We start from the raw sequence: 141,549 nt of genomic DNA on the forward strand, positions 1-141,549 counted from the left end.
ACCTGAAACAGCTTTATTTTGGCAGTCTGTAACAGGCCTTAGTTAGTTATTTTGAGTGTGCGGGTATCTGTTTGTGTTTAAACTGCATAAATATATATCCATCCATCATCTTGTGTATAAATTGCATAAATATATATGCATCCCTCAGTTTGTTTTAAGGAGGGAAGGGATAGTGGGATTTATTTTATTGTATTACAGTGGCGCCTCCGCATACGCGGTCTTTTTATAGGCGGCTTTGAGCATAGGCGCTCAAAGCCGCCGGCGTGCGCAGGGCGGAAGGGGCGGCGCGTCCCATTCAATTGAATGGGCGCGCGCACCCGTTGCGCCTCGCGCGCCGCCGCACCGCCGCGCACGAGCCCCATTGGAAACAATGGGGCTCGAGCATAGGTGGATTTTTTTATACGCAGAGGGATCCGGAACAGATCCCCTGCGTATAATAAGGTTCCACTGTATATGGATTTTACTGATGTAAGCTGCCTTGATCTTGTTGAAGAGGCGGGATAGAAATAATAATAATAATAATAATAATAATAATAATAATAATAATAATAATTTTGGTCTTAACTTGTTTTAACATGGGCATAATTCTTCCACAAAAACAATCCCCGCCTTGTTACTTTCAGAAGCTGCAGGAACTATTAAACTGTACAATAAAAGTACGGATATTTAAAGAGGGGAGAAAGGAAAAGGCTTCTTGCTGCCATTGCCGATCTTTTACCTCCGGAGTTTGGTGTGCAATGCAGTTTATCCCTTAAAAGATTTCCACCAGGGAAAAACTTGTTTGCGGACCAAGAGTAGACCATTCTCAATGGCTTGTAATATATATATTGGATTTGTTCCAGATTACCAATACCAGGCACCATGATACTACTCATTGGTAGCATCTGTATCATCAGACCCAAAGGGACCCTTTCCCTCTAACTTGTTACACCTCATATTCCACCTTAGAGACATCTTGAATGCCAGGGCAATCCAGCTAGATAGAGAAGGATGCAGTAAAAGGCTCCGAAAGCTATAAGTGTAAAACAGCGGAGGAACCTTCCAAGGAGAGCTCAGTTTTCATGTTAAAATTTGATGTTTTCTCTGGGAGTTTTGGTTTCTGCTGAACCAGCTGCAGCTGTTGGTGCCATGTTCCCCTCCACACACTTCACATCATCCCCTGGGTTCAGTTAGAAAGGAAAAGGTTTTAATCTGGATTAGGAAAAGGTTACGTGGACGCAAAACAACGGAAAGCGTGAATAGTGTTCCTTTGTGCCTCTCCTGAACCCAAAGGGTGGTTGAAACCAGCTTCTTTGCACAATGACTGACCTCCAAAATTGTGCCGTCAGATCAGCTTTGAAATTCAAGACAAAATACCAGCAGATTCCCCAACAATTTCTATTGCTCTTTCAGTCCAATTGTCCCTTTGCTACTCCAACATGCCATAGATGAAAACTGGAGTGCCTATGTCCAACAATACTGCTTCTGACAATGCTGATTCCTAGATTTTTTTGGGATCATGGAGGATCTTCATACATTCAACCTAGACAATGTGGAAATAGAAATCGTAAAGGAGTTCCTATACTTTGGGCACTGCAGTCAAGAAATCAGAAGAAGACTAGGAATGGGGAGGGCAGCTATGAAAGAGCTAGAAAAGGTCCTAAAGAGCAAAGATATGCAACTCAGCATGAAAGTTGGAATCGTACAAGCAATTGTGTTCCCCATCGCCATGTATGCATGCAAGAGCTGGACAATTGAAAGGAATAAAGGGAAAATCAACTCATTTGAGATGTGATGATGGAGAAGAGTGCTGAGGATACCGTGGACATCCAAAAACGTCCCCAAATAAATGGGTCCTAGAACTGATCAAGCCTGAAGTCTCCCTGGAAGCCAACTGAGGCTGTCGTACTTTGGCCGCGTCAAGAGAAGTCAGGACTCATGGGAAAAAACAATGATCCTTGGAAAGGTGGAAGGAAGTAGAAAGAGAGGAAGACCACATGTTAGATGGATGGACTGTTAAGGAGGCCATGGGTATGAATCTGCGAGAAGACAGAGAGTCCTGGAGATGTCTCATCCACAGAGTCGAGATCAACTCAAAGTGGTTACATCAATGGAAGATCCTTGGGTAGACTCCAAATCAATCAGTGACGGTGCCGATGCCATATTATTTATTTCCATCAATGCTTATTGCATTTCTAATAGAGGCAAATAGTACTTATAAAGCAGTCGCATCAGCGGCTACATCCGAAAAGTTGGGCCATAAGAGAGCGAGAAGAGGGGGTACTTTGCCAGGCGTAAGGCATAGAAAGGAGGAAAGGGGAATCTGTCTGGGGAGTCAAGAGGGTTAGCGCGGTTGGATCAGATTGTGGAAGGCAGAGAGATTTGGGGTCAGAAGCAAGGCCGACGAGGGCAGCAAAGGTAAGGACAAAGAGTTTCTTCCAGATCCAGGATAGAGATTTCCTGTACTGCTTCTTTTTGGCAAGCAGGTTGCTTTGCAAAGCCCTGCCATAGTTCAGCTCCTTGGCGATTTGTCCAAAGGACTCCACCTTTCTTTAGTTGCGGTTGCTGGCCTGGCTGACAGGAGGTGCCGTTCTGCTTCAATTCAGCCTTGCGCTCGCTGGGGCTAATTTTGTGTGAGCATTGAGCTGTGAGATTGTGCGCATTACATAATGCATATTGTCTGTTTGGAAAGAGACACACACACACACCCCTTGCCTTTGCAGCCTTTCTCTCCTCCTCCTCCTCCTTCTTGGTGTAGATCTTCATGAATGATGACTTTGAACCCTAGCAGAAGAACAGTGAGATCTGGACAGATTGCTCTGTCCCTTGTAATAAGTAAGCATTCAGAAGAAGCAAGCTGGCATCTACCCTGCCCACTTTCCTTTTATTTCTTCTCTTCCCCCAAGTAAACATTTTTAAGTAGGGTCAGGAAGAGACATGTGCAGCAAAGGAACAGCTCAGAACAGCTCACAGAGCAGCTTGGGTTATTGAAACGTTTCCTTGCCATCTAGGCCTTAAATTAAAAACAAGATCAGTCTGTTCATGTTCTTCTTCCAACTGTGAATGGTAGCAATGTACCTGTCAAAATGACTCCCCCAAAATGGGGAGGTGAGTGAAACTGAAGCACCAGCTTCTCTGGATTTGCTGTGCTTTTACCTTGGTGCACCCCTAACTAATAATTCAGTTCTTCTGCAACTTGATTTAAACTTGTTTAAAGGCCTCCAAAGAAGGAGACTCCACCGACCTTGGAAAGCAGCCTATTCCATCGTTAGATAGTTCATCCAGCCAAGAGTTTCTTCCTAATACTTAGGTGAAACCTCTTCAAGTTTGAATGCATTCATTTGCGTTCTGGTTTCTGGAACTAAGGTGGAAATATCTATCTTAGAAGATGGTAGACGATGGTCACATAGACCATAAAGATGGTAGAAGATGGCCACGTAAACCATGGTAGAAGGATGGTCATGTAAGAGATGGAGCCAGCTGGTGTTCTGCTGCTCCAGAAACCATTCAGACAATTGCATTCAAACAACAAGTGTAGTTTCACCCAAATATTAGGAATAATTTCTTGGCTGGAAGAACTATTCCTGAAAGGGTGGTAGAGTCTACCTCTTTGGAGGTCTTCAAGCAGTGGTTGGGTAACCCTCTTTTGGGGGGCATTAGTTGTGTCTCCTGGAATGGACTGGTTGCCTCTTGTGGTCCATTCCAACTCTGTGATTCTGGTTTTATGGTTCCGTTCCCATGTGGGACACGCAGTGGAAGTTCTTCCATTAGGAAGAACTTCCTGAGAGTAAGGGCTGTTCGACAGTGGAACAAACTCCTTCCTCGGAGTGTAGTGGAGTCTCCTTCCTTGGAGGTCTTTAAACAGAGGCTGGATGGCCATCTGTTGGGGATGCTTTGATTTGGATTTCCTGCATGGCAGAATGGGGTTGGACTGGATGGCCCTTGTGGTCTCTTCCAACTCTATGATTCTGTGATTCTATGATTCTATACAAAAGACGGCGCTTGAAAAGTCTCAGAGCTTGGCGGTGTTACTTTTCCAGACGACATTTCCCATATTCCCTGCAGCCAACGTGACTTTGCCCCGTTGAGAGCCGTTCCAGCACTGGGTGCGGGGAACAGAGCTTGGGAAACCCCCCTTCCAAGCTGGCAAGCCTGGCAAATGGAGCGTTCCTTTCCCCTTGAATTGGGGTTGCCTTGTTTGGGTCTCCTCCTCGGAGTGGGATCACTGCAAGGCAAGGCTTTGGTGTCTTCCCCTTGCGTTTGAGTTCTCTCCCTCTTGCAGCTTTTGTGCCAAACCCTTCAGCCACGAGGAGGAGGAGGAGGGAGGAAAGCTTTATGCCCCTCGCTTTCCCTGTTCCGACAAAAAGGGGGAGAACAAGTGATCTGTTAAAAGCATATTAGTTGTTTAATAAAGTGTAGCTTGGCCGCTCGCTGAACCCGCCGGTGACTCTCCAATCGGGGTCAATCCAAGTTCACTCCGTGGACTTTTGACTGCCTTCTGTGGCTGTGAAAACAGCCGGCTGCTCCTGCAGGGATCACTCATTCAGGCCTGTAACACAAAACTATTGCCCGCGGGCACCTGCTGGGCAGCTTTGCAGGGGCTCCTTGCGGGCAGCTCCCTCGTCCTTCCCCCTCCGGGCCGCACTTGGGGCAGATGCGGGGCTGGAGAATGGAGCCCTCCGCCTCCTTTTCCTCCGTCCCGAATGCCCTGGGCTAAGCGGGCATCCATCTGGATGACTTCGAGGATTGCCCAGCCACATGCTATTATTGTCAGCATGCATTAGGAGGCTGAGCTACGGAGGAGATGTGAGCTAATGTAGAGGCCTGTGGTTGGGTTGGGTGACCAATGGACTCGGTTTACCAAAACGACGGAGAGAATATGGCCAGCGACAGCAACCGCCGCCGTTCTGGTGGACCACAATTTAGGACCACAAGCAACTGACTCAACTATAAGTCGACCTCATGTATAAGTCGAGGGGCCAAAATTATGGATATTGCTATGACCCATAGATAAGTCGAGGATAAAACTTAGGGCACGTAGCAAAGGATCTAAAGGATGAAGCAAAGCAAAACAACGTCAAAGAACTTCCAAAATCCCAGCAGACATCACTCTTTGTGCTTATCCTTAAAATGGGATGGATCAGAGAATAGAGGGAGTCAGTGCTTCCAGGACAGATTATACTCTTGCTTTTCACCAAGGGATGGTTCCTTCTTTTAAATAAGAGTTAAGATACAGTATTTACATCGACCCATGGATAAGTCGACTCAGTTTATTTGGGTCAATTTTTAGACCTAAATGTCTAGAGGTATACATGAGTAGATACAGTAATCTAAGTCTTTAAAAATGGTTGTTGTTGGTGTTGTCAGCTGCCTTTGTGTCAACCCCAACTCATGGTGACCCTATGGATGAGACATCTCCAAGACCTCCTATCCTCCTCTTCTCTGCTTAGGTCCTCCAAATTCAGTCTCATGACGTTCCTGATCAAGTCTATCCATCTGGCTTGTTGTCTTCCTCTATTTCTACTACCTTCTACCTTTCTAGCATTGTTGTCTTTTCTAGTGAGTTGTACCATCTCATGATGCGCCCAAACTATGACAGCTTCGGTTTCATCATTTTGGTTCCCGGGGAGTGTTTGGGCTTGGTTTGTCCTAGGATCCATTTGTGTGTCTTTTTGACCATCCATGGTATCTTCAGCACTCTTCTCCAGCACCACATCTCCGATAAGTTGATTTTCATTTTATTGGCTTTCTTCACCATCCAGCTCTTGCGTCCACACATGTTTATGGGGAATACAGTGGCTTGGACAATCCTCGCTTTAGTGCTCAGCTGTATCTCTTTACACTTTAGGACCTTGGCAAGTGGAGAAGTAATGTTGGACTCCATCAGGAAGCAGGCTTCACATCTCAGTTTTGAAGCGAAGGAGGGGAGAATGATCAGGCGTTGTTTGTTGTGTTAAGAACCCAATCAACATTTATATCCCTGCCATACAGTAATAAGTGTACATTGCTGTCTGTCTGTTATAAACATCTGTTTTTCTCCTTTCGGCATATGTACCTTGTGTAGCGCCAACTGACTAGACACATTTCCCACTTGTATTTCTTGTTCTTTCACTCTCTTTATTTTTTTGCGCGGTCCATAGGCCACATTCTTGTCTGTACGTAGCTAGGAACATTTGTCCGAACATGTCTGTTTATGGAAGTTAAAGCTGCTTTATTCTGGTTTTCGTGAGGATTAACTCTCATGGTGCTCCTTGTGGATTTCTTGGGGGGGAAGACAACTTTGCCAGTCAATTTTTGGGTCCAAAACAAAAAGCCTATTGTGCTAGGCTCTTTCCATTTCAGCAGAGGCACTTGACATACATCAAACATTCACCTAGCCTTATGACCCTGGGGCACAAGTGAGGAAACCCAATGGTAAAGGGCAGGTCATGCATCTTTTAATTCATCCTCTCCTGCCCAAGAGAAAGGGCTGTGCCTCGTAACTCCACAGAATTGCTTCTTGCGTCTGAGCCCAGGAAGTGCTGCAGACTTTGAAATGCCTTGCGGGTTTGTAGCCCAGACCACAAATCCCATCTTTCTGTATCTCATTGTGCTCTGACCCCATCCTCCCAACCATGCGACTGCTAAATCCTCATCTTTCCTTCGACAAAAGCAAACTGCTGCAGCCTCTCCTAGTTTGCGTGTCCTTCCCCATTTGATAACTTTTGCCATCTTGACTACATTTTGATGTACCCTAGTTTTCATATGTGGAACCTTGGAGGATGTAGAGCAGCAAGGAAAGGTGGATTATAAGAGTGTTACATTTTTTGGAAGAGTCCACACACTTTGCTGGTTGTTCATCAGGCTGGCTGTTACAATAATTTTAATACAGGTGAAGTATCCCTTCTTATCCAGAATTTCAAAGTACTCCAAAATATAAACATTTTTGATCCACATCCTTGTACTGTATTTACAAAGCTGGAAAGAGATGTGGCTGGAGAGAGACACAAGGATTTGTGAAATGGTGGGAGGCGTGGATCCATGCTAAGCACCGTGCTTGGATTCCCACCATTTCGACGGTCCTTATCTTTCTCCAATCTCAGTATGTATATGTGCAAATACAAGTATTCCAAAATCCAAAACACCTCTGGTCCCAAGCATTTTGTATAAAGGCGTTCACATTTGTGTGTGTGCGTTGTTGAGTTTTAATGGGTGTCCTGTGTTACTTCTTGTCCTATAATAGTTTACTGGGACTTTGTCTGATGGCTTGGGGAAGACGATGGATAACCGGCATCAAACGGAGCGAGAGTACATCCGATACCACGCGGCAACTAGCGGTGAACATCTCGTGGCTGGCATCCAAGGACTGGCTCATGGTAATGTGTTAAAGCCATGTGAAGCTGTGTCATGTGCTGCTTTTGTTTGAAAGGCTTCAGAAGAATAGTGATTTTAACTTTATTATAGCCAGAGCAGTGGATGTGGTTGGTGTCAACCGGTGCCAGGGAGGGTGAACTGCTTTGCTCTGCCCCTTGACTGCCTGCTCACCTCGACCATGGCATCACCCCCTTGGAAAGACCTTCAGGGTCCAGTGTGGTTGCAGCCACACCAGACCTGGATCACAAGCCCCCTGGAAAGGCTTTCAGGGTTGGCACAACTGCTCTGCACCATGAAGGCACCAACCCAGGCCAATAGCTGCCACTCCTGAGGGGGCAGCACTGCGGCCCCTCGAGGGGCCATTTAAGGTCCTGTGTGTCTGCTTGGACAAGCAGTAAAAGCACCGTTTCTTGCTTGCCCAATAGCCATGCCAGTCCCTTTGGGTATACTGCCCTGCTGGGTGACACCCGGTACAGTCTGCACCCCCTGTACCTTCCGAGTGATTCCACTAAACCAGACATTTTGGCTCATCTCCCAGTTGCCTTTGAGGAATCTCCGTAGTTTGCAGGCATACTTGATTTTTCATATTTGATTGTTGAGTTTCCTTAACCACGAGGCTCTAGGAAAATATTCAGATTGAATTGCCGTTGAATCCCGAGGGTTTTTTGAGCTGCTATACATTTCCTTTCTCTCTCCCTCTCTTTTTCTGGATAGGTATCATTGGTGGATTAACCAGTGTAATAACCTCAACGGTAGAAGGAGTGAAAACGGAAGGGGGAGTCAGCGGCTTTATATCTGGCCTCGGGAAAGGGCTTGTCGGAACGGTGACCAAACCAGTGGCTGGCGCACTGGATTTTGCCTCTGAAACAGCCCAGGCAGTGAGAGAAACGGCCACGCTCACTGGTCCCAGGTTAGTCCAGCATCTGTTTGTATATGATCCTCCTCCTGTTTCGTCATCACCTGGCATCTTAGGTTAGACTGAAAGTTAGGCTGGCTGCCGTAATGTGACTCGGTAAATTTTGTAGCCTAGTGAGGGCTCAAACCTGAGTATCTCCAGGCCCAGTCTAACATGGTAAACACTATTGCTTTTATTTTGTGTTACAGTTTATTAGTGCTGCCGCACAAGAAATGTTCACTCTGACGATTGTTCAAAGAATTTTGGAGAATGCTGACTTTATAGAAATGCAGAGTCATCATTTGCTCTCCATCCCTGCAAGCCATTGCAAGAGTAATCTGATATTTGCATCCTTATCATTGACTCCTCAAGTCTGCATTCTCCTTTCCAGGGTGCAGTTTTAATTGAAGCCTCCATAGCCAAGATTTTGGATTTCCGTTCTTCTCTGTGTTTCCATTTGTTTGTTTTTTGAACACCTACGCTGGCGAATTGTTCCGGAGAAAGGGAAAGGTGGCAGAGTGGCATTTCTGGAGAAAGGGAAAGGTGGCAGAGCAAACTGGGATTATTTTTGCAGGGAGGTGGGAAGTTGGGGGAGTCCCCAGAAAAGCATCTGGGGACCCTATTTGACCCAAACCTGTGCTAGGATAAATGCATGAGAGCATTTCAATCCTTGTCCTCGAGGAAGGAGCAACTTTTCCTTACATACTGAGAAAAATCGACTCCTTCTAACACGACATATAATGTCATCGCAGGAGGGCAAAGTGTTGGTAAATTTGCCAGGGGGCCACCAAGGGATGGGAATGGGTAGCCCTGGGCCTTTCCCCTGGATTGGGCTCAGAGTGGCCCTCTGCTGCCCCTGAAGTTTGAATTGCATAGGACAGTGATGGTGAACCTTTTCGAGGCCGAGTGCCCAAATTGCAACCCAAAACCCACTTATTTATTGCAAAGTGCCCCTTCCCTCTGGATTTCTAGTAACAAACACTGGCAAACTCTGTGCTGGGGTGATGGCACATGTGCCCACAGAGAGGGCTCTGAGTGCCACCTCTGGCACGCGTGCCATAGGTTCGCCATCACTGGCATAGGATCTCCCAGAAAAAACCACAACGGAGACACATCTCCAAGCGTTCAATCGACGGCTGCTTTGTTGTAGAGAAAGCCCACCATGTTTTGGCCTGTGCACATTTTAACGGCCTTCTTTGGGAGCCATCTGAAAAACAGTTTTTACAAAATGTAATAACAAAGCAGCCATCTGTTGAGTTCTTTGAGGTGTGTCTCTTGTTTTTGCTGTGGATTCCGTTGACGCTTTCCGGTTTCTTGCCTCTTTTGGGATCTCGCTCTCACCCAACCGGAGCTGCTTTGGATGTTGCCTTTCTCAGGGTGAAGTTTGTACAAAATGGCACAGTTTAGCCCAATGTGCTGTTTGGGTTTGGCAGTTCTCTATACAGATTTGATGAGCCAAGCGTAGGAGGGCAGTCAGAGAAAGAATCAATAACTTCCTTACGGTATGTAATCCTGAAATATCTGCGTAAGGCGTAAAGATATTGCAATCCGAGGTCGACACTAATACGGTTGGGAGAAGAACGCAGGAACCTGGTCATTGTTTCCATGGTTTGTTTTGTTTGAATGAAACTCCCTCTGTTGCATTTGCTTCACCATTCTGCTATGAGTGCTTTGGAACTGGACCTAACAAAGCACTGTTCCAAATACTGTTTTTCCTTCCCTTTTTTCTGGCTTAGGTTTGCATTGTCTTTGCTGTACGTGTATAAGGCCATGTATCTTACTTAAAGAACGCAGAAATATAACAATTCCTTGAGCGTTCTTGCTACTGCAGAAGGGCAGAATGATTCAGAGAAGGATGTGGGGGCAAGGAACAAGGTGCTACCCAGTTTTTGTCTGAAAAGTTCAGTATCGAAGGCCGGTGGCGTATACGCTTGGAATATCTCTAGGAGATTCGTTTCCATGTGGCTTTTTCCATTCTGCATCTCATGAAGTTAGCTCTAGAACAGTGATGGTGAACCTTTTAGAGGCCGAGTGCCCAAACTGCAACCCAAAACCCACTTATTTATTGCAAAGTGCCATGTCCCTCTGGCTTTCTAGTAACAAACTCTGGCAAACTCTATGCTTGGGCGACGGGACATGTGCCCACAGAGAGGGCTCTGAGTGCCACCTCTGGCACGCATGCCATAGGTTTGCCATCACTGCTCTAGAAGCTCAGACCCAGGACTCTGACTCAGCAGCTGGTATCTTGCGAATCTCCGCTTTGCACGAAAGGCAGTTTTGTAGTCTTCGAGGAATTCAGAAAAGGAAGCATGCCACAAGTGTCTGAAACCACAAAGGCATCCTTTATCCCCTGGTGTGTGTATGTATGTGTGTGTTACACATACCACCATGTTTTTACCTGAGAGGACACCTCTCTAGGAATTTCCAGGTCCTCCAGCGCAACTCTGTGGTCAGTTGTCCGACAGGCACTGACCATAGAATTGCGCCGGAGTAGCTACAAAGACCTAGTAGAGTGTTCTTTCTAGGACCCTCTAGGTCTTTCAGTGCAGCTTTTAATTAAAATTGACCATAGAGTTACACTGGAGGAGCTACAAAAGCCTAGTAGAATATTCCTTCTAGGAATCTCTAGGTCTTTAATGCAACTTTTAGTGACCATAGAGTTGCGCCAGAGGACCTAGATATTCCTAGAGAGAACATATTCACCAAATCTGTGAATAATCAAATCCGCAAATAACAAAGCTGCAAATATGGAGGGATGAGTGTGTGTGAGTGTGTGTATACACACACACACACACACATATATATACAATAGACACGTTTGCTGCTGTACTCCGACATGCAGGGCCCTGAAAGATGTGCTCTTTCCCTCTTTGAACCTTTTGAAGGCTTCACCTTCATCTCCTTATCACATTCTCTCTGAGATCCGTTAGGTCATAATGTAGTGCAATGCTTCTGCTTGAAGAACTATGCTCTCTTTTCAACACCTCCGATTGCATACCTACCCAACATTTCACAGATTAAAACCAGGACGCACATAGCCAAGCAAAGTCAGAGCGTGCCCAACATGGGAAAAGTTTCCTTTTCGCACTTTGGGCTCAGTTTACAGCAATTGTAGTAAGCTGGGGGCAAAGGAGGAAAGATGGTGGAGGAGAGACAAACTGGGACATTTTCTAACAACAGCTGAAAAAGTGGGGTAACAGGATTAACTGGGATTGCCCCGGCCAAACTGGAACAGTGGGAAGTTTTATTTTCCATTAACTGTCATGGACTCAAGCCTGCTTCATCAGATGGGCGAAACTGGAGCTGGTCAGGTTTCTGGCTTGGAAGAAGTGGTCTGGAATCCATGAAAGTGTATGTCAAATAATAAAACATCTTGGTCCCAAAGGTGCCGCTGGACTCATTGCTGTTCTGCCTGTTTAAGCTCTCATCCTCTCAGAAATGCACTAAATGCATTTGAGGGAAGAGGACTTTTAAATATGTCTGTGTGTATATTTGAACTTGGAAACGCAAAAGGCTTCCCGAAAGGTTAGAGTGACTGAAGGGTGCGCTGAAAATGCATTGCTTTCCAGAGCTGGCGATGGCAAACTGCCCTCCTCCAGAGCCTTGCGAATGCCCTGAGCGTTCGCTGTCGCTCAGAGCCGCAGCCCAGATGCGAGCCGAAAAATGAAAACCTGCGTTTGCAAATGTCTTTTCCGTCTGTTGGCTGAGCTCTGCATAATCCCGAGCGTTCCAAAAGCCCGGAACAATCCATTTCTCATTCTTGTGTCACTTATGTAAGGCTCTTATAACCAGACCTCGAGACGAACGAATGCAATCAATTTCCTTTCCCTTTTGAATAGCTAGGAGAAAAGGCATGACTCGCTTTCGGTTAGCCCTCTTGGACACGTATTTGCTAGTCCTGGTAGATTTCATAGCTGGAGCGAAAGAGCTTTTTCCCTGGCCATTTTGGCACCGGCGTCCTGCGATCGCTTTCATGAAACCTCCTCATCAGATGGAAATCTTGAATAAGCAGAGAGCAAGGGATTAGCCATATTATCGTCGCTGGTCTCCCCCCGCTTTCAAATACAGTTATTTCCCCTCCTGCAGAGATTCAAAGTGGGAGAAGCACACTGAGACCCAAGCATTTCTGTAGCACTTTCGGAGGGACTGTAAAAAATGAGGGATCAAATGGACGTGGCTAGAATTAGCTGTGTTTTTTATCTTTGCGCAAAGCGGCACAGTAAGGTCTGGAGAGCCCAGTGTTTCCAAACGGGGTCAGGAAGCCTTCGTAGGAGAGCAGCCTCTCTTCTTGGCAATGGGAAGAAACATATTACCTGCTGGATGTCATTCGGTTTCCTGCGTTTTTGTGGCCTCCCTTCTAAGCCAGTGCCTTCTGCCACTGGTTGCAAGACCGTTGAATCTAGTCCTCTGCCATGCAGGAATCCTCAACGAAAGCACTCCCTAAAACATGCCCATCCAACCTCCTTTTCAAGACCTCCAAAGAAAGAACATCCACCTCTCTAGGGCAATCTGTTCCACAGTGGAACCGTTTTTACAGTCAATAGGTTCTTCCTAATGTTTGGGTGGGATCTCTTTCCTTCTAACGTAAAGCCGTTGCTTCGTATCCTAGTCTCTGGGGCAGCAGAAAACAAGCTCACTCCACCTTCAGATATTTAGAGATGGCTATCATCTCACCTCTTCGTCTTTTCTTCTTCAAGCTAAACATGCCCAGCTCCTTAAGCTGTTCCTCGCAGGGTTTGGTCTCCAGACCTTTTACCATCTTGGTAACCGTTTTCTGGACTCCTTTCCAGCTTGTTGATATCTTCCTTGGACTGAACATACTCTTCCAGTTAAGGTCTGACCAAAGTGGAATAGAGTGCGAAGCCAAAGGCTTTTATGGCCGGCATCCACAGTTTTAGAGAAGATGCCAAAGCCACAGATGCTGGCGAAACGTCAGGACCAAACTTTTCTGGAACATGGCCACAGAGCCCAAAAAATCCACCAAAAACTACAGAATAGAGTGCCCCCATTGCTTCCCCTGATCTGGACACTGTGTTCCTTTTGATGCAGTCTAGACTTGCATTGCATTGGCTTTATTTCCAAAATAGTCCTGTGCATTCTCTTTTTTAACTCATCTGAGGCCAAAATGCTGTTTTATGCACATGTGGAACACTATGGCAGAATATATAAACAGTTCACATTCTGGTCCCATAACTTTTGTCTCTTTGGCTTTGTGGTTTATGGCATCATGACTCGCTTTCTGACCCTAGACTGGTTCACCCAGTTGGAGACGTCAGCTGCAGTTTGTGCAACAAGTCATTGCAATAGCTGGATGTCTGTATCTGCTGTGGACAGTCGCTTACTGTTCCCATAGTTTTCCACTTCAAAAAACACATCCAGGAGAAGGTTTGTGGCAGGAATAGATGCAAATCTTTCTATGTACCCAGTAGGCATGATATCGTTGCATGGTCCCCATGCCTCTCTACGCATAATGTTTAAGGAGCATAAGAAAGTGCCTTATCCTGAATCAGGCCATTGCTCTGTCTAGGTCACTGTTGCTTATGCTGCCTGGCATCTAATCTCCAGGGTTTCGGCTAGGAGTCTTTCTAAGCCGTTTGTAGATGGGCCAGGACTCGCACCCAGGATCTTCTCCATGCAAAGCATGTAGTCTACAGTCTATGATCATATAGCTAAACATCAATCAGTCAATCTTTATTGCAGTTTATGACCAGCGCTCCAAAAGAGCAAGCTCCAGAGAACAGGACCCGGAATAATGGATGCAAGCTGCAGGAAAAGAGATTCCACCTCAACATTAGGAAGAACCTCCTGACAGTAAGGGCTGTTCGACAGTGGAACACACTCCTTCCTCAGAGTGTAGTGGAGTCTCCTTTCTTGGAGGTCTTTAAGCAGAGGTTAGATGGCCATCTGTCGGGGATGCTTTGACTGAGAGTTCCTGCATGGCAGAATGGGGTTGGACTGGATGGCCCTTGCAGTCTCTTCCAACTCTATGATTCTATGATTCCAACAAAATTAATTAAAATGAATGTGCAAGACAAGAAACAAGACAGGTGGAGGAGAGCGATTTCTTATGCACAAGGTTGTCAGATTGTACCTGCAGCAGCACAAAATGTAGCGGCACTCAGAGTAATGAGGAGGAAGGAAACATAAAAAGCGTCGTAACGTCCTAGCAGTTTAATTAAAGCCAATTCACTAAAAGTTTTCCTAATGCCGTGATGGAAAAGGCAACTCCCGGCTGCACATCCTTCAAATGGCCTTCCCTTCCCCAGAGCAGGAGAAAATGATCGCAGGAACTGGTCCATGGACTCTCCTGGATTTTGCTGAATATTTCAGTGAATTGCATAGTTACAGGACAGAAAAGTTTGCTGCTGCTGCTGTTACTACTGAAGTGTTTTCTCCTGTCTATACTGGGGTCCTATGTGTACCTTTCTAAAGCCAAACCTCTACATGGGAAATACTTCGTAATGTGCCCAAGGAGCACATTTGTTCAGAGGTAATGAGATCCTCTTTTCTTTTTCTCCTTCTTTTTTCTTCTTCTGTGCAGCCCCACTGAGGTCTTGAAAGAGATGATAGATGTAGGCTGGGTTTCCATACAAAACATTTTTGTTCGGGAAGCAAATCAGTTATCGCAAGGCAACGGAAAGGCAAGCAGAGTTGGTTTCACACCAGCAGAGAGGCACCAACCACCTCACAGTCTGTCCTTTCTGTTTCCCAGACTGATGACTTGTGATATTAGTCAAAACCCACCCGCCGCCCCTTCTTTGTGAGCCCTTGCAGTGACAGCCACTTGCTCATCTGGGAGCTGCTTGACAAATGCGTTTGCTCCGGCAAGCTGCAAAAGCTGGTTCGAAAATAAGATGACAAGCTTTGACAAGTTTCGCCGTGGCGGGGGAGAGATCTGGGGGTATGGCTGTGGGCTAAAACAAGCCCTCTGTCTCCCCTTAATGCAGCATTGCTCAAAGTGGTGGCCCTTGGACTGGTGCCGGCCTGCAAGCAATGGGTTTTCAGGAAAGAAAGGAACAATTGTACCCAACGGGCACAAATACGCCGGTACAGATCCTGGCACATATGGGGGGGAAAGTATCAGCCTCTCTCCCCATCTGTTAGCTTGAAGAGCACTGCCTTAATAGATGTGGGACTCGACTACACTGTGACAGATTGTATGTTGAATTATAATGGACGTCTCGGATGTCCTTTGGTAGTCCCACCTTTGGGAATATGGCTCAGACAGGCTCTCTGCACAATGGAGGAGGCCAGAGAGAACAAGAAAGCCCAATTGTTCTACGGTGAAACAGGACAAGGACAGGGATCCCTGAGAAATTGTGTTGCGATGCCATGGGGAGCCACTGTGGTCTAGCATTTACCCTTCCCCATCCTGGGAAGTCATTGCAGGTAATGAGAGCTGCAAAGGCATACCTTGCGCTCCATTTGCAGACCACGTTTTCCCCAGGTTTGAGGTGGCAGAATTCAGAGTATGCAAAAGGGTCTCACCACTATGTCTAACAGAGCGAAAGACGTTGTAGGAGAAGCTTTCCTAGACTTGGTTTGCTGGGCACCATTTCACTCCATGCATCTGAGGAAGTAGACCAAGTCTTGTATATCCTTCACTCAGTTAGTCTCAAAGGTGTTACAGGATCCCTTTGCGTACAGGTGTTAGGTGTTATTCTGAACAGATCTCAGCCATAGAGATCACAAAACCGCTCACTCCAGGAACGGCATCCTAGAATCGTAGAATCTTAGGGCTTGAAAGGACCACAAGGGCCAACTCATCCAACCCCCTGCCATGCAAATATACACAACCAAAGTATTCCTGAGAGATGCCCATCCATCCTCTGTTTAAACACCTCCAAAGATGGAGAGTCCATTGCCTTCTGAGATACTCTGCTCCAGTATTGAACAGTTCTTATAATAAATCTCTTTTTTAGTCATTTGCATCCTTTGGTTTGTATCCTGTTCTTTGGAGCAGCCAAAAAAAGAAGCTTGCTTCATCCGGTACATGACATTCCTCCAGATATTTAAAGATGGCTCTCATGTCATGTGTCAGTCTTCTCTTCTCCGAGCGAAACATACCCAACTCCCTCAGCCATTCCTCATAAGATTTGGTTTCCAGACCTTTGGTCGCTTTGGTTGCTCTTCTCTGGACATGTTCCAGCTTGTCAGGAACCTTCTTGTATTGCAATGACTGGTTATTCCTGTTATTGCATCTGACTCCTGGAAGAGCCATGTTGAAGTGGTTTGGCTGGTCATAATCTCGAGTTGTTGTGTGCCTTCAAGTTGTTTCTAACTTATGGCGACCCTAAGGCGAACCTCCCATAGGGTTTTTTTGGGGGACAAGATTTGTTCAGAGGAGGGTTGTCATGGTCTTAGGCTATGTTAGTCTGTAAGAATCAGTATGTAGAGAGATCTTGTAGTGCCTTTGAGACTCACTGAAAGAAAGAAGTTGGCAGCATGAGCCTTTGTAGCCTTGGCTCTACTTCCTCAGATGGATTTCCAAATGGAGATCCAAATGCACCGGAGGAAAGAGACTTAAGTGTACAAAAGCTCATGCTGCCAACATTTTTCTTTCAGTTGGTCTCAAAGGTGCAACAAGATCTCTCACCATACTCCTTTTTAACAGTCCTCAAAACAGTGCCATTGTGTTTAGATTGAATGTCAGAAAACTTAACAACATCAAGGCTTGTGGTGGTGAGCGGACGCTGTGGACAAGACCTAGTCTTGGTTTCCCGATCCGTATCACTGTTGCTGCAGTTGTAGCTCTTTAAATTCGAATCCGAAAAGCGTGTTACAGCTTCAAAAATGGCACAAAGCAAAGTTCCTTCTCCGAAGGAAGGCCTTGAGCAAAGAGAACCAAGTTGTGTGTTTTGTTTCCTTTGCCCGGCCGCTGTGAGTGTGTGAGCAGGAATGGCATGGCGCATCATGTTATGAGCAGGAGCCCTTGAATGGTGGCAGGAGGGAGCCGCCGGACGCGAACTCGCTTTGAACCCTCATGCCTTAAAGCAGGTAATCGGAGCATGATTGTTCGTGTCTGTTATAAGTGATATGCTTCTGGGTTCAAGGGGAGTTCAGCCAAGAATCCTCATGGCAATGAAACCTGCCCTTAATTCAACATTTCTTTCTTTCTTTCTGGGAATTGTTATGGGACAAACGCTTCACGGTAACTTAGCGTGCACCTGCAGAATGCAAAAGGCCTTGCCAGTGGCACAGATACCTTCCAAGTCCAACAAAATGGTTTGTTTGACTGACGCTGCTGCGTTTCTGGATGAACAGGGAAGCTGCGCTTTTGGGAAGAAGCAAACATCCCTGTCCAGAAAACGTCGGTCATTCAACAGATGTGCACCTGTACGATACTCTGAAAGACACTATCTCCGAAGAGGACAGTACTCCTAAGGGCTTGTCTTCATTGACCCCCTTGTTGTCGCTATAGAGAGAACGAAAAAGACAAAGTAAAAGGTGAAGTTTTAAAATCCGGATTAAGTGAAGGCGAGCCTGGATCAGTTATGGATGTCGTGAAGACAGTCCATGCCCGATTTGGGGATTTTACCCTGCATCATGTAAACTGGGTAGAGAGAAGTGTTTCCCCTGCAGATCTTAAAGTTCGGGCAGATTCACATGGGAAGATTTGGTCCTTCAGATAGCCTGGGCCCTATGGGTCTTTGTAGGTCAAAACCAGCCCCTGGCCTCCAGATTTCGAACTACAGGAAAGAGAGATTCCATCTCAACTTTAGGAAGAACCTCCTGAGAGTAAGAGCCGTCCGAGAGTGGAAGCCTTTCCCTTGGAGTATGGTGGGGTCTCCTTCTTTGGAGGTTTTTAAACAGAAGCTCAATGGCCATCTGTCTGGGATAGCAGAAGGTTGGACTAGGTGGCCCTTGGGGGTCTCTTCCATCTCTATGATTCTCTGATTTTGTGACCTTTCAGTCCCTAAGTCCAAAAGCCCAGTCTTCCTTGTATTCATTGGCTGTAGGTAAGTAGCTCTAGACATCTTTCCAGCTTAAAAACGTGAATCAAAAATAAATCAGAGCTGACCAGACCGTAGCTTGTGTGTCCACATGTCGGCCCCGTGGCCATTTTTGCAGCCCGCTATGAAGAAAGGAAAGCCATACCAAAGCAGATTTCCCCCCGTCTTGGATTACTCCAGAAGTGGGAGTTCAGGCTTCGAAGAAGAGTGGCAGAGTGTCCTCCTTTGGAGGTTTTCATACAGAGGATGGATGGCCATCTCTCCGGAGGGCTTTGATAGTGTCTTCCTCCATATCGGAGGGTTCAACTGGATGGCCCTCTTCCAACTCTCAGAGTCTATGGTCAGTGCAGGGCTACCCAAAATGGTGATCCTTCGACCACTGTTGACTTGCAAAAAACCATCATCTGCGTGTCCCGGGGAGGTTTCCAGGAAAGCAAGGAAGAGCTGTGGGCATTGGAGGCAAATGTGGTACCCGTCCCTGGCACTCTGGGGAGGAACGACTGCCATTCCTCCCGCTTGGGAAGCATTGCATTAGCAGCCGGATTACAGGCCCGGCTTGATCGGCTCATAGCCCACAATTGTTGCAGGGGGAAGGGAGGGATGGGGTTGCGCTTTCTTTCCTCCGAGGCGCGGTGTCAGAACCCCGGGGCCTGCTGGGACGGCGTTTACACTTGGGCTGTCCTTTTGCCCTTCCCCTGAACTCTCTTCGTTTCAGCCATGAGCAAACAGCCAGTCCCTGAACTAACAACCTTGCCGTCCTCCAAAGCACATTCTCGCTTCCAGCACCAAACAAAGGGAGGCCCGCCCGGGCCAGCCCAAAGCCAAGGAATGCTGCGTCGGAATGGGTTCTGCTCCATAAATTTAACCGGCGGGACAAAAAGGAGAAGATGATCTGAACCTCCGTGATGATCTGAAAAGGGGGGGAAGAGGAGAGGAATGGGGGGGGAAGCGAGGTTTGTGTCCCATTGATTGTGGTCTGGCGCATAGCCAGGCCCTGGGCCTGACCGACAGTTGAACCATATCGCTCAGGCATGTAATACTGCTGGAGTTTTGTACAGCAGCCAATGAGTACATATCCAGAGGGCAAAAGTTTAGAAAGAGTGGAGGCTGTCCTGTTTAACCCTCTCACGCTGCGTGTAACGTATCCTGCTCCCACTAACAGCCGCCCTGCTCTTTAAAATGGATGATCCAGCAGGAATAAGAGTTGTTAATATTATTAGTACTGTATTATTATTCTTTATTAGAGATAACCCGCGACGGAACAGCAGCAAGCGTTTCTAGTATGTTGTACTACGTCGGCTTCCATTTCTGGATCAGACTCTGAAGTAAAAACAACAAAACTATTATTGTTGTTGTTATTTACTTATTTACTTACGAGTCTGATCCAGGAATGGAAGTCAATGTAGTGCAACAAGTTGGAAGTGCTTGCCGCTGCCCTGTTGGCTGCTCCCGCAGGTTTTCTCTAAATAACAACAACAACAACAATAATAGAGAAGCTGGAGAACGGTGAAGGGTCTGGAAACCATGAAGTCCTATGAGGAACAACTTAGGCAGCTGGTTATGTTTAGTCTGGAATAGAGTAGGTTAAGAGGTGATATGACAGCCCTGTTTAAGTATTGGAAGGGATGTCATATTGAGGAGGGAGCAAGCTTGTTTTCTGCTGCTCCAGAGACTAGGACCCAATGGAGCAATGGATGCAAACTATAACAGAAGAGATTCCACCTAAACATTAGTAGGAACTTCCTGAAAGTAAGAGCTTTCCGACAGTGGAAAACACTCCCTCGGAGAGCGGTGGAGTCTTCTTCTTTGGAGGTCTTTAATCAGAGGCTGGATGGACATCTGTCAATGGGGATGCTTTGACTGTGAGTTCCTGCATGGCAGAATGGGGTTGGATTGGATGGCCCTTGGGGTCTCTTCCAAATCTATAATTGTATGATTCTATAACAACAACAACAACATTATTATTATTATTATTATTATTATTATTATTATTTAATTCCAAGTCTGCTTCAGGAATGAAAGCCAGCATAGTGCGACAAGTCTGAAGCGCTTGGCGCTGTCCTGTTGGCTGCTCCAGCAGGATTCCTATGGATAGGATATTATAGAATCATACAGTTGGAAGAGTTCTCAGCATCGTCTGGCTGGGGGATTCTGGGACGTGTAATCCACTTCCAAATTCCGGACAGAGTGATGTCAAGAGAGATAATCTCTGGCTTCGGTCACGGATGGCCCAATAAAGCCGGGAGGCTTAATTACGACCACATTTGTGGAATGATGAGTCAGAGGAAAGGCTGTGTGTGAACTGCTTGCAAAGGCAGCACCCGAAGAGACAGCAAGATGTGTGTGGTTCTGTTGCGGCCACTAAAAATAGACACGTCTGCAAGCAGGAGGAGGACTTCTGGAGGTTTTATTTGGAGAGGCAGGATGGATGGAACAGGGCCTTCAGCAAACACAGCCTTGCACAAGCACCCGGTCTCACAAATGGATGAGAAAGAGGGACGGAAGGCCCCAGGAGCGTAGCTCACCCTTGTCCTTGCTTTGTCCTCCCAATCTCTCTTCCCTGGTCCCCTTTCTCACTTTGTGGATACTTGATGATTCTACCCTTGCCTAGCTATTTTATGATTCCTCGCTTCCCTGAGGAGTAGAAGTTTCCAAGGAAGGTCTTCCAATGTCAGCTTGCAACATCAAGTCTCCTAACCTCAGGTCTTCCAACCTCAGGTCTTTCAACATCAGGTCTTCTAACATCAGAGCAGATGTTGACCACAGAGTTGCACTGGAGGACCTGGAGAGTCCTAGACAGGTGTTCTCTTAGGTAAAAAGAATAGTGGGATGTTTTATTTATGGTTTTTCTACATGCATGGGGGTCCTTCAGCCCTAACCTCAACAATGTGGAGACTCCACTGCACTTTGCAATCTGACAATTAAAAAATGCAGAACGGGTTCATCTTCACATTGATACGGGACCCCCTTAATTTCCATTTCATATAATTCTGCCCACTTAATACAATTGATCCCAGGAAATAACACCCACCAAAGCAAATTAAAAGCAGCGACACCAAAAAACATTGGCAGCGCCTACAGAAGCACTGGCGGTTAATACAGCTTCATAACTCACTTGATCCCAAATGCCCTCTGAAATAAAGCTGTCTTCGTGCAACAAATCAGCAAAAAGAAAAAAAGGAACAGAGCGAAACCCGTGGGAAGGAACGTCCATAGCTGACTTTGTACCGACCGGCAGAGTGTTATGTTTGCAAAATAAGGCTTTAATATGGCGACTCCGAAGACCCTGCCATGTATAAGCAGCCTCTTCAGTCTTTGCTTTCAATAGAGGACTGCCAAGTCCCATATTGACTCTCCTGTATCCAAGACGGTTTCTCAAAACCTTCCCCAATTTACTTATTGGATTTATAGCCCACCTTTCTCCCAAAATGGGATTCAAGGCAGCTTGCGGTCCTTCGAAAAGGATCCAGCCAACGCATTAATTGTTGTTGTGTGCTTTCGAGTTGTTTCTGACTTACGGAGACCCAAAGGTGAACCTATTGTGGGGTTTTCTCGGCAAGATTGGTTGCCGAGGAGGTTTTCTTCTTGACTTTCCTTGCGGTTGAGAGAGTGTTACCTCTGTATGAGTGGGAAATAAGAGAAGCGTTGCATAGACTTTGAATGTACTTGGTCTGCTCCGCCAAACGGAGAGGTCCTCTGGCTCATTTTGACCACCAGCGACTTATCTGAGTCTAGGAACGGGAAGCATTTTTTGGAAGGGCCTTCGATCATTTCTTGGAGCAAAGCCACCCAGGTCTCCAATGTGTTTGGAACAGTGTTGCTCTGTCCTGGGCCGCTTGCCCTCCCGGCGACGCTCTTCCCAATCCCTTTATGCCTTCATTCAGCGCCACTCCTTCCCTGCTGTGATGGGTAGACACGAGGGCATTTCTCCCTTGTATGGCTTTTGTGTGCCTATTAAAAGCAAATCAGCAAATGTGTCGAGTGTTCAGTTGAGTTTAATGCAACACAGATGTGGGCGCACACCGCCATTCATTCTGCCTTGCAAACGTTTTCAGGTTGGCGGTTGTTTTGTTTCCCCCCCCCCCCTTTTGAATGTCATCCGCGTTGCTTGTTATTTACAGAATGTAACTTGAGACAGCAGAACAAATTGTACATTACAAAAAAACCAACAACTCCAAAATCCAAATTGGGGGAATGTAGCCTGCAGTCCAGACCAAACAGACCGATTTGCCAAAAAGTGGTGGCCCTCGACAATTAATGCAATTCATGTTAATAATAGCAAGACATAATTTAGAAGGTATCTGACTTCTTCATTACCAACCAGAGGAAGAGGAGAAGTAGGAGATGATAATGGTGGTGGTGATGATGATTGTGGTGATTGCCACTAGTACTACCTCTGTTACTACTATATCTCTTACTATTATTGCCAGGTTGAGCATCATAGAATGAAAGAGCAACCACTAACAAATGTGGTCCATATTTGTGGCTCTGACTTTTAACGGATTTGATCGATATGTTCTCTCTAGGACTCTCCGGGTTCTCCAGCGCATCTCCGCCAGAGGTTGACCATAGAGTCTCATTGGCGGACCTAAAGACTGTGAGAGAAAATGCCTCTTGGGGCATTTGTAGCATGATTCTATAGACAAGTTCTAGCAGATCTTGGCCATAGAGTTGCACTGGAGGACAAAGATCTTGCAAGAGAAGTGTTCTCTTAGGTTTAAAAAATCATGGGTTTTTTATTTGCGGTTTTCCTAGTTTCATGGGGATCCTGCGTCGATTCCCAGCTCCATCATGAAACCCACTGGTGGACCTTGGGCATGTCACATGCTCTCAGCCTCAGGTTTTATGTAGGTTTTCTTGATAGTTGCTGAAGGGAAGGCATGGTTAAAGCCTTTCCGAAGCGCATGGTAGCTCACAGTATTTTTCTCCTTTCTGTTGCAAACAAGGTGTTTTTCAATTAATTATCAATGATCAATTCAGTTATCAGTTCCCTAGGTTAGGACCAGAATCCTATTAATGATGTGTGTGTTTGTTGTGTGCCTTCGAATACCTTTCAACTTATGGTAGCGCTAAGGCAAAGTTATAATGGGGTTTTCTTAGCAGTACATTATGGCTTTGCCTTTGCTGATACGCCAGCTGCGACCCTACCTGGAGTAGAGGGACTTAGAAACGATTGTACATTCACTGGTAACCTCTCGTCTTGATATCTGTAATGCGCTCTACATGGGGCAACCCTTGTGCCATGCTTGGAAGCTGCAACTGATTCAGAATACGGCAGCCAGGTTGGTCGTAGGCAAAGCTAAATTCGACCCTGTTACACCTATATTGAAATCTCTTCATTGGCTGCCTATAAGCTTCCTGGTTCAGTACAAGGTGTTGGTTATTACCTACAAAGCCCTACGTGGCTTTGGTCCAGCATACTTGAAGGAACGCCTTCTCCCTTACAATGCTTCCTGCACACTCAGGTCCCCTGAGAGGAACCTACTCCAGCCAAAGAAAACCAGGCTGGTGGCAACTTCCCAGAAGACTTTTTCAGCTGTCGCTCCGAAAATAAGGAATGACCTGCTGGAAGAGCTCTGCCGGATCCCGGAAGGGGGAGGCGGGGTATAAATATATTATTATTATTATTATTATTATTATTATTATGATGACGATTATTATTCTTTGTTCAGAGAAAGTTTGCCATTGCCTTCCCCTGAGGCTGAGAGCGTGTAACATGCCCAAGGTCCACCAGTGGGTTTCATGACGGAGCTGGAAATCGAATCCTGGTCTCCATCGTGCCACTGTGCCAACACTCAAACCACTGTGCTCTGGCACTTTCGTGCACATCATTCTGTGTTAGGTGCATGTATGTTTTCTTTCAGACAGGGTGTGAGAGGCTATGATCTAGCCCAGTGATGGTGATCCAAGTGCCCAAACTGCAACCCAAAATCCACTTATTTATTGCAAAGTGCCATGTCCCTCTGGCTTTCTAGTAACAAACTGTGGCAAACTCTGTGCTGGGGCGACGGCACATGTGCCCACAGAGAGGGCTCTTGAGTGCCACCTCTGGCAGGCGTGCCATAGGTTCGCCATCACTGATCTGGCCTTTTATTTCCTATCCCAAATTGCAGTGTTGCAGTTATAAAACTGAATTAATGGGATTACTTTTGTATGGTATGGATTTTATTGTAAACCGCCTCGATCCTAGCAGAGAGGCAGGGTAAAAATAAAGATGATGATGATGATGATGATGATGTTGATGTTGATGTTGATGTTGATGATGATTATTATTTTACAGTGCAGAACATAATAGGAAAACACACACACACACACACACACACACACACACACACCAATGTGTTTCTGCTAGCCTTTTCAGTGGTATAAAAAGAAAGCCAAGGAATAACATCATGTGGCAACTTAAGACAGACTAATTTCAGCCTCAGCCTTCGTCGGCCACTTCTTCAGATGGATGGAGCGTTGCGTCAGATGACAAACATTTGAAGTGGTATAAAGTGGTGTTTTGCCGTAGCGCCCAAACAAGTAAAAATAGCTCTGAAATAAACACCAAGCCCTCAAACGCTGCTATTCAAGCAACTAGAAGACCAAAGGGCTCCTGTGGAGTTCAAAATATTTAGCCAAAATGTAAAGATCCTTGCAGTTGAGCATCTTAGCATCCGCTGTATGTCTGTCCCCGCAACCTTTTTCGATGTGGCTTGATGGGACGCTGTCAGGGCTTTGAAACCACGGCAGCCCCATCTTGCACACCCAGAGTCAAAGCTCTGACCTTTATTATTTTTTAAGAGGAAGACGTGCGAGTAGCACTGTCGTAGTGTAAACGCAGCCGCATGGAAAAGGTGGAGCGTGTGGATGAAAGAGAGTCTGTGCTTCGTAGCCAGGCCCTGGGTTGCTAAAGGAGAGCTAGGAGGAAAGAAACTAGCCCCTGGAGAAAACATCTGCAAGAAGCCAGTCAGTCTTCTGTGCTGCTGCCAAGTGGTTTAAGTAGAAAGCTCTGGTATAGTCCAAGATTTTTTAATCCCTTTCTTTATTTTCCCCCCGCCATCTTTCTTTAGATCAAACAGGGCCGCCGCTGAGTCTGCAAGAGAGGAACAGGATGGGACGCAAATCACAAAAGAGTTGTTTGGACTCGAAGCTCCAACACATGCTGCAGAAATAGTCCACCTAGAGACCCCTTGAACTGCCCTGGCTCAATGCTAGGGAATGCTTGCAACTGTAGTTTTGTGAACCATTTAGTCTCCTATCTCTGGTGCCACATGAAACTACAATTCCCAAGATTCCCTAACACTGAGCGGTCTCAAACTGGATTATTGCTGCAGCGTGTGTTGGACCTTAGTCCATAGAATCAGTATGTAGAAAGATCTTGTCGCCCTTTTGAGACTAACTTCAATGAAAGAAGTTGGCAACATGAACGTTCGTAGACTTCAGTCTACTTCCTCAGATGCATTGGGTCTGTTTGGAGTGTTGCTCCTCAAATTCTTACTGGCTAGACGCAGTGATGGTGAACCTGTGGCACGCGTGCCAGAGGTGGCACTCAGAGCCCTCTCTGTGGGCACATGCACCATCATCCCAACACAGACTTCACTAGAGTTTGTCATTAGAAATCCAGAGAGACATGGCACTTTGCAATAAATAAGTGAGGTTTGGGTTGCAGTTTGGGCACTCGGTCTCTGGGCTAGAGGATTCTGAGATCAGTAGTCCAAACAAAGCAACTTTTCCAGGTAATGGGGGCCCACAGGATCCCCCCATTTGCTCATTGCGGAGCAAAGGAAAGCGGAGGAGTTAAGCGGTTGCCCGGCTCTAAACGACACGTTTTTGTTGCGCTTCTTTAAACAGGACACAAGCGGAAAGAGTGCGAAAGCCGCGGTGTTGCCGAGGCCCACAAGGACTCCTGCCCCGATACCTGGAGAGCCAAGCGGAAGGACAGGAGCTGCTCTTCAAACTGACGGAAAACATCCAGGATGAGTTGTAAGCACCAAGCTAGTTCGCTGTGCCAATGTTTTGGGGTGAATAAGTTCCTTGATGAAAAGGAGCCCTGCAACACCTTTGAGGCTGAACAAAATGGAAATGTCTAGTGTAAGCTTCTGTGGGTTCCAGCTCATGCCATCAGATGCATGGAAAGACGCTGCTGTAGCCAGGTCTATATATATACCAACAAGTGGCGGGGACAGAGATGGGTGTGAGTTATAATAGAAGTGCAGAAATTGAAGATATGGCGTTGGGGTGGCAAGTCCGGCCTCAGTTGTGATCAATAGTCATAAAGATTATACAGTCGCCCATCCAAGTCTACGGACTTGAAATCGGTGAACTTGACAATCTACAGAAGGGCGAACAGCCATTGAGGTGAATGGGTTGCGCTCCCGCAGCGTGTGTCCTGTGCTTGTGTGCAGGAGCGCCCCCCATTCATTTCAGTGGGGCTTGAATATATGCGAGTCTCCTAACTTGTGCGGGGGCCGGAACGGATCCTCACACAAGTGGAGTGACTGTATATTTACGTATCTATTGCACTTATATCCTGCCTTTCTCCCAAAATGGGATCCAAGGTGGCTTAAGATTTTGAGATTACTTATAGAAACAAAGGTGGGAGACAGGTTTTCCACACAAGGCAGGAGGGCAGGTAAACCTAGGAACAGTGGAGGAAGGTTTGAGTCCAATGCAAGGATGGGAAACTGTTGGAAGGCAAGGGACTTCATTAGCTCCCCATGCTTTGGAGGACTGCCCTCGCACTGCTCCAAGTCTCAGGAACTGAAAGGCCTGACGGTCTCCATGTTTTCCTCCGAGTTAAACATGAAGGTTTTGGTACCTTACTCTACTGTTCTAGCTAAACGCTTCCACATTTTTTCCCCAGCTAGACCCACTGTTTCACTCCTGGAAAACATCGTTGCGTAGTTAAATTACTTCCCGATGTGGCGGGGGTTTGCGGTGGGGGGGCGAAGCTTGAAGGCATCAAGCCATAAATTCCCCAGAGATCTTGTTGCTTCTGCTTTGTTCCGTGGAATCGTGTTCTTGTCCTTGCGCATGTGGCTTTAACTTTTCTTCATTGCTTTGTTTTTGATTTTCACAAAATTTGCCAAAATGTAGGGCTTTGGGAAGAGGTGGGAGGTGGGGTTTGGAGAGCCTCGGAGCCGCGGCCTTTCAGGGTTCACCAGAAGGTTTGGCAACTGATCCTGGAGGGAAAGATGTGTGTCAGCAAGTGATTATGAACAATGGCGTGTGACTCAACCGTCGAGCAAAACAGAGCTCTTTCATTATGGATTTTCCAACAAGTAACCTGTGCCAGCCCTTCTCTTGAGCTTCGAGGGCTCTCTCTCCGTCTTGCGCTTGAGCGTTTCAGCCAAGCTTCAGACATTTCCCTGGTTTGCAGGTCCTGCCTTTGAGTTGAGTTGACTTCAACCCATAGCAACCCCATGAATGAGACTTCTCCTAGCCCCTCTAGTCAGGTCCTGCAGACTCAGGTTTTACCTGATGGAGTTTGTCCATCTGGTGTGTGGTCTACCTCTCTTTCTACTACTCTCCACCTTTCCTAACTAATGTCTTTTTTAGTGAGTGATGTTTTCTCATGTTGTGGCCAGCGTATGACAGCCTCACTTTCATCACCTTGGCTTCCATGGAAAGTGCAGGCTTCATCTGTTACAGAACCCATTTGTTTGGTTTTTTGGACATCCACGGTATCCTCAGCACTCTTTTCCAGCACCACATCTCAAATAAATTGATTTTCTTCAGCCTTACATGGTGATGGGAAATACGATGGCTTGGATGATCCTAACTTTGGCGTTTGGTTGTATATCTTTGCACTTCAGTATCTTGTCCAGTTCTTTCATAGCTGCGCTTCCTAATCCTAGTCTTCTTCGGATAATCTTACACATGCATGAATGCGAAAACCTTCTGCATAGTTGTCTGGAAATGAATTCCATGGTTGTCAAGGGTGTTTACTCCCTAGATATTTGTTTATGGGACTGAAGCCAGGCTCCTCACTAAATCTGAGTAGGATTAGGGTGCTAAGCATTACAGTTTCCCAGAGTTAGCAGCACTGGACCATAGATCATGGATGCGATTTAGTATAAGGCAGCCCTAGCCTACCTTCCTGTCTCTTGATCTGGTGTGTTCATATGTTTGTGTGATTCAAATACCTCCTCGTTCTTCCAGCCGCAAATCCATGCAGCGCCAGAGACCTGAAACAGGTTAGCAAACACTTCACTGACTTGTTTCCCCTGGCGTTTTGCAGCTTCATCGCCGTGGAAAACATCGACAGCTATTGCGTGATCATTTCCTCCAAAGCAGTGTACTTCCTCAAGAGCGGGGACACCATGGACCGAGAGGCCATCTTCTTGGAGGTCAAGTATGACGATCTCTACCATTGCCTTGTCTCCAAAGACCACGGGAAGGTCTACGTCCAGCTGACAAAGAAAGCGGTCAATTCCAGCAGTGGGGTGTCGATGCCTGGTCCGTCTCATCAGAAGCCCATGGTAAGGAGACAGTGGGGCCTTATCATTTGTGAGCCAAAAGCCCAAGGGAAGGTGTCCTCTCCTTGGGCTTTCACAAAAACTGTGTTTAGTGCAGTCTCAGGAGCTTCCTTGGGGTCACCGTAAGTCAGAAATGACTTGAAGGCACTCAGTAACAACAAGTCGAAACTAAACTAAGCTCACAGCCCTTCCGCAGAAATATACACTCCTGGCTGCAAACTCATTGTCCAAAAATCGTTGTTTTCACATCGCTTGGTGATCAGGTTCTTGACCTACCTTCCACCGAGAGGTCAGGAATCCTGGCCCACAGGTCAGTTGGGATCTATTGATACATCAGCCAAGATCTCCAACTCCCAACTGCTTAAGAAGAAAGGGAGAAAAAACCCAAAATGGCACCGACCTTCTTCCAAAAATATACCACCCAAATGAAGTGAATTATATTTTTGGAAGAAGGCAGGTGTCATGTTGGTCCCCTTCCCCCCCCCCTTCTTATTTGGGAGTTGGAGATCTTTGTCGATGTATCAATAGATCCTAACTGACCTCTGGATCAGAAGGCCTGAGCTCTTGGCAGAAGATAAGTCAAGTACCTGCTCACCTGATGTGAAAATTGGGAACCATTTTTGGACACTCCACTGTTTGGACAAGAGCTACAGTTTAAAAGGATTCCCAGTCAAGTACCCCTTCCTATATTCAGCTGCTGAAATTGACACTGGTTTGAGGGATACCAGAGATCAGTTTGGAGGTGAAAGAACTGTGAGCTAGGGAAAGCACATTTCTAGGTGTCTGGAACAAGCATCTGATTCCTCGCTTCTAAGGCTGCCTTTGGATTAGGAATGATAAACGGTGACTTATCATTCTGGGATCAAGTTGCCGGAAGCTTCACATCCTCTCCGGTTCCCTTCTCTCCCTGCACCGTGGCCACAAGAAGGAGATAAGAAGAGTTTGCTCACGTTATTATTATTACTATTAAACACAGCTTGCCATGATATCTGGACCAGAGGAAACTGTGGTTCATCTTAACTGTGGTTTCCTGAAACCAAGAGAAAAGTGGGAAAGCACTCGTCACATCGGGAAGCGGAGGGGGAGATAGGAATGAAATACCTGTTTGTTTATTCAAAGATATAGCCACTTTGGTAGAATCAGTACGTAAAGAGAGCTTGTAGTGCCATTGAGACGAACTGAAAGAAAGAAGTTGGCAGCATGAGCTTTCATAGACTTAAGTCTATGAAGCGCATGCTGCCAACGTCTTTAGTCTCAAAGGTGCTACAGGATCTCTTTACACACTGTCTACTGTATATACTCATGTTTTAGTAAAAAAATGGACCCCAAAAACTTGTGTCGACTTATCCATGGGTCAATGGAGGTACTGTACTTTAACTCTTATTTAAAAAGAAACCATGCCCTGGTGAGAAGCAAGAGCATAGTCTGTCCAGGAAGCATTGACCCTCTATTCTCTCATCCATCCAGCCTTTAGTTGTGCTTGCTGGAATTTTGTAAGTTGTTTGGCATTGTTTTCCTTGCTTCATCCTTTAGATTCTTTGTTCCATGCCCCTAAGTTTTGCCCTTGACTTATCCATGGGTCATATCAAAATCTATAACTTTGGCGCCAAAATCTACTCTCGACTTATACATGAGGTTCTCTTATAGTCGAGTATATGCGGTATTTATGTATATTGTCCAAAATGTCCAGTATCCATGGTGGCACATTGGCCTCTGCAAGATGGAGGAAGGCTGGTTTAATTTATTCCGATTCCAATGTTTGTGGAAGTCTCTCAAAAGAGACCCCGCACTTTCTGACTGTGTGACAACACACATGTACACACCCAGGAAACCATGCGCACAGCTGTCGCTGGAAAACACCGTCCAACATCTCTCCAGAAAGGGAACCAGGGTTGCGGGGAGAGAAGGAGAGGCGGTTATCGTTCTGCTTCTTGGAAAGTGCCTTTTCTTTTCCGCAGGTCCATGTGACGTCGGAGGAGCTTGCGGTGAAGCTGTCTCAAGAAATCAACTATGCAAAAAGCCTTTTCTACGAGCAGCAGCTTATGCTGAGATCCGGTGAACAACTGGAGCTAGATTCCTGAGCCAAATGAAATCCATTCTGCTCGGCAGAAAGGAATAGGATCATTCCCTGGGTGTCGAAAGGTCTGCTTTGTGAGACTATAGGGACCCCATGCCCAGAAAATGATACGGAAGAGCTTTGCCATTTGGGGCACTTAAGACCAGAGACTCATTTGGCATACTTTCAGCTGTAGAAAAAGCCTTGTATTTTCTTACCGTTTGTGTGTATATATATACTTATGAATATATATATATATATCTCTATACATACATATATATGTGTGTGTGTGTACAACTGTGTTTTGTGTAAATAAGAAAGTACACAGAGTGTCGTGAGAGTGTACAAAGGTCTATTCCGTGTAAAGAAATTAAAGGAAAGGTTATATTGAGTTTTCGATTGCACTGATTCTGAGCGATTCAAAATAGCACATGGATTCTTATTAATATTATTATTTTATTATTTTTAAACCAGAGGAGATGACCACTCTATACTGGAGGACTGCAGGGTTGCATAGAAGCCCGCTTTGACAAAACGGAGGGGAAACTGATAAGATGCGCATAGAGGCAGGCCCAAAGATGGTGCCTCTGGCCCAGATTAGAGGGCCTTCTCATTTCCAGTGTTTTAATGTTTCGGTGTCCTTTACGGCACCAGGATCTTTTCCTCTTTTTTGTTTACTTGACAGGTTTATTGCTGGGGAGCAGAACAGCAAAAGAGGCGCCAAATGGTTGCCCTCTTAACAAAAACATGCAATTCTGCGTTTCAGTGTTTGCGCTCTCTCCTGTATTGCCAGGATCCAGCACAAGGGGAGAGGAGAATGCTTTTTATCAACCGCGTGCAATTTCTTCTCGCATATGTCCGCTTTGTAAAGGGCAGCATCGGGGAGGAATTGATCCAGCGGTGTCGCCTCGAAGCGTCGACCGCCGCGCCTCTTTCGACGCTTGCGGAGAAGGGACGCATTCAGACACACGCACACCAAGTTGCCCTGCGCAAGTATTAGCCTTAATAAATAAATGAATGAACCAGGAGGGTTGGGTCTGAGACGATGAAACAACAGTTTGTTGGGGAAAGGAATGGAAGTTTATAAAGTGAATACTGCAGTTCTGTAGTCCGAGGATTAATAAATGCTACTGCAGCACTTTTGTCTCCAAGTATCTTCTTTGATGCTTTTAGTTTATGTTGTGAAACTCTGGGAAAAGGTGATATTATGTGGTAGAGCATATATTTCGCATGGAAAAGGTCCAAGGTTCAGTCCTCCTCCCCAGTCTCCACTTAGATATAAAATGCCAGGTATCCATTGCTAGTCATTGTAGACAGGGATCAGGGTGACTTCCTTTCCCAGGACCTGTCCTCCATTTCAAGCTTCTGTCCAGGAGGAATTTCAAAATGTCCTCCATTGTGAGCGTGGCATAGAAGCATGCATTGACATCCATGTTAGTGGTTCCAGCTTTTCTTTGGCAATGGCCTACATTGTTTCTTGCAGGTCCTCCATTTTGCAGTGCCTTGTCCTCCTTTGCAGTTAGAACATCTGGGTCGCCCTGACCAGATGATGACGACTGTTATACATTTTTTATATAGCGCTGTAGATTTCCATCAAGAAGACACGATGCTAGGCCACCATCGGATCTTGTGGACCTCTTGCAGTTTTTTAAAGGAAAGCAAATTGTTACTCCGTGTTTCATCCAGAAGCTGCAATTTTCCTATAGAAGAGGCACTACTCAGCCAGTGCCACCCAAATATGAAACCAGAAGTGGACTTCTAGCCAGCTTAATGGTGGGCACAAACAGGATGGTGAGTCTGGGGCGGAAAATACGGTTCCAGATAACCTGCCCATCTTTGCTGTGTACAATGCTGAGCTAAGATGGTCTCACTTGGTATGGCAGCAGTTTATGTCCTTAGTCATACCCTAAAGGCACCAGATCCCATCTGGTCTTGGAAGCCAAGCAGGGTCAGACCTGGTAAGCACTTGGATGGGAGACTGCCCAAGAATGCCAGGCGTTGTGGACAATATTTCCTTCATGCCTCCCCAAGTCCCCATAAAGACCCATAAGAGAAGGGGCATTCCCATACCCGCTGTTGCTAAAAATGTCAGTGTTGAGTGTTGATAGGTTGTGAGGTGTATATACAGTATGTGTGTGCACTTGTGTATGTGTATTTAAATTCCAAAACAGGAAGAGAAGGGTCTAAATGCCCCAAAGGCGCTGTGTCCTGTCTGGTCTTGGAAGCTTGGTCAACCCTGGTTAGATACTTGGATGGGAGACCACCAACGGAAACCAGGTACCAGAGGCTCTATTTCAGGGGAAGGGACTGGCCAAACCACCTCTGAGGATTCCTTGCCAAGGAAAACTGTATTTCGTGGAGTCACCACAAATCATCTTGAAGACACAGGCAACATACAAAGAAGAACCGAGATTCCCAATCGATGCACAAAATGGAGCGCCGTTGCCAAGCCTGTCTCACAGTAAGTTGCAGAGATGTTGTAAGAGCTGGGTTTATTTCCATTCCAGTTCCAATCAGGCTTAGATTTGCACTGATATAGGATTTAAAACTTAAAGTCTGCATCAGCACTGCAGAAATAACGCAGCTTGGCCCAGCTTTAACCGCCATGGCTCAAATTGATGGATTTTGTAGTTTGGTGAGATGTTTAGTTCGGAGAGCTCTTGTGCCCCAACACACTCCAAACTCCATGCAATGTCAAACTGCATTAATTCTCATCCAGAACTTGTCGTCTTGACCACGCTCCAGTTTTTCTTTCCTGGTTTTCGGCGGTGAAATGTTGAAGGGTATGCGCTTTGCCTTGTCCTACCTACGCCAATTGGCAAAAGCATCTTCTCCGCTCTGATCTCTAGTAGAAAAGAGAGGCTTGCTTAAATCGACCAAAGGGTGACTCTTCCTTGCAGCAGAAGGAAAGAAGTGATCAGTTTGGGAAACCTCATTTTGAGTCCTTCTGGGAACTATCGCCCAAAGAAGGGACTTTTTTTCCAGGCTTAAGGCAGCATCCAAGAGTGGAAGCCATTTGAGATATTAGACCAGGCAATGTTGCAAAGTGGGCTGCCAACAGAAGCCGATGCCTAAGCTAGGGAATGGAAACCAGTCCTTCTGGTCTCGCGTTTGGGTTTTTAAAAAATAAAACCATTCCAAAGCACTCAGGAATGACCAGGATTCCTTTTACGCTGCGCTTGTGGGGGTTGGAAGGGTTTAAGCAAACAGCCTCCGCAATCCCAGCGATCTCGCTTGCTTGCAAAACAAATGCATGATCTGAGCAAGAAAAGTCTTGCTGTGAGCCTCCTGTTGATATTGGAAGCTCGGTCCCATTACTAAGTGAATAAACATTGTGTTCGGATTCCAAAGGCTGTTGCTTAAAATATCTTCTCTTCTTCCTTCATTCATCCCTCCCATTTCCCCTTATTTTCTTTTTTAAAATCTCACGGAAAGTGTGGTTTCTACTCTTCTTCTACCCATTCCCCCCAAAAAGATCCTCCCAAGAAAAGCAACCCAAACGGTTAAAGGTCTGGAAACCATGCCCTATGAAGAACGGCTTAGGGAGCTGGGGATGTTCAGCCTAGAGAAGAGAAGGTTAAGCTGTGATATGATAGCTCTGTTTAAGTATTTGAAGGGATGTCATATTGAGGAGGGAACAAGCTTGTTTTCTGCTGCTCCAGAGAATAGGACCCAAAGCAATGGATGCAATCTCCAGGAAAAGAGATTCCACCTAAACATTAGGAAGAACCTTCTTAAGGAAGAGCTGTTTAACAGTGGAAGATGCTGCTATGGAGAATGGTGGAATCTCCTTCTTTGGAGGTTTTTAAACAGAGGCTGGATGGCCAACTGTTGGGAGTGCTTTGATTGTGAGTTCCTGCATGGCAGAATGGGTTTGGACTGGGTGGCCCTTTTTGGGGTCTCTTCCAGCTCTAGGATTCTCTAATTCTATCTGTTGGGAGTGCTTTGACTGTGAGTTCCTGCATGGCAGAATGGAGTTGGACTGGGTGGCCCTTTTTGGGGTCTCTTCCAACTCTAGGATTCTCTAATTCTATCTGTTGGGAGTGCTTTGACTGTGAGTTCCTGCATGGCAGAATGGAGTTGGACTGGGTGGCCCTTTTTGGGGTCTCTTCCAACTCTAGGATTCTCTAATTCTACCTGTTGGGAGTGCTTTGACTGTGAGTTCCTGCATGGCACAGATTGGACCAGATGGCCCTTGAGGTCTGCCAGCTCTAAGATTCTATGAAAAACCCCATCCACATGACCCTAAATAATCTTTCCAACCCGTTCTCTCCTTTGCATGCCCAGGTGCCCCTGTTGGCGAGCCAAGATGGCAAGGTGAGGCAGTCCAAAGACGAAACAGGACATTCAATCCCGGCGCCCAGTTTGGAAATTTCACGTGAGGTGGAGGAACTCCAAAAGCCATTTTGGCGGGTCAAGAATGTTCCTCAGTCTTCCCAAAAGTGAGTGGGTCCATTTGCCGGAGCCAACCTGGCTCTCCTTGGCATCCGTGTGCCACCTTCTTTGGCCAGTTGGGCCTCCAGAGACACTTGGCCGGAGAGCCCGAGTCGGAGAAGGAAGGAACCGCCGCCCGCGAGCTCCTCCTGCCCTTGTCCATTACTCTTTCTGAGTGACATTTTAATGAGGGTATGAGGGGTCACCCTCCTGCTGGGGGGCTGGTTCATGCCCCGTTTATCTCACAGTCCTTGTAAGCCGAAAATAGCCGCAGGGCTGCATTTCACCGGTCTGTGACCCGGCAAACCTACCATGATGGATTGAGTGGCTGAGGCAAGTTGGCAGCTGAAGTGTGTAGTAACAGTTTCTTTCTGTCAGCACAACACAATGGATTTGCTGATCCCTGGGTTTTTCCCTTCACCATCATGGACAGGAGTCCCTTGGCGTCGATGGAGAGATTTCAGGGGACGAAAGCAAGCTAGGAAGAGGAGAAAGAGGGGGAAAAGCATATTCACAATGCAGTCCAAAAGGCAAACTGTAAGAGCTCTCTTCTTTACCTCCTCCATGTGTCCCTTCCACAACTGGAGATGCATCTACGTTGCAGAATTAATGCAGAATTCAAAGATATAGCCGTGTTAGTCAGTAGAACTCGCAGAGTTGTGCCGAGACGCGCTTCCAATGAAAAGAAAAATAGTGAGGAAGGCAAAATGGGAATGCATGGTTGCGTTGCAAAACAAAAACCCTGTTTGCAGAAGATGGCAGAAGGATGGAGAAGAGTTATTTGGGGTCCCCCTCCCCAAGTCCACCTGCAGCAAAGCCAAGAAGGGAACAGGTTTGCTTGACTCCCGGTGAAAAGTTCACCCGCAAGCGAAGCTGTCTGTCTTTCCCGCTTAATTTATCTGATATTTGGCTAACCTTGCTCTGAACTCGAGGCACCTCTCCCAATCCGAACTCATGTCAGCCCAAGGCGTCTGCCAAATCCTCCCTGTATTTTTCCCTGCTTGCCCTTTGGCCTTTCTGGAAGGCAGCAAGCGGAGAGGAAAGTCGATGTGGAGGAAGGATGCAAGATGGATGGAAAGAGGGCCTGGGAGATCCTGCAGTTTCCTTTCCCAAATGAGAAGCAGGAGCTGCAGCCCTTCTGGAGTTGGACCACTATTCGGTGAGAAGTCTATGGAAGAGGTACTGGACAGTGATATGTTCGCTTTAGGGTCGCCAGAAGTTGGAACCACCTTGAAGGCACACAACAACAATATGCACTTAGCAGCTAAAATGTGGTGCTCAGGGCAGCTGTGGAAAGGCATCTGTGATGAAAAAGGACTCTCGTCATATTTCCTCCTCGCTCCCCGATGTAAATCTTTGCTATGATATGACATGACATTGATATGACATGACATGATATGAGCAAGTCCTCACAAGGCATGTGGTTTTTGAGGACTATTTGCAGTTTGGGGTTATTGACCCGATTCCAGTGGCATTGCATTCCTCTATGGAAGCAGTTGGATGTTTCTTGGGTTGTACATGTGTACACTTGGGTATGCGCTGATCATGGAGGTACGTGATCACTTTGCATGTGGATATGCATTAAACATAGAGGTGCATTGTACACGCATGTGCACTTTGCACAGGGATGGACATTGTTAATGGTGGTACATGAGCACTTTGCACATGGGTATGCACTAATTGTACACACATGTGCATTTTGCACAGGGATACACATTGTTAATGGTGGTACATGAACACTTTGCACAGGGATACTCATTGATCATGGAAGAACATGAGCACTTTGCACATGGATATGCATTAAGTGTGGAGGTACCTTGTTCACTCATGTGCACTTGACACATGGATATGCATTAAGAATGAAAGTACCTTGTACACACACACGTGCACTTTGCAGATGCATATGCATTGAACCTACATTGTACACACACTTTGCACATGGATATGCATTAAGCGTGGTGATACCTTGTACACACACGTGCACTTGCCACATGGATATGCATTGAGCCTACATTGTACACATTTATGCATTTTGCACATGGATATGCATTAAGCATGGCAGTACCTTGTACACACACTTGCCACATGGATATGCATTAAGCATGGAAGTACCTTGTACACACACGTGCACTTTGCACATGCATATGCATTGAGCCTACATTGTACCCCCTTATGCACTTTGCACATGGACATGTGTGCCCATTTGTTTCCACATTTGGTGTCTTGTTTCAACTGGACAACAGTGCCCTCAACGCAAAGTTTCTATGGCACAAGAATTGCCAATATATGGAGATGAATGCTACACAACTCACTGTAGGGTCTCAAGGCACCGTGCGCAAACAAACCCCAATGGGGCTTTGCTCAGAAGCATGCTTTTCTGCACAGACCCGGGTGGCCTTTGGATAAAGAGGGCTGCTCATCTGATTTGATTTTTCTTTAAATAGAGGAAGACTTGATGTTGAACTGGGGTATATGTTTGGAGCTGCTAAGCATGTGGAATGTATTATGACATTTTGAAGGAATTTGCCATCATTGTTCCGCTTGAGACATAAAAGTTATAAAACTTAACGGCCGCATGACAAGGAGCCTTTATGAAACAATGCAAGATTTATGGACTCCTTATGGAGCCGGGCGAAGCGTTGCCATCCCAAGACCAAGGCGACCGACTTGTAGCCTGGCAGCTGAGACTGTTCTGGGGATTTGGCCTCGGACGAAGAACACGAACAAGGTCACACTTTCCTCTCTATCTACTGCTTTCTATCTCAAAGGCGAGAAATGTAGATTGCAAAATAAATGTCTCGACAAGTTCCAAGAGCATGGGCATTTAAAGTAGCTAATCTTGCCTACAGCAGGAGTTGGTTTGCTCTTAGAAGACAGAGGTGAGACTTTTTAATGTTTGCGTCTTGTTGCAAATTATGGCCCGGATGGGAGGCTACAATGCATAACTTTAAGATGATGAAGCTATGTTGTTGACATGGCAAGAAACCATGCTATTGGGTTGTGATGGTGCACTATGCAAGATGTCCTGTTGCACAATGTGAGCTCCCATTTCACATGTTCTTATGTGCAATGTGTCCCGATGGATGTGTCCCATTGTGCACAGAGACGATTGTGCATCAGGATCGATGTGCCCCGGGAGACAGGGTGTGTTGCGACATGTTGTGCCTTGGGACCCATAGTACTGTTGTACAATGGTCACGCTACTGGCTCCATTTGCACAACAGCCACAGAGATATATACATGGACCATAGAATTAGAGAATTGGAAGAGACTCTATGGGTCAACAGCTAAAGCATCCCCAACAGTAGCTGTCCAGCCTTTAAGACATGGAGCAACCCATCTGAACTGAGAATCACAACAACAACATCTTGACAAAACGTACACTTGTGACTCTTAACATCATCACATTTTCTTCTTGTGTTTGATTTTGAACACCTTTGCTGGATGAAGAAGCCAATGGAGCTTGGAAAGCTTGCAACGGGTGTATTGTGCATTTTGGCTGGCCTAACAAACATACTGCTGTTTTGTGGATTTGGGATGTTATTCACCGTATGGACAACATGGCTCCCTCTATTCTCATTTCTTAAAACTATGGCCAGAAGTAGGGACAGTAGTACTTTTAAGAGTCCCTTAAGCACATTGTTGTTGGGTGGCTTCAAGTCGTTTCCGACTTATGGACACCCTAAGGCAAACCTATCATAGGTGTTTTCTTGGCAAGATTTGTTCAGTGGTGGTTTGCTGAGGCTGAGAGTGTGTGACTTGCCTAAGGTCACCCAGTGGGTTTCCAGGCTTGAGCGAAGAATCGAACCCAGGTCTCTGGAGCTGCAGTCCGACACTCAAACCATGCTGGCTCTCCCCTTTTTTGGGTTGCTGTGGAGGTTGATGTTCCCATCATCCCCATGCAGTGCCCAAAGTCCCAACCTGCTTTAAACCAGAAGCTGCCTCTTACAGGCTTTCCATGCCCCAATGTGAACAGGGAGAAGAAGCATTTGGCAACATAAACCCCCAACTTGCATCCTTGCGACTTCCTCCGCAATCCTCTCTTCTCTTGCACAGGCATGCAATTTCTTTCTTTCCCCTTTGCAATTGCATACACACAGCCTCCATCCCCTCTTCCCTCATACATACATACATACATACATACATGCACACACTTACACAAACACACACATAGTCTAGCTACTTCGCCATGCCTTTCGTCTCCTAGAAAGGTAATCGGCATAAAAACCCTTTGGCTCAGATCTGTTCCAGACGTGGCTGACATCTGGCTTCAAGATGGTGGCACTAAGCAAGTGCTAGAATGATATATCGTTCTCTTTCTCTCTCTTCTTTTTGCATTTTAAACATTTTAATTAAAAGAGGGGAGGGAGGGAAGCATTGACCAAGTTGGCTGAGCAGAATGAAACCAAAATGAAAATAAATATGACCTCCAGAAATCTCTCCTTCCACAAAGCACCAGCGCTGGGTTGGGAATACCCAAGAAACTCACCCAGATATGCTTTCCAATGCAAGCTTTGCAAACGTCTGGCAGGTCGTACTGTTAGTCCCAACTGGCGCCTCCCCAAACTACAAATCCCAGGGTTTCTGCAGGATGGAGCCGTGGCAGCACACGCGGTGCCAAACGGCATCATTTCTACGGTGCGGATCTATCGTACATCAACACACTCTGCATTTTCAGATGGGAGTCATGCACAGAGACAACAGTGGAGTGCTGTTTGGCAAACCATTTATATAGGCTTTAACAGGGGTTTCTTGTGCTTGTTTGGAAGAATGGCGTGAAAACTGGAGCGACCGAAAACGCCGGATTCCTCTTGGAAGTCTTCCTGAACCGTTTGTTTGAAGCAATGAAGGCGTCTTAATTCTTCCCACCTTGCGTTTTGTGCACCTGCCTAAAAGAACTCTTCAAAATCCACATTTAGCCATTGAGCTTAACTTGCATTTCCTTGCAACCTCCCCAAAAAAACCAGTCTCTTTTATATGGAAAATGTGCTGTTATGAAGATGACTTTCAAGCGTTATTACCCCAAAATGATGGATCCTGGAGTACTTTATGTCATGGGCAATGAACAAAACAAGGTACCCAGAATCTGCTTTTGTGTTGTTGTTGTTGTTGGTTTTTTTGCGTTGTGATCCGGGTGTTGCATTTCATCATTGCCTGAAGTAGCAACCAAAGGAAGTGGTTCCTCCTCTACAAACCTAGGAACCGGATCCAGATTTAGCCTTATTTAGAGCAGACCTAGTAAAAATAAACCACAGGTCCCCTGTTTCCATCGATGGAATGACTCCAAGCATCCAATGCACATCCTATATATCTGATCCTAGACTATCCTGCGCAAACAAAACAACGGAGGCTAGTTGTTTCTCTCCAAGGAAAAGGGAGCAGACCTGCTGCAAGGCATCCCTTGCAAAAAGTAACAGTCCATAGCCTTTTTTTGGGATTTAGAAGCCACAAAGATTTAGCTGGAGATCCAGATTTCTTTGCTTGAACAAAATGGGAGACGTCTCCATGGACAGCGACGGCAAAGCAGAGATTAATCTCACCGATCTCCCAAAGAGAGTAAACCTTTTAAGAAGCAAAGGAGGAGGGAAAGGGAAGAAGGGGATACTTCCCACCCCCTAAAAAATTCTTGGTTAGCAGGCGGAACTGCAATGGGATGCACCCAGTTTGGAGTACAACTGAAAACACTTTTAACAACTACATTGCAAATGGGAACATTCAATCCCTAAAGTATTAGACTCAAGTGTCCCCAGGGTTTTTAATGCCTTGCCACGACGGAGCTGTCCTGTCCTTCAGCATCGCTGGGGCTCTCGCCGCAGTCGTGGCGGCTAGCAAGACTCGAACGCGTGGCCACGGCTGGCCTCCGGAGGCCTCCTCCAGGACGGCGCCTGCTTGGTGTGCCGAGTTCAAGGTGGCACCTAGGTGCGGCCTTTGAAAGTGTTCATGCAGGTGTAACTCCCAGAAAACCTGTGGATTTCCTCAAGAGCGGCCTGCGGAAGGATGCTGCAAGGGAAAGGAAAGAGTCAGAAGGAGCCAAGGCTTCCCTTTTGGAGGTCAATAGATCTTGCAGCACCTTTGAGACTCACTGAAAGAAAGACATTGGTAGCATGAGATTTCGTGTGTGTGTGTGTGTGTATCTTCTTCATGGTCTCTGCGAATCATACAAATGGGTTGTATGTGCCTGCGCATTGCTGTTTGGAAACCTCTAGAATCACTGGGCAAAGTTAACTTTGCAACTTCTTTTTCCAGAATCTAATTATTCTGACAGTAATTTAGTAGGGTTTCCCATCCTTGTTCTACTTTTTATGAGGTTTTTGTTTTGTTCATTACTTGTGTTCATTTATCCATTTTTAATAACTTCCAAAAGATCCATCTGCCCTTCTTCTATTTTTGGGCTTTCTCTATCTTTCCATTTCTTGCGTTCAAGATCACGGACAATATCTGTTTCCTTTTTTTCTTTGCTTGAACATGGCTTAGTTTATCGGTCATGGAGCATGAGCTTTCGTAGACTTCAGTCTATTAGAAACGCATCCGACGAAGTAGACTGAAGTCTGCAGAAGCTGATGCCGCCAACATCTTTCTTCCAGTGAATCTCAAAGGTGATACAAGATCTCTTTACGTACTGGTTTTACAGACTGACATGGCTATATCTTTGAATTTCGTTCAAAGAGAGACAGGCACCCAGGATAGAAGAGATTTCTGGGCATAGAAATAGGGGCTTCAGCCATGCAAGAACTCAATAGTGTGTAATACTGGAATTTGGTAATGCTGTCACTGATTCATAATGTACAGTGCGCCTGCGTCATACGCGGCTTTGAGTATATGGTGAAAGCTGCAAGGGGCAGCACGTTCCATTCTAATGAATGGGGTGTGCAACGCCGCCACATGCACGAGCCCCATTCATTTGAGCATGTGCAATATTTGGCTTACGCGGGGGGGTCTGGAATGGATCCCCACGTAAGCCAAGGGCGGACTGTATGTTGGGTTGTTTTTGTGTACCTTCAAGTTGTTACTGACTTATGGTGACCCTAAGGCAAAGCTCTCATAGGGTTTTCTTGGAAAGATACAGGGTTGCCATGGCCTTCTCCTGAGGCTGAGAGAGTGTGACTTGCCCAAGGTTCCTGCTTCTGGTTGTTGCATGAAAAAGACAGCTGGCAGGAATGGGATGGAAATGTCTGTATGCTCCGTCTTCATGAAAACAGACTGCTGTTGTTTGCGATGGAGATAGTAATTAAACTGACCAAGGATCTCAGTCAGGGCATTATTATTATTATTATTATTATTATTATTATTGGTGCAAAATCCAGCATCGTAGGGCTCCGCATTTCCGGTTGTTTCTGCGCTGTGCAATTCCAGCGGTTTGACTGGTTTCGCTCCATCCAGTGGAAACCTGGTATTTCCAGGGTCACCGGATGTCCCACCCGCAAGGCATCGCAAAACGAATGCCCTTCAAGACCAATGCGGGACGTTGCAAAACAAAAGCACATAACACAAACCGAAATGTAAATCCAGGCTGCTTAGCCCATGCTCCAAGTGGAGGAGGACATTTTGGAATTGCCCCCGGACCGAAGTCGGAAATGGGAAAGGTCTGGGTCTTTCTATTCTGGTGAATTCTCAAGAAGAGCGAGTGCACTAAATTTCCAAGTACGTCCCCGAACTGTAAATCCCAGGATTCCATCGGATGGAGCCATGAAAGTTTTGCCTCTATATTTCTATTCGCTATTTACTTAGGAACTGGGACCGAGGACTACCAAGCCATACCTTTTCAAGATGATGAGAAAGTGCATCGTCCACGGAAGGAGGAGGAAAGCTTGGTTCTGCTGAACGGCTTCGACCGTCCTCTGGGCCACCATCTCCGGCTTTAAAGGGGGGAAGAGGTTGGGGAACCTGAAAAACAAACACAGCCCCTGAAAGAGAGAGGAGCCGCAAAATCGATCGATCTCCCTAGCGTTCATCACTGCCCTGCTATACCTCCCATTGTATATACTGGGACTTAAGCATCCATTGATTTTGGTATCCATAGAGGATCCTGGATCCAAACCTCAGCAGATACTAAGAGCCCGCCGTAATTGCGTTTTAATTTTATTGCTATGATTTTATCTGTTTTTGTTCATTTGTTGCCTTGGGTCTCGTGCCAAAAGAACGGTGGCATAAAGACACAATAAGTTAACCAACCAACTTTGGGGACCATCTGCCCAAACTGCTTGGAGATGCCATGCCTCCATCCTAAATGCAGTTGGCCCTCCGCATTTGCGGCTCTGGCTTTTGCAGATCTGATTATTTGCCGATTTGGTTAATATGTTCTCCCTAGGGATCTAGATCCTCCGGCACAACTCTGCCAGAGGTTGACCATAGAGTTATGCTGGAGACCTAGACGTTCCTAGAGAAAAGACTCCTCGAGGCATTTGTAGGTCCTCCAGCATGACTCTATGATCAAATTCTGGCAGGTGTTGACCATAGAGTTGCACTGGAGGACCTAGAGATTCCTAGAGAGGAATCCTTCATCCTTAAGCCTAGAGAGTGTGGAGGGACCACTGTAAATCCAGGATTGGGTTGCAATTGCCAACCCCACCCAAGTTTCCTATCTTTGTACTGACCTGATCCGCATGCCTTGGAACATCTCTGTGCTGGTGTGGAAGGGCAAGACGGTGGTTGCGTTCACCCCGGGGCAGTCCAGCAGCCCCAGCGTCAAGCTCTCCATGAAAGCGAAGGAGGAGGCTTTGGAAGTGCAATAGTCGATGGCCCCCGGGATGGCCGATAAGCCCAAGACGGAGTTGAGGCAAACAATGTGTCCTTTCTGGAGCTCCATCATCCGCGGCAGAAAGGCCTTGGTCGTCTGGGGGTTGAGAGAGAGCAAAGGACCTGGGTTAGATGCAGAGAGAAAGAGGGTGGCATAGTGGTTTGAGAGAGGGTTCAATTCCCAGGTCAAGGTATGTATCCCTCGATAGATAGATAGATAGATAGATAGATAGATAGATAGATAGATAGGGATCGATAGTTAGACAAATAGATAGAGCAATTGATTGATCAATTGATTAATAGATAGGGCCTGTGTGATGTAGTGGTTTAAGTGTTGGACTATGACTCTGGAGACCAAAGTTTGATTCCCTGCTCAATTTATGTATCACTAGATAGATAGATAGATAGATAGATAGATAGATAGACTGATCTATCAGTCGATTAATAGAAAGAACCTGTGTGATGTAGTGATTTAAGTGTTGGACCATAACTCTGGAGACCAGGGTTTGAATTAAACATCGTGATTGTTTCTATGTCCTTCGACAGGTCTCTTTCTATAACTCATACCATACTGGAAAATCAAATGTCATGCGCTGGCTGGCAAAGAGCATTCAAGGCAGAAACATGAGCTACAATTGTGAATTGCAAAGGTTGACGGAGGCATGGCTGATCTTGGCCACAAACCCTTTGGCCAAGGCCTAGCAAGGGCCATGCTATCCGCTGGCTCTGCTTCATCCCTGTCATTTCCAAGGGCCTGAGTGTAATGGAGACCAAACGGTTGCCTACCCAGAACTGTCCCAGCGTGTTGATGTGCTGCGATTTCAGCAAGGCATCGTCATCGCTGTCCATCAAGCTCTTGCCGTGGACGACGGCTGCGTTGTTCACAAGGATGGTGATGTCCCCCACCTGGAGGAAGAGAAAGGAAACCGCGAACTCGGATGTAAAACCTATCTGGAACATGCCTGTGATGCAACAGTGCTTCCACCAAACCTTCCCCTTTGGCTATCGTTGGGGGTGCAAGATGTGCCAACTGCACCGGGTGACGCCAACCACCGGTAACTTCCGGAAACTCTTATCAACGTACCTTTTCACGGACAGCTTTGGCCTGTCTGTAGACCTCCTCCCGGTTTCCCACATCACAGACAAAGTAGTGGCACTCGGTCCCCATGGCTTGGATCTCTTCCATGGTTTCCTTCAAGCACTTCTCGGTTCGTCCCCAGAGGATAATCTGCAAGAGAGCGGCCGCGCGGTCACTATGGAGATGTGGGGATCATCACCATCCGAAATGTGCCCCAAAGTAAGTAATACCAGCAACTAATGATTGCATTCCGAAATTAATAGGCATGGCTGAATTAGATAAAATAGCATGCCTTTTTGAAGGAGAAAATAAATAAATCCATGGATAAGGATGGCTAGCTGTATATTTTGAGACATTGGTATATATACTTGCTACTGTTGGCTTTATAGACTGAGGTTGTGAAAGTGCAGTGCTTATATATATATATATATATATATATATAATGGAAATGTCCAAAAATCTTGAAATCAGGATAGAATCAAGTTAAAATGGTGGCAAGGGAGAGTCCGACTGCATGTTTATATAACCAAGTCCTGATCGGTTGGAAGGCAAGATATGAGAAATGCAAATGTAATACAATGTGATTGAGATTGACTTTTGTATTGTTTTATTTGTTTGGAAGTACTAAATATATTGCTTTATGAATGTGCCCAAAGGGAAGTTAAGCATCTGTGAAAAGAGAACTGCAAATGTGATACGAAGGTAAGCACTCGAGATTGACTTCTGCATTGTCTTGTTTGGAAACAAAAAATGCTTTTAAAATGTACCCAAGCGGAAGTTAAGGCTCTGAGAAAAGAGAACTGCAAACGTAATATGAAGGGAAGCGAATGAGATGGTATAGTTTTATGTGTTTGGAAATGACAATGTACCCAAATGCACATGTGCAACATGCACAAGCAACCATATGCAACAGTTCAGCACCTCTAGCTTTGCTTTCGTGACCATGACCTGAATGTGGACATTCAGCGTTACACCTCCATGGCCTCGCCACATGCTCAAGGGAACGGGCGCATGCCCAAGATGCCAATGGGATTTTCGGTCTGTGCGTCTCCAGATCAGAAAACCCAACTTCCCATTCCTGGAAGGCCTCCAGCCCTCCGCTTGCCTGGCTTCCACCTTCCCTCTCTCCGCCCTTCCCTCCATCCCTCCCTCTTGCAATAGACACGCTCTCCTTTTCAAAAAGTTACTGACCAGAAAATTGCCGAGGGCACCAGCCCAGCGAGGCGGTTAATCCCCGCCGGGGAAGGCTGGCTCGCCAAAGCTTCCTGCCCTGTGGTTACCTCTGCGTGACCTCCAGGTTGATGCCCAGGTGGCACGTTTTTGCGCCATTGCGTTGACCGCCGGTGGCCAAGGTCAGTGGCCAAAGGCTCCCCACCTGGGAAGGGGGCATGAACTGAGCCCTTGCATCTGAATTAGCTTTGGGTTGCTCATTGCCCTTCCTTCCAGAGCTGAAATCATGTGCGGGTCTCCAGAGTGAGGACCTATGGTTCCAACCTATCCTTGCCCAACCTTGTCATTGGGTGCCTTCAAGTCGTTTCTGACTTATGGTGAGCCTAAGCCAAAGCTCTCATGGGGTTTTCTTGGCAGGTTTCTTCAGAAGAGGGTCACTATTGCCATCCTCTGAAGCTGAGAGAGTGTGACATGCCGAAGGTCACTGGTCTCTGGTCAAGCTGGGATTCAAACCCTGGTCTCCAGAGTCATAGTCCAATGCCCAAACTACTACACCATGTTGGATCTTTTTGGCTACTCTACCCCAACTCTTTTGACTCTCAACATCTGCACTATGCTCTTGTACTGGTTTCATAACACCCTAAATGTCTTATCTCCATCTTGAAGCTAGGAAAGCATCAAATGACGGAGTGTGGGTCTAACTGGAGGAAACCAAAGAGATGGATTCGGTCCCCCAAAAGGCCAGATTTGACCCCAGATCCTAATGTTTCCAGGACCTGGGGTCAACTTTGGTTGCATCCGCGTGCAGAAATAATCCAGTTTGACACCACTTTGTCTGCTGTGGCTCAATGCCGTTGAATTCTGGAAACTGTAGTTTCGTGAGACGTTCCACCTTCTCTGTCCAAGAGAGCTCTAGCGCCACCACAAACTACCAAACCCAGGTTTCCATACCATGGAGCCATGGCAGTTAAAGTGGTTCAAACTGCGTTATCTCTGCAGTGCGGACACAGCCAAAGTGGACTGAGTTCGGACGAGGGGTACGAAAAATGGCCAGGGGTTTCGAAAAGACGTCCAGCGAAGAAAGGTCGAAAGAAAAGACCGTCACCTTCTGCGGCCTTTTTGGCAGCAGATGAAGGTCACCTTTTAAAATTTCATCCAGGCCATAGAGACACATGTCTTCTGAACGTTTTTTGCATTCCGGGTCCCGCTTTGTTTTAAAAGCAGAGGCGATAATTCATTTTCCTTTTTCTGCCGCTAGAAAGGAAAATTTCCAAGGCTGTGATTTTACGGTTTCTATTGTTCCCATTTTAATGGCTGCATTGTGTGGCAAGGTTTTTATTTCATTTGGGTCTGAAAGCCGGTCAGAAAACAGGCGGATGGCCAGATGTGACAACGGCAATTCGATGCCCAGCTCAGCTATGAAACCCACTGACTTTAAGCAAGTTGCACTCTCTCAGCCTCAAGGGAAGGCTATGGCAAACCTCCTCTGAACAAATCTCGCCAAGAAAACCCCAGGATAGGTTCGTCTTAGGGTTGCCATGAGCCAGAAACAACTCGACGGCACACAACCACAAGAAGAAGATGCACCCAAGGCTCACCAACACCTTGGAGAGATCCTTTAAGTTCTGGAATAAAACCCAGCATGGATTCCCAGCCCCATCGACATGGAAGACCAGGAATGGAAACGCATGTGCATGGCATGGAGAAGAGTCCAGATCCAGTTCTTGGCATCTTCAGGAAGGGCTAGGAAAGATCTCCCTGAAATCCTGGAGAAGCAATCAATATTGAGATACATGTTGCGGTTTAAGGTTGCATCCGCACTGCGGAAAATAAACCAGTTTTGAGACCACTTTAACTGCCACGGCACCATCCTATGGACTTTTGGACAATGACTCTGGGTTCGACTGCTTGCTTAGCCATGGAAACCCATTGGGTGACCTTTGACAAGTCACACACTCTCAGCCTCAGCAGAAAGCAAAGGCAAACCCCCTGCTAGAATAAAAAGGAGTTCTCCTGAGATACATACATATATATATATATATATATATATATCTCACACCTTCCTTTCTACCGAAACGTCGCACGGGTGGAATGTCACTTAAGCAATAAAAAAGGATCGCCAGAGTGATGTCCGGCGCACCTTGAGACAAGGGAATATTTGGCTATCGCTTCTGCAAACAAGAAGGGCGAAAAGGGGGAGGTTGAAAGAAAGAGACAAGAGAAGGGATCTTTGAAGCTGGGGTTTTATCTTTTAAGAGGCCTCTTAATGACACCTTTTGGAAAAGGCGGGTCAACAGAGTGGGTCCAGATGCAAATCCTGGGGGCATTAAGATAATGGGAAGCAAACAGGAGGAGGTGTCGGCACAGAATGGAAAGAGCCAGATCTGTGTTTGGAGACGGATAGCGGAGTTCCTTCCATTGAATTCATGCGTCTCGGGGACAGAGATGGAGATACTGAGGCAACGCACAAGGCAGGTTCTGCATTGCAACTGGGGACTGCTTCTGGTCTTTGAATTCTTCAGTGATTTGGCAGAAAACGAAGGATGGGTGTTATAGTCCGCAGGGCTGTAGAGTTGTAGTTGGCGGCATAAGCAAATTTGGGAGAGGTCAGTCGAAATGTACCAAGTCCTACTCCGATTTCAAAATAATAATAATAAAAAATTACCTAATAACATATGGTAGGATTCTAAGATATAGCTGCGTTAGTCTGTAGAATCAGTTGTAGCACCTTTCAGACGCACTGAAAGAAAGAAGTTGGCGGCATGAGCTTTCTTACACTCAAGTATACTTTCTCGGATGCATTTGGTGATCGGAGGAAGTGGACTTTACTAATGGAAGTAGTTACAGTAGTAGGTTATCTGAGGAGTAGACTTTATTACTGCTTATGAAAGTTCATAGTGCCGACTGCTTTCAAGTTAGTCTCAAAGGTGCTACAACATCTCATAGTAATCTATGGCAAAGATATTATTTGATCCGTACGTTTCATAGGTAATCAAATATATATTACAAGCCCAGATGGCCTTGTTCAAGCACTCCAAGGTGAAAACGAAAATGTTGCGATGGCCGGTTGTCGCACCCAAGCATCCCTCCACAATCCCCCTTCTGTGTGCGAGAGAGAAACAATTGTCGTGATGTCATGGTGGGGTGCGCATAATATGTGTGTTTGTGAGTGGAATGGCTGACCGGCCGATGAACCCTGAGCCACAAAGCCGACAGGAGGTGCCAATTCCCAATACAACGCCTCTGGTGCATGCATGTGTCTGTGTGTGTGTTTGTGTTGTCGCCAGGCCTCCTCGACCGGTTGCAAGTCCTCCTCCACCAAAGCAGACTTTTCATGGGTCAAATATTGTGGCCACAAGTTGCGGGGAATTGTGGCAAAGTGTGAAAGGTAGTGCATGCTCCCTTGTCGTGTGAAAAGTTGTACTACTTTGACAACCGGCCATGGCAACATGCTTCCTTGTTGTGTGAAAGGTAATGCATGCTCCCTTGTCGTATAAAATATAGCGCATGCTCACTTGTTATATGAAAGGTAGTGCATGCTCCCTTGTCGTATGAAATATAGCGCATGCTCACTTGTTATATGAAAGGTAGTGCATGCTCCCTTGTCGTATGAAATATAGCGCATGCTCACTTTTTATATGAAAGGTAGGGCATGCTCCCTTGTCGTATGAAATATAGCGCATGCTCACTTGTTATATGAAAGGTAGGGCATGCTCCCTTGTTGTATGAAATATAGCACATGCTCACTTGTTATATGAAAGGTAGGGCATGTTCCCTTGTGTGAAGCTCTCCCTGCTGATTTTTCCAAACCAGAAGTAGACTTCTGCATTTTTTGGCAACCTGTCTCTCTTGCAGAAGGTCCAGGGGCAGAAACTGGCCTTTGGACTTAAACAAATCTGGATCAGGCTGTTTGCAAATGGCACCACGATACAGAGCGGCAAGATTGTAAACTGGTTAAATTTCCACTTGGTAGGAAGCGAGGTGGAGATATTCACCTTATGTAATAAAGCATGACTGCTAGGTCCCAAGTTCAAGATTTATCTTTGATCGGATTATTTGGGTATTGGCACAACACTGATCCTAAGCAAGGCCCTGATGATACATCAATCTGCTATCAACTTTTAAGGTCGCCCCCACATCTCCATATTTTCAAAGGCCTCGTTTTGGAAAGTTTGATTTCCAAAACAAGCCGTAAGACTTTTTGTGCCCTTTCCAACTGGCCAAATAGTTATCGGCGCAATGCGGACTTTGGAATATTGTCCACATGGCTCCCCTTGCGTTTACCGTTACCTTTCCCAAGTTTAATAGGTTAAAGTTAAGGTTAAGAGACTGATAAGGAGCTTGTTTTTTAAGTCTATTAGTATATTAACCACTTTGAGTCCCTATGTTGGGAGAAAGGCAGGATATAAGAAAATAATAATAATAATTATAATAATAGTATATCATTTTGGTATTTTTGCATTTATATACATCTAATGTTCCACCCTTTGATAGGAAGGATGTCATAAATAAATGCTATTATTGTTGCTGTGATTGTTATAATAATTATTCGTTCTTATTGGAGAGGCAAGGTAGAAATGAATATTATTATTATTATTATTATTATTATTATTATTATTAATTGCATTCTCCTGCTAAAAGGTGGCTGCTTTTTCACTTGAGGCCTCCATTCATCTCCTGGTGCCATTGCTGGGGCCACGGTCACAACCCCATAGTCAGAGCGCATTTCTTGTTCCAATATGTGTCTCCTCCCAAAAAGGCATGTGGCCCCGAGCTCCATTTTCATTTTTATCCCAGAAGTCTGGTGGCATGCTTTTAAAAAACATACAGCATGGTGCAAAATTTTCCCCAAAATATCCTCTCCCTCTTGCAAAAGTTGGCCTTTGAGGACCAAAGTCGCTGCCCATTTGTGAACAGGCAGACCGCCACTTGCACACCTCCTTATTTTTGCACCTTTGCGCCATGTGGGTGTATCTCGCACGCCCTTCGCTTGCCGGATTCAGATTCCTTGGCCACCCGCCAGGCCTTCCCTAGAAGATCATCTTTCCTGCCTTCCCAGCTTGAAGAAGTCCAGCACATCCCTCCAGTTACATAATCAGAGCAGAAGAGCAAACTCCTCATAGAATCATAGGATCCTAGTGTTGGAAGAGCCCCAAGGGCCGTCCACTCCAACCCCATGCTACGAAGGAATGCTCCGTAGGGTTTCCCAGAGTAAGAAGAGACCCCAAGGGCCGTCCACTCCAACCCCATGCTACGAAGGAATGCTCCGCAGAGATTCCCAGAGTAAGAAGAGACCCCAAGGGCCGTCCACTCCAACCCCGTGCTATGAAGGAATGCTCTGTAGAGATTCCCAGCGTAAGAAGAGACCCCAAGGGCTGTCCACTCCAACCCCATGCTACGAAGGAATGCTCTGTAGGGATTCCCAGAGTAAGAAGAGACCCCAAGGGCCATCCAATCCAACCCCATGCTACGAAGCAATGCTCCGCAGAGATTCCCAGAGTAAGAAGAGACCCCAAGGGCCGTCCACTCCAACCCCGTGCTACGAAGGAATGCTCCGTAGAGATTCCCAGCGTAAGAAGAGACCCCAAGGGCTGTCCACTCCAACCCCATGCTACGAAGGAATGCTTCGTAGGGATTCCCAGAGTAAGAAGAGACCCCAAGGGCCATCCAATCCAACCCCATGCTACGAAGCAATGCTCCGCAGAGATTCCCAGAGTAAGAAGAGACTCCAAGGGCCGTCCACTCCAACCCCATGCTACGAAGGAATGCTCCGTAGAGATTCCCAGAGTAAGAAGAGACCCCATGGGCCATCCACTCCAACCCCATGCTACGAAGGAATGCTCCGTAGGGATTCCCAGAGTAAGAAGAGACCCCAAGGGCCGTCCACTCCAACCCCATGCTACGAAGGAATGCTCCATAGAGATTCCCAGAGTAAGAAGAGACCCCAAGGGCCATCCACTCCAACCCCATGCTACGAAGGAATGCTCTGTAGGGATTCCCAGAGTAAGAAGAGACCCCAAGGGCCGTCCACTCCAACCCCATGCTACGAAGGAATGCTCCGTAGGGATTCCCAGAGTAAGAAGAGACCCCAAGGGCCGTCCACTCCAACCCCATGCTACGAAGGAATGCTCCGTAGGGATTCCCAGAGTAAGAAGAGACCCCAAGGGCCGTCCACTCCAACCCCATGCTACGAAGGAATGCTCCGTAGGGATTCCCAGAGTAAGAAGAGACCCCAAGGGCCGTCCACTCCAACCCCATGCTACGAAGGAATGCTCCGTAGGGATTCCCAGAGTAAGAAGAGACCCCAAGGGCCGTCCACTCCAACCCCATGCTACGAAGGAATGCTCCGTAGGGATTCCCAGAGTAAGAAGAGACCCCAAGGGCCGTCCACTCCAACCCCATGCTACGAAGGAATGCTCCGTAGGGATTCCCAGAGTAAGAAGAGACCCCAAGGGCCGTCTACTCCAACCCCATGCTACGAAGGAATGCTCCGTAGGGATTCCCAGAGTAAGAAGAGACCCCAAGGGCCGTCTACTCCAACCCCATGCTACGAAGGAATGCTCCATAGAGATTCCCAGAGTAAGAAGAGACCCCAAGGGCCGTCCACTCCAACCCCATGCTACGAAGGAATGCTCCGTAGAGATTCCCAGAGTAAGAAGAGACCCCAAGGGCCGTCCACTCCAACCCCATGCTACGAAGCAATGCTCCGTAGGGATTCCCAGAGTAAGAAGAGACCCCAAGGGCCGTCCACTCCAACCCCATGCTACGAAGGAATGCTCCGTAGAGATTCCCAGAGTAAGAAGAGACCCCAAGGGCCGTCCACTCCAACCCCATGCTACGAAGGAATGCTCCGTAGAGATTCCCAGAGTAAGAAGAGACCCCAAGGGCCATCCACTCCAACCCCATGCTACGAAGGAATGCTCTGTAGGGATTCCCAGAGTAAGAAGAGACCCCAAGGGCCGTCTACTCCAACCCCATGCTACGAAGGAATGCTCTGTAGAGATTCCCAGAGTAAGAAGCGACCCCAAGGGCCGTCCACTCCAACCCCATGCTACGAAGGAATGCTCCATAGAGATTCCCAGAGTAAGAAGAGACCCCAAGGGCCGTCCACTCCAACCCCATGCTACGAAGCAATGCTCCGTAGGGATTCCCAGAGTAAGAAGAGACCCCAAGGGCCGTCCACTCCAACCCCATGCTACGAAGGAATGCTCCGTAGAGATTCCCAGAGTAAGAAGAGACCCCAAGGGCCATCCACTCCAACCCCATGCTACGAAGGAATGCTCTGTAGGGATTCCCAGAGTAAGAAGAGACCCCAAGGGCCGTCCACTCCAACCCCATGCTACGAAGGAATGCTCCATAGAGATTCCCAGCGTAAGAAGAGACCCCAAGGGCCATCCAATCCAACTCCATTCTGCCATGCAAGAATACACAGTCAAAGCACTCCCAAAAAATGGCTTTCCAATCTCTGCTTTAAAACCTCCAAAGAAGGAGACTCCACCACCCTCCAAGGTAGGGTTGCCATATCCCGCCCCCCGGCGGGACAATCCCGGTTTGGGCGGTGCCATCCCGGTCCCGGTCCGGTTTGGCGCCCAAACCGGGACGGCCCCGCCCACCGCGGCCACCTCCGCCGCCGCCGCGGCTCCAAGGCCTTTCTGAGGCCTGGGAGTCGGGACGGAAAAGGAGGGCAGCGAGGCCTGAGGCGGAGGAGGCTGCAGGGAGGCGGCGCCTCTTGGGCGCAGCCGCGCCAACCTCCCCGCCTCCCTGCAGCCTCCTCCCTCCTTCCTGGCCTCCGCGGGGGCCAAGAAGGAGGCGAGGCCGGGGCGATCGCCGCCGGCCTCCTCGCCTCCTTCCTGGCCTCCGCAGGGGCCAAGAAGGAGGCGAGGCCGGGGCGATCGCCGCCGGCCTCCTCGCCTCCTTCCTGGCCTCCGCGGGGGCCAAGAAGGAGGCGAGGCCGGGGCGATCGCCGCCGGCCTCCTCGCCTCCTTCCTGGTCCCTGCGGGGGCCAAGAAGGAGGCGAGGATCGGGGCGATCGCCGCCGGCCTCCTCGCCTCCTTCCTGGCCTCCGCGGGGGCCAAGAAGGAGGCGAGGCCGGGGCGATCGCCGCCGGCCTCCTCGCCTCCTTCCTGGTCCCTGCGGGGGCCAAGAAGGAGGCGAGGCCGGGGCGATCGCCGCCGGCCTCCTCGCCTCCTTCCTGGTCCCTGCGGGGGCCAAGAAGGAGGCGAGGCCGGGGCGATCGCCGCCGGCCTCCTCGCCTCCTTCCTGGCCTCCGCGGGGGCCAAGAAGGAGGCGAGGCCGGGGCGATCGCCGCCGGCCTCCTCGCCTCCTTCCTGGCCTCCGCGGGGGCCAAGAAGGAGGCGAGGCCGGGGCGATCGCCGCCGGCCTCCTCGCCTCCTTCCTGGCCTCCGCGGGGGCCAAGAAGGAGGCGAGGATCGGGGCGATCGCCGCCGGCCTCCTCGCCTCCTTCCTGGTCCCTGCGGGGGCCAAGAAGGAGGCGAGGATCGGGGCGATCGCCGCCGGCCTCCTCGCCTCCTTTCTGGTCCCTGCGGGGGCCAAGAAGGAGGCGAGGATCGGGGCGATCGCCGCCGGCCTCCTCGCCTCCTTCCTGGTCCCTGCGGGGGCCAAGAAGGAGGCGAGGATCGGGGCGATCGCCGCCGGCCTCCTCGCCTCCTTCCTGGTCCCTGCGGGGGCCAAGAAGGAGGCGAGGATCGGGGCGATCGCCGCCGGCCTCCTCGCCTCCTTCCTGGTCCCTGAGGGTCCCAGGAACGAGGCGAGGCCCCGATCCTGGCCTCCGATCGTGGCGGGGCCCAGGCGGGGAGGGAAAGCCTCCTTAAGTGGAGGCTTTCCCTTGCCGCTTGGCCTCCGCTGCGATCGCAGTAAAATGTAGGACAGAATTTTCAAATGTAGGACACACTTTTTGTGTGTCCTACATTTGAAAATTTTGTCCTACATTTTTCCCGGTTTCGAGGTCCGGCACTATGGCAACCCTACTCCAAGGGAGCGCCTTCCATTGCTGAACAGCTCTTACCCTCAGGAAGTTTTTCCTAATGTTGAGCTGGGATCTCTTTCCCTGTAGTTTGCACCCATTGCTCCACTGGCTCCTATTCTCCAGAGCAGCAGAAAACAAGCTTTCTCCCTCCTCAATGTGACATCCCTTCAAATATTTAAACAGGGCTATCATATCACCTCTTAACCTTCTCTTCTCCAAGATGAACGTACCCAGCTTCCGATGTCTCTCCTCATAAGGCATGGTTTCCAGACCTTTCACCATTCTGATGTCCCTCCTCTGGACATGCTCCAGCTTCTCCACCTCCTTCATGAATTGTGATGCCCAGAATTGGACATAATGTTCCATAATCATGGCAGAAGAGCAAAATCCTTTGAGTCACCACATCGAAAGGAGAACAGCCATCCAAAGGAGAACCAGAAGTGGAGCAGAATTCAAGGATGTGACGAAGAGGTTAGCCGGGAAACACCTAACTTCTACCACGTAACTGAAAAGGTGGGAGCCAAGAGGCCTATGACTCTAACATAGGCATCCACACTGTAGAAATAATGCAGTTTGACATTCTATCGGATGGAGCTACAGCACTCAAAGCAGTCCAAATGCATCTGAGGAAGTAGACTGAAGTCTACGAAAGCTGGTGCTGCCAACTTCTTTCTTCCATTTAGTCTCAAAGGTGCTACAAGATCTCTCTACACACTTAAAGCCGCTCCTGTATGATTTTTAAACCTCTTTTGCCCGATGAAGAAGCCAGCGGAGCTTTGAAAGCTTGCACAATGTATTTTGGCTGGCCAAATAAAGGCATCGCTCTTTCGGTGGACTCCGTTCCAAAGCATCCAGCAGGCAATGGCAAGCAATTCGGAAAGGAATGGCGCAAAAGCAAAGCTGTTCTTGGATGGTTTTGCCCCACACTGTATTTTTTTTTTAAAGCATGCCACCAGACTTCTGGGACAAAAATAAAAACGGAGCTCAAGGACTGATGCCTTTCTGGGAGGAGGCACATGCTGGAACAAGAAATGCGCTCCGACTATGAGACCGACTGGCGCCACTCTGCTGTTTGAAGTTCGGGTGAGATTTCCGCACAAACACACCCCGCCGAAGGTGCGACGCAGCTTTGAAAACATTTGCCTCCAACGCAACTCTAAAGTGGCGCTCTATTCCCTTGGCTAGTTGTATGGCAGCATGAGACACCCCACTTCTGTTTCCATGAGCTCATGTTCAATTATTCCTTTTTAAATACTATGTTAGAGTATTGCTTTCTGCCTTGTAATGGTTTCCATGCAAAAAGTCCCAGACTTGATCCTTGCCCTTGCATTGATGGGAATCATGAAGATGCAACATGCAAACATCTCCTGGATCTTTCCTCTTGATGCCTCCTTGTTTGGAAAGTACTGGCTGAAAAATGAGAATTTTTAAGCAAAGTGCACAAGAATTCTCATTTTAAAGAAGGTGCACAGTTTGGACGGCAACCCTGTTTTGCTTTAACCTCCCCAGAAGAAAAGCCAATATGAATTTGAGCATTGGACTATGACTCTGGAGACCAAGGATCAAATCCTGGCTCGGTCATATAAACCCACTTGGGCAAGTCACACTCTCTCAGCCTCAGAACATGGCAATGGCAAATCCCCTCTGAAGCAGCATGCCAAGAAAACCCCATGATAGGGTTGCCTTAGAGTCACTATAAGTCAGAAACAACTTGAAGGCACACAACAGCAACAACAACAACAACATGGTGAGGGATGGAAGGAGATCAATGGGGGCATGTAACCCCATGCGCTATCACACCCGGCGATGCCAACCCTAGTGGTGCCAAGCTCATTTCAAGAGGTTTCCTTGAACTGGCCAAGCATCTGGGTCTTATCTTTTGAAAGGCGAAGGGGCCCGGTGCAGATAAAAGGCTGATGTTGCCATCTTCTCCAGCCTTATCTCCTTGCATTTGGCTGAGCTGACTTGTTTTTGCCTTTTGCAAACTGTTTCGTGAAAGAATAATCAAACAAACTGCTATCAGTTTTGAGCCGAGGAGGAGGAGAAGGTGGCCATTAAAGACCTCTTTGGAGACCATTGGATTGGATGGCCCTTGGGGTCTCTTTGAACAGAGGTTTCAAGTAGGCTTTCAACCAGCGAGTCCCAACCTTTGGTTCTCCAGGTGTTTTTGACTTCAGCTCCCAGAATTCCTGACCGTCTGCCAATATGGCCGGGGCTTCTGGGAGCTGAAGTCCAAAACACCCGGAGGAGCAAAATTTGAGAATCGCTGTTGGGTGAGCCTCTGTCGGGAGCATTGCAGTTGCGTATTCCTGTGTAGTCCTTGGAGACGTTTCCAAATCTCCCTTTCCTTCCATATAGCAACCCGCTCAAGCCCCAGCCTCATTCGTAACTTCAGACCGAGTTGCAAATACCATTCACCACCACTATTGCCTTTCAAGGTGAAGAGTGCCCAAACACGGCCAAGTTATTCTGGCTCACGAAGCCCCAAATGCCAGAAATACCTCTCTCCCCATCCTTGGCAGGAGCGACACAACAACAAATTTGGAACGCACATTATCACAGCGGAAGGAGGAGAGGAGCCAAAGGCCCACGTGTGACGCAGTGGTCAAAACCTTCTGTTTGTGAGACAATCCCAACACATTTTGGTTTTATCACCGTCAGGAGCTATTGAATCCTCAGACATTGCTGGGGTTGCTGCCTTCACTCTCTACCCAAGTGGACATTTGGTTATTAGAAGAAATTAGTAGCACTATTATTATTATTAGAAAATTATTATTCTTAGAAAATTTGTTCTTTTACAGACTGCAGGCTTCAACTCCTGAGTTTGCAAGACCTGAGCAGGGCTTCTTGGGACTTGGAGGTATCTCATGCAGAGGGTCTTCTTCAGGGACTATTCAATCCTCAAATGCTGCTAGAGGTGCAGCCTTCACTCTCTCTACCCAAGTGGATGTTTATTAGAAGAAATTAGTAGCGTAATGACGCGGAACGATTTCACACGACGTCACATCAAACCCGCCATTAAAGTGGTCCCAAAGAAGCATCGACACACATCTTTTTACTTTCGGGATTTCAGCAACAATGCATTTCCGATATCGCTTTGCGTGTGATCGTCATTTGTGCAATTACTCACAATTTCCACTTCATTTGCGGGAGGCTTTAAATGCGCTTTAATTTCTCTTTAATGCCGAATCCAGCCCCAGTGTGATAAACCCCTTAGTGCTGAATGGGCCAGATGTTGTTCAATCTGTTTGCACTAGAACCAAGGTTTGGACCATCCACAGTCTAGAACCCGCCACTTATTTGGGGGGACACTATACTTGGCCTTTGGTCGCCTTCCTCTGGAAGCATTCCAGCTTGTCAATATCCCTCTTAAACTCAATTGCCCAGAACTGGACACAGTCTTCCAGGTGGGATATGAGCAAAGCAAAAGAGGTTGTTTCTCTCCCTTCCCTTTATCCATCCCTGAGACCTTTATTGGCCAACCAACCAAAATGCACAATGCACTCATTGCAAGCTTTCGAAGCTCCATGGGCTTCTTTACAAGTCTATTGTGCATTTCGGTCGGCTAGGAAAGGTATCACTGGTGGATTTCTGTTTGCATTGGTTAAATGGCCAACACAGCTACTCAACCACGCATGTTCCCTTTATCTAGTTTTATGGGCGCAGCCCAGAAATACATGCTCTTTGTTCCTTTTTCTGCTGTTGCTCGACATTGTTAACTCATGCGCCGGATGGGGACGTCACCCCATTTAGCATTCGCTGTTCAGCAGCTGTTGCTAGAGGTGGGCGGGAGTTTTGTTTCAGGTTTATTTTTTAATCAGAATTTATTTCTTCCTGCCCAGACTGGAAAGAATCTGAGAGCGATGCCATTCAAACGTAGGAAATCCTGGCCTTGACAGATTTATCCATTCAGGCCCAGGCCTTTTGCACAGTTAAGCCTTCAAGGCCTGGCTTTGCAGTTCGGTGCAGCCAGCAATGTTGGCCATGCATCTGGGTTGCCACATCTTCTTTTCCCCGCAGAGGCACCTCATCATCCATAGGGACGCAAAGAATAATTGGAATTTAAAGAACAATCTTGGACAGATGAGTTAGGGATATTCTCTGCAAAGGAAACAGCAGGAGCTTGGACTGATGGCCATGGGTCCCATTCCAACTACAGTTTTCTGCTGCAATATTATTTTGTGTGCAAAAGATGTTGGAATTGGGGACGCTCGAGGTGAAATTTATACATGTCTGATTTGCACAGAAAGCTGCATAGTTTGAGCAGGAAAGTGCATAGATTCTGTGCAGGAAATCCTGTTATCTGCAGAAAACATCCTTGTGTGTATTTTGTGACTGCGAATAGATCTCAAGAACGGTGGGATTTGCAAAGACCTTCTTGCATTGTTGTTATTGTTCCGTTCATTTATATTCCATCTCCCTCCCAGTACAAGGACTCAAGGGACTCACTGGGAAGAAGTGTGCTAAAATGACCTGGTGCTTCCATGGAGAAGAAAAGTGAGGATGAATCCCATCTCTGCGCATTGCTAGGAAGATCTGTATGCACTTAATTTGGCCGGTGCAAATAGGTAAGAGAGAAAGGCAACCCATTTCTAAAGAATTTATCAGGGGCCTTGCCTTGGCCTTCCTCTGAGGCTGAGAAGGTGTGACTTGCCCAGTGCATTTCCATGACCGAATCAAGATTTGAAGTCTTGTCTCCAGAGTCAGAGGCAAAAATAATGTAGTTTGACGCTGCATTAACCACCATGGCTCTATGCAATGGCTTGCTGGGATTTGTAGTTTGTTGTGGCACCAGACCTTGCTGAATTGCTCACAAATCCCAGATATGGAGAACTGGGCAACTTCTACAGCACTAAATCCACTGATCAACATATATAGAAAAGGCAGTCTCTGGGAGGACCAAATACCCAAAGTTGGTATTTTATGGTTCAAGGAGCAATGGGGATGACAGTCACCCAAAGACCCATCTGAACTGGCCAGAGGGGTTTAGTCAACTCACCTTCCAGGTGTTTCCAGACTGCAAAGAGCTTGGAAACCTTCCTTTGGCGGAGAACGCCTTCCCGAATCCCCCACCCAGCGCAGCCTCAGGGGAATTCTAGGAATTGTTCTCCACGAAAGGAACCTGTTGAGGTTTTGGGTGTGTGACATGAATTCCAGATTCCCAGGGAGGGTGTGTATGAACCTGCAGGCTGGCTTGCACTCTTGAGATCTTTCCAAGAGTACAGGACACACACACACACACACACACACCTTTTCCAAAGAAATCAACTCTCCATTATAATCTGCCTGCCTTCTGATAACAAAGCGGGTGTCGCCACGTTCAGAGAGGTGTGCCAGTGACGCCTTGGGTGTGATGGTGACCCTTGTTGTGTTTTGGCAGGTGGCAGATGTTGCAGATGAGTGGTAAAGGGAGACCCAGAGTCCCTCCTCTCCCTGATATCTAAGCCTGAGTGAGAAAGATTTAAACTTTTGCAAAGGTGAGAGGGCATAGGAACATTCGCACAGGGCTGCCCAGCATTATTAGACTGTCAGAGCAAGAAAACAACACTGTTAAAGCTCAGAAGCTTTGACCTAGGTCTAAGCTTGTGTAAGAAAAGTTTAAACTTTTGCAAGATGAAGGGCATAAAGACACTGGCACAGGGGTGCCCAGCATTACCAGACTGGCAAAGTGAGAAAATGACACTGTTAAAGCTCAGAAGCCTGGACCTGGGTTTAAGCTTGTGTGAGAAAGGTTTAAACTTTTGCAAGATGACAAGCATAAGGACATTGGCACAGGGGTGCCTGACAATATTAGACCAACAGAGCAAGGAAATGACACTGTTGAAGCAGAGAAGGCTTGATCTGGGTCTAAGCTGGAGTGAGAAAGGTTTAAACTTTTGTAATCTGACAGGGCATAAGGACATTGGCACAGGGATGCTGCCCAGCATTACCAGAGTGGTAGAGCAAGGAAGTGACACTGTCAAAGCAGAGAAGCCTTGATCTGGGTCTAAGCCTGAGTGAGAAAGGTTTGCAAAAGGAGAGGCCACTGGACCTACCACTGGACAAAATGAAGCACCTGCCTCAGGCACCAGTCACTGGGGATCCACAGTAAGTAGCAGTCCAGTAGCTCTCCTATCCTATTCCCGAAGCCTGAAGTCAAGGGCCAGCCCAGTTGGCACCATCTTGCCCCCTTGCCTCGGGTGGCAAAGTGTCCTGAGACTGCTGAGCCAAGACTCCTCTATCATGTCAGGCAAAAGCAGTCTGGCTGCAGGGGTGACTCCAATTCCCAGCATCACCATTGGACTCAACCCAGGTCCCAGGTCCACCAGCCAGTCATCTCAGTGCCAAAGTCAAGGATGCAGGAGGAAAACTTGGACTTGAATTCCCATCATCCCCAGAGGACTCCACTCAGGTCCCAGTTCCACTAGCCAGAAAGTGCCAAAAAGTCAAGGATACAGGAGGAAAACTTCTTTTTGGTGCACTTGAGTTCCCAGCATCCCCAGACCACCATCTCTGATCCCTGCTCCACTGGCCTAAACTGGGTGGCCAGTATAAAAATTCTTTTTGGGAGTGTACGACTCAGATTCCCAGCATCCCCAGATGATCCAACCCAGGTTCCAGTTCCACCAGCCGGATAGTGCCCCAAAGTCAAGGATGTAGGAGAAAAGCTTCTTTTTGGGGACCCAAATTCCCATCATCCCCAGACCACCACCTCTGACCCAGCCTCTTTCAGCTGAGGTGGGTGACACCATCTCAGCCTCAACCCTCCAAACCCAAAGGACCCCCCAATGAACCCAACTGTCCTCTTCTGTCCTGTCTTACCTTTCGGGCTCCACGTTTAGCAAACTCCCGGGCCAGGTAGCGCCCGATGCCTCGTCCTCCTCCGGTGATGAGCACACTGTCTCGGCCCAAACCCTTCAACTTGGGGGGCAGGACCGACCCCACCACCGCTTTCACCACCAAACACACCATCTGGGTCAGGAACAGGAGGAAAGCGCCGGGCCATTTCCAAACCATCCTCTAGGAAGAGGGGAAAGGGGGGGGGGGGGAAGAAGAAGAAACTCTCCTCCTCCTGATGGAGAATGGGTCCCCCAGGAGCTGAGTTCCAATCCTGCCAGGATGGACCAAAGTCCCCCTTTGCTCCTCTCCAAAGCCAAGCCAGGCAAATCCGGTGCGTAAAGTTGAGGCGCGCCTGGAGAGCTTTTACGCACCAAATGGATCAGGGAAAGGGGGGTTTAAAAAGAAAATCAAGGCTGGGAAAAAGGGATGAAAAGAAAAAGGAAGATCAAGGCTGCTGGGAAAAAGCCCTCCAAGGGCAGGAAAAGGTTTTTTCCCCTCTTTCCAAGAGCGATGCCAAGGTAATGCCCTCCAAAACTTGCAGTGCCAAAAGGACTCTGGGGGTCTCTCTGGTCTTTTCCTTTCCTTCCCAAGCCAGAATAAGGAGTCCTTCCTTCCTTCCTTCCTTCCTTCCTTCCTTCCTTCCTTCCTTCTTTCTTTCTTTCTTTCTTTCTTTCTTTCTTTCTCCTCTTCTTCTGCTTCTCTGCTCTCCAGACAGCTCTGGTGTCTTATTCTGGAAGTTCAGGAAATTGCTTTAGGGAAGCCAGACTTTTTGGAAAGCCTTGCCTTTTATTTGAAAAAAGAAGACAAGAAGGAGGGTTTAGTCTGCTGGGGTCCCTCCTCCTTTTTTCCTTTTTCTCTCTCTTCCCTCCTTCCTTTGGCAGGTTAAAAAAAGAGAGAGGGAGAGAGAGAGAGAGAAAATAAAAGCAGGTTAGAAAACAATGCAAGGGGGAAAATGCTGGAAAGAGAAAGAATAAAAGCAGGTTGGGAAACAAGGCAAAGGAAAAGAAAGCTGGAAAAGAGAGAGGTTGGAACAAGGAAACCTCTGGATAAGAGAGAAAACAAAACCAGGTTAAAAAGAGAAAAAGAAAGGGCCAGGAAAAAGAAATCTGGAAAAGAGAGAAGAGGAAAATAGGTTTTATAGAGAGAGAGAGGCAAGGGAAAAAGAAGGCTGGAAAAGAGAGAAAAAGTAAAACCAGGTTTAAGGAAAAGGAAGATGGAGGGAAAATCTGGGAAAAGAGAATAAAACCAGGTTAGAAAGAAAGGTAGGAAAAAAGAAAGCTTGGAAAGAGAGAGAGAGAGCAACCAGGTTGAAAAAGAAAGGAAGGGAAAGGGAAAGCTGGGGAAGAGAGAGAGAAGAAAACCAGGTTGAAAAGGAAAGGAAGGGGAAAAGGAAAGCTGGGAAAGAGAGAGACTGAAACCAGGTTGGGGGGGAAAGCAACCACCTGGGTGTTTTAATGTGGATCCTCCTTAATCCAGAGCCCTCTGAATCTGGATCCAAGCAGGCTGCGTTGAGGCAGGGCTTTCTCTTCTGCCTTGTTGGCTGGCTGGTTGTCTTTCCCTGGCTTGGTTTGATACCTTCTGGGGCTTGGCTGGCTGTTGGAGTTTCTTTGGAGGGAGAAGAGGAGGAGGAGGAAGGTTCTGTGAGTGGCTAGTGGGGCTAGCTGGCTCCCCCTTTCCCTTCCCTTCCCTTCCCTTCCCTCCCCTCCCTTTCCAAAGAGGAGCTGCTTGCCTTCTCCAGCTTTGCATTGCAAGCCAGGACTTGCTGGGTGGTGCCACGTTGGGCTTCCACTGAGAGCTGTCAGTCCAGTCCTCCTCTTGAAGGGAGAGGAGCAAGCCTGCCTCCTCTCTCCCCCTTCTTCTTCTCCAGAGGTTTCAAAGTCCAGGTTGCAAGTTCCAGAGGCAGCAGCCTTTGGACTGCAACACCCAGCAGCCCTGGATCCACATAGGCAGGAAGGGGATGTGCAGTTTCAGGAGGAGTGCTTGGGCTGCAGCACCCAGCAGGCATGGACTAACAGGGATGAGGGGATCTACAGTTTCAAGAGGAATTCTTGGGTTGCAGCACCCAGCAGGCATGGACTAACAGGGAAGAGGGGGTTTGCAGTTTCAGGAGGTGGGGGTGGCTTTGTAGGGGGTAGTTGCACTGTCATGCCCAGCAGCCCTGGACCAACATAGGACAAAGGGGATCTGCACCTTCAGGAGGTGGGAGTGATGGCTTTGCAAAAGGCGTTGGGACTCCAACACCCAGCAGCCCTGGCCAAGCATAGGGAAGAGGGGATCTGCTGTTCCAGGTGGTGGGAGTGTTTTGGTTTTGCAGAAGGTATTAGGATTGCAATACCCAGCAGTCTGGAGTGATGTGCCTTTGCAGAGGGTGTTAAGGCTGCAACACCCAGCAGCCCTTACCAAAGATAGAGGGAATGGGATCTGCAGTTTCAGGAATGGGTCCCACTGAGTTCAGTGGGGCATGTCACAAGCTCTCAGCCTCAGAGGAAGGCAATGGCAAACCTCCTCTGAACAAAACTTGCCAAGAAAACCCCATGAGAGGTTCACCTTTGTTGCTGTTGTTGTGTGCCTTCAAGTCATTCCCAACTTATGGCAAACCTGCATCCCTGTCGTGGGGTTTTCTTGGTCACTCGGTCGGTTTCATGGCCGAGCTGGGATTTGAACCCTGGTCTCCATAGTCCAAGACTTAAACCACTAAACCACACTAACTCTTTGGCCTTCCCAGTCGGCTCCGGCAAAAGCAAACTGCTGCAGCATCTCCTAGTTTGTCCATTCCCCCTCATTAATAACAATTAATATATTGACCACACTCTGTAGTTGCTTGGCTGCACATGGGTTCCCATTTTCATCTGTGAAATGTCAGGAGGTATACCACCATAATGGTTTGAGCATTGGACTACGACTCTGGAGACCAGGATTCGATTCCTGGCTCGGTCATGGAAACCCATGGGGTGACCTTAAGCAAGTCACACTCTCTCAGCCTTAGAGGAAGGCAGCAACAGACCTCCTCTGAACAAATCTTGCCACAAAAACCCCATGATAGGTTCACCTTAGGGTCTCCATAAGTCAGAAATGACCTGAAGGCATACAACGCCAACACCAAATTCATATACGTATATATTTGTGTTGCCTAGTGGATGACCTTGCACAAGTCACACTCTCTCAGCCTCAGGGGACGGCAACAGCAAACCTCCTCTGGGCAAATTTTGCAAAGAAAGCCCCATGATAAGGCCGCCATAAGTCAGAAAGGTGCACAACAGCAACACCAAATGCCATAACTCTTGGTTCTCAAATTCTCTCCAATTTAGGCTTCTCCAGAAGCTTCCATCTATGGCTTTTTCCGAAGTGTGAATGGAGAAATTGATCCGAAGCTTTCCAAGGACAGGGGAGCCCTTCCAGAAGGTGGAAAGGCACAAAGGGAGCACTATGATGGGATTGTGCCCCCCTGTTTTGGGAACACAGAAGGGCTTTCTTGCTCCGGCGGAGATTAGTTTAAGCAAAAACCCGGAGGGGAAAAACTTCCACACCTCGTGGCCAGGCTTGAGGCAACACAACTAGGTTACAACAGCATTGCAACCTCTTTTGCAATGCTCTCTGGGTGAAGGGCAAGCTGTGTTGAAATCCGCCCTCCAGCCCTGTTTGTTTGGCTGCATTGAGCAAGTTTTAAAGAAGGATTTCTTGTTCCTTGCTCCTGTGCCCTAGTCTAATCTTTTTTTGGATAAGCATTCCTCTCATTTCTGCCAAGCATTGCCTCTCAAATGTGAATTTTGTCTCCCTTTGTGAATTTTTCCTTATTTTTTTTGCCCCGAAGTAACTTAAAACTTCCATGGAGCCTTGCAACAAAATGCAGTGCCACATCCATACAACAGAAATAATGCACTTTGGCACCGCTTTACTTGCTGTGGCGCAATGCTATGCCAATCGTCTATTAATGCTTAGACCAAAGGCCATTTGTATACAAAGTGTTAAGAAACAATGCAGCATGTAACGCAATTCTGGGATTGGTAGTTTGGTGAGATATTCAGCCTTCTCTGTCGGAGAGCTCTGCGGCCACTACGAACTACAAATCCCAAAATTGCATTGCACGGAGCCATGGCAGTTAAAGCGGTATCAAACTGGATTATTTTGGCACTGCGGATGCAGCCATCGTTTAGGCTTCCAAGGAAAAGGGGCAGGCGAAGCGACCAAAGAAATGTCAACACAATAAATGTGAATACAGTGGGCCCTTGTTCTCCACTGGAGTTTGGTTCCAGGACCCACCAAGGATCCCAAAATCCATGGATGCTCAAGTCCCATTAAATACAGCAGAATAGTACAATGGTGTCCCTTATATAAAATGGCAAAGTCAGGGTTTGATAGTTGGAATTTATATTTTTTGGGAATATTTTCAATCCATGGATGCTTGAATCCGTGGATAAAAAAATCTGTGGATATGGAGGGCCGGATGTAGGTGGGAAACAATTTCAGCATCCCATTCTCTGCAATCCCAAAAATGTGGAGACGGAAGACTCCACAACTCCTTTCTGCTCTCTTTTGAGCAGAGAAAACTGATGCGCCAACAAGTATCCAATTCTGACTTTTGGAAGCCATTTTAAGATTTGCTCTTTTGGCTTTAAAGGGATTTTTAACGGGTTAAAATTGTGCATTGTAACATTCACCTGATCCAGTTTGGTGATGTGTTGGAATAGGGCTCTGGAAGACCAGATCCCTGTTTGGCTCTGCAAACCGTCTGGTTGCCCTTGGGCAAGTCACACTCTCTCAGCCTCAGAGGAAGGCCATGACATACCTCTTTCTGAACAAATCTTGCAAAGGAAACCCTGGGATAGGGTTGCCATGAATTGAAAAAGAGTTGAACATACCCTCCAACTATCCTGATTCAACAGGGACAGTTCCAGTTACTCCTCCGTCATCCCATTTTTCCAGCTGGTTTTAAAATGTCCTGCTTTCTCGCTCATCCTCCCACTTTCCCTCTTTTGTCCTTGGTTTACTTCAATGTGCAAAAGTCATTTGCACTCAAATAACTCAGCAAAATTTTGCCCTGCCTAAAAATCCAGTATACAAACCCCAACATTTCTCAGCTGAAAATACTCATTTTGCGCATTCTTCCTCGTTCATTTCTCCTCTTGTCTCCTGCCCACACCCTTTCGGCTGCCCTCTGATGTGGCTTGTCCATGCGCGTCCCACTTTTAATCAGTGAAACGTTGGAGAATATGCCTGAAGGCGCACAACAACAACCACAATTCTCCCGAAGAGCAGACATGTCGTGGCAGGTGGGATAAACTGGAGGCCCGCGTGGGTTGAAAGCAATCTTTAAAACAGCAGCTTTCAGATTTCAACCCAACTAAACAGCAACAAGTTTGCAGCTGAACGTCAAGAAAACAAAAATTATGATCGCGGATCATCTGCATAACGTCAACGAAGACAACGAAGGGGTCAAAATAGTTCATGATTTGTCCATATTTGGGCTGAAGAGCGGAGACTGCCATCGAGAAATCGGAAGAAGATTTGGACTTGGAAGGGCAGCTATGAAGGAAGTAGACAAGATCATGAAATGTGAAGATATATCATTAAATACTAATGTTAGGATCGTCCCTGTCATTGCGTTTCCATTTCTGTGGCGAAAGCTGGACAGTGAAGAAAGCGGATAGGAAGAGATTTGAGATGTGGTTCTGCGGATACCTTGGGACTGCTAAAAAGACAAAGAAATGAATCCGAGAATAACTGATGCCCAAACTCTCCCTAGAAGCCAAAATTACTAAATCGACGTCGTCGTCTTTGGGTCGTATCACGGGAAGAAAGGATTTGCTGGAAAAGACTATCATATCTGGTAAAGGCAATGGGAAAAACGAAGACCCCATTCCAAGTGGATAGGCGCCACCAGAAAAGCCATGGCCATGAATCTACAAGAGATGAGCCATTGAGGATAGGGGGCGAGTTGGACATCTCTCGTTCATAGGGTTGCCATGTGTTGAGACGTGAAGGCGCTTAAACAACCACAACGAAAACAGCAACAGGCCTTTCCCGGATGGGAGAAAACATCCCTGGAGTTCACACAAAAAGAAAGCGCAACTACAATGTTCCGTGGCACCGTTTTGCAAAATGCTTGCAAGGTGGGATCCTGCAGTGTTTTGCACCCACAGACTACAATTTAAATGTGGGGATGCCACGTGAGAGAAGGACCTCTTCGCCACCTTGGGAAATAATAATAAATAGCAACAACGACAACAAATGCTTGAGAAATGTTCAGCAAAGTTCACAAAAACCACACTTCCCTTGCAATCCTGGGAAGCCATCTAGCGGCAACTGATAGTTGGTACAGCAACGGTCGGAAAAGGTGAGGGCAGTTTCCAATTTAGCCTTTTTTTCTAGAACGATGCCCAGTTTATTACAATTGGTGCAGCTACAATCCTCAACCTGTTGCACAGAAGCAAGCCCCCTTGAACTAGGCACCGGTCTCTCCTCAGATTGCATAAAGGAGGCTTGCATGCCCTCTAACTGTCCCATTTTGGAAAGGAGAGCCCCGGTTACTGTCTATATTCATGTCAAGAAGTCTAGAGAGTTTAGTCAATAAAAACTGACCCCCAAAAGCCTGATTCAACTCGTCTGCGAGTCAAGTACGGCACTTTAACTCTTATCAAAAAATGAAACGGCAAGAGTGAAATCTGCCTATCGTGGGGTTTTCCTGGCAAGATTTCTTCAGAGGCTGAGAGAGTGTGACTTGCCCAACCCACCATTAGCACTAAAGGCGGATCTCTTCCAGCAGGATTTCCCATCGGATGTGGTATAGAGATGATGATTAAGACCCCCCTCTCTAAGTATGATGGTACTGTGCGCCCACATTATACGCGGCTTTGAGCATACGGGGAGCAGGGCGTGGCGCATACCATTCACATGAAAGGGGCGCCCTCCTGTGGTGTGTGCCCCATGCGCCACCACTGCGCCGCCTTGGGCATGAGCCCCATTCGTTTGAATGGGGCTTGAGCATCCGCGTATTTTCTCTTATGCGGGGGGGGGGGGGGGGGTCCGGAATGGATCTCCTGCCTAAGAGAAGGGTGGACTGTATATGAATTGATGTTTGGAGATTTTAAGGAACTAATAGGGATGCATAATTCAGTATTAGTATTTTATTGACTGTCCAGTTGCATTGTATTATTTTAATGATGTAATCCCGCCTCGATCCTTGGAAGAGGCGGGACATATAAATAACTATTATTATTATTAAAATAACTCAACATTTGCTCTGGATCTTCCCAGAGGATCTGGAGCTGTGATGCCAGGCGGCTGTTTCGAACGTGTCCCACTGTGCCAACCATTGGTGCAAATCACTCGCTTCTCAGACCGAGGTGCCCAGCCATGAGGTCAATGCATGGCACCTCGATTTGACCTCAACCTGTGGTCAGCACAGTAACATGGGCATGCAAATAGATGCTCCATGCCACAACTCAGTGGCCAAGGTAAAGGAGGGACATTGGTGCAACCCTGAGGCCACAATACTCTAGCTTGCTCCTGGATGCTTCTGCAAACCTGGGTTCAGTGTTCAGATGTTTGCCCAACTACCATTGCTTGGCACAGTGTGGCCAGAGATAGGTAGATGAGCAGTTCTGGTTGGGAACAGAGATCCTTTGGAAGCAGTTGGTTCACCTTTGTGGCTAGAGAACACATTGGCCCACCTTTGCAAGTAGGTGGCCATTGCGCATTGTTACCTTGGCGCATTTCGTGTCACCTCCTGCGTCTTCCTTGGCACTGTTTTTAGAGCTGGGGCCACGCAAGGCCACCTGGCAAAACAGTTTTTCAACACCAGACCAAACAGACCCAAAGAGGCGGACGAATTTACACAGAAGGCTTAGTGTTTTGGTGCGAAAAAGGACCCTCCGGTTTCCCGACTGGCAACAAGCGCCCCAGTGTTTCAGTCAAGAAGTACTTAATGCCGCTAACAAGGAAGAAAGAAAGGATTAGTTATTCAAGCAGAGAGAATTCAAACGCTGCCAGAATGAGGTTTTGTCCAGAATGAAAAATTCCAGAGATATTTATTAAAACAACAACAAAATAAATCAAATAATTCAAATAAATGCATGACGATGTTAACGGTTAGCAGACTTTTCGGTGCAAGTTTGTGATCAAGCTCCAGGAGACCTGGTCGCTCTTATGGGGAAATATTGTATATTAAAACAACCAAGCGAGCAAAGAAATGCACACTCAATTTGCCTTATCTAAAACAATACATACAAGGAAAAAGCACAAGTAATTAGCAAGAAGCAAAACATATATATATGTGTGTATGCACACATACATACATACACTAAACAAGGAAGCAATGGCTTCTGGCATACCTGATTATGGCTCTTTTACATTACTTATCTAACTCCCTTTGGTTTATTGAAAAGTTAATATAATGATTATAATAATCTTCAAATCATGCTATCATACTACATATAGAAGCCCTCACCAAGGGCTATCTCTATCTGTCTGTCTGTCATCTATCTATCATCTACCTATCTTGTTGTGTGCCTTCAAGTTGTTTTTGACCTAAGACAAACCTCCATACTCCACCTAATATTATATTATAATACAATACAATGGAGACATAATCATCTTTAGCATTCTCAATCTCAATCATACCGTCTCCTATCTTTCTTATTATATCTTATCTTATTCCATTTTACATTACTCACATCCCTCATTCTCCCGCCACTGATCTTTATCCTTCCTTTCCAAATCCTTCCTTCCTTATCCTACTCTACTCTTCATTTTGCCTTCCCCTTCTTCATCCTTCTTTCCCTTCCTGCATCCCTCCTTCCTTTCTACTTCTTGCTGTGGTTATGAAATGCAAAACTGCTTCGAGGTGCCAAGGCATTTGGCGACGCAGGCGCTGGCCAACTTGCGCTTGGCATGGCCTCCAGTGACTCCTAACTGGCACAACTAGTTTTTCCCCTGAGCCTAAGTTGGTCAGGAAGTTCTTCATCTGTACACAATGTAAGCAATGCAGATCTACAATGGCTCAGCTGCTCGAAATAAAGTAGGGTTGTACTAATACGCATCCTTGAGAGTGCGTTTCACTTCCGGAGTTCGCAGAACTTAGAAGACTGTTTTGTTGCCGTTGTGTCTTCTGTTCAACTGGTGGATCCCTCTGTTGTCTCAGTTCATCTCTAAAGGCTTTCTCGGTCCCGCCACCGCCACATTTGGTGAGGACACAGGAGACAGGCACTGCATCTGCACTGCTGAAATAATCCAGTTTGACGCCACTTTAACTGCCGCAACTCAATGCTATGGAATACTGGGTTTGTTGTGGCACCACAGCACTCTGACAGAGAAGGCTAAATATCTCACCAAGCTTCGATTCCCAGAGTCCCATGGCACCGAGCCAGGGCACTTAAACCAGTGTCAAACAGGATTATTTCGGCAGTGCGGATGCAGCCAGGGTCTTTTCAGTGGCCGATTGGATTATCTGCAGATTCGATTAATGTGTCCTCTCTAGGAATCTCTGGGTCCTCCAGCGCAACTCTGTCAGATGTTGACCGTAGGGTTGTGCTGGAGAACCTAGACGTTCCGAGAGTAAACACTTCTCTAGGCATTTGTAGGTCCTCCAGTGTGACTCTATGATCAACCTTTGGCAGATGTTGACCACAGAGTTGCACTGGAGGACATGAAGATTGCTAGAGAGGTGTAAAAAGGAATAGCGGTCATGGAGGTCCTCCGCTACCCTGATTTCCATCTTCTTGCTAAAATTATCCTTGCTGCAGTTGCTAAATAAATCATAAAATGCCAGTATTTTTTCTCAGTCCTTCAACCCAAAGAATGTGGAGGGACCACTATAATGTTGGGAAAAGAGGAAGACCCTATTACAGGTGGATAGGCTCCACCAACAAGCCATGGCCCCGATCTTGCAAGGCCGGAGCGGGACTGGCAATGGCAAGGTCCCTCTGAGGTCTCCCATTTGTAGGGCTGCCATAACCACAGTCGACTTGGCGACAGTTCACAACAAGCGCATCGGCCGTTTCACCGATGCGCACATCTCTTGTCTTGCCCTTTTGACCCGGCAGGCAGAGAGATGGTTAACCACTACGCAAAGGCCATGGGTTGTGCAATGATTGCGTATGAAGTAACTCTGCTGGCGCATATTGACGCTATGTGCAGAAAGTGTGTGGGCACTTGGGTTTGGTTATGCTCTAATTCATATCGCAAGCAGACACAGATTAAAATTAATGTATTGATCTGGGTATGGGTTCCACCCCGCACACCGCACCATCCCCAGATGGCCCCAACTTTTGTTGTTGGGTGTTTGCTTTGCTTTCTCAGTTTGATGCCATAAAGCAACCACCTACGTAGTTCCTATGTGTGTTTGTAGCCGTACATCTGCAATTTTGCATTCGTCTGGTCAGTGGACAAACACACTTCTTCGCTTGTTCCATGCTTATGTGAGAATCCATCCTCACCCAGATCCAGTTGCACAGCGTGTTTCATAGAATCATAGAATCACACAACAAATCAATTTTTCTGGAATAACTTTTACTCTAACTTTCTGCTTGTTTGATCTCCATCCATCCATCCATCCATCCATCCATCCATCCATGGATCATCCACCCATCCATCCATCCATGGATCATCCATCCATCCATTGTTACTACATTTACGTTCTGAACAAATGGTGGAACAGGGAAGATTTTATGGCATCCTGGTTGAAGAAAGGTTGTGTATCCACGGAGAGCCAGCTTTCGAGGGTTTGGCTCATTCTATACTCGAATGCCAGATATATACTGGTATTAGAGAAAGTTATTTCGAGCTTAAGAAATGAAATATTGGGGTGTGAAAGAGAAACTTGTGATCCAATATGTGCGACTGGTTTGTGATCCAAAGGGTAGCTGTGTTTGCGGCGAAGGCGCCCATGTTCTTGGAGACCATCCTAACGGACATAGAAACCTGAGGACATGAGTGTATAAAATGCTTTCTGCTATAAGACCAATGGTTAATAAGCTCTCTTTCTTTGTTATTACAGTGCGCTCTGTCACACAAGACGTGTATCTTAAGCTTGGATATGTGTTTTATTTATTAATTCTATTTTAATGTTGATTGTGTAGTCGTATTTGTATGTTAAGTTATGTTAAGTTAACATTTAACGTATTTGTGGGAAAGCTTGAGTGTTTTGATGGCACAATCTGTGAAGTCGAAGGCTTTCATGACTGGCATCCATAGATTTTTGTGGGTTTTTCGGGCCATGTGGCCATGTTCTAGAAGAGTTTATTCCTGACATTTTGCCTTGAATCTTTCTCTGAAGGTGCCAAAGCCACGGATGCCGGTGAAACGTCAGGAATAAACTCTTCTAGAACATGGCCACATGGCCCGAAAAACCCACAAAAAATGAATTAACTATCTATCTATCGGTGGTGGTGCCATGTGGCGCATAAGGACCACATGGGAAGGCCGCCGCTCATTGTCATGGAGGAGACGGAGAGAACAGAGCAAAAGGTGAGATTGTTAAATTTGGGTTTAGAGGCCGAGTTGGATGCTGATGTCGTGAAGACAGTCCATTATTTGATGGTGCGTTTGGCCCATGCCTGGTCCAATGTTTTGGCCATGCGTCACGTAAACAGGATGCCGCAAGCCCGATGGGGAATTTGGAGTAAGCAACACAGGTAGGCAATCCCTTTGACATAATTGAACGTGGAAGTTCGCAACCTTACCTATTGCACAAGTGTTGGGATCAATGAAGCCTCTCCTAATCCATGAATAATCACGGGTGATTTGTGTAACACGCAGAAACAATTTCCCCAAAGAGTAGGCAGTCCCAAGGAAAACAAATGAAATTAAAATAACAACCTGGAGAAAACTAAGCAGAGGCTTCCTTGAGTCAACTAGTACAGAAAGTGCTCCCTGCACGCTGGGACAGCCATAGGTTCTCATTATTCCCTTTGGAGCATGGCCATGGAGCACCTTTATCTCCTCTTGCTTTGGGCCGGGAGAGTGACAACCCTTGCCTTTCTTGCGCTGCTCCTCTGGGCCATTTATTATGATCTTTCCAGGACCAACATGGACCCCGGATTCAACCATCCCTGGAAGCTCCGAGTCATTCACTGGATGCTTATCATGACATGCACATTGGTAAGCTGGCCATCATGTGCGGGTTGCAAGATCCGAAGGGAATGGAGGAGTGCGGTTAGTTTGTAGGAACATGCACAACATTTGAAAATATCTCTGAATTGTTCGAACAGATGGTTTTGTTGTTCGGTCCGTCGCCAGGGATGAGGCTAATGGTAATAGGAAGGATACGGATCAGGGCAAGGATGGTTGCATGGTTTGGGGAAATTGGGGTACCACCTACTGAACCCCTCAAAGCCCTCCCAATCAGTGCTGAGAAGGGGGCTGTAGGGGGACAAGGAGCACATTGGGGGCCATACTACTACTACTACTACTACTAATAGTAATAATAATAATAAAGTAATAATAGTTTTCTGTGGATTTTTGGGGGCTATGTGGCCATGTTCTAGAAGAGTTTATTCCTGATGTTTCGCCAGGATCTAGGACTGGCATGTGTGTGTTTGTGTGTATATATATGTGTGTGTTTGTGTGTGTATATATATGTGTGTGTGTGTATATATGTGAGTGTGCGTGTATATATATATATGTATGTTTGTGTGTGTGTGTGTATATATATATGTGTGAGTGTGTGTGTATATATATGTGTGTGTATATATATGTTTGTGTGTATATATATATATGTGAGTGTGCATGTATATGTGTGTGTGTATATATATATATGTGTGTGTGTGTGTATATATATATGTGAGTGCATGTATATATATGTATGTTTGTGTGTGTGTATATGTGTGAGTGTGTGTATATATGTATGTTTGTGTGTGTATATATGTGTGTGTGTATATATATGTGTTTGTGTGTATATGTGTGTGTGTGTGTGTGTATGTGAGTGTGTGTGTATGTGTGTGACTTTCAAAGCCCTCCATGGATTGGCCCTTCCTTACTTATCTGACCTTCTTTCTCCTTACATTCCTACTCGCACCCTCCGCTCTTGTAGTCAAGGTCTCCTGTCACAGTGTAGGACTACCACTGCCCCCTCCCATATTCGTCCCTTCTCGCTTGCTGCCCCTTACTCCTGGAACCTTCTTCCTCCACATGCACACCTCATCACTTCTCTAACCTGTTTCAAAACTGAGTTAAAGACTATATGGTTTAGAGAAGCGTTCCCAGAGGCGAGCCCCTCTCTGACCCAGGAAGCCTCCTTTTAACCATCCATTAAGAAGCCAAGCCCTTCCTCCAGTCCATCTGCCTTGGTCCAGGCCTTGGAGGAGGAGAAGAACTGCTGGACCTGATACCATTCCCCACCATCACTCCCTTCTCCTTTTGTGTCGTGTCTTTTTAGATTGTAAGCCTGAGGGCAGGGAATCGTCTAACTAAAAGATTGCATGTACAGCGCTGTGTAAATTTACAGCGCTTTATAAATAAAAGTTAATAATAATAATAATAATAATAAGAATAATATATGTGTGTGTGTGTGTGTTTTAAAATCTAAGATAATGAAAGAAGTGAGTATATAACCATAAAATTCAGGTTAGTTGGAAGTATTTGGCAAACATTTTTATTATTATTAATTTTTATTTTTATCAAATAATAATAATAATAATAATTTTAACATAAAACACTCAATTAAAATAATAATAATAATAATAATAATAATTATTATTATTATATGTAGGGATATGTGTATTATTTGTGTGTGTGTGTATATATAATACACATATCCCTACATATAATAATAATAATAATAATAATCAATGATATCCTACCTATATCTATCACATCTAAACCTATCTTCTGTAATAACCAATATCTTTAACTAAATATAATCACCTTCTGCCTATCTTCTTCTATGTAACTTCCTATACTAGAAGAACTCCATCTGAAAACTACATATCCCTTTTTTTACCAAACCGTTCTTATAAAAATCAGTCTAATTCTACTAAAACAAAGGATTAGCATTTATTATCCAACTATATATATATATAGTTGGACACGTTTCTAGGATGAAGGACCATCGCCTCCCCAAAATAGTATTCTACGGTGAACTCGCCACGGGTCAAGAGCGTAAGAGGGGCGCCCCAAAGAAGAGATACAAGGACTCCCTGAAACAACATCTCAGGCTTGGCCAGATAGATCACCAACAATGGTCCTCCCTGGCCTCGCATCGGGAGGCATGGAGACGCACTATCCATGACGTTGCAGCCTTCTTTGAAAGCTCACGCCGAACGAGCCTCGAAGAGAAACGACAACGCAGAAAGAACCGCAACCTGGAAACATCACCCAAGGAGCCTTTCTGCTGTGCTTTCTGCAACCGGAACTGTTTATCCCGAATTGGCCTTTTTAGTCACCAACGCACTTGTACAAAGCGCAGGATGAGTCCTTCCTGAATCTTCGTTCGCGAAGCAAAGCCATATATATATATATATATATATATGGATTCGGAAACTGTCAAAAATATCTTAATCTGGGAACCCTTCCGGAGCGGTGAAATAATCCCCCACCTGGGAACATTTGGGACCAGTGAAAATAATGTCCTCTCTGAGGTACCTTTGGCATGCGGGAAAGTAATCCCCAGCACTAGTACATTCAGAAAATATCAATAATATCCCAATCCAGGAACCCTTCTGGACCGGTGAAAAAATGTCCTCACCGGGGTACCTTTGGGACACGGGACAGTAATCCCCAGCCCTAGTACATTCGGAAACTGTCAAAAATCTCAATCCGGGAATCCTTCCAGACCGGTGAAAAAATTCCCCTACCCTTTGGGACAGGTGAAAATAATTTCCTCACCTGGGTACGTTTGGGACGCGGAAAAGTAATCCCAATCCGGGAACCCTTCTGAACCGGTGAAAAAAATCCCCTAACTGGGGACCTTTGGGACAGATGAAAATAATTTCCTCACTGATTTATATTTGGGACCCAGGGACATAATCCCCAGCCCTAGTGCATTCGGAAACTGTCATAAATATCCCAATCCAGGGTCCCTTCCAGACCAGTGAAAAATTTCCCCTTCCCCGGGACCAGCGGAGGAACTGAAAACAATGTCCTTCCCGTGTTACCTTAGGGACCCGGGAAAGTCATCCCCAGCCCTAGTACATCCAGAAACCCTAAAAAAAATATCCCAATTGTGGTCCGTTTTGGATCAGTGGAAAAAATCCCCTACCCAGGATCCTTCCGGAAAGGTGAAAATAACTTTCTCACCAGGGTACTTTTGGGACCCGCAATCCACAGCCTTAGCACATTTGGAAGTTGTCAAAAGAAATCCCAATCCGTGGTCCCTTCCACACCGGTACCGAACCAGGGGACCTTTGGGACAGGAGAAAGATTTTCCGTTCCCCGGCGTACCTTTGTGACCTGGGAAAGTAGTCCCCAGCCCTAGTACATTCGGAAATTGTCAAAGATATCCCTTCCGGACTTGTGAAAAGAAGAATAGAATTTGCTGCATCGAATACATAGGACTGTGCTGCGAGACCCAGAGATGCTCAGAGAAATGTTCTCTCTAAGGATCTCTAGGTCTTCCAGAGCAATGTCTGGAGAAGGTTGGCCATAGAGTTGTGCTGGAGGATCTAGAAATTCCTAGAGAGGACATATTGACCAAATCCGCAAGTAATCAAATCTCCATGAGTCAAAGCCACCAACGTAATACTTCCAGCTTTCAGGAGTCCTAGGCAACACAGTCCCTTTCCAGCTGTTGCTCCATGTTCACAGAACTGCCTTGCTTAATATTTGTGGGATGCTTCTTCCATTATGGAAATCTCCCACTTATTTGATGGCTTAGGAACCACAGCACTGTCCAAAAGTGGAACGGGTTGAAAAGCTGTTTGAACTTGCATTTGCAAGACTGAACACAAGATGGTGCCAAGTGGACTGAGAGGAAGAAACAACAACAAAGTGTGCCTTTGAGGGTGGGAGCATGGAGAGAAGGACCTCCCCCAAAAGATCTCAAAACAAGGGCAGGTCCATCAGGGAGAAGATGGTCGTTCAACTTTTGTGGGCTCTGTCCATGCTATTGAATGGGGCGAATGTTCTCCTTCAAAGGAACCATCTGTTGTGTAGATGCTCAACAGGTTTAGCTTGCCATTCAGGTGACACATCTTGGGTACAATTGTTTGGCACACAGGGACCTGCCTGAACCTGCCTAATAATCTGCTATTAGTCCATCTGGCCCTGTGTAGCCAATTCGGATTGTCAGCCGTGGTGGATCTTCAGTGTTTCAGGCTTATTATTATTATTATTATTATTATTATTATTATTATTATTTATATTGCTGTAGATTTACACAGAGCTGTACATATAGACAGTACTAGCTCTGTAGTATCCTAAGTCTACATGGTATTCCTGGGTGGTCTCCATCCAAGTATCAATCAGGCTTGACCCTCCCTAACATTTGAAGTCACACAAGACCACGGCCGAGGTACTTTGTTGTTGTTTATGGCCCAATCCAGACGGGCCCATAGTGTGCCCTCGTTGTGTGCTAGGGTTGGCCGAGGGCACACCACCCATACGTGCCTCACCCCTAGCACATGACGAGGGTGTCAAAACAGCGGTGCCCTATACAGATAGGTGCTGCCATTTTGACATGACAGATGCCTAGCATCCGCACATCGCAGTGCCATAGTGACATCGCGAGTGCACCATTGGTGCACTGCGGCATTATGGCACCGCAAAAAGAACCTGCTTTTGCTGGTTCTTTTTGCTCTGTGAGGGAGCCGTGCAGTTTGTCCGCTGTGGCTTCTTTGCGGAGCAGAACAAGGCGCCAGCAAACCGCCCTTTTTAGGCGGTCTGTACCCCGCATATATTATTTTTATTTGATTTTATTCAAGGATTGATATCCTGCCTTTCCTCGCACAATAGGATTCATTGTTGTTGTTGTTGTTGTTGTTGTTGTTGTTGTTGTGTGGCCTTCAAATCCTTTCCGACTTATGGCGACCCTAAGGCAAACCTGCCATGGGGTTCCCTTGGCAAGATTTCTTCCGGGGAGGTTTGCCATGAGGCTGAGAGAGTGTGACTCGCCTAAAGTCACCCAGACCTTCACAGCCGAGCTGGGAATCGAACTCAGGGTCTCCAGAGTTGCAGTCCATATGCTTGAACCGCTGTACCACGCTGGAGGTACTATGTTGCTTCAGCATAGTAAAAACGTAGCTGGTGGAATTATACCAAGCATTTATGTATTTTAGGAATCAGTGTGATGTAGTAGTTTGAGTGCGGGATTAGGATTCGGAGAGACCAGGATTCAAATCACTGCTTCGACCTGAAAAAATCCATTGGGTGATCTTGGGCAAGTCCCCCCAAATATTCCTCTCTTCTCCCACCTGCGGCATTAATTTTGCAGAAATCATGCGCAGCTTTCAGCATATGCAGAAAGCCGCATGGGAGTGCACAGGAGTGCGTGGGGCACAAGGGGCGGCATGTCCAACTGAAAGTAATGGGGCGTGCACCGCGCTGCCGCACCATCCACAAGCCCCATTACTTTCAATGGGGCTTGAGCATATGCGGGTTTTTTATGTGGGGAGGGGGTCCAGAACGGGGCCCCGCGTAACAATAGGGCACACTGTACTTTTGAATTTTGAACTCAATTTGCAGCAATTGAAGCAGGCTGAGAGCAAAGGGGAAAAGTGGGAGGAAGAGAAAGAAACTGGGACTTTTAAAAGCAGCAGGAAAAGCGGGACAGCGGAGGAGTAATTGCCACATTTCTGACATTCCAGCAGTCAATGCAGTCTGCATCCTATAAAATTACAGTAAATCGCATGGGGACGTTAGAATTTTGGACTGCAGTTCCCCAAATCCTTTATCCAGCATGACTAACACACCCTGTGTTACTGCAAAATGATGAATACCATTTCCAAAGAGTGTTGCATTTTCATTTGATCCCTTCACCTCCAAACAGGGGAAGATCATGGAACTGCTGGGCCTTTGCAAGCAGATCAACTTAATCCGTTTTGCTATGGATCTCAGGAAGCCAAAGATGCATCCCAGCCTCTCAGCCAAAGATCTGTACTTTGATGGGGTTCCTGTTCGGGTTTACCAGCCTAAAGCACCATCTGCTACCAGTAGGAAAGGACTGGTTTTCATCCATGGAGGAGCTGGAATGGCTGGAAGCATTGGTAAGAGAATAAACCTGTAGTCTAGATGCACTTCCTTGGGACTGCGGCTGCATCTACACCGCAGGAGCAATGCACTTTGACGCCACTTTAAACGCCATAGCTCCATGCAATGCAATTACGAGATTTGTACTTTTGTGCAATATTTCGCCTTCTCTGTTGGAGAGTTCTTGTGTGACAATAAACAACAAATCCCCGGATTCCATAGGATGGAGCCATGACAACTAAAGCAGTGTCCAGCTGCATTATGTTTTGCAATGTGGACGCAGTCACAGACAACAACTCCCTTGGTAAAAAGGAAGGCGTTGGGACAAATTTCATCCCAAACGCCAAGTTGTCCATGACAAGCAGCTGAAGCTTAGGGAGGTTTCTGACGGTGGTTAAACTTCACAATGAAATAAAAATCTGAACAGTCATCACAAAGTGAAGTCAAAGGCTTTCATGGCTGGCATCCATAGTTTTTTGTGGGCTTTTCGGGCTCTGTAGCCATGTTCTAGAAGAGTTTCTTCCTGACGTTTCGCCAGCATCTGTGGCTGGCATCTTCAGAAAATGCTGGCATGGAAAGGAGTGGGGTATATATATTGTGTAACCTGGGAAGGCAGGAGTGATTTGCATGTATATTTTTTTGTTGCTAAAGGCTGGGAGGATATGCAAAGGAGGATGAGCGTCTGCTTGCTTCATGCTCATTGTCTGCTGGGAAACCCCTGACTCTGGGAGATTTCCCATTTACATTTGTTGAGTCTTCTTCTTGCTGTTTTTCAGGACTGGCAGCCAAACCTTGGTTACTTTAACCTTGGTTACTGTTGAAATTGTCCAGGTGTTTGAGGATTTCAATGGCTTCCCTGTGCATCCTGGCATGGCAGTGGTTGGCATGGTCCAGAACTTCAGTGTTTTCAAATAGCATTTTATGCCCAGAATGATTTATATCATGTTCTGCTGCTGCTGATTTTTCTGGCTGCAGTGTCTCTCATGTTCCTTGATTTGCACACTGCGTTTGGTGGTCCCTATGGAGACTTGTCCGCAGCCGCATGGTATGCGCTAAACTCCTGCGGCTGTGAGAGGGCCTCTCTGGTCCTTGGCTGAGCTAAGCATTTGCTGGATTTTCTTCGTCGGTTTGTAAACCATTTGTAGGTTGTGCTTCCTCACCACTTTGCCTATTCTGTCTGTGACTCCTTTGATGTATGGTAGAAATACCTTTCCTTTGGATGGCTGCTTGTCTTCATTCCTCTGGGTTTTCCTGGCAGCCCTTCTGATGTCTGAGCTGGAATAACCATTGGTCTGTAGAGCCTGGTCCAGGTGCTTCAGTTCATCTTCCAAGAAGTGCGGTTTGCAGATGCGTTTTGCTCAGTCTACCAGTGTTTTGACTGTGCTCCTTTTTTGTCCTGGGTGATGGTTGGAGTTCTTGTGCAGGTATCCTTCCATATGTGTGGGTTTTCTGTATACTGTGTGAGCCAAACGTTGGTTCGGTTTGCAGATGGCTAGGACATCCAAGAATGGCAGTGTTCCTTCCTTTTCTTTTTCCATAGTGAATTGGATGTTGGGGTGCATGTTGTCCAGATGGTCCAGGAACACAGCCAGGTGGTCTTCTCCATGGCTCCAGATGGCGAAGGTGTCATCCACGTATCGGAACCAAGTTGTGGGCTTTTTCAGTAGTGTTTCCAGGGCTTATTTTTCAAAGTGTTCCATGTAGAAGTTTGCTATCACCGGGCTTAGAGGGCTTCCCATTGCTACCCCATCTCTTCGTTCGTAGAATCCATTGCCCCACTGGAAATAGCTTGTGGTGAGGCAATGTTCGAACAGGGCTGTGATGTCTTCTGGAAACATCTGTCGGATGAGTGTCATGGTGCCCATTATCGGGGCACTCATCCGACAGATTTTTCCAGAAGACATCACAGCGCTATTCGAACATTGCCTCACCACAAGCTATTTCCGGTGGGACAGTTGTTCCCAGATTATTGAGACTGAAAGGCACTTTTATCTTTCTCACTGGGCCTTTTTATACTTCCACAACTGTGGTGCTAAAATTCCATTTAAACTGCCATTCGTGGGGATCCTCAGATTTGTAGTTTGGGGAGGGTCTCTGGCTGAAAATGACAAATGGTTGCCGTTGCATGCTTTCAAGTTGTTTCTGACTTATGGCAACCCTACGGCAACCCTGTCTTGGGGTTACCTGAGGCTGAGAGTGCGTGACTTGTGCTTTGCCACCTAATGGGTTTCCATCGCTGAGTGCTGTATCGAACCCTGGTCTCCAGAGTCGTAGTCCAGTGCTCAAACCACTATGTTACATCCTTCACTAAACTGCAAATCCCGGGATCCCATAGGATGTTGCCACGGTGGTTAAAGTGGAACCATAACTGTAAAATTGTGTAGGATGAAACCCACTCAAGACAGCCCTTCAAAGAGCTTTACTTTGTCACTGATTTTGGTCTTTCTTGCCACCAAATTATTGTTTTCTCCCATAGATCAGTACCAGGACATTTGCAGGAAACTTGCCAAGGATACGGACTCAGTGGTTGTGTCTGTTGGGTAAGTGCCTCCAAATAAATTCCATTGCATGAAATACACAAACACAAATGCACATAGGAATGGCACATTTGCATCAGTTTCTTGCTGTATTTCTTGATCGATTTGCTTGGCATGTGGTTCCTAAGCAAAAACTGTCCGTGTTTTCTTTCCTCAGCTTCTCTGCTGGAACATCATGTGCGGAAGATAGCGGTTTGTGAACATGTTTCCTTTCTCACTTTAAAAGAAGGCTCATGATGCTTCTGCCAACCACACAAAAACCATGATTACAGCATTAATATTTGTTGCCTTCAGCCTCATTCCCACTTACAAATAAATCACTTTGTGATCCGAATTGATGGATCGGTTCGACAGCGGGCAAATTGAAATCGATTCTGATCCGCGTCCCATTCGCACTTGCACTGAATCGATTTATTGCAAAAGAGGCGGAAAAGATGAGCGCCAAAAAGACATGCGTTAAATGGGTCTAGTGCAGGGTGCCCCCTTGCCAAAACGTTTCAGCGATTTGGCTCAAGTGCCAACAAGGGTCATTTAAACCACTTCAAATCCGTTAGCAAACCAGTTTATAACATACTGGGAATGAGGCCAGTAAGTCATTTCTGACTTATGGTGGCCCTACTGCAAGCCTATCATAAGGTTTTCTTGGCCAGAGGAGGTTTGCCATTGCCATCTTCTGAGGCCGAGAGAGTGGGACTTGCCCAAGGCTGGTTTACAAGGCTGAGCTGGGATTCGAACCCTGCTCTCCAGAGTCATAGTCCAGTGCTCAAACCACAACACCACGCTGGCTCCTCAATATTATGAAATCATATTTAAAATATTAAATTACTTAACACCCACATGTTATTATTTTATTACTACATGTTCTTATTTTACTACTACTATGTTACTACTACAGTGGGCTCTTGGTGTTCAGTAGCATTCAGTTTCAGGACCCCCCATTGACACCAAAATCCATAGATGCTCAAGTGCTATTATATTCAATGGCATGGTGAAATGGTATCCGTTATATAAAATGGCACAACCAAGGTTTGCATTTTGGAATGTATGTATTTGTTAATAATATTTTCAAGTCACCATAGTGAATCAGTGGATAAATAATTTGGGGCTACGGAGGGGCGACTGTAGAATTGCTATTAAAATATACAAGGGGTTTAAAAATGAATGGTGCAGAACCATCCAGGAATTTATCATAATTAGAGTTGCAATTAGGAATTGATAATAATTACAATATTAATATCATGGAAGCAATGAAACTGGCAAGAAGGACAGGGAATTGTAGTGGATGTGAAGCATACATCCTCTCCCTTGAACCCAGGGTCCATCTACGTTGTCGAAATAATGCACTTTGACACCACTTTAACTGCCATGGCTCTGTCCTAATGAATCCTGGGATTTGGTGAGGCACCGACACACTTTGATAGAGAAGGCTATAGCTGTTTAAAACTGGAAATCCCAGGATTCCATAGAATGGAGCTACTTCAAGTGATGTCAAACTGCATTGTTTCTACACTGGTTTTAGTCACCCATGGTTATGCGGAGCCTTCATCCCAACATGCTTTAGAAGAGTGGTTCCCAAATTTCGGTCCTCCAGATGTTAGGGACTTCAGCTCCCAGAATCCTTGACTATTGGCCAGGTTGCCTGGGGCTTCTGGGAGTTGAAGTCGAAAACAACTGGAGGGTCAAAGTTTGGGAATCACTGCTTCAGAACACCCCTTTCAGACCAGTGGTTCCCAAACTTTGGTCCTCCAGGTGTTTGGGTCTTCAACTCCCAGAAGCTCCAACCAACTTGGCCAACAGTCAGGAATTCTGGGAGCTGAAGTCCAAATCTCCTGAAGGACCAAAGTCTGGGAACCACTGCTTCAGACTATTATCTTTAAAAATATGAAGGCCAAAAGAAGATCAAGGGTTGCCCACTCCCCACTTTGAAACCAAGTCTTTGCTCAAATGCTTCATCGGGACTTACATTAAGTTTGAAAGAGATTCCAGGTAATTCACATTTTCACTTGTGTGTTACGGCTCTCCAGGTATCGTCTCGCTCCTGAGTACCTGTCCCCCACACAATGCAACGACTGCCACACGGCGACTGTGCACTTCATGCGAAATGCCGAGGCCTATGGGGTGGATCCGTCCCAGATCGTCATCGGAGGGGACAGTGCCGGGGGGAATTATGTCACCGTGACCACCCAAAAATTGGCAGGGAGATCAGACCTTTGCAAGCTGCGGGCTCAAGTACTGATCTATGCGGGGTTCCAGGCTATGGACCTCAATTTGCCTTCCTATCAGCAGAATGCCACGATGCCGCTCTTGTACCGGGACACTGTTTCTTTCTATGGTATGCGCTGTTTTAGGAAGGACACTTCTTTGTCGGAGGAGCTGCTGAAAGGGTCTCACGTGCCGGATGAAATGAGGCTGAAATACGGGAAGTGGATGAGTCCGGATAACATCCCGGAGCGCTTTAAGGCCCGAGGCTACCGACGGATCCCGCCAGCTCCTTATAAGCCGGAAGTCTACAAGCAATTATATGAGTTTCTCGAAGTCTCATTTTCTTCCATTTTGGCTGAAGACGCTGTCTTCCAACAGCTCCCAGAGGCTTTCATTGTAACTTGTGAGTATGATGTGTTTCGGGATGACGGCCTGCTCTACAAGAAACGTCTGGAGGACAATGGAGTGAAGGTCAGCTGGTTCCATGCCGAAAACGGGTTTCATGGCATCCTAAACTTCTTTGACACGGGCTTTTTATCATTCCCCGATGGGGTCGAAATCCTGGATCGTGTGGCAGAGTTTATTAAACACTTGTGAATGTTTTTGGCTAACATTTGTCACAAGAATTTGCTCCGCCAACAGAATGGATAGACTCCCCTTGCCGTCTTATATACTTGGAAGCTCCCCTACAGTTGAGCATTTCTGGCCAGTGCACAACGTTTGTAACCAGTTCAGGACTTGCAGAAGTGGAGTTGTGGGTCTTGGTGCTATTTCACATGTGCACTGAACATTATGTATCGAGCACGGAGTATTGTATGAGGAAGATTTGGTTGAACAGCATTGTAATTCACTAGCTGCATTGCACATCTATGACCTAACTCTAGGAGTGTAAAGCTACACTCCATCTCCTCAAAGTAACTGCTCCTTGATGTTTGGTTGTTCTTATGTGCTTTCAAGTCATTTTCGACTGATGGTGAGCCTAAGGTGACCTTATCATAGGGTTTTCTTGGCAAGTTTCGCGTTTGCCTTCCCCTGAGGCTGAGAGCGTGTGACTTGCCCAAGGTCACCCAATGGGTGTCATGGCCAACTTGGGAATCCAACCTTGGTCTCTGGAGTTGTAGTCCAACACTCAAACCACTAGGCCACACTGGATCCTAGATGTTAGATCTATATAATTCAGGAACATGAGAGCCATGCATTTTTAATGCTCATAACTGGGTATTTGATTGGGCAAAGGTTTTGGTTAACCAGCCTGTCAGATATAGTTATATAGACGGGCGCGATAGGGCGCCCTCGTCACATGCGAAGGTCAGCGCTTCTAGACGCCCCTTGCCCCTCACACGGGTCAAGAACATCAAAATGGCGGTGCCCTGTACAGATGGGTGCCGCCATCATTACATGACAGATGCCTTGTGTCTGCACGGTGCGGCACCATTGCGATGTTGCGAGTGCACCATTGGCACACTGCGGCATCATAATGGCGCCACAAGAACAACCCACTTTTTGCAGGTTCTTTTTGGTCTGCGAAGAAGTCCCATGGTCTGGATGCTGTCCCGCGCCATAGATAACTATATCTAAACTTTATATAGATATGTAACTATGTCTAAACGCAGTGGGCCAAAATAACCTAAAGGCACCAGATCCCACCTGATCTGAGAAGCTAATCAGGGTTAGCCCTGTTTAATACTTGGATAGGAGACCACCAATGAATATCAGGTGCTGTAGGCTCTGTTTCAGAGGAAGGGACTAGCAAAACCACCTCTGAGTATCTCTGGTCTAAGAGAACCCTGTACAAAAAAAAATCATGGGTTGCCATAAGTCAACAGGGGACTTGAAGGCACATACACATGTATCTCGAAACAACCCAAGCAATTTGATACAGAGCTTGGAAAACTGGTGTGCTCCCAGAAAACCAATGTGGTGCAGTGTGCAGACGTTTGGAAGGTAGTGCTATTCCTAGGTAGGTTTTTGGAATAATACAGCATGCCCTCGGCTTACGTGGGGGATCCATTCCAGACCCCCCCCCCCCCACATTAGTCAAATTCCGCACATGCTCAAGCCCCTTTGGAATGCATTGGACTCATGCATCATTCCCATGGGATGTGCCACCCCTTGCACCCTGCGTACTCCCAGCAGCTATATGCAGGTTTGAGCGTATGCTCAAATCCATGTATGACGTGGGTGCACTGTATTTGTGAGTTGCGTTTTCATAAACAAGAAGGAATGATTCGATTGTTAGTGTTTTGTGGGTTTTTTCAGGCTATGTGGCCATGTTCTAGAAGAGGTTTTTTCCTGACGTTTCGCCATCATCAGAGAATGCTGGCATGGAAGTGAGTGGGGTGTATACACACACACACACACACAGCGTGACCCTGGGTTGGGAGAAGTGATTTCCATGTTAATCTCTGTATTGTTCTGTTATTGAATGGCAAGGCCTCTCAGGGCATCCATTTAATGAATGGTCCATTGTTCGATCGTTTTTCTCCACGTTGCAAGAAATCCTTAAAACCCACATAATTATGAGGATGATTCAACGTTTGGGATTCATTATGAGAAAAAAACACATGGTTTGTTTTTGTTTTTAGGGGGGGGGGTTTGCACAGAGAGTGACATTTTATTTGTAGGGAAAACAAGTTGGGTTAGATGACCATCTGTCGGGAGTGCTTTGACTGTATCCTCCTGACCACATGGAACACAGGTTGAACATGAGTCAACAGTGCGATGCGGCAGCTAAAAAGGCCAATGCAATTTCAGGTTGCATAAATAAAAGTATAGTGTGTAGATAAGGGAAGTAATAGTACAACTCTATTTTGCTTTGTGTCTAGTTCTGGGCAACACAATTGAAAAAGGACATTGAGAAACTGGAGCCATGTGTCCAAAGGAGGGCAACTAAAATGGTGAAGGGTCTGGAAACCATGAAGCCCTATGAGGAAGGACTCAGGGAGCTGGGGATGTTTGGCCTGGAGAAGAGAAGGTTAAAAGGTGATATGAGAGCCCTGTTTAAATATTTGAAGGGATGCCATACTGAGGAGGGAGCAAGCTTGTTTTCTGCTGCTGCAGAGAACAGGATATGGAGCAATGGATGCAAGCTACAAGAAAAGAGATTCCAGCTCAACATTAGGAGGAACCTCCTGAGAGTAAGGGCTGTTCGACAGAGGAACAAACTCCCTCTGAGTGTAGTGGAGTCTCCTTCCTTGGAGGTCTTTAAGCAGAGGCTGGATGGCCATCTGTCAATGGGGATGCTTTGATTTAGATTTCCTGCATGGCAGGGGTTTGGACTGGATGGCCCTTGTGGCCTCTTCCAACTCAACGATTCTATGATTCTATGAATGCCAGAATGGGGTTGAACTGGATAGCCCTTGGAGTGTCTTGCCAACTCTATGATTCTACAGTTCTATACATTTGGGAAGTATCAGGTATGACCTCCAAGTCATGCTAAGGGAGAACAACCCCATGGACCCCAATTGGTTACAGATGGCTGTTGAATGATCCTTGGTTTGGGGGGTTAGAACATAGTAAACCTTGGATAATCTGAAAGACGAGAAAGGCCATGGCATTCTGGTTGGGGAAAACGTGGTCCTGCTTTAGGCACTTGGTTCAGGTTGGCTTCCCCTGCCACCAATCTTTGGGGAGGATAATAGGTGGGAAGAGAACATCCCTGAAGAACATATCTGATGGAAGGTAGCACCTGTGATTCCTTCCACCCGTCCCAATGCCCCAGGCCTTTCCAGGGTGAGGAACCCCGGTCATATCTGATCAGCCGTTGCATACCTCTAGGCCTTCCAGGTGGGGAAGGCAGTAGGGCAGGTGGGAATCTACCTGCACTGGGTTACACAGCTTGGGGAGGGGATGGAGCTGAATAAGAAGCCGACACTTCTCAAGGACTTTCTGTGGGTCAGATGGAGCACTTCCATGCATCAGATTATGCCAGGAGTTGCCATCCTTTGGTCTAGTCGATTTGCTTAAAGTCCCACTGGCCTCCAGTAGCTTTGAGATGTTTGCCTGCCAATGGAGTTTCTTATTTAGAGAAGTTCTCTGGACCACCTGCTACAAATGGAGATGGTCTACATCCCCCCAAAATCCCTATGTAATCCAGTAGTTCGACTTGGTGATTATAATAGTGATAACAATGGAGTTTATCACACAGTCCCTTGGGACGCTCCCGGCGCAGAATGAAAGGGGGCAGGATGGGAACAGAATGGGGGCTATCACTCATTTTATCGCATGCCGGAAATGCCACCGCCGCCACCGCCGGACATTCCCATTCCATTCCCTATCCGTCCCAGAGGAGGCAATTTTTAGGAACTGTTCAGTAGCGTACCTGAAAATCGTCTCCTCTGGGATGGATCGGGAACGGAATATGAACATCCGGTGGCAGCATTGGCATTCCGGCATGTGATAAAATGGGTGATAGCCCTCATTCTGTTCCCATCCCGCCCCCTTTCCTTCCGCACCGGGAGCCTCCCAAGGGGCTGTGCGATAAGCTCCGTTGCTAATGATGTACAGCAAGGGATTTTTAGCCATAGTGTGGTTGTGACAGTGTGTGATTCAGTGTTCACATCTCATATTTATACTCTTGTTTGTGCAATCAATGTGAAAAATATCTCTTTCTTAATGACGTTTTAAAAATGTATGCACTATTTGAAGCATGCCATTTTGCTTCTTGTTAAACTACCGAACGCAATAAATTGTATTGCATTGCTATTACAATACAGAGCAGTATGCTTCTTTTCTTTCACTCTCCTCATTTGTTTTTGTTCATTGTAGTCACACTGATTTCTATTTACGGCAACCCTATGAATGAGAGACCTCCAAATTACCCTATCATTAACATCCCTGCTCAAGTCTCAGAGTCATGGGAGTTTATCGCGAAGGCCCTGGAACGGGCCCATTGCATTACAAAAGGGGGCATGATGGGAACAAAGGGCGGCATAGAACGCCGTTTACCGCACAGGAGAACATTGCGTTCCGGATGCATTCCCCAGGAGGCACTTGTCAGGAACTGTATAGAAGCGTTCCTGAAAATCGCCTCCTCTGGAACACATCTGGAACGTGATGGGAACTTCCGGTAGTGGTAGCGGCGGCAACAGCGTTCTCCTATGCGGTAAACTGCGTTCTATGCCACTTCCCTTTCCCATAACACTCCCTTTTGTAATGCGACAGGCCTGTGCGATAAACCCCATGGCAGTGATGGTGAACCTTTTGCAGACCAAGTGCCCAAACTGCAACACAAAGCCCGCTTAATTATTGCACAGTGCCACGTCCCTCTGACTTTCTAGTCATGTACTTTTGCAAACTCTATGCTGGGGCAACAACATGCGTGCCCATAGAGAAGGCTCTGAGTGCCACCTCTGGCACACGTACCATAGGTTCACCATCACTGCCCCATGGTTTCCTTGATTGAATCCACCAGTAATGGGGGATCCACCATTTTCCTTTGGCCTTACCAAACATTATTGTTAAATTTTGGACTAAAACCGGGAGCAGAGTCACTCTCCTGTTGAAGTGGAAGCCACCAGCTGTCACCATTTCGCTGTCCTCTCCACTGTTTACAAGACCATCCTTTTTTAAAGCTCTACAACCAACTTGGACCATTGTTCTTAATGGGAGCAACATCACGTATTACACAACTCCTTGGATGAAGGAGGCCTCTCCCAGTTTATTCATTGTCATATTCCAGGGTGTGTAATAACTGGTGGATTTCTAATCAATAGGCAATCTCGAGAAGAACAGCCTACAGAAAGCCAGGTAGATATCTCTGCGGACTCAACCAGTAAACAGTGTTGCCAGTATATCCAGTCTTTGCCTTCCCAAAGAGGTTATGGAACTCCTTTTTGTCATCTTACTTTGGGCAGGAGGAATTACAGTAGTTAGTTATCTCCTGCTACTCACCTGGGCAATTGGTTACGATTTCTTCAAGACTAGGATAGACCCAGGTTTTGACCATCCATGGAAACTTCGAGCGCTCCACTGGAACTTCATTATAATGTTCACTACGGTAAGTTGGTGATCATCATTGAAAACTGGGGAGTGGGGTGTGCTGGATGGATTTTGAAAAATCAGCATTTCAAGTTCTCTTGACTGGTTTGTGGTGAGGATACTGGTTTTGCACGCCCCGGTCAACAGTGTCCTGAGAGCTGTGGACACTGGCTAGCCTCGTCTTAGGTATTTATGTAATGGTTAAGTGACTTACATTAATGTAAAAGTGAAATTGTGATGTTTCACAATGCTTATATTCTCAAGAAAGGGACGGAGACCTAGTTGATAGTACAAACAAAGCCAGCAATGTGGTCCTTGCACAAAGAGCTCAATGCACAATGTTTCCTGATGTACAACAGGGTATGTGTCCCCTCACTGGGACACATTGCACAACGGGGGCCCCATTATGTACCAGGACATTGTGTGCCATGTTCTGTTGTGCATCAATGCAATTCACTATGGCAAATTGTTCCAACTTACAGTGACAATACCGTGGGCTTTCTTGGCAAGATTTGTCCAGAGCAGTGGTTCCCAACCTTCCTAATGCCGCGACCCTTTAATACAGTTTGTCATGTTGTGGTAACCCAAACCCATGAAATTATTATCATTGCTACTTCATAACTGTAATTAAATAGATGTTTTCCAATGGCCTTAGGCAACCCCCATGAAAGGGTCATTCGACCCCCAAAGGGGTCCCGACCCACAGGTTGGGAACCACTGGTCCAGAGGACATTTGCCATTGCCACTAAAAGCTGGATGGTTAAAATGCTATAGCAATCTTTGTCAAGATTATACACTTATTTCTGAATCATGTGTGTAGGCTGGAGGTTATTTTCTCTACATCCTACTGATAACATCCTCAGCACTTGCAAACGCCCAGTCGTTCCTCTAAAGCATGTAGACAAAAGAACAAGTTGACCTATTTACTCTTATGTCCAATGCAAACAAAGATCTAGAACATCACAGCTAATGTGAGTAGGGCAGGAGCTTGGAAAATTCACAGCCAAAACCGGAGATCAACAGAGGACGATGTCGCAGAGGGTTGACCTGAAGAAGACATTAAGCATGACGCATTGACCATCGGCCATGCTTGGAGCATGCCATTCAAACAATTGATTGCTCCAGTTGGAAATTCAGATAGACTAGCTGAAGGGGACTTGAAGGAACTGTTGGAACGATGCCTGTAGTTGGACTTCGTCAATGGTGGGTCACAGATGGCATCTCTCCAGTATTTCTGGTACCTAATCCTGGATCGGAGATACATTACATTGCACTGTTATAGCGCAATTATCCCACTTTAACTGTGGAATCTTGGGATTTCCAGTTGAAGGAGAATTCTCAGCCAGAGGGCTCTTAGGTCTCACTAAGGCCTAGTACATACCTCCCTGTTGGGGCAGGCTGGAGGCATCCAGTTTTCCCTGGAGGGACACCACAGCAGCCAAACTGCGTGGCATCCCTCCGCCCCCAAAAGATCCCGGACAAGTTGGGTTCTTTTTCTGACACTGCCATTGGTGCACTCCTGACGTAAGTGACATGCAGTGACATCTGTACAGTGTGCGTCGCTTACATCATCATGGTGGCACCCATGTGGACGGGATGCCGCCATGATGACACCATCGTCGTCATGTGCTAGGGTTCTGGAGCGTGCGGATGCTGTGCACTCCGGAACCCTAGTATCGGCAGCAGGACACCGCTTTTGGTCTTTCTGTCCCGGGCCTATGCTACATACAAACCCCAGAATTCCTTAGGAAGCAGCCATAGCAGGAAAAGTGGAATAATAGCACTGTAACAGTACAGTGTGATATTGACCTTAGTTCTTTTGTTCTCCAAAACTTTCACTATGGGGTTGGCAAAATTATACTGATCCCCCCTCCTGCCCTGCCATGTGCCCTCAAAAGAGGCATCCCTTTTCATGAGACCTGTTTCTCTTTCTCCAAACAGGGGAAGATTTTCGAATGGCTGGGCATCTGCAGGCAGATGGTCTTTATCCGCCTCATGACGGATCTCAGGCAGCTAAAGGTGCACCCCAGCCTCTACACCAAAGACCTGGATTTCGATGGGGTTCCCGTCAGGCTTTACCAACATAAAATGCCAAATCCCGTCCGACGGAAAGGATTCGTTTTCTTCCACGGAGGATCTGGACTTGCTGGAAGCATCTGTAAGTGCGTAAGGCTGGGGTCCAAAGTGAGCTCCATGGAGAACCGTGAGTGGCGCTCGCCTTTGAGGAGACAATGCGTTGGGCTCTAAAAGAGATTGCAACAACATACTTCAGTTTTCTAAGGCCTTGTCTACAATGGCCAGAGTACTCTATACTGCTCCCAAATATTCTGGTCCCAGAGATGTCCCTGGTTTTATCTATTGCTGAATGAAGTGTGTCATATGAGGATGATAAATGGTAAATGACTAAAGTCTTCATCTTTTTTATTAGCCTCCTATCAAAACATTTGCAGCAGAATTGCCAAGGAGAGTGGTTCCGTGGTTGTATCTGTTGGGTGAGTAGACTCAGCTGATTTGTTTGAAATGTGGCTTTTTGGTTGTTATGTATTTTTATTTTTGCAACAAGTGCTTGCTGCATTTGTGAACAGATTTGCTTGCCTGGAAACATGACGGCCCAAAACCAAAGCGTTTTACGCACTCTGGGTCAGAAAAGCATACAGTCCACCCTTGGCTTATGTGGGGGATCTGTTCCTGACCTCCCGCGTAAGCCAAATACCGCGCATGCTTGTGCATGTGGCGGTGCCACAGCACACATGCGCCACCCCTTGCGCCCTGCGCGCTCCTGTGCGGCTTTCAAGATATGCTGAAGGCCGCGTATAACATGCCCGCGTATGACGCAGGTGCACTGTATAGAGCACTCCAATGTCTCAGTTCAGCGGGGCAAACTGCACATGCTTTTAAGACAATTTTATGAAACCAATTATGCTTTGCACAGCTAGTTTCTGTTGCATGCAAATATTTGCTGGATACAAATGTTGGGTCATGAACAAGTTCCATGCTCTCAGCCTCAGAGGAAGACAATGGCGAATCCCTCTGAACAAACCCTGGCAAGAAACCCGATGACAGTTTTGCCTTAGGGTCACCATAAGTCAGTAACAACTTGAATGTACACAACACACACAACACACAGGGCTGCTTTTGGAGCCTGGCAACTCTGGAAGAGCTAATATAGCTGGCCTTGTGGTTAAATATTTGGTTATTCGATCTCCCGTGACTTCCTTTTATGATGGCTGGAGTGGTTTTAAAATGTATATATTAGACCCAGTCGACCGTCTTGTAATATTTGTAGAATTCAAAGATATAGCTGCATTCATCTGTAGGATCAATATGTAGAGAGATCTTTCATTTAGTGCCAAAGGTGCTACAAGGTCTCTCTATATATTGTAATATTTGTGATGATGATGATGATGATGATGATGATGATGATGATGATTATGTTGGCTATTTGCCGTAATAAATGAAATGTAATGGTATGGTTCTGTATGAATCTGGGAGTTCAAAAATATCTTAAAGAGATGCATATTAAATTTTAAGAAATGCAGATAAAACCCCACCAAGCAGTGATACCTTTATTGGCCGACCGAAACGCACAATATACTTGTTGCAAGCTTCCGAAGCTCCCCTGGCAAGGTGTTACAAACCAAACCGAAGAGATTGTGAAGTCAAAGGCTTTCATGACTGGCATCCACAGTTTTTTTGTGGGTTTTTCAGGTGACGAGGCCATGTTTTTCCTGACGTTTCGCCAGCAGCTGTGTCTGGCATCTTCAGCAAATGCAAGCAAAATGTTGGGAATAAAGTCATAGAATCATAGAATCATAGAACTGGAAGAGACCGCAAGGGCCATCCAGTCCAACCCCCTGCCATGCAGGAAATCCAATCAAAGCATCCCCAATAGATGGGGATGGAGAAACATCAGGAAAAACGGTTTCTAGAACACGGCCTCATAGCCCGAAAACCCCACAAAAAACTATACAATTGGAGAGGATAGTCAGATATCTGCATTTCATTCTTTTTGTCTTTAGTTAAGATGGTATGGGGAGGGTATCCATTTTAAGAACGTTTGGAACGCCAATTTCAGGCAATGCAATATTGCAGGCCTTGTCTGCCCTGGTCAAATGCCTGCTACCATAGCTATCCATTGCTTGCAAAAGCTTCTAGCAAGTTCATTCTCCCCTTGTGTCTTACGGCTTTCCAGGTATCGTCTCTCTCCCGAATTCCCGTATCCCACGCAATGCAACGACTGCCACACGGCGACTGTGCACTTCATGAGAAACGCCGAGGCCTATGGGGTGGATCCCTCCCAGATCATCATCGGCGGGGACAGTGCCGGGGGGAATTTTGCTACGGTGATTGCCCAAAAACTGACGGGGAGACCGGACCTTCCCAAGCTGCGGGCTCAAGTACTGATCTATGCGGGCGTCCAAGCTATGGACTTCAACCTGCCTTCTTATCAGCAGAACACCACGATGCCGTTCTTGTACCGGGACAATCTCACCTATTATGGCATGCAATATTTTGGAAAGGATACCTCTTTGATGCATGACGTAGTGAAAGGATCTCATGTGCCGGATGAAATGCGCCGGAAATATGGGAAGTGGGTGAGTGCGGATAACCTCCCGGAGCAATTTAAGTGCCGAGGCTACCGGCGGATCCCGCTGGCTCCTTATAAACCTGAAATATACGAGCAGTTATCCGAGATCCTTGATGTCTCTTTTTCTTCCCTTTTTGCTGAGGAGTCTGTCATCCGACAGCTCCCAGAGACTTTAGTTGTGACTTGTGAGTATGATATACTCCGGGACGATAGTCTGCTGTACAAGAAACGCCTGGAGGACAACGGCGTGAAAGTCAGCTGGTTCCACGCCGAAAACGGGTTTCACGGCGTGATAAACTTTATCGACTTGGGTTTTTTCACATTCCCCACCGGGATAGAGATACTGAGTCGCATTGCAGATTTTGTCAAACGTTTGTGAGATGTGAAGTCGGAGGCTTTCACGGCCGGTGTCCATAGCTTTTTGTGGGTTTTTCGCGTACCGGCGGAGGAGTTTATTCCTGACACTTCGCCTGCTGCGTCTGTGGCTCGCAACTTCACAGAACGCAAGCGAAAGGTTCGGAATAAATTCTTCACGGACACAGCCTCAAAGCCCCCCGAAAACCCCACCAAAAACTATTTGTGAGATGCTTCCTCCTCAAGCTGTGAATCTCTTAAAACCATCAACAGTGTATACTGCGCATACTTTTAAAAGAGTAATCTGCATTTCTATTGCTAGGACTATCCGTTTTTCCCCTACGGCAGTTAAAGTGGAGTCAAGCCAGATTATTTCTGCAGTGTGGATTATTAAGTAGTGGTTGTAAACCTACTTTTTGACTTTGCAGCTGCCTAAAAGGATGCCAGCTCCAATATTCCAAACATCTTATTGGTGTTGAGGTTTGTTTTTTTTCCTGGTTGCTTCCCACCATATTTTTGAGCTATTTATTCTAACATAGAGATCTTGTAAAGACCTTGACTGTATGACCTGAAGCTTTACTAAACAAATGAAGTATTTTAGTGTTCCTTGAACGGATTGCTTCAGTTTGTATAGAAACAGGGCAATATCCGGCACAGATGCCGGCGAAATGTCAGGGATAAACTCTTCTAGAACATGGCCACATAGCCCTCCAAAAAACCCCACCTCCCCCAAAAACTTGCAAGATTGCTGACTTATTTCTGAAGCATGTGTGTAGGTTGTTTGCTATTTAGATGCTATAGATGCTATAGATAACATCCTGGGTGTTTGCAAACACCCAGGATGTCATCTGAGGTATGCAGAGAAATGAACACTTGTCCTATTTTACATGGCTTACAAACAACCACTGATCAATACCCAAACAATCCTGAGCATCCCGTGGGACGGCAAATTCGTTCAGGACATCTCACCGTTTGCGAGTCGGGTTGCCAAGTGAGGAGCACCCAGGTCCTGAAAAGTCAGAGACATCGGGGCCATTTGGACTACCTTTTACCTCGGGTCAGGAACTGAATTATGCACATGAAGTTCATATTCGCCCCAAATCTCCCACAAGTGAATCCGAGGCTTGCACACCCATTCCGAGGCAAGTGCCCCTTAGCGCGAGTCATTTGGAAGCGGAGTAAAAGCTGTATCTAATGGGTTTGGCAAATATGAACTTGTCCCCGATCATGATCGGGTCAAGTTCATGGGAGGGATTTAGATCAGAGGGAGGGCAGTGGGCAGAGCATTCCCTCCCCTTCATCAGGGCAAAGGAGGAGAAGGAGGAGGAGGAGGAGGAGGAGGAGGAAGGAGCCAGGGGAAAGAAGGGATGCCAGATAATTGGGGTGACTGACGGAGCCAAGGAGCCAGAGGAAGGATGCAAAGGGCAGTCGGGGTGCCTGAGAAAGGGTCATGTTCAGGGTAGGTCAGAGGGAGGCCACAGAACGGAACAAGCCTCTTTCTCGCACCAGGCAGCTCTCTTTTCATTTTTTAATTGTTTATATATTTGACAATCTATGCGCATAGTTCTACAGGTAGATACGTATATAGATAGAATTTGTGTCTGCTTGTGCTACTTTCCCTTTCATTTCCTTGCTCCCAGCGGCACACACTTTGCAAAAGGCTATTTTTCTAAATTATGACCAGTGGGTTGTCCAGTGGGGCTCTGTCCTGGACCCAGGGCTATTCAACATCTTTATCAATGACTTGTATGACAGAATTGGGGGCATACTTATCAAATTTGCAGATGAGACCAAATTAGGAGGAGTAGCTAATACTCCAGAGAACAGGATCAAGATTCAAAATGACCTGAATAGACTAGAAAGCTGGGCCAAAGCTAACAAAATGAAATTCAACACGGAGAAATGTAAGGTACTGCACTTAGGGCAGAACAATGAAATTCACAGATATAGGATTATGGGGGACACCTGGCTTAAGGAAAGACTTCTACGTGTGAAAGGGATCTAGGAGTCCAAGTAAACCACAAATTGAACATGAGTCAACAGTGCGATGCGGCAGCTAAAATGGGTAATGCAATTTCAGGTTGCATAAATAAAAGTATAGTGTCTAGATCAAAGGAAGTAAAAGTGCCACTCTATTCTACTTTGTGTCCAGTTCTGGGCACCACACTTCAAAAAGGACATTGAGAAACTGGAGCCATGTGTCCAAAGGAGGGCGACTAAAATGGTGAAGGGTCTGGAAACTATGAAGCCCTATGAGGAAGGACTTACGGTTCTGGGGATGTTTAGCCTGGTGATATGATAGCCCTGTTTAAATATTTGAAGGGATGCCATATTGAGGAGGGAGCAAGCTTGTTTTCTGCTGCTCCAGAGAAGAGGACCCAATGGAGCAATGGATGCAAGCTCCAGGAAAAGAGATTCCATCTCAACATTAGGAAGAACTTCCTGAGAGTAAGGGCTGTTCGACAGCGGAACACACTCCTTCCTCAGAGATTGTGGTGGAGTCTCCTTCCTTGGAGGTCTTTAAACAGAGGCTGGATGGCCATCTGTCAGGAAGGCTTTGATTGAGAGTTCCTGCATGGCAGAATGCGGTTGGACTGGATGGCCCTTGCGGTCTCTTCCAACTCTACAATTCTATGATTCTATGAAAGGGAAATGCTGAACCATGGAGTTTTGGGAGACATGGAGGGGTAAGCTGTCTTATGTTTGGATGGGGAGCAACAATAGAAGGCTAGAGGAAGGGCAGGGCTTTCAGTTAGGAGCAAAGTTAACACTCCCTCTCTGCCTCTTGAGAGAGCTTTTTCTGGCCTGTGGTGCCCCCTAGTGAACACTGAGGAAGGTGCAGGAATTTCATGTCCTCTGTTGTTGTTAACTGCCCTTGAGTCGACTTCAACTCAGTGACCCTGTCGATGAGACATTTCCAAGACTTCATGTCTTCCACTGCTCTGTTCAGGTCCTGTGGCTTCTTTGGCCCCATTCTCACTTAAACATATATTGAGGAGGGAGCAAGCTTGTTTTCTGCTGCTCCAGAGACTAGAACACGAAACAATGCATGCAAGCTATAGGAAAAGAGATTCCAGCTCAACGTTAGGAGGAACGTCCTGAGAGTAAGGGCTGTTAGACAGTGGAACACACTCCTTCCTCAGAGTCTCCTTCCTTGGAGGTCTTTAAACAGAGGCCGGATGGCCATCTGTCAGAGATGTTTTGATTTAGATTTCCTGCATGGCAGAATGGGCTTGGACTGGGTGGCCCTTGGGGTCTCTTCCATTTCTATGATCCTATGTCAATCATCTGCACCTCATCAGTTTTGTAAGCGGCAGCCTGAACTGGGAACTATATGTTTTTATTTAAATAACCGATAGAAGATTTGACTCATTGGTTTTGCAACTAGTTCCCTCCCTGAGTTGCCGACCACCCAGCTTGCCACCTGAGTAATTGCAAGAAGTTTTGAAATCAATGAATCGAATCTTCTATCAATTTATTTCATTAAAAAAGTCATGCGCCCATAGGTCACCCCACAAGCGCAAAGGCAGCGCTGTGAGAGTGGGGGAATGGTGGGTCTCCCAAAAACAGAGGAGGGATGGTAAATAGCTCTCTGCCATTAGCCCTCCCCTCCAGGATGATACATGTCGTTCCCATGTTGAACATGCTTCAGAATTGGTTCTTTCCAAATGAACCGCCAAATAACTAGTGTCAGGAAAGAGTCTTGTCCAGTCCTTTAATTGCTGTCCTTCCCAATTCCAGTCTGATTTCTTGACTACAGTCACCATTCTGATCAATAGTTGATCCAAGGTATGGGAAATCTTTGGTTGATCCAAGGTATGGGACATCTCTGGTTGATCCAAGGTATGGGACATCTCTGGTTGATCCAAGGTATGGGAAATCTCTGGTTGATCCAAGGTATGGGACATCTCTGGTTGATCCAAGGTATGGGAAATCTCTGGTTGATCCAAGGTATGGGACATCTCTGGTTGATCCAAGGTATGGGAAATCTCTGGTTGATCCAAGGTATGGGACATCTCTGGTTGATCCAAGGTATGGGAAATCTCTGGTTGATCCAAGGTATGGGACATCTCTGGTTGATCCAAGGTATGGGACATCTCTGGTTGATCCAAGGTATGGGACATCTCTGGTTGATCCAAGGTATGGGACATCTTTGGCTATTTCAATTTTCTTGTTATCTAGGATGATTTTTTGTAGCTGTTCCTATTTCTCAGGCTTGCCTAGCCTTTCCCTGTCCATATCATACTGAGAACAAAGGGGACATTTCCCCTCCAGTTTTTGTTCCTTCTGCTAAGCCTTGAGAGCCTAAGGGACCTTTAAATTAAAGATCTAACCAAGGATAGATCCCTGAGTATAGGTGATAACGGTCTCTTCCAATATCTGGGAAACCCATTAGAGGGGTGTAGTCTCTCTTGCAGGCAAACAAAGGGTTAATGGCATGTAGGATTAGATTACATCATTTGGATATGTTTTAAATCGAATTTATTCAGAATATAATTACAGTTGCCTTTACGTTTCTACCAAGTTTCAAGATCTTTGGGGGAGAGCTTTCTCCCCGTCTCACCGCCAACATTTTAAACATGATATTCGTCATTGTAAAATAAAAACGTTGCACAATCCAGTTTTTCACCTAAAAAAACCCAAAACGCAACACTCTTCTTTCCACGCCACTTTTCCTACTGAATTTTCCTGATTTTCCTCTGGGCTTTCCCAGAAGAAATGGTTGTGCAACAGCGATTGTGTTGTCGCAATATAGGTTGTCCAACTGCACGATCCAGTCCTGCGACATGGCTTTGCTTGCAGATTTCCACACTGCGCTACACAACTGGGGAACGGAGGACCTCAACATATGCACACATACATATGTAGACATACATAGTGTTGTGGTGTACCTTCAAGTCATGTATATATAGGCATACATATTGTTGTGGTGTGCCCTCAAGACATTTCCAACTTACGGTGACCCCAAGGGTTTTCTTGGCAAGATGTGTTCAGAGGAGGTTCGCCATTGTCTTCCTCAGAAGCTGAGAGAGCATGACTTGCCCAAGGTCAACCAATGGGTTTCACGGCCGAGCCGGGATTCGAACTCAGTCCAACTCTCAAACCAGTATGCTGCAAACATCAAATGTAAAACAACAACAAGACAAAAACACCACCTTTTGCAAATGCTAAGACATACATGGAAGTTACCTTTCTGTGGCAGGAATTATCAGGTGACCCAGGTGACCAAGTGACCAAGTGATCTAGGTGATCTAAGTGACCACTCAACCTCCTTCCAACCCTGAACCTCCTGAGTCCATTGCAATCCCAATTCGGGGTCAAACCACACATTTAAAAGACTTCCGAAAACAGCAGAGTCGGTTGGAGCTTTTGCAAAATCACCTTAAAGCCCAGCATCGAAGAGAAGCCTTTTCACTTCGGAAGGAGAGGGACGTCGCAGGTTCCAACAGGCCTGCGTTCAAAGTAAAGATGTAGTATTACATCCCTGTCTGCCTTTAGTCATCCTACTCCATGTTGTCCGTTTGTAACTGTTTTGTAATTATTTAATTATTTTAAATATGCAATTTTGTATTGATTGATATTTGCTTGTTGCCAGGGGGGAGAGTCCGGATTGTTTAATCTGATTATTCCATTGGGTTAGGTATTGATTATTTTTCTGTGCCGTGCATTTTAATTTCTTTCATTGTAACCTTCCTTGATTCGTGGGGAGAGATGGGCTAATAATAATAATAATGCACACACATCCCTACATGAAAACATCCTCCACTGTTGCCAATGGTGTGAAAGATATATATATATATATATATATATATATATATATATGGATGTGCACACATCTATATATGAAAACAAAATACAAAGAGAGTTTCCAATATAAATTTATCAGATGTAATTGTCACCTTTACAAACTAATGGCTGTCTCTGTTATGTACTTCTTCATAATTATGTATATATCACAGTGGATATTATTATCATTATTACTATTATTATTCCTTGTAGATGCAGTCTTCCTTACAAAGCCTCGCCTTCCTTGCAATGGAGAAAACTGCCAAAGGCATGGACTGGGACCATTGCAAGGCATGGGTGTGATCTGAAGCCAAGCCAGGAACGCACAAAGGCGAAGCATCTTAAAGTTGCCGGATGACGCTCCTCCAAGCAAGTATTGCTTCTTGGCAGCTCCACCTCCAGGAGGAAGCATCTATGGCTCATATCACCCTTTCTCCATTGTGCGTCTGTGCGCGCCGAGACACACTTGACGCGTTGCTCCAGACGCTCTCATGGTGTTTCTCTTGGTTGTCCTGTCCCAGGCGGCAAGCCTGGCAGCCGTTGTTTTTTGCCTGCTGCTCTCATGGGCCCTGTATTACCATTTCTCCACCACTGAAATGCCTCCCGGGATTTGCCAGCCTCTGAAGGTCAGGATCCTCCACATTTTGGGCATCATGACTTATTCTCTGGTAAGTCTTTTGGGAGATTTTGGCATCACAGTCCAGGTCTGGGCAAAGGAACGGTGCAGGAACCAGGCACACATGGTTTGTAAGTGTGCATGTTCAAGTCTATTTTTGTGCACAAGTGCGTGTGGAAAAGTAATGCCACGGGGCACCAGCCATCATGTACGGATGTGGGCACCTCCACTGTGATATATAAATGATTAGGAAGATGTACATAACAGAGATAGATAGCCATTAGTTGTAAAGGTGACAATTACCTCTGATAAATGTATATTGGATATAATAGTTATTTTAAATCCCAAGTTTATAAACTCTCTTGTATTTTGTTTTCATATATTGATGTGTGTGCATCCATATATATATATATATATATATATATATATATATATATATATATTCTTGACTTGTTTCACGCCACTGGCAACAGTGGAGAATGTTTTCATGTATGGATGTGTGCGCATCCATTGTGATCTATCTATCTATCTATCTATCTATCTATCTATCTATCTATCTTCTTGATCTGTTTCACGCCATTGGCAACAGTGGAGGATGTTTTCATGTTTGGATGTGTGCGCATCCATCCATCGATATACAGTCAGCCCTTTCCTTACGCGGGGATCTGTTCCGGATCCTGCCGCGTAAGGCGAATTCCGCCTATGCTCAAGCACCATTGGAAACAATGGGGCTCGTGCATGGCGGTGTGGCGGCATGGCGGTGCACGGGGCGCCATGGGCGCGCCCCCCCCATTCAATTGAATGGGACGCGCCGCCCCTTCCGCCCCGCGCACTCCCCACAGCTTGAGCACGTATGTTCAAGACCGTGTATGGCACGCCTGCGTATGGCGCGGGCGCGCTATGTGTGTTTGTGTATACACACACACACACACACACACACACTTGTTTCAGTGGAGGATGTTTTCTCCTTAAATGTTGCACTTCTTGGGTGCATCCACACTGTAGGAATGATGATGTTTGGCACCACTTTAACTGCCATGGCTCCATCCTACAGAATCCTGGGGTGTGTAGTTTGGCCAGGCACCAGCACTCTTGGCCAGAGAAGGCAAAAGAACTTACTAAACTACAAATCCCAGGATTCCATAGCACTGAAAGTGGTGTCAAATTGCGCCGTTTCTACAGTGTAGATGCACCCATGGCGGAGTGGGTCTGCTGCCAGCAACCTGCCTGCGATCCTACACTCCTTTCCAGCTGTTCTTTATGAGGCAAAAGAAGCCACTGTTAATTGCGGTCTCAATTAAAATGGCAATAAAAACCACCTAGACATGTTATTGCATCAGACTGTACCTTAATGCAATGAATAAAACATTCCCATCCATCCTGAATCCCAGTTAGGGCCAAAGAGACTAGAATCACGCTTGTGTTAATGGTTGAACAGTGCGCCTGCATGCATAAAAATCTCATTCTCTCCAACATTTCTACAGGTGAAAAAGTGGGACATGTGAAGCTTTTGGTCAGAGTGTGACCCAAAGAGGACAAAGATTATTGACAGGGTTATTATTAATACACACATTACATTATTATTAATATTATTAATGCACACATTACATTATTATTAACACGCATTAAAGCTGTCCCGGCCAAATTGGGACAGTTGGAGGATATGAAATCCCATTGGTTCAATGGGGTTGCATTAGGTGGGACTATCAATAGGTGGTTGTTATGTGCCTTCAAGTTGACTCAATCAATCAATCAATCAATCAATCAATCGTTTTATTGCAGTCAGTGACCATACTGAATCTGACCAATGACCAAGTTGACTCTAATTTGACCATATCCAATGGGTTTTCTTGGTAAGATTGATTAAATCTTGGGCTGTTGCCATTATCTTCCCCTAAGTCTAAGAGAGTGGGACTTTCTCAAGGTTACACAATGGGTTTGCAGGGCTAAGTAGGGATTGCCTCTCCTAGTAGTAAGTTTCAAGGGATTCCCTGGCACTGAGTCGGCATGCATAGGATTGCACTGCACACCCTTCTGTGGATTAAACACATTGCTTTAAATGCTGCCAAAAATGAATCTCGGCTTCCCACGTACTTTCACAGCTTTGCCTTTCTCCTCCCTGAGAACTGGAATGACAGGCTGATTGAGAATAGAAATTAATTTGCCTTTGGATCCACTGCGGAAGGAGATGGAGAGTTTGGATAAGCTCTTCGCTGACTCCTCTCCATTCTGATATTAGGATTCTCACCAATGCTCCACACTGAGTTAGTAAATCACGCCGAATGGTACACTTCACATTGAATCGATCTCTGGCTTTGCTTCTCTTGCTGTTTGTACGTAGGGCAACATTTTGTGGAAAATGGGTCTCTGCAGTCAGTTTGCCGTCCTGCGGCTCCTTGTAGATGGATTCCCATCGAAGCGAGACCCGAGGGTCTCCATCAAGAACGCATACTTTGACAACGTGCCGGTGCGGATCTACCGACCGAAAATCCCCTCTCCCGAAAAAAGGAAAGGCGTCCTCTTATTTCACGGCGGAGGTGGCACATTTGGAAGTATCGGTAAGAAAAGCATTTGGAAACAAGGATATCCTTTTTAAGGGAATGGTGTTTTCTGAAAGCCATCCTTCCTGGGAATGCTTCGAGGAGTTGTTGTTGTCAATGGCCATCAAGTTGTCTTGAACAAGAGACCCCCAAGTGACCCAGATATCAACGGCACAGCTAAGGTCTTGCAAACTCAGAGGAATGACTTCCACGATGGAGTCTATCCACTTGTAATCCTTTCCTACTCCTTCCACTTTACCAAGTCTTATTGTTTTTCCCAATGAGTAACAGTGTCCAAGGATATGTCTACATGCACTACGTCTATAGCGTAGATGCATCCTAGACCATGAACCGCTGGATTCAAATCCCAAGGAAAAAAATAAACCACCTTAATGTACAGTGCGCCCACTTCATACGCGGCTTTTAGCATATGCTGAAAGCCGCATGGGAGCGTGCGGGGCGCAAGGGGTGGCGCATCCCATTTAGATTAATGGCGCGTGTGTCCATGGCACGCATGCTGTCGCCCCGCTGCTGCATGCACGAGCCTCATTACTTTCAATGGGGCTCGAGCATACGAGTTTTTTTAATGGGGGGGGATCTGGAATGGATCCCCCTCGTAAAAAAAGGGTGCACTGTAATGAAAATCTGGTGGTAAGAGCTGATCAGCACTTGACTATCTGAGAAAGTGGTGAAGACTCCTGTTTTGAAGACCTTAAAACAGAGGTTGGATAGCCATCTTTTGGGGTGGGGTGTGGGGTAATGCTTTGGTATCCCATAAAGCCAGAGGTTGGATTAGATAGGCCTTGCCTTGGGATCCCTTGTTGTAGTTGTTGTTGTGCACCTTCTGGTTGTTTCCGACTTATGGAGACCCAAAGGCAAATCTATCATAGAATTTCCTTGGCAAGATTTGTTCAGAGATGGGAGGCTGAGAGAGTATGAGCTTTATCACACCGGCAAGATCCTGCGTGAAAACGGGAGTTAAAAGCGATTTAAATTAAATTCGAATTTAAACAGAACTTGCAAATTCGGGAAGTTTATCACACTGAATTGCTGCCAAAACGAAATAACGCGAAGTTAATCCGAACGCAAAATGGATTCGGTTTGTTCCGAATTTAAAAAGCTGCTGGTTTTCTCCGCTTTGCGTTCGGGTTAATTTCACGTTATTTCACGTTAATGGCGATGTCGTGCGATAAATGTAGGGCATTCCCGGGTTAACTTTGCGTTACATCGCGTTTAACTCCCGTGTTCCTGCGGGATCTCACTAGTGTGATAGCCCCCTAAAACTTGCCCAAGATCCCCCAGTGGGTTTCCATGACTGAGCCGGGATTCAAACCCTAGTCTCCAAAGAAGTAGTGCAACACTCATGCTTACTCTGCTGGGTGTCCCTTCCAACTATGACACTGTAAAGATTTAAAATCTAAATAAATGCTATATACACCAAATCCAGATGTCTAATTTCGATTGCAGTAGCTGAATGGTGAATCACCTTATGCATAAATTCAATTTATTTAGTAGGTCTATGCTATTCAGGGCAAGCAATAGGGTTTAGGCCGCCCCAGTGCCCCAGCATGTTAAGGCAACATGTGTTATCGTCAGATGCTGCTTCAAAGCGCTGCGCCTTCCCACATCCTTGCCAATAAAACGGACTTTCGAAAGTCAGGAGTCACTTCCAGCCTCGTTTCTGTAATTACAGACTGGAAGATTATAGGCAACTTCTATAATTTCAGACTTCATTCTCCACTGGGAGGTGCACAGACATACAACACACACATCTCATTCCACCTCCAACAGCCACAATCATATATTTGGAGATGCCTCGGCAAGTTTGGAATGCAGGTCGGTTAGCCATGAAACGCATCATATTTCTCTTATCGTATTGATGATCCCTGGCCTGGGAGCTATAATTACACCCCCAGTTTGGGCGACAGCTATGCTGCCAGGCTTTCACAATACGTACCCATTAGGATCAGTTGAAATTTCTGACATGCGGGATTGACCACTGGGGTTTCGACAGTGGGATATGGGACCCCGGAGTGTGCCGGAGTCTCCTTCCTTGGAGGTTTTAACCAGCGGTTGGATGGCCATCTATGAGGGATGCTTCGCTTGTGTTTTCCTGCATGGCAGAATGGGATTGGAATGGATCTCTTCCAACTCTAGGACCTTGGATTCAGTGGTTGCTATTAACCAATTCCTGATCTCATTATTGTGTGTCTTCAAGTTGTTCCCGAATTACGGCAACCCTAAAGAGGTTTTTGGGGGGCTTTCTTGGAAAGCTATATTCAGGGGGAGTTTCCATTTGCCTTTCTCTGAGGCTGAGAGAGTGTGATCTGCCCAAGATAAATGATGATGATGATGATGACGATGATGATGGTGGTGGTGATCATCACGATTCACGAAGAATCAGGACGGGTTACCACAGTGAAAGAAAACAACACAAGTCAAATAAATATAAAAATTAAATACAAAAGATCCCCCAGTGGGTTTCGTGACCAAGCGTGGAATTGAACCTTGGTCTCCAGAGTCACGGTCCAACACTCAACCCACTATGCCATGTTGGCTGGTCCATGTTCTCCCTTAATACAAAATGAAAGCACCGATCCCAGTTAATTTCGCCATGTGCTTCTCTGTAAAACAAACAGACGACACACTTTTGTGGTGGTCTGAGTCTTGGATTGCAACTCTAGAGACCAGGGTTTGATCCCCAGCTCAGCCATGAAATCCACTGGGTTACCTTGGGCAAGTCATGCTCTCTCAGCCTCGGATGAAGGCAATGGCAAACCTCCTCTGAACAAATCTGGACACGAAAACCCCAGGATAGTGTCGCCTGAGGGTTGCCGTAATTTGCAAACGACCTGAACGGGGATTCAAACCCTGATCTCCAGAGTTGTCGTCCAATGTTCAGACCTTGACGATACGCTGGCTTGATGTCCAAAACACAGATTCCTCAGCCAAAATAAAAAAAAAGATATGGATATGAACACTGAATAATTTGTATTCCAGATGCTTACGAAAGGGTGTGCTCTTATATAGTCCGGGAAAGCGATGTGGTGGTTGTGTCCATTGGGTAAGTAGTCCCCATATTGCTTTAACTTGACCTGTTTTAATAACTCAAGGTGAGATCCTCACCAAGATCGGGGTTGATCTGCTCTCAGTAAGGACCCCCGTGGGCCCGTCCGAATCCCCTTTAACGGGGGGATTCTTAGCCAAATTTTCGGGTTTCGCTGGCTACTTAGCTCACAAATGGTGCCGCTTACCACCCGTTTACTGTGGTTAGCAACTTACCATTCCGCCATCTTACCGGAAGTCTGGGATTTGTAGATTTGTGCAGAAATTGTGCAGTTTGACACTGCTTTAACTGCCCTGGCTCAAAGCAATGGGATTCTGGGATTTGTAATTTTGAGAGACTTAACCTTCTCTGTGAGGGAACTCTGGTGTCACAACAGAGAAGGCTAAACATCTCACAAAACTGCAAATCCAAGAATTCCATATCATTGAACCATTGTAGTCAGAGGAGTGTCAAACTGCATTATTTCTGCAGTGCGGATTAGACCTAAGCTTCTGAGTCCTCTACTGTTGGGTTTCAGGATTTCCTGAAGTGATATGAATGCAGAGGTAGCCTTGGAATATGTTGCAAATATAATTGGGTTGCTTTTGGCTTTGCAGGTATCGCCTGGCTCCTGAATACCTCTTTCCCATGCAGTTTGAGGACTGCACCACTGCCACCGAATACTTCATGAGGAACGCAGAAGACTATGGGGTCGATCCCGCTCTTATTGTGCTCAGCGGTGACTCCATTGGAGGAACCATCACGGCGTCCATAGCCCAAGAACTGACCAAGAGAAAGGACCTACCCAAACCGCTCGCTCAGATCTTGGTTGGCCCTTTCCTCCAGGGCCTGGATTTCAATTTGCTTTCTTACCAACAAAACCGCTTCGTCCCCTTTGTCTCCCAGAGAGACTTCCTACAGATGCTGTTTCTGTACATCACCAAAAACTTGACGGCGCTGGACTTTGCCTTGGCGGAAACGCACATCCCCGAGGACAGGAGAAAGAAGTATCACAAATGGCTAAACGCAGACTATGTTCCCAAAGAACTGAAAATGAGAGGCAACTATCAAGAATTTCAGATATCCACTTGTCCTATGGACAATATCCACTGCTTAATGGAAGTTATAGCAGGAACAACTATATCTCCCCTTACAGCCGAAGATGCCATCATTCAGCAGCTTCCAGACACTTTCATTTTAACCTGCGAATACGACGTGTTGAGAGACGATGGCCTTTTGTACAAGAAAAGGTTGGAGGACAACGGGGTCAAAGTCTCCTGGTGTCACCTCAAAGATGGCTTCCACGGAGTTCTCCTTCTTTTCAATCGCTTGTTTCTAAATTTTGCTTTCAGCCAACAAGGAATCGACAGCGTAGTCAGTTACATCAAGAGCTTATAGACATTTAATTTTCAAGGTACAGCGAGCCCGCGTCAAACTGGCCGCGCCTTACGTGGCTTGAGCATACGCGCTCAAGCCGCATGGCGCTCACGGGGTGGAAGGGCGGCACGTCCCATTCAATTGAATGGGCGTGTGTGCCCATTGCGCCCCGTGCGCTGCCGTGCACGAGCCCCATTGTTTATAATGGGGCTTGAGCATAGGCGGAATTCGCCTTACGCGGCGGGATCCGGAACGGATCCCCGCGTAAGGCGAGGGCCCACTGTATATATGATGGTTTTCTACAGAATGGAGGGGGGGGTACCTAGTCAGGTAGACCTTTCCTTCTCCTCCTTATTTGCGAAAGCGATCAGCTTGAGTGTTTATATGTGTGAAAATGAGAGAAAGAGAGAAAGCGAGAGAGAGAGAAAGAGGTTCATGCAGGGACATAGCCAGGTTTTTGGGAAGGGGGGTCCAGACTAAGTGCCACCATTATAATGGGGCTTGGGTGTGGCGGCGCGTTGGCACACACCATTCATTTTATCTAACTGAAGAGGGGGTCCAGACCCCAAGGACCCCCCCCCCCCATTGGCTACATCCCTGGTTTATGGTATGCAAAGAACCTAAAATTCCTCCTTCTGCGGGGAAAGGAATAAATGCTGAGATTCTATATCGCGATCTCCATGGGGAAAGGAATAAGTGCTGCTGAGACGCGACATCATGCTCAGCGTCGTGTAACTTTATGACTCCTTAGCTACACAACATAAAATCTGTTAGTACATTGTGAAATTGTGAAGATGCATATCAGGGCACTGGCAAGAGTGCATTGATATGTATTGGGCACTTCTGATGTGCATTCGGCTCTTCTGATGCACATTGGGCACTTCTGATGTTCATTGGTTTTTTTGAATGCACACTGGGCACTTCTAATGTGCACTGGGCATTTCTGGTGCTCAATGTGCTCTTTTTGATATACACTGGGCATTTCTGATGTGCCTTGAGCACTTCTAAAAGGCAACCGTCAGAGGCTAGAAGGCCGCATCAACACCACTTTTCCAGAAGAACATGGAGAAGAACATCTCCTCAGCCTAACCCCATCCACAAAAAAAACCCCAAACCTTCCCATAATTATATTAAACTACCATCTGAGGATAATATTTTGTGCATCTGGTGATCTAGTGAGCAAAGCCACAATAGCAAACTCATAATAAATGGATAATCTTCACGGTTAAAGAAGACTCTTTGTCCTTACAATGTTGTTTGTTTGTTTGTTTGTTTGTTTCTTGTCTATCCTCGTGGTCTTCTGACATGAAGCCTAAGGTGGCTTGCCCCATAGATGAAAACAAAATCCAACTGCAAGCAGTAATTATCATCGAAAGATGAAAAGCAGTTAAATGAAGACTGTTCATTCAAAGCAGTTTGGAAGCGTTTACAACCTAACAATGGGAATGGAAGTACAAGACACACCTATCATTAAAAGACGCTTTTGCAACAACCAATGAATAGGCAACAGGTTTTCTAAATGAGAGTAGGAGAACAGAGAGGAAAGGCAAACTGAGCTTTCTGTGGGATGGAGTTACACAGGCTAGGAACCAACTCTGAGAAGACATGGCCATGATGGTGGTGGGACTCAGAGAAAGCTCTCTGCTGAGAGTCTTTAGACTTGCATGGGTTTCTATGGAGAAATACAGTCACCCCTCCACAATTGCAGCTTTGACTTGTGCAGATTTGATTATTCAGAAGTTGGATTAATATGTTCTTTCTAGCAGTCTCTAATTCTTCCAGCATGACCTATGGCAAAAGTTGATCACAGAGGAGCTTATCGCACAGGGCTCCAGGAATGCAAATGGCACGGGACGAAGGGGGGCATGATGAGAACAGAATAGGGAAAGGACGCATTTTACCGCATGACGGAACACCGCCAATGCTGCCGGAAGTCTCCGTTCCATTCCAAATTCATGCCAGAGAGGCCGAATTTCAGGAACTCTTCTGAACAGTTCCTGAAAATTGGACTCTGGGGGATGCATCTGGAACAGAACAGGGACTTCTGGCAGCATCAGCAGCGTTCCATCATACAGTAAAATGCGTCCTTTCCCTGTTCCATTCTCATCATGCCCCCTTTTGTCCCGTGCCATTTGCGTTCCTGGAGCCCCATGCGATAAGCTCCTCTATGGCCAACTTTTGCCATAAGTCATGCTGGAGGGACATTAATAGGAATGAGAACATTAATAGGAATATTTCTTGTCTGACTAGAATAAAAAGACCAGGGAAAACAAAGGAGGAGGATGAAAGAGTAGGCTGTCAAGTGCAGTACTTCATTAGTCGAGAGATGGTGTCAAAGTGGATTATTTCTGCAGCGTGAATGCAGCATAAAGTAAGGGCAGGCTGGTCACAGTGCTAAGTACAGTGCGCCCGTGTTATACGCGGGTGCGCTTTACACAGTCTTGAGAGTACGCACTCAAGCTGCGGGGAGCACACGGGGCGCAAGGGGCGGCACATCCCATTCAAATGAATGGGCGCATGCGCCCATGGCACCCCGTGTGCCACCGCGCTGCCGTGCAAAAGCCTCATTGTTTATAATGGGGCTTGAGCATAGGCAGAATTCACCTTACGCCGGGGGGGGGGGTCCGGAACGGATCCCCCGCGCAAGGCAAGGGTCGACTATAATTTCTATGGCAGTCTTAGGCCAGATGGGGTTTCAGTTCAGCATAACTCCAGCCGACAATCTTGGTAAACTGGGAACTACTCTCTCGGTGACCTATATAGACAGCAACTCACTGCTGTGATTACCTTACAAGAGATACACCAAATGATTCATGCCTTTAACTTAAGCAAAGCAGCGGGCACAGATGGGTTACCTGCCAATTTTTGCAAGACGTTTGATGCTATCTGAATTGTCCCATTAAATAAAACAACTCAATGGATATTGTTAGCACACCCGACACCTCCACGCTGCATGTGGGGTTTCATCTTTTCATATCGAGAGCGAGGCATGTTTGAAGAGGTCACAATGACCTTTGAAATACTAGGGAGTTTCCCATGGGAAGAAGCACATTGACCCAAAGATGTGTGGAGGATCTAGATACTCTCTTTATGGGTCAAATCTACAAACAAGGAGAACTACCCTGCCCCATGGCTGAGTAAGACTTTGGACCCTGGTCTCCAGAGTTCAATGCTGAAATCACTACACAACATCGGCTCTAAATGCGGATGAGATGTTATGTTACCTAGATTTCGTCATACAGAACAGTTACCTGGATTTGCTCATCTGTAACTGTTCTACATTCATGATTGCTACTTAGCCATGGTTATGACACTATTGATATAATGGTAAGCTATTTCCCATCAGCTGCATGAAGAGAAGGAGATCCATCCTGCCATCATTCAGAGCATGGATGAATGACATTTCCACCAGTTAGTTAATTATACTTGAATATAGTTAATTAATGATGGAAAATTCTGGCCAGTATTTACAAAGAAGGCAAATGCTAGTTTAGCCTGCATTAACCGAAGCATAGGACGTTATCGCATGGGCCCGGGGGAACGCAATTAGAGTGGGAAGAAAGGGGGCACAATGGGGAAAGGACGCATTTTGCTGCATGCTGTAACACTGCCGCCACTGCCGCCACCGCCAGCGGAAGTCCCCGTTTCATTCTCCATCTCTGGCATGGATGGGGAATGGAATGGGGACTTCCGGCTGCATTGGTGGCATTCCAGCATGTGGTAAAATGGGTAATAACCCCGTTCCGTTCCTATCTCACCCCTTTCGTCCCGCTCTAATTGCATTCCCGCAGGCCTGTGCGATAACGTCCATAGTTTCCAAGTCGAGGGAAGGAATAGTCTCACTATATTCTGCGCTGATCAGGTCTTATCTGGAGTTCTGGGCACCTCATTTTAAGAAGAATATAGTCAAGTTGGAGTAGGCTCAGAGAAGGGCAACAAGAAGTATCAGGGGTATGGAAAAGAAAACATAGAGGAAAGGTTGAAAGAGCTGGGCATGTTCATCCTGGTGAAGAGAAGACTCTAGGGTGATAGGAGCGCACTCTTTAAATATTTCGAGAGCTGTTGCAGAGATGAGGGTGCACATTTGTTCTCTTCTGCCAGGACCAGGTCTAATGGTGTGAAGTTACAGGAGGGTATATTTGGGTGGTGTTCTGGAGCTTCCTTCATCATCCCCAAAAACATATGCAGAGGTAGTTGTGTTGGCCATGTAGCAAAGTAGAAGAACATCCAAAACCCACAGAACATTTAGGCCAGCCAAAATGCGCAAAACACATGTTGCAAGCTGTACGGTTTTTTAACAGCCTTTGCCTGATGAAGAAGCCTGATGAAGAGCTTTCAAAGCTTGCAACATGTATTTTGTGCAGCTGGGTTGGCCAATAAAGGTATCGCTGTTTTGTGGGTTGTATCATCCCAAGTTGGCTGGGGATGCCGCCTGTTTTTCTCTTGCGTATCTTTCCATCGCTCCACAGGCTGCCTAACTGCCCACACTTCTTACACTGAAAAAGAAGAAGAAGAGAGGTTTGCTGGAGGAGTTATCTCAAGGTATCTTCCCCTTTAATTTAAGCACATAGGTGTTTAAATTCAAGGGTACTGCAGACTTCCTGAGAGGGATGATTTCACAACGGAAGCCAGCAAACTCATGTGCGTTTCCTTCTTCTTTGAAATATAGGGCTTGGTGGTTTCCAGACCTTTCACCATTTTGGATACGCTCCAGCTTGTACATACTGTTCTTGAATTGTGATGCCCGGAACTGGACACAATATTATCCCAAGTCAGGTCTGATCAAAACAGAATAGAATGGTACTATTACTTCCCTTGATCTAAACACTATACTTCCATTGATGCAGCCTAGAATCGCGTTGGATTTTTTCGCTACCGCATCACACTGTTGACTCATGTTCAACTCATGGATTACTAGGACACCTAGATCCCTTTCACATGTACTGTTGCCAAGCCAGGTGTCCTCCATCCTATATCTGTGCATTTCATTTTTTCACCCCAAGTGTAGTATCTTACCTTTCTCTCTACTTGTAACACTCATACTCCTGACTGCTTAAGCTCCCTGGCCACTTCGGTGTTGTCACCCAACCCTGAAACTCTCCCTCTCCGATAGTAAGTTCCTAAGCGCATAGTAACATAGTAATTGAGTTGGAAATGGGCCATCGCCATTCAAATCCGGGCTTGCCTTGGTCCGATGCCAGTGCTATAATTACAACGCAGGTGAGAGAGAGGAAGAACTTGTTTCGATTGCCTCTGCGCTTGCGTAATGTTCTGCTGCTAAAACAAAGGGAGTCCTTTCATGGTTGGACGGGTACCAGAAGGAACATGCTGCGAACCCTCCCAGGTTTTCCCAGAGCCGTTCTTGCACTGTGATTCGGCTCTGCAAATGGAATGGATTTTTTGTGGACTCTCTGGGCAGCGGCCACAGAACTCTGGCTTTTCTTTATACTTCTCCACCTGCTATGGGTCACCCACTACTACCTTTCCAACATAGAAATCCCTCACAGCATTTGCGAACCTCAGAAGCTGAAGTGCGTCTCTTTCGCCTTGATATGGCTGGTTTCATTGGTAAGTTGCCCTGCACCTCACCCTTTTGGGTTTTGTCAAGAGATCGGAGTAGTATAGTCTTATTAGGTTGGATCAAGACTGTAGCCATAGGGGCCAAAATGAAGGCTTGGTCCCCCAAATAAGAATCCCCTCTCCAAATTTTGTTCCTTTTAATCCCACATTAATAGCATTGCAGTAACTTATACAGTGGACCTTCGGTATCTACTGCGGATTGTTTCCAAGACATCCACCGGATACCAAAATCCATGGAGGCTCAAGTCCCATTAAGCACAATGGCATCGTGAAACGTTGTCCCTTATCTAAAATGGCAAAATGAAGGTTTGCTTTTGGAACGCATATTATTTTTGAACATTTTCAAGCTGCGGATGCTTGAACCCATTGATTTTTTTAAAAATCCATGGATACAGAGGGCTGACTGTAATTTCAGTCGAACATTTAGAAATGCAATCCAGGCACCCAGAGGAAAAGGGCAGGTTAAAGTTTACCAAGGGTATGTCAATACAGCAAAGAGAAGAGTCCTGGGCATGAATGTTTTTTGGCGTTTCGCCCTCTGCAAGGCTAGAAATTTGGAGACTGGAGGAGAATTGCAGTGTGTGGCTATTGAGGGCCAGTTCCATCATTTTGCCTCCCTGTAGTTACACCCCTCACCAGTCTTGTGTTGTGATGTCTATGGAGTATCGCAACTCCCTTGTGTTCTCCTAATAGCATTACTCCAGATAGATGGACTCTAAGGGGTGGTGGAACTGTGCATCTTCTTCATGGCTTTGTCATGGCTCTCTCTGTTGTGCTTACTGAGGGTGCGTTCCCACTATGATTTGAAGCGCATTGCTGATTGCTTGATATGTGCCTCGTTCCCATTGGAAACAGTTTCAGAGGCCTTTCCTCCAGTCAAGGGTAGCGGTCTCCATGCGCTCTTCTCTCTACTAATGCAAAACTCCACTGGACACTTTGCTCCTTCATCAGCCTCCTTTATTTTCCATGGGCTTTTCATTCCAGACTGGAAATATTCCTATTGCTGTTCTCTTCTCTCGCCTTTTGTTGTTGTTGGGTGCCTTCAAGTCATTTCCAACTTATGGCGACTAATATCACATGGGGCATTGTTTGGCCAATTTCTCCAGAGGTGGTTTGCCATTGCCATCCTCTGAGGTTGAGAGAGTATGACTTGCTCAAGGTTGCCCAGTGGGTTTCCATGGCTGAACCGGGATTCGAAACCTGGTTTCCAGAGCCGTAGTCCAGCGCTCACATCATTACACCCCTGGCTATGGTTTGTTTGCAAAATTGTAAAGCTTTACTGAGAAGTTTCAGGGACTGTATCTCTCTACAGCAGTGGTTCCCAAACCTTGGTCCTCCAGATGTTTGGGACTTCAGCTCCCATGATTCTTGACTGTTGGCCAAGCTGACTGCTGGGAGTTGAAGTCCAAAATTACCTGGGAAGGGGGCAAAGTTTGGGAATCACAACCCTATAGGAACCCACACAAGTCTGAACACTCGGGGGAGGTCGTGCAAGACTTCGCCGCCATTTTGCCGTCCAAAATGGCGACGCCCAGAGCAGCGAAAAGCCGCGATGGGCGGCCGTGGCGGCAGCGGTGGCGGGCCTCTAGGAGGCCCGCCGCCGTTGCTGGGGCCCTCCAGGAGGACTCCGGCGGCGGCAGGGGGCCTCTGGGAGGCCCGGTGCCGTCGCTGGGGCCCTCCAGGGGGCCCTCCAGCGCTGGCGGCCCCCACCAGCTTTTTTGCCGGTCTCTGATGGGGCCTGGGGCCCCGTCAGGGGCCAGCAAAGATGGGGAGGCCTGGCCCCCGGAGGGTGGGAAGCTCCGCCCCCGGCATGCGGCCCCGCCCCTGGAGGGTGGAAGCTCCACCCCCTGGCACACGGCCCCACCCTGGAGGGTGGAAGCTCCACCCTCCAGCATGTGGCCCCGCCCCGGAGGGTTGAAGCTCCACCTCCGGCTTCGGCCCCCCAGTCGCCTGAGGGACAGCAACCCGGCTCCCGGCTCAAAAAGGTTGCCTACCCCTGTTTTACAGGGACCAAAGTAGTGTGAACCACACTCCACTGTTGAATCGATTCATCGATTCGGATTGCAAACCGATTTATTTGCAAGTGGGAATGAGGCCATAGTTACTGTTCATAATCGTTTTCTGTTGTAATCTCGGTTGTAAGCCTCCTAAGTTTCCACACTGAACGACAGGCAGGAGCTAAAATTAATTTGCTAATTTTAATCAATCAATTAATCAAATATTTAGTCAATTCACCAACATTCAGTCTGTTGATTTTTACGCTACTCTCGTTGTCTCATCTCCAACAGGACCATGTTCTGTGGAAACTAGGCATCATCAAGAATGAGCTTGTTCTTGTGAATTTCATAATGGACGCATGCCCTCACTTCAAAGACCGATCCCTTTCCATCAGCCATCTCCACATTGAAGGCGTCCCCGTAAGATTATATCAACCCAAAGCATTGCAGCCGAAACAAAGAGGGATTCTTTTCATTCATGGAGGAGCTGGGACCACCGGAAGCCTTGGTAATACATCATGCCAGGATCATGCCTTTAAAACTGTACCTTTTTTCTTTCATGGAAAGCCATACTTCAAATATGGTTTAAGGACAGGGAGGGCCATCGTTCTTTTTTCTCTCTTTCAACATGTTCAAAGGAGGTTGACACATCGTTTAGACATTGTATAACCTCCTTCAATGGCTTAACCATTTAATCCAGGGCCCTTTCACACTATATTGCACTGATGGCAAACCTATGGCACGCGTGCCAGAGGTGGCACTCAGAGCCCTCTTTGTGGGCACATGTGCCATTGCCCCAGCACAGAGTTTGCCAGAGTTTGTTACTAGAAAGCCAGAGGGACATGGCACTTTGCAATAAATAAGTGGGTTTGGGGTTGCACTTTGGGCACTCGGCCTCTAAAAGGTTCACCATCACTGCTATATTGTATTACAGTGCGCCCACGTCATACGCGGACACACTATACGCAGCTTTCAGCATCTGCTGAAAGCCGCACGGCAGCGCATGGGAGCAAGGGGTGGAACGTCACATTTAGATTAATGGGGCATGTGCCCGTGGCATGCATGCTCGCTGCCGTACCACCGCACCACCGCGCCGCCGCCACATGCACGAGCCCCATTACTTTAAATGCGGCTCAAGCATACATGCTTTTTTATGCAGAGGGGTCTGGAACGGATCCCCCACGTAAAAAAAAGGGCGCACTGTACTCATTATACTATGTAGATTATAATGTATATTCTATGCACTATATTGCACTTCTCAAGAAGTTGCTGGATGCATCCAAGCTGGGATTTGGCTCCAGGACCTCCTCCCATGGATAGCAAACTTTTGTGGATGATCAAATCCCATTACATACAGTGACAAAGTAAAATGGTGTCCCTTGCAGAAAACGGCAAAATTTAGGTTGCTTTTTTGGAATTTGTATACATTTATATACATTTAAATTAAGGTTTTAAAATTATATTGGGTCCTTGGTATCCGCTGGGGTTTGATCTCCCATGGATGCTCAAATCCATGGATGCTCAAATCCCATGAAGTGCAATAGCATAATCAAATGGTGTCCCTTATATAAAATGACAAAGTCAAGATTGCTTTTTTGGAATGTATGTACATTTTTAACATATTTTCAAACCATGGATGATTGAAACTGTGGATAAGGAATCAGTGAATACACCGGGCAGGCTATAGATGGTGGAAACTGTGGATGCACAATCCATGGATATGGAGGGCAGGCTATCATTAGGAATGGATGTGTATATCTATGAAGTTTGTAAGTGGCCCCAACAGAATCCTAGCCAGTCCTATTATTAACTATCTATGTTTGCAGAAATGGGCAACAAAATATGTTCTCTATTCTAGCTGCCTATGAAAGAGTGTGCCGCCACATCTCCAAAAAAAGCGACTCTGTGATGTTGTCCATCGGGTAAGTATCCATAAACTTCTAACTATACAGTCCTATTGGAGCAGACCCGGGTCTTCCAATCATGAAGAGAGAATGTCACCACAAGGGTCATGAAAAAGCATCCTTCTGGCATGCACCGTGTGGGCAAGAATGGTGTTTATCTGCACTGCGGAAATAATCCAGATCGACACCACTTTCATGGCCATAGGTCAATGCTATGGAATTCTGGAACTGTAGTTTTGTGGGACTTTTAGCCTTCTCTTTCCGAGAGCTCTCGTGCCATGACAAACTACAGTCCCCAGAATCCCATAGCACTGAGCCACAGCAGTTAAACTGGGGTCAACCAGGATGATTTGGGCAGTGCGGATGCAGTCTGAGATGCGATCTGACAGCCATCTTCAAGTATCTGAAGGGATACCAAAGAGCAAGTTTGTTTTGCAGCAGCCCTAGAGATTAGGACATGCACCAATGAATTCATGTATGCAAAGGGATCTTGCAATACCTTTGAGAGGAACTGTGCAGAAGAGTTGTAGCATGAGCTTTGATATTCCAGACTAACATGGCGATGTCTCTGAATTCTTCCAATGAATTCATGTTACAAGAAAAGAGATTCCACCAAGAAATTAGGAAGAACTTCTTTACTCTAAGAACTGTCTGATAGTGGACTAGAGTGTCTTGGATAGTGGTGGACTGTCCATCTTTGGACATCTTCAAACAGAGAGTGAACAGGGATCTTTCATGAGTGCTTTAGTTATATATACCTCCATAGCAGAGAACTAGAATAGCTGACCCTTGTGACCAACACATATGTAAATCCCTTTGGTTCACTGGTTCTACTCTAGTTGGAATTGACAGCAAGATCCAATCCTTTATATTCAGCATAACTGTACTATGCACCATGATATAGGGCATATTTTCATCTACCGCTCATGAGATTGGATGTGAAATGACGTTTCTTGTCTTTGCAGGTATTCTCTGGTTCCTTACCAGCCCTTTCCAGTGCAATTCCAGCAATGCCTGGACGTTGTCATACATTTTATGAAACACGCAGAAGAGTACGGGGTGGATTCTGGCCGCGTCATAATTTGCGGAGACAGCTTTGGAGGATTGCTTGCAGCCTCTGTTTGCCAGATGCTTGTTGGGAGAAATGATGTTCCCAAAATACAGGCGCAGATGTTGATCTACCCTTTCCTCCAGTCTGTGAAACACAGCTTGCCTTCCTACATGCAAAACGCAAAGACCCCTCTCCTGAATAAAAGGCAGATGGTGAAGCTGGCCTTAAAGTATCTCCAGAAAAATGTCTCCCTACAAGAGTCGATCCTACAAGGGGCCCACGTCTCCAAGGCGGTGAAAGCCAAATATAGCAAATGGCTCAGCCATGATAATATCCCCAACGAGTTTAAAGCGAGAGAATGCAAAGCTTTAGCACCACCCAGTCACCCTTTTGGCGACATGCAAGAGCTGATAGACCAGCTGTGTGAGCCAATGTTGTCCCCACTTTTAGCTGAAGATGCCATCTTCCAGCGGCTCCCGGACACTTTTATTTTAACTGCTCAGTACGATGTGCTGAGGGATGATGGGGTTTTATACAAAAAGCGGCTGGAGGACAATGGGGTCCCAGTGTCCTGGTGCCACGTTGAGGATGCATTCCACGGATTTGTTAATTTGATCAACCTGGGGTTTCTCAGTTTTTCATGTGGCAAGAGAGGAATGAGCAGCATTGTCAACTATATCAGACGTTTCTAAGGCCCGGTACATACCGCCCCAAAAGGGAGGGCTGGAGGCGTCTGGTTATCCTGTGGAAGGACGCCGCAGCAGCCTGTGTGGCGTCCCTCCACCGCAAAACGAACCTGGAAAACCCGGGTTCTTCCTGGGATGCGATGCGCAGTGACATCTATACGCTGCACATCGCTTACATCACAATGGCGGCCCCCGTATGGACTGAAGGCCGCCATTCCGCAGCCACCGTGATGTCCTAGGGTTAGGGACCATGCGGTTGGTGCGCAGTCCTTAACCCTAGAATCACCGCCTGGACACCACTTCTTGGCAGTATGTATCGGGCCTAAGTCCCCATTGTCTGATGCAAGACTTTGCATATATTGAGACATATGTAATTACGAACATGTAACTGTATAGCATCTACTTTCGTAACCTATCTTAAGCAGCCACATTGAGCGATGGAGATCTGTTCTGCTGGTGGTTTGGGTTGCTGCCGGATGAAGTTTCCAGCCTCCACTTGCCAACAATCTGCAATGAGAGTTGTGAAAGGTCTCCTGCTTTCGATAGTTGCCCCACGGTTCACTGGTGAGCAAGGGCTGTGAAACACCTTGATTTCCAGAAAAACAGACTTCCATTGCTAGGTGCAGCTGCTGGTTGCTAAATAGGTTTGGGGGTGCATTTGGAGCCCTGGTGGCGCAGTGGTTAAATGCCTGTACTGCAGCCATTCACTCAAAACCACAAGGTTGCGAGTTCAAGACCAGCAAAAGGGCCCAAGCTCGACTCAGGCTTGCATCCTTCCGAGGTCGCTAAAATGAGTACCCAGACTGTTGGGGGCAAATTAGCTTACTTGCTAATTAGCTTACTTGCTGTTCACCGCTATGATCTTTGGAATAGCGGTATATAAATAAAACAAATTATAAATTATTATTTGAGATTGTGGCAATAGTGCCGTGACCATAAGCCTAAATACCAAAGAGTTATCAATGTGTAAGTCTATCTCATGCACATATTTTCCTTCGAACATGGGTGAAGAGAACTATGAGTTGCCAAAGATCTGCATGACAACATCACTGCTCCAAAACTTGTCTCCAACTCTTGCTGCTGTTGATCATGAACTGTCTCAAAAGTGTGTCTTAAACTGGATACATGACCTGAAAGCTTTGCTCCAAACCAGGATATGGTGTTGCACTAATGGTTATAAGCCATGCTTTGCTTTTTGTTTTGCAATGGCTCCCTGTCATTAAATATGCTTTATTTGAACCGGGATGAGTCCGTTCATTGGGAATTGTGATGCTGTGTGTGGGTGGCAGCGACGAAGACTCGATTCAATTGATTCGCTAAATTGCTTCATTACTCGATTTGGTCAGCAATAATTGATGCATCGAGTCGACTTGTGACTTGTACATATAGTTTTAATGACTGACTTGCTGGCTTTACTTCATTCACAAACAGCAAATGGGGATTGAGGTCTACTCAGCAACCTGTTTCTGCTGCACATCGGAGGAGCTTTCTAACGCCTTTCTCTGAAGATGCCAGCCGTAGATGCTGGCGAAACGTCAGGAATAAACCCTTCTAGAACATGGCCACATAGCTCCCCAAACCCACCAAAAGCCTTTGAAAAGCTTCAGAAGGACCGTTCCTCTTCAAGCCCATTGACTGCTATGTATGCTGTCCTCCTCTGAGAAATGAACCCCACACTATGAGAGCGAGTCTTGCCTCCTGGTTCTCCAAGGAAAAGCTTTAGAAAGCCCCTCTGATGGCCGGTGGGAACACCATTTTTCTGAGTAGACCTCATTCTTCTAAAATGCAATCTTGATAAATTTCCATTCTATCGTTATGAAAACTGGACAGCGAAGAAAGGCGAGAAGAAAAGAATCAGTTCATTTGAAATGTGGCACTGGGGAAGACTTTTCTGTGTACAATCTTTCCTAGAGCAAATCAAGGCTGAAGTCTCAGAAGCCGAAATGACAAAACCTGAGGCTACTATGCTTTCCATATATTACGAAGCAACATGGATCGTTGTGAAAGACGGTGGTCTAATCTGCACTGTGGTAGTGCGTCACGGCTTGAAATGCCATGGCTCAAAGCTATGGAAATCTGGGATTTGTAGCTTTGTGAGATGTGTAGCCTTCTCTGTCACAGAGCTCTGGTGACACAACAAACCACAGATCCCAGGACTCCATGGCGCTGAGCCATGGAAGTCAAAGCGGTGTCAAACTGTGTTGTTTCTTCAGTGCAGCTGCAGCTGATAATGCTGGGGAGGCACTAGGATGGAGTTAGGCATGGAAGGCAGTAGCGAAAAAAGACGTCTACGGACTTTATCGCGCCGCCTCTGTTGCCTGACTTACCTCTTCCGAATGGGGCTCAAATTTGGAAGTTACGCTCATTTTATCACATGGGCATTTTACTGAAAACGATTGAATTCAGGCACCGTAGGTTGCTTTGGAAAAAAATGGCTGCCAAAGACACACGGGCCCTGAATTCAAGACTGGAAGGAATGGGACGCCATTTTGAGTAAAATGTCCGTGCAATATAATCAGCATAACTTCCGAATCTGAGCCCAATTCAGAAGAGGTAAGTCAGGCACCGGAGGCGGTACAATAAAGACATATTAGAATCATAGAATCATCGGATCGTAGAGTTGGAAGAGACCCCAAGCGCTATCCAGTCCAACTCCATTCTGCCATGCAGGAAATCTCCATCAAAGCATCTCCATTGACAGGTGGCCATCCAGCCTCTGCTTAAAGACTTCCAAGGAAGGAGACTCCACCAAAATCTCAGAGGAAGGAGTTTGTTCCACTGTCGAACAGCCCTTACTCTCAGGACGTTCCTCCTGTACTACAGTTGGATAGACTCAATAAAGGAAGCCACAGCCCTGAATCTGAAAGACCTGAGCCAAGACCAGGGCTCTTGGAGGTCTCTCAATCCTAAGGTTGCCAGATGTTGAAGCTGACTTGGTAGCGAACAACGACAACTCTGTAGAAAACGCCAGAGCCTTCTGCTCCAGTTGCGCCATTGATAGTCCAGTCCTGTCTGTGGGATGAAGACATTCTGGGCTCCATCTCATCTGAAACCAAGCGCAGCCTCCTTCAGAAGGAGGAACCTATAATTAATGGCAGTACATGGGCAGAGATTGAGAAAGCCCTGTTAGGAAACCGACCGCTTTCCCTCTCTAAATTATGGGAGTAGGTTTTCCCAGCATGAAACATATGGGATCTCCGCTTGCCAAGAGTATGACAGTGTGCTGATAGGAGGTTGAGGGTTAAGCCGCCATAATCCAGCCTCTCCATGTGAAATCTTTGGGGTGAATCAAACTGCAGGCGAGGGAAAGAACTAGTTTAATTCAGATTAAAGTTGCATCGGTGCTGCAGAAATAATGCGGTTCGACACCACCTTGGCTCAATGCTATGGGAATTCTGGGATTTGTAGCAATTGCTCCACCAGATCTCTCTGACAGAGAAAGCTAAATATCTCACCAAACTACAAATCCCAAATTTCCACTGAGCCACGGCAGTTAAAAGCAATGTCAAACTACACTATTTTTGCAGTGCAGACACAGCCTATGATTTGGGTTTGGTCGCTTTAAACTGTCGCCTCACAGGTTGAGTCTTCCTTATCTGAAATGCTTGGGACCAGAAGTGTTTGGGATTTTGAATTATTTTGGATGGTGATTCAAAACGAATGGTGCAAAAGCAAAGCTGTCTTCATGCACGGCGATTTATGATTCACCCTGTATATACGTAATGAGATATCTTGGAGTGGGGACCCAATTCTAAACCCAAAATTCATTTCTGGCCATCTTTTGGGGTGCTTTGGTTGTGTATTCCTGCATGGCAGGGGTTGGAGTTGATGGCCCTCACCCTTCCTCTTCCTTCCTTTCATTTTCCTTCTCCTTCTTCTGTTACTGAAATTGCCAAATGCAACAACTGTGGACTTTTTCACACCGGAGGGATGTATCACCATCCCAAAAGAAGAAGAAAGTGGGACCGATGTGAAAATGCACGAAATTTCAGTGATGGGGAACCTATGGCACGCGTGCCAGAAGTGGCACTTAGGGGCTTCTCTGTGGGCACACATGCTGTTGCCCTAGCATAGAGTTTGCCAGAGTTTCTTACTAGGAAGCCAGAGAGATGTGGCACTTTGCAATAAATAAGTGGGTTCTGGGTTGCAGTTTGGGCACTCGGTCTGTCAAAGGTTCACCATCACTGTTAGGTCATCACACGCAATGCAATATACAGCATCCATCCAAAAGAGAAATCAGTGCCAATGCAAACCAGATAAGTACGTACCCATCAGCTTCTTCCTTGCACATTAGCATGTTTCAGCATGCAAGGGATGATAGATTTTATAGTTCTGGACCAAGGACCCCCCTCCCTCCCCAAGTGACAAGTAGATGGAAATAAGGAGGCGGCAGCAAGCATGCTTAGGCTAAACAGTTTTACTTTTCCTTCCCTCTCTAATGTCTCTGAAAATAGCTGCTTTCCCCTCTGCAGCCAGAGAGTACACAAAGGAAAAGGCAACAAAGGATCATGGGAACTGTAGTTTGTTTTGTAACGTCCCATGGCTGAACTGGAGTAGCATTTCATACCAACGCAAATTCAAATTGCCTGCAAATTCAGAATGCAAAAAGGATTGACAAATTCTATAGTTTTCCAAATACAGCTATTTTGGGGATGACTTGTGATTGCGTTTGGATTGCCTTTCGGTTGCCTCCAACGTCATTTGATATTCTCTTTCGAAATAACATGAAATCCCATGGATGACCCCCGGATTGGCATTCAGTTAACCTTCCAGTGTTCGTCATGTGAAAAGTCCTGTGCGACAGTTGTTGGCCGGATGTCACAACACCCTGGATTTAGCATCAGTCCAAGGCTTTTGTGAGAACGGTTGGGGTTAGCTCCCTTCAAGAAGCATGGGTCACTGCAACAGAGCCCTGATGGAAAGGATGAAAATGTCACACAGATCGGTCCATAGACAAATCTGCAACTTAAAACTGCATTGTTTTTGCAGTGTGGCAATGGAACCGATGGCCTAAAGCGGTGGTCAGGAATTCTGAAAGCTGAAGTCCCAAACGTCTGGAAAACCAAACTTTGGGAACCACTGGACTAGAAGGCCTTTCTAGGAGTCTATGACTATTGGGTAGGCCAGGTGTCCAGTATGATGCCAAGCAATAAATATACCCATGCAAGCGGTGAGATTAGCCAATCCAACTAGTGACAAATCAGACAGATGGAGGTAGTTCATGCCTACATTAGCCCAAAACCACAGGACTGGCACCTTCTCTGTGCCATCCTGATCTCCTCCAGGTTTTTTTCTCCCCACCAAATTAAAGTGCTCTATTTTCATGCTCCCCGCCTTCATACTCACCACAAGAAGAGGCCAGTTCGCATTGGCGGTGAACATCATTAGCTCTGTAGAGATGTGCTAAGTTGGCATTAATGTCTCCTTGCAGGAACAGTGCATTCCAGATGAATAGACTCAGTCAAGGGAGGCCTGCAAGATATGAGCAGGACTGGAGAAGAGAAGGTGACTTGGAGGTCGCTCATGGATAGTGTGGACGGCCAAGAAGTCAAACAAATGGAGTCTAGAACAGATTAAGCCCCAACTCTCCCTGGAAGCAGGGATGACTCAAGTGAGGTTGTCGTACTTTGGCCACATCATGAGAAGACATGAATCATTGGCGGGGGGGGGGGGGGGGAACTATAATGCAAGGAAAGATGGAGGGGAATAGAAAAAGGGGGAGACCCTATGCCAGATGGTTGGATTCCATCAGAGAGGTCACAGGCATAAGCCTGCAGGACCTGAGCAGAGCAATGGACTACAGGGGTTTGGGGGATCATATTTTTTTGTGGATACGGGTAAGAAAAACCACAAGTACCAGTCCCGCAGATACGGGGGTCATATTGAGAACAAGCATGGCATAGAGATTTGAGCATTGGACCTTGACTCGGGAGACCAGGGTTCAACTCCCAGCTGGGCCATGAAACTCAAGGGGCGACTTTGGGGAAACCCCATGCTCTCAGCCTCAGGGGAAGGCAATGCTGGAGGTCTTTGAAAAGGCCTCTGCTTCTTTCAGCTGAAACCTATTAGCTCTCCTCTTGGCTTCTGACCTGGAAGAACGTCTCAAAGACTCCTTGACCTGCCTTGGCTCCACAGATCCTACCACTTGCAGCCTAGAGTCCATGGAGTCCGTTTCTCCCTCTGCGGCTACCTAAGCCTCCTCTGGGACTCCAGATGCAGATAACCTCAGATATAGATGTTGCAGCCTAGAGTCTGTTTCTCCCTCTGCAACTACCTAAGCTTCCTCTGGGACTCCAGATGCAGATAACCTCAGATATAGATGTTGCAGCCTAGAGTCTGTTTCTCCCTCTGCAACTACCTAAGCTTCCTCCGGGACTCCAGATGCAGATAACCTCAGATATAGATGTCTCAGCCTCCTCCATGTCTTCAGAGTCTGACTGTGCCTCTAAGTCAGGCCCAGGGCAGTCCATGGCACCCATCCCCAGCAGAACAGATCTCTCAAAGTAGCTGCTGGCTGTTAAGGTAGGCTTCAGGGTCAGAAGGCAATGCCTAGTTTCACGTTTGCACCCACGCTGATGAAATAATCCGATCCGACATATTGCAGAAATAATCTACAATTCCCAGAATTCCATAGCATTGAGCCATGGCATCAAACGGGATTGTTTCTGCAGTGTAGATACTGCCCGAGCCTGTGATATCAGCCTCAGCTACGGTCTCTGAAGTTTAATGGTATTGACAACCATGGCAATGGCACCACGATTGTGAATGCATAGTACCCCTGAACATGAAGCAGTTACAAATCCGTTAAGGGGATGCCAGTCCAGATATTTTGTTGAACCTGTTTCTCTGACTTTCAAGGAGAGCTTTTCCTTAGTAGCCTCTAGATGTCAGTGGGAGTCCAGAGAAGAGATTCTGTTCTTCTGTTTCCAACATGCAACGAAGAAAGGAATGCCAGCAATCGTGGCCACAGAGAAACTTATGGGTGTACATACACACAGAGCTATCACTTTTCATGTAAAGAGAGCATTCAGGTTACCTCTATCCCGAATTCCTGCATAGGACTACACACATCTGACATGTACAATACCCACATAATGTGCAGCTCAGTTGGAAGAATGAAGGTTTTCATCTCCTAGCTATTTTGGGCAGCTGCTATGGGGATGAAATGGAAGCCACAAGTCTTTCTCGTAGCAACGTTGATGAAGACAATCGAGCAGCAGTGATGGAGATTTGGATCTCACCTCCAAAGCTATAGGACAGTGATGGCGAACCTATGACACGCGTGCCAGAGGTGGCACTCAGAGCCCTCTCTGTGGGCACATGTGCCATGTCCCCAGCACAGAGTTTGCCAGAGTTTGTTACTGGAAAGCCAGAGGGACACGGCACTTTGCAATAAACAAGTGGGTTTGGGGTTGCAATTTGGGCATTCAGCCTCTAAAAGGTTCACCATCACTGCTATAGGACATAATTCGACATTGCTGCCATAGTTACTTATGCATAATAACTAGGCTGTGTCTCTTGCCCTGACTCTCTCAAAGCTATATTACCAGGCATCAGCAGCACTGAGAGGAGAACCATGGAGTTGGAAGAGACCACAAGAGCCACGCTAGTCTGGAAAATCAGTCTGCAAAGGGATTGTGTCGCACCTTTGAGACTAAATGAGAGAAAGAAGGTGGCAGCATAAGCTTTCATAGACTTGGTCTATTCAAGGCTTGGTACACACAGGCCAAAAGGTGCATAGTGGCACCAATACTAGGGTTCAGGAGCGTGCAAGTCTGGAAACCATGCCCTAGGTGGAAAGGTTGAGACAATGGACTCTCCTTTAGAAAGATGTACTATAAAAACAGATCCCTATTTGCCTGCCTTGCATTCTAATTCATCTCACTGAGTGCAGACATCCAGCATGCTGTCTGCACATGGACATAAAACAAGATGACGGTGGAGCTTATTGCATTAACAAACAAGCCGTCTCACATCTTTCTGGCCTGAATCCAGGATCCGGGATGCCCCTGGATGTAATCATATCTAAATCGGTGCCGATCTTGTTGGGATGCCGCTGTCCGGATGCATCCCGGGTTGAAGTCTAAGCACCTTTTTGAAGTCGGGGAGCTTCTGACTTCAAAAATTGGCCAGCCGAGCAAGACGTTGACCTGAGATGCATCCCAGCTAGATCGGCAGCGATTTAGGTATAATAACATCTGGGGCATCCCGGATCCTGAATTTAAGCCGGAAGAGGTAAGCCGACTTATTTGTGGATATGATAAGCTCCGCTAACACACACTTCAGGAACCACAAGTGGAAATTAGCACCATCTAATTCAGATGATGTAGCAAGACCTTTTGATGCAGATGAATGTGGCCTATCTGATTCAGGCTCTTTTCGGTGTTCCTAGATGTCTTCCCAACCCAGTTCTTTTACTAGAAAGAATCGAGTGTCCTCTTTGCAATGAGGCTTGGCGTTTCATCCTCAGGGTTTTTGTCTTTAAGTTAGGTATGGTCCTGGTTAATCTCCTGGCTTTGGGTAGTTAAATCAGCGGATGGACTAAACAGGTTGCTGATAAATCTGCTGCTGTTGGTCTTTCCGAATCTCTGCTTTTAAACTTAGGCCACGAGATGGCACTAAAATCACTAAGACAGAGACTCCGGGACGTTGCTTTCTACCGTCTTAGGACCAGTTCTGTTTCACTTTGCTCACCTAGCGCCCGACTCATTCATTATGCAGTGTCTTTTTGTCAGCCTTCTTACCCAAGATATTCAACTGTCTCCAAGGCAAGCTGCAACATGTTTCCCTCAAACCTCCTTTTTGGAAGGTTTGCTGGACTACCCACCTCTGCTCAGTTTTGCCCTTAAGGTCAGCAAGCAGTTGAAAATCTATCATACATTTGTTCTTGTGTGTGTTTTTATAAACAGTGCTGTAACCGACTGATTTCCCTCTTATGGAGATACAAGCCGGGCTGCCCTGAATCATTTTGCATGAAAGTGCTGTTGCAAGAAAAATGCATGTTGGTTGCAAATGTTTTGTCACTTGCAGTTAAAATTAGAGAGAGCAGACTACTAAAAAGGGGTCTGACTAACGGATCTCTATCCTAACGCTATAATTTTGTAATTAAGACAATCCCCGTTGTTGCAATCCAATCCGACAATATAGCATAAAAAGTCTTTAAACAGAGGTCTTTAAACAGAGGCTGGATGGCCATCTGTCATTGGGGATGCTTTGTTTGAGAGTTCCTGCATGGCAAAATGGTGTTGGCCTTCAGGGTCTCTTCCAACTCTATGGCGGTTACATACTGCCATTTGGGACATCCTCAGGACGTCCCAGTTTGAAAAAGGGGTGTCTCTTCTAGATGCCCCTACTCCTGTTACGGACTCTGTCTGTAACAAATGGTGGCGGCCGTTTCACACGGCCGCCGCCATCTTGACATAACAGACGCTCTGCGTCCGCACGTCACGCCCCGGAAATGACGCCGTGAGTGCGCGACTAGCGCCTCATGGCGTCTCTTCCGGGGAGCAAGAAGGAGCGCGATTTTCGCTCTCCTTCTTGGCAGCGTCCGGGAACCATGCCGTTTGGCTGCTGCGGTTCCCGGACGCTGCAACTGGCGGCGGCGCGAGATGACCCCTTCTGGGCCGTCTGTAACACGCCTATGATTCTATGATTCTATGATTCTATGATTTATTATTTATTATTATTAATTATTATTATTATTTCATTTATATCCTGCCTTTCTTCTCCCAGAGGAACCCAAGGCGGCTCACAAATAAAACCTGTTTAAAAAATTGAAACAATTAAAACATCTATATATAAAATCACATAAAATATATACAATTAAATATAATATAAACCTTTCCATTTATAAAACATATGGCGTTGGTTTCATGCGATCTGTAATCTTTCCATTGATATGTTCTAAGTTAGTGTATGTTTTGACGGCTCTGCTGACCGTAAATAAAGATGGTCGTTGTCACCTATCTGTTTTGTCACTGATCAAAACAGAAACACTATGAGGTACTAGCAAAGAAAAGGACGAACATCCGGAGACAAAAAAGAGTGAATGTCTGGATTTAGAGACTCATGGCTTCAGTTAAAGGATGGCATCTAACTTCACCCATCCACCGCTTTGAGTACAGCTTCTTCTTTTTCTGATCAAGAAGCCGTAATACTCACATATATTCTTGTTCCATCAATCACATTCGGAAAGAGATGCACATACATTTTTTTGGAGGAGATGTAACCTGCCTTTAGTCCCCAGAGGAAAACATAGGTCCCTGGTCCCATCAAAGTTACCACCATCTGTGTCAAAACCCTAGGCCTGATTCCCACTACCTTTTAAACTGGTTCAAAGGACCCTGGTTCCCACTTGAATCAATTCGCTGAAGCGATTCGGAGAGGGAGGACCACACACTAGACTCGTTTGCCCATCTCTTTTTGACACTGATGTTTTCTGCATCTTTTTGGATAAATCGATTCTGCGCAAGTGTGAACCAAATGGGGATCGGAATTGATTTAAGTTTGCCCTTCGGACGGCTGGAGCGGGTCCATTTTGTACTGATTCACTCGTGAATGTGAACTACAAGTGGGTTATTTTACAGGGAAAAAATGCAATCGGGGCAAATGTAGTGGGAACCTCGCTCTGCTGTTGAATTGATGCATCGATTTGGATCGCAGGGGGAAGGAGGCCCTAGGTTATCTGCTCATGTGGACTATATCAGGAAAGATAAGAGGTTTTCTCAACACAGCACATAGTTAAACTATGAAATTTCCTTCCATGAGGAAGAGTGATAGTTACCAACTTTGGTGACTTCCGAAAGGCATTAGGCAAGTTCATGGAGGATAAAGTTATGAATGGCTGCCCATTGTACTGCCTCCAGGATAAAAGGTGGCCTTGGTGTGACTAACACTCATTAGAGTACAATAGCAAAGGGTGGTTGTTGTTCTCATTTCCTACTTATGGGCTTCCCAGAGGCAGTTATTTGGACGCTGGAGAAAACAGAATCCTTGGTCTGAATTCTGATCTGAATCCTTGGTCTGAACCTTGATCTGAATCCTTGTTCACAACCTTGATCTGAATCATTGGTCTCAACCTTGATCTGAACATTGATCTGAATCCTTGGTCTCAACCTTGATCTGAATCCTTGGTCTGAACCTTGATCTGAATCCTTGGCCTGAATCTTGATCTGAATCCTTGGCCTGAACCTTGATCTGAATCCTGGACTATACCTTGATCTGAATCCTTGGACTGGACCTTGATCTGAATCCTTGGACTGGAACTTGATCTGAATCCTTGCTCTCAACTTTGATCTGAATCCCTGCTCTCAACCTTGATCTGAATCCTTGGACTGGACCTTGATCTGAATCCTTGGTCTGAACCTTGATCTGAATCCTTGGCCTGAGCCTTGATCTGAATCCTTGGCCTGAGCCTTGATCTGAATCCTTAGTCTGAACCTTGATCTGAATCCTTGGCCTGGACCTTGATCTGAATCCTTGGTCTGGACCTTGATCTGAATCCTTGGTCTGGACCTTGATCTGAATCCTTGGTCTGGACCTTGATCTGAATCCTTGGAATGAACCTTGATCTGAATCCTTGGTCTGAGCCTTGATCTGAATCCTTGTTCTGAACCATGATCAGAATCCTTGGTCTCAATCTTGATCTGAATTGTTGGTCTGGACCTTGATCTGAATCCTTGGTCTAAACCTTGATCTGAATCCTTGGTTTGAACCTTGATCTGAATCCTTGGTCTAAACCTTGATCTGAATCATTGATCTCAATCTTGATCTGAATCATTGGTCTGAACATATATACTTACCGTCTACTTTTTATCTTCAATTAAGGCAAGACCTGATAGGTCTTTCTTGAAATTCTCAGAAATTCTCATTCATATATATATATATATATATATATATACATATATACATATATATATATATATATATGTATATATATATATATACATATATAATTTTTATTAAGCACATAAATCCACATAAGTAAAATAACATTATTGAACAAAAAACACACATAGAAAACCGTAACTGCCCAACATGAAATGCACAACTGTTGTTGTTGTGTGCCTGAGGGTCACCTTAAGTTGGAAACAACTTGGGAACTGTCTCACAATGCTGGTATTCTGCAGAAAGACGATGAAGCATAACTATGCATTACCTGACCTTGGCCTTGGGGAAGTTTTTGATTAGCTCAGATTTATTAACAGGAATTTATTTCTCTTTATGCGCTGGGTGTGACGGAACAGAGAATCAGCAGATTCTTCCAATGGATTGTATTTTCATTAAGGAGAAAATTAATCAGCAACACACACACTCATGCATATACTTAGGACTTCATTCGGGAATGAGGCACTCGCCAGAAGGAGCTCCGTTTTGGAGCTTTATCTCGTGCCGCAGTTAGGCTGCCATAAACAGCCTGGGGCGTCACGAACATGTCATGCCTGTGTTGCGCCGTTTGGATGCGGCGCAGCCATGACATCACAATGGCGGCGCCTGTGTGCACAGGGTGTCGCCATTATTGCGCACTCCGTATGTGCTAGGGTGAGGGACCGTGTGGTTGCTGTGTGGTCCCGTAACCCTAGCACGGCGCCAGCACACCGCATTGGGCCCATCTGTGCCAGACTTTTGATATGGCTAGGTCTGTTTAATGTCTCCGTTTTGGCCAGGAATCCTGGGTCTTCCTGCCTGGAAAGGATGCGAATGATTCCTGGTTGCGACGCCTATCTCGCTGCTTTGATCTATCTTTCAGCGAGGTGCCCACAAGGTCTCTCTGCCTTGCTCTATGGCTGCCATGGTGGCTCTCATCTACAGCTCTGCATAGTGTCATAGAAGAGAAACATGCACACCCAAAAATCATGGCAAACTCATGGCCCTTTTCTCATAATACATATAATTGTGGTTGTGTGCCTTCAAGTCATTTCCAGTGTATGGAGACCCTAAAGCAAACTTATCATGGGGTTTCCTGGGGCTGGGAGTGTGTGAATGGCCTAAGGTCATCCAGTAGGTTTCTTTGGCTTAACTGGGAACTGAACTCTGATCTCCACAGTTGTAATCCAGCACTTAAACCACACAAATTACATCACACTGGCTTTCAACACAAATGCAAAACACACACACACACACACACACAGAATCACTCCATAGACAACCACCCCTCAACTGGAAACCTTTAACTCAAACTATGTAAACATCCCAAACGCCATTTCCAAGTTATGCTTCTACTGTAAGCGGATTGCTATTATCTCTGTGTTATCTTGTGACACCTCAAACGGATAAATCCCCCCAAGGAATGGGTAAACATGTCCCCATCTTTCCCAATCCCATTCTTCACGGTTGCTTGGGTGTGCGCACACATATCCTTACAAGCACAACACAAAGAGAAAAACCAGGTTTGAGGTCTTGCTTCAGCTTGAACCTAAGCTGACTTTGGTTGGTGCTCCTGGAAATGTGTCTTCATGTATGACGCCACCTAATCTGGCAGTCCTTTAAATTGTATGAGCGCTGACACTGTACCTGATGGTTAAGTAAGCATTAAGATGCCAAAATCTGACTAATATGTGGTGCGACAGGTTTTATCTCAGTTCATCTTCTTTTTACATTTTAATTTAGACTTGCGACAGATGTGGGCAGTAACACATTATTGAATGGCTGCCTAAAAAGAAACATCGGTAGCCTCCTGAAACAAACATCCCAGGGCGAGGTGGACAGATGGATTTCCTTTGGGTCCTTACGGTCTTTGGGACCATATTATTCCTTGGTCTTTCTCTGCTTGCCATATGGGCCGTTTATTTCCATCTCTCCAATACGGATATCCCTCCTAAGGTCTCCCAGCCCTTCAAGCTGAGAGTCTTACATTGCCTATTGATCATGCTATTCGGTCTGGTAAGTTTCGATCATTTCCTCATGTTTCCTTTCCTCTAGGAAAGCCCAGTCTGCTGAAGAGATGGTCTTTAAGGAAGGTGGAAAAGACACGGGACGGGTGCAATTTTTGTGCATCAACTATATGATTGGGTCGATGGGTTTTCCCCATCAATGAAAAGGGACAGGGATATCCTTGGGAGACACAGGAGCTACAGGTCGGAGGCGATGTCGTGTGATAAGTCTCGCCAAAGGCACTATTTTAGGACTATAATTGTGGTTTGAATGCCACATGTGATAATCTGCCCAGATAGTGGTAAAGCACTGAGGCGCTATTGCATAGTTTACTAAGGCAGGTGGAAAAAAGCATTTGGACAGTATAGAAGAAGGCTATAGAATGAAGGGCAAGAAATGGGAAAGAGGACTCTTAGGTACCTCTGGAAAGGGTCCTTAGATTAAAACATGGAAAGGGAGAGGGAAAACAGTTGGCTTTCTTTGATACGTTATGTACAGACCTAAGCAGTAACTGATGCACTTCTGCTACTTGGTGATGTTCTCTCTTATTGCATGGTCTGGCTAAAACCTGCAAGCTTTTGCCAGTTTTTGCAGGCACTCAGATTGGTATGGTGGCACTGGTAATTTATTCAGGATGGCACCTCCCTAAATGGTTACAACGAAGAAATGAGGCACCTCATGAAACGAGAAGTGAAAGATGCTATAGATTTTTAGGATAATCCTTTGGAATCAGATAGATCTCCAGCCCTGAACCAAATCAGGCTCGCTCTCTGGACCTCTGGGGCTGCATCCGCACTGCAGAAACAATCCATTTGGGCACCACTTTAACTGCCCTGGCTCAGTGCCATAGCATCCTGGGAATTGCGGTTTGTTATGGCATCAGTGCTCTCCGACAGAGAAGGCTAAAGGTCTCACAAAACTACAGATCTCATTGCATTGGGCCATGGCAGTTTTAAAGGGGTGTTTTAACTGGGGGTATTTCTGCATCGCGGATACAGCCTGGGTCCCTCCACATCCAAACTGCTAACAAATCTTCTGGATTGATCCCATTTAGATGCGGTCTGCTTTGAAACAGTCAACTGAGATGAGAAAAGAAGTATAGTCTAAAAGGAGAGTTCCCGGGTTAAAATTTAAATGTATAAATGTACAGTTATCATCATCACAGGCATCTTCAGAATAAGTATATTCAGCAATGTTGTTTAATCCCATAGGTACTGGTTAGCTCTGTCCTTTCCTACAGGTCGCTGTCTTAAAGAAAATGCGCCTCTCCAATGGCTATGACATTTTGAGGTCAGTAATGGACGGCATCCCACCTGGGAGAGATCCTCACCTCTCCATCACGAATTTGATTTTGGATGGCCTTCCCGTGAGGATGTATCAGCCAAGAAGTCCATGCGACGGACGAAGGAGAGGAATCTTGTACTTCCATGGCGGCATCGGATTATACGGAAGCGTGGGTAAGGAACCAAAATGATACACTGGAGCACATGAAGAGAACACAGATGGGCATAAAATCATGGGCAGATTGCACCCAGCAGAACGTTACCAGCTTTGGTAAAAGCAACACACCTTTTTGTGGAGGTGTCTGGATGACATTTACTACTTGTAGGAAGCAACTGGAGAATCTGAACTTGCTGGTTAAGGGCACTGGTTGGTGCATGAGGAAAAACACAGCACTGTGCCTTATGCAGAAGCAGCAGGCAGGAATTCTTTAGGCACATGTTGTTGCTTCCTAATGCAACAGCCCTTTAGGAAGGTTCATCATGTTGTGGTGGCCCCCAACCATAAAACTGCGGTGTCTCAGTTCCTAAGACAATTGGAAATATGTGCTTTTTGATGGTCTTAGGGGACCCCTGTGAAAGGGTCATTCGACCCCCAAAGGGGTTGCGACCCACAGTTTGGGAACCACTGATGTAGAGCCAGGATTGGAGAAGCTGCACCTGTAGGATTTCTGCAGGATGCTCACTATACTTGGCGCAGCGGCTAGAGAACATTGCCCTTTTCACGGTTGAATCAGGTAGAAGAGAGCAGATCTTGAGAGTGGGCCTAGTTTGTAAGGGTTTACAACCTGAACCAGTGTGATGTGGTGCTTTGAGCGCTGGGCTACAACTCCAGAGTCCAGGGTTCGATTCCCCACTCAGCTGTGGAAACCCATAGGGTGGCCTTGGGCAAGACACACACAGCCCCAGAAAACCCCATAATAAGGTCACTTTAGGGTTGCCGCGCATTGGAAATGATTCGAAGGCACACAATAACAACAGTTTCATGGTAATGCTACATAATTATAGGGTTGCCACACAATGGAAATGATTGGAAGGCACACAACAACAGCAACAATGCTAATGCTACTTCATTCCAACATTGCTAGACACTTCCCAAGTTGTCTCCGGTTTAGGATTCTGTGCGTCGCCATTGAAACCCATTGGCTGTCCTTGGGCGAATCGCACAACCTGAGCCCTAGAAAACCCTGTGATAGATTCGCCTTAGGGTTGCCATCAGTCAAAAACAACTCGAAGGAACACAACAAAAAACAACCTGCTTGAAATGTTTCACCCAAGGTATGGGTGGCATATTATTTTTGTTAAGCATATATAAATAATCCTATTAATTTCCCTCCTAGATGCTTATGAAAGAGTGTGCCGGCACATTGCAAAGAACAGCAATTCCCTCGTGGCCTCTGTTGAGTAAGTGGCAACGTTTGCATGTGAAGGATCGAGAAATACATTTCTTATTGTAGTCCATCAAAAGCAAAGTCAAACTACTTGGGCGGATAAGCAGAGACAACAGCAATGACAACAGCAACAAACAAGAAAATGAAGACTTGGACTGCTGCCATCAGGAAGGATGAATGCAGTTTGACACCACTTTCATTGCCCTGGGAAGATGGGATTTGTAGTTTGGGGTGGCACCAGAGCACACTGACAGACAAAACTACAAATCCCAGGACTCCATAGCATTCAGCCGTGATAATTAAGGCGGTGCCAAACTGCATTAATTCTGTAGTAGAGGCCCGGAACAGATGGGCCTTTGCAGCGCCATCGTCATGTGCGAGGGTTGCCTGGTGGGCAGAGCACCCACATGACCGGCAACCCTCGCACATGATGAGGACGCCACAGCTGTGGCGTGCCCACCAGACAGGGCACAGAATGGTGACATCGCAGCTGTGCCGCTTCCAGACAGGGCGGCACAGCTGCGACAGCACCGCTTCAGTTCTGGTGCTTTGCAGCATTGCAGCAACGCCACAAAAAGGAGCTGCTTCTGAGCGCTCCTTTTTTGCGCCACAGCAGCGCCGCTCAATTTGGTTGCTGCAGTGCTCCTGCGGAGCAAAGAGAGGCATCAGGGAAGCGCCTCTTTCTGGCGATCTGTACCCCACCGTGGATGCAACCAAAGGCAAAGCAGACAAAGAACATTGTTATGGGTCGTTGCGTAGTGGAAACAGGGCTCACAAGGCTGAAGATCTACAACTAGATTTTCGCCAAAGTGATGTAATTTTATAAGCTATTCCTATGGACAGGTCACACTCTCTCAGGGGAAGGCAATAGCAAACCTCCTCTGAACAAATCTTGCATCCTAGGTTTGCCTTAGGGTTGCCGTGAGTCAGAAACAACTTGTGAATGCAGAGGTCGCACTGTATTTGAACATATTTTAAGATGGGTTTCCCAAACCAGGGGTTGCAAGATGGAATTTCAGAGGCTGCGACAGAGGGGCTTGCATCCTTGAGTGATAAGTCACGAGTTGTCACTCAGTTTCCCTCCGGAATAAATTAGAAGCTGATGGCTCAGTTTAGATTTGCATCTTGCGCACCGAGTTAAAAGCTTATATTTTAACAAAATCCAGTTTGTTCACCCACAGAATTGTATGGGTTCGATTTGTGGTTCAGAAATTAAAAATTAGCCTTCTTCCTTTTTTGAATGTGATATTACTTTTATGAGGGGTGCTGACTTTAATCGGACATTTCCTAGAGGTTGTGGAGCATAGAAAAGGTCAGAAACCACAACCTGGAGACGTTTGATGAGTAAGTGGGAAGTAAATGAACAAGCCAAGACGATTCAAATTGAGGTCGCCATAGTTTGGCCATGTCATGAGAAGACACAACTCGCTGGAAAAGACGTTATTGCTAGGAAAGGTGGAGGGAAGGAGAAAGAGAGGAAGACCACATGCTTGATGGATGGACTCCATTAAGGAGGTCGCAGGTATGAGTCCACAAGGACTAAGAAATGTAGTGGAAGACAGGTAGTCTTGGAGATGTCTCATCCAAAGGGTCACCATGAGATGAGAATAACTCAAGGGTGGCCAATAACAACCACAACAAATAAACAAACAAACAAGAAAGTAGACTTGTCCCTCCATATTCACTAGGGTTAGGGGCACAAGACCCCCATGAATATGGAAAAACCACAAATAACAAAGACACCATGTTTTTATCTGAGAGAACGCCTCTGTAGGAATCTCTAGGTCTTTCATTGCAACTCTTTGGCCAACGTCCAACAGACACTGACCATAGAACTGCATTGGAGGAGATACAAAGGTCTAGTAGAGTGTCCTCTCTAGGAATCTCTAGGTCTTTCAGTGCAACTCTTTGGCCAACGTCCGACAGACACTGACCATAGTACTGTGCTGGAGGAGGTACAAAGGCATAGTAGAGCATTCTCTCTAGGAATCTCTAGGTCCTCCGGTGCAAGTCTGTGGTCAACGTCCAACAGACACTGACCATAGAACTGCATTGGAGGAGGTACAAAGGCTTAGTAGAGCATTCTGTCTAGGAATCTCTAGGTCCTCCGGTGCAACTCTGTGGTCAATGTCCAACAGACACTGACCATAGAACTGTGCCAGAGGAGCTACAAAGGCCTAGTAGAGTGTTCCGTCTGGGAATCTCTAGGTCTTTCAGTGCAACTTTTGGTTAAAGTTGACCATAGAGTTGCACTGGAGGACCTAGATATTCCTAGAGAGAACATATTCATCAAATCCGTGAATAATCAAATCTGCCAATATCAAAACCGCAAAAATGGAGGGATGACTGTAGTTCGGAGATAGCTACGAAATGATGCTATGCCTGCGTCTTTCTTTCAGGTATCGTTTGGCGCCAACGAATCCTTACCCAGCCCAGTTCTTGGACTGTTTTAAGGCCGCAGTACATTTCCTGAAGAACGTGGAGGACTTTGGAGTCGATCCTGCCTCAGTCATCATTTGTGGAGACAGCAGCGGAGGCACACTTGCGGCTGCCGTTTGTCAGAGCCTGGTGTCCAGAACAGATCTTCCCAAAGTCCGCAGCCAGATCCTGATCTACCCTTTCCTCCAGGGGATCGACTTCAACCTGCCTTCCTATCAGAGAAACGGCCGCATGCCCCTTTTGAGCCAAAGACACGTGGTGGAATTTGGTCTCCAGTATCTTCAGAAGGATTTGGCATTGACATCAAAGGCTCTAAAAGGCTTTCACATGTCTAAGGAGAAGAGACTGAAGTACGGCAAGTGGCTTTGGCCGGAGAAGAAACCAGAAGAGTTTGAATGTGAGGATGATGCCCCGACTTGGCCAGAGGGATCGGCGGACGAGGTCTTTGAGCCCACGTTTTCCCCACTTATAGCTGAAGACACTGTGATCCGACAGCTCCCCGAAATGTATATCCTAACCTGCACAGCTGATGTGTTCATGGATGATGGGTGTTTGTATAAGAAGCGGTTAGAGGACAACGGGGTTAAAGTCACGTGGTACCAGCTTGAAGATGGGTTCCACGGGGTTGTATATTTTATTGACCACTGCCTATTCTCCTTTGCAGGTGCTCGGCTAGGCTTAGAGAGTATAGTAGGCTACATTAAAAGTTTGTAAGACAGAGTGGTGAAGGTTTGAGTGTTGGACTAGGACACTGAAAGATGAGGGTTTGAATCTTGGCTTGGCCATGGAAACCCATTGTGGGACCTTGGGCAAGTCTTACTCTCTCAGCCTCAGAGGATGGCAATGGCAAGTCCTCTCTTGACTAATCTTGCCAAGGAAGCCCTATGATAGGTTCACCTTAGGGTTGCCATAAATTAGAAATGAATTGAAGGCACACAACAACAACAACAACAACAACAACAACAACAACGTCCAAATGCAGCAACATGGGTACCAATTTCAGATCAGCTCATGGCATACGCCTAACTTGTAACCATCGCCAGAGATCCCACAGAGAAAAGATCAAGCATAACATCACACCCTCACAAGGTTATACAAGGGTACCTCATTTGTGTATGGCAGCACCACATGTACATAGCACCCATAAACCACAAGGAACATCCATGTTCAAGATGAGCTCGAGGGCGATAAGTATCAGTGAGAAATGGCAATGCATGCCTCCTCTGCTTCTGCAACGTTGAATGGCAGGTAGCTGTTTTGCATTGAACAAAAATGTCCAAATGTTTCCATTGAGGAACTAACGCATGTGTAAGATACCAAAAGGATTCTCCCCAGTGTGTGTGTGAGTGTGAGTGTGTGTGAGAGACACTGAAACTGAGGGCACCATATCAGTGTTGAACAAATCCCGAGACCGTCTTCGGGTTCTTCTTGGGACGCCGCGATCACGTCATGAGTGCGCCATTGGTGCACTCGTGACGTAAGCGGCGCGGAGGGAAGTCTATACACTGTGCATCACTTACATCACGATGGTGGCCCCCGTATGGATGGGAGGCTGCCATGATGCCAGTGGCCGCATGTCCTAAAGTTCCAGAGTGTGCGGTTGTTGCGCACTCCGGAACCCTAGAATTGACCGGAGGATGGCACTTCCTGCCCTTCTGTCCCAGGCCATAGTTGTCTATACAGTGAAGGGCCTACTCCGTAAGCTACATCCTCACAAGAGATTCATTCACCCCGACATCTCCATCTTTACAGTGGGTTTAACAGAAGACCTCATGGCCACCCCAAAAAGCCTCACTGGACCTTACTATTCCTTTGCCTTCTGTTGTTGTTGCGTATGCTCAAGTCTTTTCCAAATTATGGTGACCTATCATGAACCTATCATGAATTTTTATTTGCAATATTCACTTGGAAGGGGCTCGCCATTAGCTTTCAGAGACTGTGGTTGTTATCTCTTCTTTCTCTTATCATTTACCTTAAAAATTACATCTCTAGTTAGTTGAGGAATTCTGTGAAATTAAAACACTTCTCACAGTTTTGTTGCCTTTTGTTTGGTCTAATAAAGGCATTGCTCCATTGTGTATATGTATATATATATATTTTATATGTATATATATATTACTCATGGACAGAAAGGGCATTTGCTTTGGTCTTTATGGAGCCTCCTCTGTCTAAAGGCAACATATCTCCCAACTTGAGCATGGTCTGAAACGCACTGCAGAAACAACGTGCTGGTATTTTAGTTTTAAACTAAGGGATAAGGGGATATGTACTTTTAGTTATGTAT

The 141,549-nt window shown here is 46.4% G+C and overlaps 7 protein-coding genes across 13 annotated transcripts in view; 6 read left to right on the forward strand and 1 right to left on the reverse strand.

Moving 5' to 3' along the window:
- The window catches only part of LOC149307821 (intermembrane lipid transfer protein VPS13D-like), a 107,805-nt gene extending 75,968 nt beyond the window's left edge, over window positions 1-31,837 (forward strand). For all 3 annotated transcript variants that reach the window (XM_089534473.1, XM_089534475.1, XM_089534474.1), the window contains 5 exons: window positions 7,202-7,334; window positions 8,047-8,242; window positions 26,017-26,148; window positions 28,406-28,646; window positions 30,602-31,837. In XM_089534473.1, the coding sequence (XP_089390599.1) occupies window positions 7,202-7,334; window positions 8,047-8,242; window positions 26,017-26,148; window positions 28,406-28,646; window positions 30,602-30,724 (825 nt within the window). In that variant the 3' untranslated portion in view covers window positions 30,725-31,837. The remainder of the gene's footprint in view (window positions 1-7,201; window positions 7,335-8,046; window positions 8,243-26,016; window positions 26,149-28,405; window positions 28,647-30,601) is intronic.
- An 8,005-nt stretch (window positions 31,838-39,842) lies between these two features.
- Window positions 39,843-63,702, reverse strand: LOC149307822 (short-chain dehydrogenase/reductase 3). 5 transcript variants are annotated; one of them, XM_089534477.1, is made up of 8 exons: window positions 63,652-63,702; window positions 63,365-63,527; window positions 61,905-62,794; window positions 44,954-45,097; window positions 44,656-44,775; window positions 43,728-43,966; window positions 42,892-43,017; window positions 39,843-41,133 (listed from the first exon to the last, which is right to left on the reverse strand). In XM_089534477.1, the coding sequence occupies exons 3-8, from the start codon at window positions 62,097-62,099 to the stop codon at window positions 41,049-41,051; spliced, it is 909 nt and encodes a 302-aa protein (XP_089390603.1). In that variant the 5' UTR covers window positions 62,100-62,794; window positions 63,365-63,527; window positions 63,652-63,702; the 3' UTR covers window positions 39,843-41,048. The 5 variants fall into 5 exon arrangements, with proteins under 5 accessions (XP_089390603.1, XP_089390605.1, XP_089390607.1 ...); XM_089534479.1 differs by lacking the exon at window positions 63,652-63,702 and having other exon boundaries at window positions 61,905-62,705; window positions 63,365-63,557; XM_089534481.1 differs by lacking the exons at window positions 61,905-62,794; window positions 63,365-63,527; window positions 63,652-63,702 and adding an exon at window positions 55,334-55,440.
- A 9,505-nt stretch (window positions 63,703-73,207) lies between these two features.
- On the forward strand, window positions 73,208-85,767 carry LOC149307823 (arylacetamide deacetylase-like 4). The gene is made up of 4 exons (XM_089534483.1): window positions 73,208-73,385; window positions 79,840-80,056; window positions 82,516-82,579; window positions 84,601-85,767. The coding sequence occupies exons 1-4, from the start codon at window positions 73,332-73,334 to the stop codon at window positions 85,373-85,375; spliced, it is 1,110 nt and encodes a 369-aa protein (XP_089390609.1). The 5' UTR covers window positions 73,208-73,331; the 3' UTR covers window positions 85,376-85,767.
- A 4,832-nt stretch (window positions 85,768-90,599) lies between these two features.
- Window positions 90,600-95,724, forward strand: LOC149307824 (arylacetamide deacetylase-like 3). Its single transcript, XM_089536945.1, has 4 exons — window positions 90,600-90,776; window positions 92,699-92,915; window positions 93,186-93,249; window positions 94,950-95,724. Exons 1-4 carry the CDS (start codon window positions 90,600-90,602, stop codon window positions 95,722-95,724), a joined length of 1,233 nt encoding a protein of 410 aa, XP_089393071.1.
- Window positions 95,725-101,977: 6,253 nt separating this feature from the next.
- On the forward strand, window positions 101,978-109,086 carry LOC149307825 (arylacetamide deacetylase-like 4). Its single transcript, XM_089536964.1, has 4 exons — window positions 101,978-102,154; window positions 104,444-104,660; window positions 107,643-107,706; window positions 108,306-109,086. The coding sequence occupies exons 1-4, from the start codon at window positions 101,978-101,980 to the stop codon at window positions 109,084-109,086; spliced, it is 1,239 nt and encodes a 412-aa protein (XP_089393090.1).
- Window positions 109,087-114,456: 5,370 nt separating this feature from the next.
- On the forward strand, window positions 114,457-121,496 carry LOC149307826 (arylacetamide deacetylase-like 4). The gene is made up of 4 exons (XM_089536817.1): window positions 114,457-114,633; window positions 116,934-117,150; window positions 118,501-118,564; window positions 119,512-121,496. Exons 1-4 carry the CDS (start codon window positions 114,457-114,459, stop codon window positions 120,287-120,289), a joined length of 1,236 nt encoding a protein of 411 aa, XP_089392943.1. The 3' UTR covers window positions 120,290-121,496.
- A 12,569-nt stretch (window positions 121,497-134,065) lies between these two features.
- LOC149307827 (arylacetamide deacetylase-like 4) lies at window positions 134,066-139,979 on the forward strand. Its single transcript, XM_089536946.1, has 4 exons — window positions 134,066-134,164; window positions 135,396-135,612; window positions 136,776-136,839; window positions 139,226-139,979. The coding sequence occupies exons 1-4, from the start codon at window positions 134,150-134,152 to the stop codon at window positions 139,977-139,979; spliced, it is 1,050 nt and encodes a 349-aa protein (XP_089393072.1). The 5' UTR covers window positions 134,066-134,149.
- Window positions 139,980-141,549: the final 1,570 nt, after the last annotated feature.

The sequence above is a fragment of the Sceloporus occidentalis genome, unplaced genomic scaffold (genome assembly GCF_023333645.1).
Source record: "Sceloporus occidentalis isolate IW3139 unplaced genomic scaffold, rSceOcc1.0.p SCAF_8, whole genome shotgun sequence".
NCBI classification, from domain to species: domain Eukaryota; kingdom Metazoa; phylum Chordata; class Lepidosauria; order Squamata; family Phrynosomatidae; genus Sceloporus; species Sceloporus occidentalis.

What these genes read in the sequence shown, in the direction of transcription:
- LOC149307822 (XM_089534477.1), bottom strand. Translation starts at nt 62,099, where the DNA reads ATGGTTTGGAAATGGCCCGGCGCTTTCCTCCTGTTCCTGACCCAGATG. An exon ending in CCAAAGCTGTCCGTGAAAAG is followed by an intron (nt 44,776 to 44,953) that starts GTACGTTGATAA and finishes CTCTTCCTCCAG; the next exon opens with GTGGGGGACATCACCATCCT. An exon ending in ACACGCTGGGACAGTTCTGG is followed by an intron (nt 43,967 to 44,655) that starts GTAGGCAACCGT and finishes CTCAACCCCCAG; the next exon opens with ACGACCAAGGCCTTTCTGCC.
- LOC149307823 (XM_089534483.1), top strand. Translation starts at nt 73,332, where the DNA reads ATGGGAAGGCCGCCGCTCATTGTCATGGAGGAGACGGAGAGAACAGAG. An exon ending in CGGAGAGAACAGAGCAAAAG is followed by an intron (nt 73,386 to 79,839) that starts GTGAGATTGTTA and finishes ACCTCCAAACAG; the next exon opens with GGGAAGATCATGGAACTGCT. An exon ending in TGGAATGGCTGGAAGCATTG is followed by an intron (nt 80,057 to 82,515) that starts GTAAGAGAATAA and finishes TTTCTCCCATAG; the next exon opens with ATCAGTACCAGGACATTTGC.
- LOC149307824 (XM_089536945.1), top strand. Translation starts at nt 90,600, where the DNA reads ATGGAACTCCTTTTTGTCATCTTACTTTGGGCAGGAGGAATTACAGTA. An exon ending in TCATTATAATGTTCACTACG is followed by an intron (nt 90,777 to 92,698) that starts GTAAGTTGGTGA and finishes TTCTCCAAACAG; the next exon opens with GGGAAGATTTTCGAATGGCT. An exon ending in TCCGTGGTTGTATCTGTTGG is followed by an intron (nt 93,250 to 94,949) that starts GTGAGTAGACTC and finishes ACGGCTTTCCAG; the next exon opens with GTATCGTCTCTCTCCCGAAT.
- LOC149307825 (XM_089536964.1), top strand. Translation starts at nt 101,978, where the DNA reads ATGGTGTTTCTCTTGGTTGTCCTGTCCCAGGCGGCAAGCCTGGCAGCC. An exon ending in GCATCATGACTTATTCTCTG is followed by an intron (nt 102,155 to 104,443) that starts GTAAGTCTTTTG and finishes GTTTGTACGTAG; the next exon opens with GGCAACATTTTGTGGAAAAT. An exon ending in TGGCACATTTGGAAGTATCG is followed by an intron (nt 104,661 to 107,642) that starts GTAAGAAAAGCA and finishes TTTGTATTCCAG; the next exon opens with ATGCTTACGAAAGGGTGTGC.
- LOC149307826 (XM_089536817.1), top strand. Translation starts at nt 114,457, where the DNA reads ATGGATTTTTTGTGGACTCTCTGGGCAGCGGCCACAGAACTCTGGCTT. An exon ending in TGGGACCACCGGAAGCCTTG is followed by an intron (nt 117,151 to 118,500) that starts GTAATACATCAT and finishes TCTCTATTCTAG; the next exon opens with CTGCCTATGAAAGAGTGTGC. An exon ending in TCTGTGATGTTGTCCATCGG is followed by an intron (nt 118,565 to 119,511) that starts GTAAGTATCCAT and finishes TTGTCTTTGCAG; the next exon opens with GTATTCTCTGGTTCCTTACC.
- LOC149307827 (XM_089536946.1), top strand. An exon ending in CGGATTATACGGAAGCGTGG is followed by an intron (nt 135,613 to 136,775) that starts GTAAGGAACCAA and finishes TTTCCCTCCTAG; the next exon opens with ATGCTTATGAAAGAGTGTGC. An exon ending in TCCCTCGTGGCCTCTGTTGA is followed by an intron (nt 136,840 to 139,225) that starts GTAAGTGGCAAC and finishes TCTTTCTTTCAG; the next exon opens with GTATCGTTTGGCGCCAACGA.